The 144,179-nt window shown below is 41.2% G+C and overlaps 2 protein-coding genes and 1 long non-coding RNA gene across 3 annotated transcripts; 2 read left to right on the top strand and 1 right to left on the bottom strand.

Moving 5' to 3' along the window:
• The first annotated feature begins 4,950 nt into the window (after positions 1-4,950).
• Positions 4,951-47,656, top strand: LOC117502351 (splicing factor 3A subunit 3-like). The gene is made up of 13 exons (XM_034161387.1): positions 4,951-4,965; positions 14,994-15,099; positions 15,177-15,249; positions 28,892-28,983; positions 29,063-29,145; positions 29,263-29,401; positions 31,172-31,240; positions 31,323-31,390; positions 31,933-32,040; positions 32,126-32,195; positions 35,773-35,937; positions 36,160-36,270; positions 47,411-47,656. Exons 2-13 carry the CDS (start codon positions 14,995-14,997, stop codon positions 47,654-47,656), a joined length of 1,329 nt encoding a protein of 442 aa, XP_034017278.1. The 5' UTR covers positions 4,951-4,965; position 14,994.
• A 22,539-nt stretch (positions 47,657-70,195) lies between these two features.
• LOC117502352 (splicing factor 3A subunit 3-like) lies at positions 70,196-116,314 on the top strand (the record flags this gene model as incomplete). The annotated part of the gene is given in 12 exon segments (XM_034161388.1): positions 70,196-70,291; positions 70,371-70,453; positions 70,571-70,709; positions 72,479-72,547; positions 72,630-72,697; positions 73,241-73,348; positions 73,435-73,507; positions 77,081-77,242; positions 77,465-77,575; positions 88,719-88,809; positions 115,979-116,034; positions 116,118-116,314. Coding segments are annotated over 12 exon segments (1,134 nt in total), but the record flags the coding sequence as incomplete, so codon positions are not given.
• On the bottom strand, positions 102,570-115,972 carry LOC117502198. Its single transcript, XR_004558223.1, has 3 exons — positions 115,649-115,972; positions 107,590-107,597; positions 102,570-102,582 (listed from the first exon to the last, which is right to left on the bottom strand). It is a non-coding gene; the product is annotated as an uncharacterized LOC117502198 (long non-coding RNA).
• Positions 116,315-144,179: the final 27,865 nt, after the last annotated feature.

A 144,179-nucleotide genomic window follows, 5' to 3' on the forward strand; every position in this document is an offset into this window, starting at 1 on the left:
GCTGTTGTTTGAGTATAATAGACTCCATGCTGGGAAATTAGGCTCTGGTAAGGATGTCCTCATTTGAGACGTAGTCCTGCCACTTGATCCCGAAGATGTTTCGGAGACAACGCTGATGAAAGCGTTCCAGTAATCTGATCTGCTGGCGATACAGAACCTAGGTTTCAGCTCCATACAGGAGGGTAGGGACAACAATGGCTCTGTAGACCTGCACTTTTGTGGAAAGGCGCAGTGCATGATTCTGCCAGACTTTCTTTGAGAGTCGACCAAAAGAACTGCTGGCCTTGTCAAGGCGACTGTCTAGGTCCTTGGCAACAGATGCGTCGTTTCAGATAACACTACCGAGATACGTGAAGTGCTCTACCGCATTCAGGCTGGTACCCTCTGTTGATTTGGGGTGGGGTATATGCTGTATGGGGGGCCGGTTGATATAGCACTTCTGTCTTTCTCAGGCTGATGGTGAGGCCGAAGGCTCTTGCTGCTTCAGCAAAACAGTTGACAATGTGCTGCAAGGCTTGCGCCGTATGGGCGACGAGGGCGCAGTCATCTGCGAAGAGCAGCTCCATGATTAGCTGTTCTGTGATCTTAGTGTGGGACAGAAGGCGCCGCAAGTTAAACAGACTTCCGTCGGTTCTGAAGCGGATATAGATGCCGTCTGTCAAGTCTTCTTTGGCCTCACGAAGCATCATGCTGAAGAAGATGGAGAACAGAGTGGGTGCGAGGATGCATCCTTGTTTGACGCCATTTGAGATGGGGAAGCTGCCGGACAGAGTCCTGTTGTACTTCACTTGTCCCATCTGGCCTTCATGCAGCTGGCGGATGATGGTGAGGAGCTTTGGAGGGCAGCCAAGGCGTGCAAGAATCTTCCACAAACCCTCACGACTGACCGTGTCAAAAGCCTTGGTTAGGTCTATGAAGGCTGCATAAAGGGCCATGTTCTGTTCTCTGCACTTCTCCTGGATCTGTGTCAGGACGAAGATCATGTCGGTGGTTCCCCTGTTGGCCCGAAATACGCACTGACTCTCTGGAGTATTTTCATGCGCTATGGTAGGGGCAAGCCTGTTGAGCAGCACTCAAGCCAAAATCGTACCTGCTATTGACAGGAGAGTGATGCCCCGGTAATTAGAACAGTCGGACTTGTCGCCCTTGTTCTTGTACAGGGAGACAATGACCGCATCCCGAAGGTCATGTGGAACCATTTCCTTTTCCCAGCAACTGGAGAAGAGAATCTGAAGTTTGTCAAGGACTGCCTCACCTCCATTTTGGTACACCTCTGCTGGGATGCCATCTATGCCAGGAGACTTCCCTGGATTCAGCTGCGTGGTGGCCTTTCGGATCTCTTCAAGTGTTGGGGGGTCATCAAGTTCCCATTTCACCTCCACCTGGGGAATCTTCTCGATTGATGACTCTTGCACTGTGCGCTTGTCACTGAAGAGGTTTTCAAAGTGTTCTGACCAACGCTGCATAATGGTTTCCTTGTCCATCAGAAGGGTGGAGCCGTCTGAGGAGCGCAGGGGTGCTTGCACTTGATGTGCTGGCCCATGGATGGTCTTAAGGGCTTCATAAAAGGAGCACATGTCTCCGGCATTGGCATGTTGTTGTGTCTTCTCCGCAAAAGCTAGCCACCAGTCGTTCTGCAGTATGCGGAGCTCGCTTTGCAGTGTGGAGCAGGCATTTCTGTAAGCTGTCTTGGCAGAGTGGTCATCAGGTTTAGCTAAAAGAGTCTTGTGGCATGCACGTTTCTTTTCTAGTAGTTCCTGGATCTGTGCATCAGACTCATCAAACCAGTCTTTATTTTTCCTGGCTGAGAAGCCCACTACTTCTGCTGCCGTCTCCTGAAGGATGGTCTTTAATCTCATCCACTGTTGTTCAGGGTCGTCAGGCATTCCTTCTTCTCCACCCAGTCTCTCCTCTAGTTTGGCCTGGAACTCCATTTTTGTGTCTGTCTTGCAGCTTGTGGACTTGTAGCTTCTTAAACTGTGGGCCTTTCTTCTTAGGAGGGGGCTTGAAAGTGAAAGCAATCTTGGAACGGACCAAGCAATGATCCGTATAGCAATCCGCACTAGGCGTCACCCTGGTATGTAGTATGTCTCTTCTATCACGCTGTCGCGTCAGAACGTAGTCCAGAAGGTGCCAGTGTTTGGAGCGTGGGTGTCTCCAGGTTGCTTTGAATCTCTCTTTCTGTTGGAATAGGCTGTTGGTGATCGTCAAGTCATGTGCAGAGCAGAACTCCAGCAGCAGGTGGCCATTGTTGTTACAGTTGCCTATGCCATGTTTCCCTAGCACGTCCTTCCATACATCAGAGTCCCGGCCCACTCTGGCGTTGAAATCTCCCATGGTGAGGACAAGCTCCTCACCATGGGAGCTCACCAGTGCTGAAAAGAAACCCCAGGTTTCTTTTCAGCACTGTAGCCAGGCTGATAAAGAGTCAGAGCTCTATTGAGCTGAGTATTCCATTAACTTTAACTAGTAATGACTTCATGACTTTCTTTGCTAACAAAATTTTAACTATTAGAGAAAAAATTACTCATAACCATCCCAAAGACGTATCGTTATCTTTGGCTGCTTTCAGTGATGCCGGTATTTGGTTAGACTCTTTCTCTCCGATTGTTCTGTCTGAGTTATTTTCATTAGTTACTTCATCCAAACCATCAACATGTCTATTAGACCCCATTCCTACCAGGCTGCTCAAGGAAGCCCTACCATTATTTAATGCTTCGATCTTAAATATGATCAATCTATCTTTGTTAGTTGGCTATGTACCACAGGCTTTTAAGGTGGCAGTAATTAAACCATTACTTAAAAAGCCATCACTTGACCCAGCTATCTTAGCTAATTATAGGCCAATCTCCAACCTTCCTTTTCTCTCAAAAATTCTTGAAAGGGTAGTTGTAAAACAGCTAACTGATCATCTGCAGAGGAATGGTCTATTTGAAGAGTTTCAGTCAGGTTTTAGAATTCATCATAGTACAGAAACAGCATTAGTGAAGGTTACAAATGATCTTCTTATGGCCTCGGACAGTGGACTCATCTCTGTGCTTGTTCTGTTAGACCTCAGTGCTGCTTTTGATACTGTTGACCATAAAATTTTATTACAGAGATTAGAGCATGCCATAGGTATTAAAGGCACTGCGCTGCGGTGGTTTGAATCATATTTGTCTAATAGATTACAATTTGTTCATGTAAATGGGGAATCTTTTTCACAGACGAAAGTTAATTATGGAGTTCCACAAGGTTCTGTGCTAGGACCAATTTTATTCACTTTATACATGCTTCCCTTAGGCAGTATTATTAGACGGTATTGCTTAAATTTTCATTGTTACGCAGATGATACCCAGCTTTATCTATCCATGAAGCCAGAGGACACACACCAATTAGCTAAACTGCAGGATTGTCTTACAGACATAAAGACATGGATGACCTCTAATTTCCTGCTTTTAAACTCAGATAAAACTGAAGTTATTGTACTTGGCCCCACAAATCTTAGAAACATGGTGTCTAACCAGATCCTTACTCTGGATGGCATTACCCTGACCTCTAGTAATACTGTGAGAAATCTTGGAGTCATTTTTGATCAGGATATGTCATTCAAAGCGCATATTAAACAAATATGTAGGACTGCTTTTTTGCATTTACGCAATATCTCTAAAATTAGAAAGGTCTTGTCTCAGAGTGATGCTGAAAAACTAATTCATGCATTTATTTCCTCTAGGCTGGACTATTGTAATTCATTATTATCAGGTTGTCCTAAAGGTTCCCTAAAAAGCCTTCAGTTAATTCAAAATGCTGCAGCTAGAGTACTAACGGGGACTAGAAGGAGAGAGCATATCTCACCCATATTGGCCTCTCTTCATTGGCTTCCTGTTAATTCTAGAATAGAATTTAAAATTCTCCTTCTTACTTATAAGGTTTTGAATAATCAGGTCCCATCTTATCTTAGGGACCTCGTAGTACCATATCACCCCAATAGAGCGCTTCGCTCTCAGACTGCAGGCTTACTTGTAGTTCCTAGGGTTTGTAAGAGTAGAATGGGAGGCAGAGCCTTCAGCTTTCAGGCTCCTCTCCTGTGGAACCAGCTCCCAATTCAGATCAGGGAGACAGATACCCTCTCTACTTTTAAGATTAGGCTTAAAACTTTCCTTTTTGCTAAAGCTTATAGTTAGGGCTGGATCAGGTGACCCTGAACCATCCCTTAGTTATGCTGCTATAGACGTAGACTGCTGGGGGGTTCCCATGATGCACTGTTTCTTTCTCTTTTTGCTCTGTATGCACCACTCTGCATTTAATCATTAGTGATCGATCTCTGCTCCCCTCCACAGCATATTTTTTTCCTGGTTCTCTCCCTCAGCCCCAACCAGTCCCAGCAGAAGACTGCCCCTCCCTGAGCCTGGTTCTGCTGGAGGTTTCTTCCTGTTAAAGGGGAGTTTTTCCTTCCCACTGTAGCCAAGTGCTTGCTCACAGGGGGTCGTTTTGACCGTTGGGGTTTTACATCATTATTGTATGGCCTTGCCTTACAATATAAAGCGCCTTGGGGCAACTGTTGTGATTTGGCGCTATATAAAAAAAAAAAAAAAAAATTGAATTGATTGAATTGTCCTGGGTGTCGACGCGCTGTAGAAGGTTGTGCAGATCGCTATAGAAAGCCTCCTTAACTCCGATGTCGGCCTGCATGGTTGGGGCATACACACTAACAATAGTGACAAAATCCTTGTTGTTGATGGGGAGCCGGAGTGACATGAGTTGGTCAGAATGTCCAACTGGCAAACTGTGTAACCTATGTGCTATGGCGCTCTTAATCATGAACCCGACCCCTGAGAGTCAACGATCTTCTTTAGCCTTCCCTGACCAGAACAGTGTGTAGCCTGTGCCTTCCTCGGTGAGTGACCCTTGGTCTGCAAAGTGCACCTCGCTGAGTGCAGCATTGTCTGTGTCAAGCCTTGCTAGCTCTTTGGAGACTAAGGCTGAGCGTCTTCGAGGACGATTGCTATTATCTGAGTCCATCATTGTGCGTACATTCCAGCACGCAATTTTCAGGTTCTTTGTTTTTCTTTCCGCACTGCGTGTAGTGATGCCCGTTGGCAGCGGTGAGCCAACCGGGTCTAGTGAGACAAGCCATGTTTAGACCACCTTTTCTAGGTCTGTCTCCATGTGGAGCAAGCAGGGCTATCCCTAAACAGGGCTGCTTGGTCACCCAGGGCCCTGCCGGATGATGCTGTTGTCTCGGGTCAGCAATCAAACGACCATAGCTCCTGAGCGGCCTGCATGCAGGATCGAGACTGCAGCTCCCAGTGCCATCATGCACCTGCTGTTTTCGCCTCTTCCCATCGCTGCAGGGCTTTCCTTCCCGCCTGTGCTCGTTGCTTAAAGTGGGGATCAGCTCGCACACACCAATTCCACTCTTTAGGCAAGGTGGCACTCCACAGTGGCACAGACAAGCTCAGACGGCTGTGGCGACCACCAGGCTGTAGGTTTTACATCAGAGTGACCGTTTCCTAGCCTCTGGCTAAAGAACCTTCCTCAGAGGCACTGGGGCAGTAACCCAGGCTGGGGGTTTAACATCAGGGTTTTCCTTCCCCTAGGTGGACCGCCTTAACAGGGCTAATGAGTCCCATCTACCCACTGCTATAACCCAGTCAGCTGGGAGGCTCATGATGGCGGGAGCGCCTAGATCCCGTATAGGTCATGGACCTACCACTGCCATACTTGAATAAACAATATCTGTGTTGTAAAACAACAAAAACACAAAGCCAACCTAGTCAAAACCAAAGTGAGTGCAGCTCCAGGAAAACCTACCTGAAACAATCTAAAACTGACTGAAAATAAATCTGACTCAATCTAAACCGAAAACAATTCATATAGCGCAACGTAAGTATAGCTTGTAAGCTAACAAACGGAATATCAAATCAAGTTTATTTATTTATTTATATAGCGCCAAGTCACAAGTTGTTGTAAGGCAAGAGCCATACAACAATTACAGAAAAACTCCAACGGTCAAAATGACCCCCCTGTGAGCAAGCACTTGGTGACAGTGGGAAGGAAAAACTCCCTTTTAACAGGAAGAAACCTCCAGCAGAACCAGGCTCAGGGAGGGGCAGTCTTCTGCTGGGACTGGTTGGGGCTGAAGGAATATAAAGCTAACCAAATCTAAATGCATTTATAACAATCACAGTCGAAGCCTTTATCACTACGAAAACAGATAAGTGTGTATAAAGCTAACTGAATCTGAAAGTAACTGAAAAACAGGTAACTGAACATAAATTAATGCAAAGATATGCAAATTGTTAAATGAATATAAAGCTAGCAATCTAAAATGTACTTCAAATCACACTATCTGAATCTAAAAATGTATTTATCACTATGAACATAATTTCATGCAAAGCAATAGCTAAATGGATATAAAGCTAACAAAGTAAAATTGTAAAATTGACGTAAAATAACACTATCTGAATCTAAAAATGTATTTATTACTATGAAAACACTTAAGTGTATATAAAGCTAACTGAAAAACAGCTAACTGAACATAAATTCATGCAAAGCTATGTGACTAGCTAAATGAATATAAAGCTACCAATCTAAAAATTTACTTAAAATAACACTATATGAATCTAAAAATGTATTTATCACTATGAAAACAGTTAAATGTATATAAAGCTAACTGAAAAACAGCTAACTGAACATATAAATTCATGCAAAGCTATGCAAAGAGAGAGTTAGAGAAGTAGAAAAATAAAATCATACTTACTCCACACCATGATACAATAACTTGAACCTACCACCTATCCTCTTAGCCTTAATTTCCTTGATAATATCCTTAATAATAGCCTTAATTACCATGATAATACAGCTACTATAATACAGCTAACATGACAACACATACATATACATACACATACAACACAACACATACATACATATACGTACATACATACATATACATACATACATACACTCAACAAAAATATAAACGCAACACTTTTGGTTTTGCTCCCATTTTGTATGAGATGAACTCAAAGATCTAAAACTTTTTCCACATACACAATATCACCATTTCCCTCAAATATTGTTCACAAACCAGTCTAAATCTGTGATAGTGAGCACTTCTCCTTTGCTGAGATAATCCATCCCACCTCACAGGTGTGCTATATCAAGATGCTGATTAGACACCATGATTAGTGCACAGGTGTGCCTTAGACTGCCCACAATAAAAGGCCACTCTGAAAGGTGCAGTTTTATCACACAGCACAATGCCACAGATGTCGCAAGATTTGAGGGAGCATGCAATTGGCATGCTGACAGCAGGAATGTCAACCAGAGCTGTTGCTCTTGTATTAAATGTTCATTTCTCTACCATTATGCGTCTCCAAAGGCGTTTCAGAGAATTTGGCAGTACGTCCAACCAGCCTCACAACTGCAGACCACGTGTAACCACACCAGCCCAGGACCTCCACATCCAGCATGTTCACCTCCAAGATCGTCTGAGACCAGCCACTCGGACAGCTGTTGAAACAGTCGGTTTGCATAACCAAAGAATGTCTGCACAAACTGTCAGAAACCGTCTCAGGGAAGCTCATCTGCATGCTCGTCGTCCTCATCGGGGTCTCGACCTGACTCCAGTTCGTCGTCGTAACCGACTTGAGTGGGCAAATGCTCACATTCGCTGGCGTTTGGCACGTTGGAGAGGTGTTCTCTTCACGGATGAATCCCGGTTCACACTGTTCAGGGCAGATGGCAGACAGCGTGTGTGTCGTCGTGTGGGTGAGCGGTTTTCTGATGTCAATGTTGTGGAACGAGTGGCCCATGGTGGCGGTGGGGTTATGGTATGGGCGAAGAACGCAGGTGCATTTTATTGATGGCATTTTGAATGCACAGAGATACCGTGACGAGATCCTGAGGCCCATTGTTGTGCCATACGTCCAAGAACATCACCTCGTGTTGCAGCAGGATGCACGGCCCCATGTTGCAAGGATCTGTACACAATTCTTGGAAGCTGAAAATGTCCCAGTTCTTGCATGGCCGGCATACTCACCGGACATGTCATCCATTGAGCATGTTTGGGATGCTCTGGACCGGCGTATACGACAGCGTGTACCAGTTCCTGCCAATATCCAACAACTTCGCACAGCCATTGAAGAGGAGTGGACCAACATTCCACAGGCCACAATTGACAACCTGATCAACTCTATGTGAAGGAGATGTGTTGCACTGCATGAGGCAAATGGTGGTCACACCAGATACTGATTGGTATCCCCCCCCAATAAAACAAAACTGCACCTTTCAGAGTGGCCTTTTATTGTGGACAGTCTAAGGCACACCTGTGCACTAATCATGGTGTCTAATCAGCATCTTGATATGGCACACCTGTGAGGTGGGATGGATTATCTCAGCAACGAAGTGCTCACTATCACAGATTTAGACTGGTTTGTGAACAGTATTTGAGGGAAATGGTGATATTGTGTATGTGGAAAAAGTTTTAGATCTTTTGAGTTCATCTCATACAAAATGGGAGCAAAACGAAAAGTGTTGCTTTTATATTTTTGTTGAGTGTGTGTGTATATATATATATATATATATGTGTGTATATATATGTGTGTGTGTCAGGGGTCAAAATACATTTTTTAACCTACTTGCACTGGTGCTAGTAACAAAACAAAAAATTACTTTCACCAAAAAATAGTTACTTGCACAAAACTCCTCCTCTGATGTGTCAGACTCTTCCTCTCTAGGCGCATAAAGACCCGTTCACACCGGGGCTGCTTCCAGTTGTCACGTGTCATGACGACACCACGTGGAAGCAACTCAGTGCGGAGACGAGCAGCTCGACGCCAACAGCACAAGGGACGCAAAGGATGAAGCAAATCAGACGCAAGAGCAACAGGACGGTGCTCAATGTGACTGGAAGTCACACACTCACAAGACAACGTTACACAGCACCAATTTATGATTCCTGCTGTGTTCCATTGTTCCTGAAGTATAAAAAAAAGCAGGATTGTTTTTATACCGTGAACACAATGCAGTAAAACTACAAGCTCAAAAAAGAGCACAGACAAAAAATGCTGATTGCAGCTGCTTCTCCTCGCTCTTCTTCTCTCACAAAACTGTTTAAATAAAATCCATAAAAGTCAATCAATCAATCAACTTTTTTCTTATATAGCGCCAAATCACAACAAACAGTTGCCCCAAGGCGCTCCATATTGCAAGGCAAGGCCATACAATAACCATGAAAAACCCCAACGGTCAAAACGACCCCCTATGAGCAAGCACTTGGCCACAGTGGGAAGGAAAAACTCCCTTTTAACAGGAAGAAACCTCCAGCAGAACCAGGCTCAGGGAGGGGCAGTCTTCTGCTGAGACTGGTTGGGGCTGAGGGAAAGAACCAGGAAAAAGACATGCCGAGAAGGGGGGCAGAGATCGATCACTAATGATTAAATGCAGAGTGATGCATACGGAGCAAAAAAAGAAAGAAACAGTGCATCATGGGAACCCCCCACAGTCTACGTCTAAAGCAACATAACCAAGGGATGGTCCAGGGTCACCCGATCCAGCCCTAACTATAAGCCTTAGCGAAAAGGAAAGTTTTAAGCCTAATCGTAAAAGTAGAGAGGGTATCTGTCTCCCTGATCTGAATTGGGAGCTGGTTCCACAGGAGAGGAGCCTGAAAGCTGAAGGCTCTGCCTCCCATTCTACTCTTACAAACCCTAGGAACCACAAGTAAGCCCGCAGTCTGAGAGCGAAGCGCTCTAATGGGGTAATATGGTACTACGAGGTCCCTAAGATAAGATGGGACCTGATTATTCAAAACCTTATAAGTAAGAAGAAGAATTTTAAATTCTATTCTAGAATTAACAGGAAGCCAATGAAGAGAGGCCAACACGGGTGAGATATGCTCTCTCCTGCTAGTCCCCGTCAGTACTCTAGCTGCAGCATTCTGAACCAACTGAAGGCTTTTTAGGGAACTTTTAGGACAACCTGATAATAATGAATTACAATAGTCCAGCCTAGAGGAAATAAATGCATGAATTAGTTTTTCAGCATCACTCTGAGACAAGACCTTTCTGATTTTAGAAATATTGCGTAAATGCAAAAAGGCAGTCCTACATATTTGTTTAATATGCGCTTTGAATGACATATCCTGATCAAAAATAACTCCAAGATTTCTCACAGTATTACTAGAGATCAGGGAAATGCCATCCAGAGTAACGATCTGGTTAGACACCATGCTTCTAAGATTTGTGGGGCCAAGTACAATAACTTCAGTTTTATCTGACTTTAAAAGCAGGAAATTAGAGGTCATCCATGTCTTTATGTCTGTAAGACAATCCTGCAGTTTAGCTAATTGGTGTGTATCCTCTGGCTTCATGGATAGATAAAGCTGGGTATCATCTGCGTAACAATGAAAATTTAAGCAATACCGTCTAATAATACTGCCCAAGGGAAGCATGTATAAAGTGAATAAAATTGGTCCTAGCACAGAACCTTGTGGAACTCCATAATTAACTTTAGTCTGTGAAGAAGATTCCCCATTTACATGAACAAACTGTAATCTATTAGACAAATATGATTCAAACCACCGCAGCGCAATGCCTTTAATACCTATGACATGCTCTAATCTCTGTAATAAAATTTTATGGTCAACAGTATCAAAAGCAGCACTGAGGTCCAACAGAACAAGCACAGAGATAAGTCCACTGTCCGAAGCCATAAGAAGATCATTTGTAACCTTCACTAATGCTGTTTCTGTACTATGATGAATTCTAAAACCTGACTGAAACTCTTCAAATAGACCATTCCTCTGCAGGTGATCAGTTAGCTGTTTTACAACTACCCTCTGCTAAGTCCTGCTCACAGACTGACTGCCAGAGGCGGGACATGTCCACATGCAGTAAAATGTCCGGACATCTCCAGTCCACTCACGGACGATTCATTCACGCGTTCACATGTGAACAATTAAAAGAAAGGAAAAAAAAAACTGTCTGGCTGCAGGCAGTTAGTTCCTTGTTCTTCCCTCAAACTCTCATCACTGTGTTTATATATATATAAAAAAAAAAAGAAAGTCCTGCTCACAGACTGATTGCCAGACACAGGACATGTCCACATCAACTATAACTCCAGACATCTCCACATTTACTCACTGATGGTTCGTTCGCGCGCACACATCTCGCGGTCAAAAAAGGAAGTCAGAGTGCACAGTCTGTCTGCAGCCAAACTGTGCACTCTGAGTCCTGTGTGCAGAGAACCTGCAGGCTGCGTTCTCACCTCCTCTCTGCCTCCTGCTGTGCACACGTCATGATGCCACAGGAAGCAACTCGAAGCAGGTCCGGTGTGGTTATGACAGAGTTTGAGGGATTCATTCTACTGGTGCTTATAGTTGATAAAACTTGGATAAAGTTACTTGCACCAGTGCTAGTGCAGTATAAAATTACGTGCAGTGCTGCAGTGTGTGCAAACCTGGTGAAAAACTACAGGAAACATTTGACCTCTGTAATTGCAAACAAAGGCTACTGTACCAAATATTAACATTGATTTTCACAGGTGTTCAAATACTTATTTGCAGCAGTAACATACAAAAAAATCATACATTGTGATTTCCGGATTTTTTTTTTTTTATGTCTCTCACAGTGGACATGCACTTAAGATGAAAGTTTTAGACCCTTCCGTGATTTCTAAGTGGGAGAACTTGCAAAATCACAGGGTGTTCAAATACAATACAAAATCATACATTGTGATTTCCAGATTATTGTTATTTTAGATTGTCTCTCACAGTGGACGTGCACCTAAGATGAAAATTTCACACCCCTCCTTGATTATTTTCCTCAGAGTGTGTGTGTGTGTGTGTGTGTGTGTGTGTGTGTGTGTGTGTGTGTGTGTGTGTGTGTGTGTGTGTGTGTGTGTGTGTGTGTGTGTGTGTGTGTGTGTGTGTGTGTGTGTGTGTGTGTGTGTGTGTGTCAAAGATCCACCATGTAGAGTTTATTATGTCCAGAGTTTAAGGATCCAGTAGCCAATTTCATATTTATTTATTTTAAGACTCAATAAAATGTTCAATTTCAATTTAATCAGCTTATAAAATGCCAAATTACAACAAAAGCCGTCTCAAGGTGCCTCACACAGAACAGTTCAACATAAAAAATTAATAAATAAATAAATAAAAAAATTCAAATACCTAATTAAAAACAGAAGTAAAAGAATAAAACATAAAATAAAAAACTACTCATAAAGAGAATAAAAATAGGTTTTAAGTCTTGACTTAAAAATGTCTACAGACTCCGACTGCCTCACTGAGGGCCATGTACTGGTTAACCCAGAATGAGATTGCCCACTCAACAAACTTCCCCAGCCTTCTGGACATGATGAAGGGACTTGGGCTGTCGTACCTGGCTTTTCCCCTTTCGGTACCCCTAGAATGGCCAATTTTTACCTTGAATTTTCAAAAGCTTCCCCCCATTACACATTGACAATATCTAGGATCGTACGTGCCGTGACGTCACAACATATTTATGGATTGGCTGATTACCAAGGTGACATTCACTTACTTGGGTGGTATGAAAAATATCACAGGGGTGTATTGCTATTTATTCTTGAGTGTTTTATCCAATCATATTGGCGTATCATTTATAGGTATATGATAATAACAGGACAGAACAGACAACTTTCGAACGCTTCGCTCTCATAGTTCTCCTGCTGTGCTGACTGAGACTGATGGCGAGCGTGATTGGTGTGCAGCATGTTGTGTGATGTGACATCGATAAGTTCCTTCCGCTCCGACTGTAGAACAGATAAGGAGATCATTCAGCAAAAAGGCTATTGATGTCGGTGGATCAAATAATTTATTGGGTCTTGACAGTAACCGGTTTTCGATATCCATCCCTAGTCAGGATTGAGGGAAAGATGAATGCAACAATCTACAGAGACATCCTGGATGAAAACCTGCTCCAGAGTCCTCTTGACCTCAGACTGGGGTGACGGTTCATCTTTCAGCAGGACAGTGACCCTAAGCACATAGTCAAGATTTCAAAGGAGTGGCTTCAGGACAACTCTGTGAATGTGAATTATGTACATGTGATTTCTTAGTTTTTTTTTAATTATTTTATTTTTTTATTTTTTATAAATCTGCAACATTTTTTAAAAATACTTTTCATGTCATTATAGGGTGTTATGAGTAGAATTTTGAGGGGGGAAAACTATTCAATTTTGGAATAAGACTGTAACATAACAATGTGGAAAAAGTGAAGCGCTGTGAATACTTTCCATATGTATTGTAAAAATAATGAATGTTTGAGGTGAAATTGCAGCATTTTGGTGAGATTTCTGAATTTTTTCATGCCTAAATTATGCTTTTAGCAGGATAAATTCTATCTGCCCAGTGAGACTTGATTAACATGAATGCGCAAACATATGAAACTAAAAAGTTGAAAGCTTAATTCATGTTTGAAATGATTTCAGACAAAAGATGAAAGTAGTTTGTGATCATTTAAATAGTTGACTTGTTTTTGTAGTATCTGTCGTTAACGGCTCTTTGAGAACTCCTCTCGTTCCTAATATAGTATGTGGTAGATGTAAGTGTTATGTATATCGATAGTTTTGATCAAAAGTTATACTTCGTTCAAAACTATGACAGTTTCTTATTTTAAGAAACGGAGACATTAATCAAATGTTAAACAACAAAGTGGCTGTACTGCATTTAACAAGTAGGGCTGTGACTAACAATTATTTTATAACTGATTAATCTGTGGATTATACTCTTGATTAATTGATTAGTTGTTTGGTGCATAAACTGTTGAAGCATGTTGATCATTGTCTCCCAATACCCAGGATTACGTCCTTAAATGTCTTGTTTTGTGTATTGCCCAAAGATGTTCAGTTTATTGTCTGAGAGGAAAGTTCCACCTTAGAATTGGAATATAATATATAAGATATACCTTGCTGAATTTTCATGTAGCTACTTAACTTCCAGTTCTGTGCTTGGTGGTTTCATTACCCTGGCAGACTGGTTTAGGTTAAGTTTTGATATGACATGTTTATTCGTGCCTGGTAATCTTCATATATGTTCAATATACTGTTTGTATATTATATACTTATTCCTAGCTATTCTTACTTTCTATTTTTTCCTAGCTATTAATAATTTTCTATACTTTTCTGATATTACGATCTTCTCTACTCTTTTCTACTCTCCTATTTTACGCTTCCTTTTTAGATATTTAAATATACCTTTATATACTGGCATAGTTCCACCTTAGAATTGGAATATAATATATAAGATATACCTTACTGAATTTTCATGACAGTATTCACATTTAAGAAGCTGAAAGCACAGAGATTGGATATAAAAACAAACTCAATTTGGTGACTGGATTATCAAAATAGTTGGCAATTAATTTAATAACTGATCGATCCTTGATTTGTCGATTGTTCATTGAAACTCTATTTAAAAAATCAGTGCCCACTGTTTTTCTGTCCTTGAGGTTTGATTATTTCAGGTGCAGGTGCAGCACTCCATTACCACACATCCACAAAGACCTTGACCAGCCTCTGTTTTTCATGTGACTTTATCACCATGTTTTATACCACCATATATCCTCTGCAGTATAGTGGTGGCTGCGTGCCAACCTCACCGGGCTGGAGTGCAGTTTCCTGGTTTAGAAAAAGCCCTGCCATCTGTCGCGCTCAGTGTCTGTAAAAACGTGTCCTTACTGAGTTTCTGTGCAGTGATGCATCATGTAGGAATCAAGGATTTATGCTTTATAAACTGGGTGGAGATGTTTGTAGAGATGTCATGAAAATGTACATCATTACATCATTTGAGATTGAGCAGTTTAGCAGAGATTTGTTTTTAATGTTTTTGTAATCAATTTGCTTTTAAAATGGTGTTTTTTTGTCTCTAATAGGGACTGTAATTATAAAGTAGTGGACCTTTTGTTTATTGTGTGTTTTTCTTCTTTCTTTTTTTTTTAACTAAACAGTTATTTTGATAAAGCTCTGCCCTTCCTCACTTTTGATAGAATGCGGAGAGATGAACTTGCTGCCATCTCAGGACCAAATGAGTTTGCAGAATTCTACAATCGGCTGAAACAGATAAAGGAGTTTCACAGAAAGCATCCAAATGAGGTGATTGTTCTTTTCCTGCAGAATGGTCAAGTGAAGAGCAGATTTTACTCACTCATCTTGTACATGTTTGTTTTTAGATTTCCATTCCTATGTCTGCAGAGTTTGAAGAGCTGATGAAAGCCAGAGACAATCCCAGTGAAGAAGCTCAGAGTAGGTCTAAACCCAGTGAAACCACCACAGAATTGATTGATTCATTGATTACCCGAGGCCATCAAAATATGGCTGTTAGGTATTGCGAAGGCTTTGCGTCTATCTGCCTGTGCGTCTGTCTGCTCAGCATAAGGCTGAATCTCAATTCTACCCCTTGGCCCTTCCCCTCCGTTTTGTGTGGGCACGAGAGATAGAGGGGTGTCTCAGTTCTGTTTTTGGAGCAAGGTGGAGGGGAAGGCGCAGGGCTACAAACCCCTCCAAACTGAGTCAATCTTTACCGCTGTCTCCAAAGAAACAAACATGGCACAGAAAGAGCTGCACAAATGAAATCGGCTTTCATTACAAATTACGCTGTTTAGAAAGTTATAACTTGCCAAAAACTTTACAGGTAGTTGTCTATGACAGCAGCGTGTATGCTGCTGGATGCATGTTGCGTATATTGTCGTTCTGAAGAATATCGTAACTTCGCTCATGTACTGAGTAATGCACATACACACCAACACTACGATAAGACACTTTTATATCTCACAATGGAAAAAATCATGATAAAGGATAAGCAGGTTAATTTGTATGTTCATTAATCTTTGGATAACAGCGCCCCCTGCTGTTGGATTTCAAGGTCTATAACACGTCTGTGTATTTAGTAAATAAACAGGGAGCCCTGAACACACTCGTCTCCTAATAAGAAAATGAGGCAGAAAATGAGAAGTTTCATCAATGGGAGTAAGTTGGAAAATATACACACACGTACATGTGTAACACGTAACCTGACGTCGTAACAGACTGATATTAGTTGTCAAGGAAATTTCTAAAGGAAATAGGGCTGGATGCAAAAAATGGGAGAATTTGAAAAAGAAATATCAGGTTAACAGAACAAGATGCAGCCCATAAACATACATACAGGTGCTGGTCATATAATTAGAATATCATGAAAAAGTTGATTTATTTCAGTCGTTCCATTCAAAAAGTCAAACTTGTATAATGTGTACATTCATTCCACACAGACTGATATATTTCAAGTGTTTATTTCCATCCATCCATTTTCTTCTGCTTTATCCGGAGTCGGGTCACGGGGGCAGCAGCTCAAGCAAAGCCGCCCAGACCTCCCGATCCACACACACCTCCCCCAGCTCCTCCGGGGGAATCCCAAGGCGTTGCCAAGCCAGCCGAGAGATGTAATCCTTCCAGCATGTCCTGGGTCTTCACCGGGGCCTCCTCCCAATGGGACGTGCCCGGAATACCTCTCCAGCGAGGCGTCCAGGGGGCATCCGGAAAAGATGCCTGAGCCACCTCAACTGACTCCTTTCGACGTGGAGGAGCAGCGGCTCGACTCCGAGCTCCTCCCGAGTGACCGAGCTCCTCACCCTATCTCTAAGGGAGCACCCAGCCACCCTGCGGAGGAAACTCATCTCGGCCGCTTGTACCCGCGATCTCGTTCTTTCGGTCATGAGCCAAATCTCATGACCATAGGTGTGAGGATCGGAACGTAGATCGATCGGTAAATCGAGAGCTTTGCCCCCCTACTCAGCTCTCTCTTCACCACGACAGTCCGATACAGCGACCGCATCACTGCAGACGCTGCACCGATCCGTCTATCGATCTCACGCTCCATCCGTCCCTCACTCGTGAATAAGACCCCGAGGTACTTAAACTCCACTTGAGGCAAGGACACTCCACCGACCTGAAGAGGGCAAAGCACCTTTTTCCGGTCGAGAACCATGGCCTCAGATTTGGAGGTGCTGATTTTCATCCCGGATGCCTCACACTCGGCTGCAAACCGCCCCAGTGCACGCTGAAGGTCCTGATTTGACGAAGCCAACAGAACCACATCGTCCACAAACAGCAGAGACAAGATTCTGTGGTTCCCAAACCAGACCCCCTCTACACCCTGGCTGCGCCTAGAAATTCTGTCCATAAAAATAATGAACAGAACCGGTGACAAAGGGCAGCCCTGGCAGAGGCCAACGTGCACTGGAAACAGGTTTGACTTACTACCGGCAATGCAAACCAAGCTCCTGCTGCGGTCGTACAGGGACCGGATAGCCCTTAGCAAAGGACCCCGGACCCCGTACTCCCGGAGCACTCTCCACAGGGTGCCCCGAGGGACACGGTCGAACGCCTTCTCCAGATCCACAAAACACATGTGGACTGGTTGGGCGAACTCCCATGAACCCTCGAGCACCCGATGGAGTGTGTAGAGCTGGTCCAGTGTGCTGCGACCAGGACAAAAACCACACTGCTCCTCCTGAATCCGAGGTTCGACCATCGGTCGAATTCTCCTCTCCAGTACTCTGGAATAGACCTTACCGGGGAGGCTGAGGAGTGTGATCCCCCTATAGTTGGAACACACTCCCCCTTCTTAAACAACGGGACCACCACCCCGGTCTGCCAGTCCAGAGGCACTGTCCCCAATCGCCACGCGATGTTGCAGAGGCGTGTCAGCCAAGACAGTCCCACAACATCCAGAGACTTAAGGTACTCAGGACGGATTTCATCCACCCCAGGAGCCTTGCCACTGAGGAGCTTTCCAACCACCTCGGTGACTTCTGCCTGGGTGATTTCAACTGTTTATTTATTTTAATTAATTAATTAATTGTGAATCAGTTAATTCATTACTAATCAAACATTATTATATTGATTAATTATTAGTATTATTAGCATTAATTAATTGCTGATTGATTAATTATTAATACTGTTATTATTATAACTTACGAATTAATTTGATTAATTAACATGACATGATTGCGATGCGTCGAAAAAATCTGCGACTTCTATTTCTTTGCATTTATGCAGAAAGGCAAGAAAATAAAAAGAGCAAACAGGCTACTACAACAAGTTGTGTTTCGGTTGCAACAAGCAATGAAGACAGCAGTTTGACACGGGCAGTTTTTTTTTTTTTTTTTTTTTCCTCCTAAGGCGGAGGGGTGTCTCAATTCATAGGGCTGGAGGCATACCCCTTCACCTTACCCCGTGTTTTAAAGGGGTAGGTGTAGGGCCACGGGGAAGGAGAAGGGGTACAAAAGAGAATTGAGATTGGGGGTAAGACTCTTGGCAGCAACTCCTGTTGCTGCCAAGAGTAGGCCTGGGCAATATATCGATAATATCGATTAATTTGAATTATTTGTTGTGGATGATTTTAACAATAAAAAAATTTGAGGTTTTTTTTCTCCTCTTGCAGCGGCGCACCTTTTTGTCCCCAGGACCTTCTGTAGCTCCCCCTCCCCATCCCGTTTCCTTCACACAATAACAAAGATGGCTAACCGCTGATGGAGAGTGAGTTTCGTCAGTGGTTTGAGATTGCTGTGACAGACGTGGAACAAGTGACTGGACGCTACATAGTTTGTCTAAAGACACGGTTCTCCCCAGACAATGGAACAATGGCGTAGTGCCATTGTGTTTTTGTTTAATCCAGCCAGTCTGTTTGTGCTAATCGGACTGCTGTCTGCTCGTCGGCAGCCAGCTGCAGTCACAGCGCTGCAGCTCAGAGTGAGAGAACAAAAACTCCGTCAAAGTCTTTCAACAAAAACAGCTCCTTCCTGCGTAGCTATTAAGGCTTTATTTTACAGATGAAAGCGTTCATGTTTCCAAAGTTTGCTCAAATAAGCCGCAAAGACGGTGTTAGAGTGAAGAGTCTCGTTCCCTCACAACGAGGGAGGGAGGGAGAGAGAGAGAGAGAGAGAGAGAGAAGGAAAAAGTGAATAGAGGCTCCACACTGAAAGAAAAAAAAAAAAGCAGTGAAGCAATTTTGATCAACGATCATCTTCACCACACAATTCAGTGAAACAGTAAAGTGTGAAAAACTGATTCAGAAAGTTTGTCCATCCAGGATTTCATCTTTATGAGAGCAAATTTACTTCTTACAGAAGTGTCTTCTTTTTTATTATTGTTTCTGCACCAATGACACCAGATCAAATTACTTGTATGTGAGAACTTACTTTGCAATAAATTTGATTCTGATTTGACAATCACATCAGTCCAGGTTTAGCTCTTGAAATGTTAAAAAGAAAAAACTAAACTGTCAACATGACAGTAAAACGCTTTCTGTCTGACTGGATTAAAGGTACAGTGTGTCATTTTTAAAGAAGAGAGCAAATGATATGTCCATCAAATATTAATGTGTTTTTAAACTTTTCAGTGTTATTTATTTTATTAACTTAGACAGAAACATGCAAAAAGAATTTTGATATTATAACGTGTATTTTTTTGTCTATTATTCTTGCTTTCAGTGCATCTAAAACCAGTCAAAATGACTCACAATGCGCCGCCTCGGGTGATAATTGCCAACAGCACTGCTATACTAAAAATTTCTGGGGCGAACCCTGAAAGCCCATCGCAACGAAACGCAAGCCGCACAACAAACTTATTCCAGTATCTAAAACAGAGGCATCCAACTGCATGGGAGAAATGCTACACTTTACGAAGGGAACAAGAGCGCAAACTCCCGCTAAAAACCAGCTTACTCTGGTGGACTCATTTACCCAAGAGTATTTTTTAAATCAAAAGAACAGTTGGAGCTTCAGTTCCAGGAGGTAAGTAGGGGTTAGTTTTAAGTTTTTGATAGAATAAAAGCAAAACTTGTTTTGAGGTATCACTGTCATTTGTCCTAAATGTTTTCTTTTAAAAAGTAGGGGGAAAAAAATTGGAAAAAAATTGAATGTTTTCTGAAAAAATCTGAGATTTTATTTTTAGGCCAAATCGCCCAGGCCTCACCAAGAGTCTTCAAATTCACAGGGAACATTGTTGAGACACAGGCATTGGACAAGTTGAAAGATGGCTAACCTTGACCTTTTTTAAGAGGTTAAAGTCACATTCTGTTTCCTATTTTTATGCAGTGAATCATATAAATCCATTTTCAGGGGGTGGGGGCGGGGGGTGACAGCCAATCACAGAAGAGCGGCATTGTTTAGTCACTGGCTGGTGTCTCTCTCTGGTGCTTTGTTTCTGTGTAAATAGAACATTCTCATATTTTATGTAAAAGCTAGTGAGAAATATACACTTTTTGCACACACAAATTTGGACAAACATACATTTTTATTGTATTATTTTTTAATAATTTAGAAGTACTCCTGAAATTGCAGTTGAAATTAATATCAGAAGGCAGCAGGCTACAGTATAACTCTTAGACAAAACATCCAAAAATTGCAAATTTGAATAAACATGCCCTCACATGCTAAGACCCCTGTCACACATAGCAAGATGAGGCCGAATGGCATCAGAATAACGACTCGGCCAACATCCGAAAAGTGTTGAGCTGCGATCTGAAAATGTCGGACAGCAGTCTCAGAGGAGGCTACATGTGCGGACCTATTCGCGTGGCTACTTCGAATGTTTTGCACATGTGTTAAACACTCATGAGACATCCAACAGCAGTCCATGTGCAGTCTACTTATTCTTTTGACATCATAACAGCAGTTGGAACAATCTGATCATGTTTAGGGAAACTCCGACATGGATTGGGCACATCTGATCCTGCCGGCATGTCCCGTTTGTCCTAAATACGTGCACCTCCACTGGATCCCATTCAGGGAGTGCAAAGGATATGTTGATATGCAACATGTATGTGGCATGCATCCATCATGTGAAGTGGATGTCAATATTGCACAATCAAACTGAAAGCACTGTCTGTCACTGCGAGTTCATGCGTCATTATGCGCGTCGGAGGCTCGGCGCCGCACCCCCAATGCAGCTGAGCGGGATTTCACCCCAGTAATACACAGATTGACATATATACAGTCTAACTCAGTTGGAGGAATGATGGTGGAACTGTTTCGCCAACCCATGACACCATAAATATACATGTGAATTCGCCTCTGATACAGCCTCAGATACATTTTACAGCGCTGGGCTGCAGGTGTGCACGGCTCACCCGCATTCCACGTGGTCGTCTGAATGTCTGTCATTAGACGCTTTATTAAGCTGTCATTCAGGGAGGAATTATTAGCTCTTTTATTAAGGTGCATATTTGTCTCAACATTTAGATAAATATTTAGCATGATGTTTTGTAAATATTAGGCTAAATGTGTAAATACTTAGCATGAACTAATCTGCAAAAGTTTTAGGTTTGACAGAAATTTGATAATGTAGTATTTGTCTTTTTTTTCCTCCCTAAATTTTGGTCTACCTCTGTGGGTCAAAAGAAAATCTAAACTGAAATCCTACTGGTGTTCCCATACCAATGAAATCAAATGTGATTCTTTTCTACATTAAATAAACCAGTTAATTTTGAAGATGAGCCACATTTTAAATTTCATCGTGGTTATTATTTTGTCAGTGTACATGACACCAAAAAGAGAGTTTCCAGCTGCTGGAAAATTATTGTAAAAATTTGATAACACGCACTGTAATTTCTTTGTAAATCACAGGTGATGACCAAAAAAATAAGAATTAAGAATCAGAATCTAATCGATTCTTGAAATTTGAATAGACCCCCAGCCCTACTGTCACACGTATGCCGATGTATGAGAAATATGTTGGATACGTCAAATACGTTATTCAGCTGTCACACCATGACAATTTAGCCAGTGTATTCTTACAGCCCTGTTTCCATAGAGCGGTACAGTTGAGTCTGGCTTGGTTTGTGTTTCCACCGACAGCAGAACCCTTTTGTTTGACAAGTGTAACACGTAAATATTGACAAGCACGTCATCGAGCATGCATGTGCTTTTGCACGACCTCTCCACTCCACACGAGTAACAGAGTAATTTAACATTTTTTGTAATTTCATTTTATTTTTCTGTTGGTGGATCATGGGATTTATTTTCATTGCATGCAGAATACTGAAGAATCGACTGATTGATGTCTGTGATAAACACTGATGTGATTGAATGTGGTGCTGCAATTCTTTCAACTTTTAAAAGAAGCTAATTGTCTTCTGGCACAAAGTGCCGGCATTCTCTGGTTCAGGCTGAGAAACGCACAAAACACAGAGGGACTTCTTTTAAAAACACTACATTTCTTCAGCTACGACAAGGAACTAAAGTATTTTCAGATGTCATTTTCCAAAATCAGGAGGCTTCATGCGTATATGTTTTTGTCAGGCTGTGATGATGAATCCTACTGAAACAAACGGGTCAGAGTAAGACTTTATATTCACTCCATGTGTGAATGGTTTTAATATTTGAAACAGTCTGAACTGTTTGTATGAGAACTGCAGCTTTCAGTTGTTCAGCCAGTCAGTGGACAGCATCAGTGGGAATATTTTGTCTTATGAGTAACTTACAAGAAACGTGCGTCAACAATCACACAACTTACCTACAACTTATGTGCTGTGTGTGCGGTATGTATGAGACATACTCTGACATACATTGAAAATATTATGCATGCCCAAAATTTTTGACATACTCGGATATTAATAATACCCAGGTATTATGATGTATATCTGCGTGCTTCAATGTGTTCTTAACTGATGCAAAATTTAACCCATAACTTAACGTATGCCAGCGTTTTTAATATGGTCGGCATACGCTGGCTAAATTGTCAAGGTGTGATTGTTGTAAACTGGCACACTTTGCGCTCTCTCATCGTTGATGAGAGCTGCAGCATTTCTGCTTGTTCTGCTAATTCTTTTAACAGGTAGAGGAACATCTAGAACGTCTCAGAAGCCCTTCTCAAAATAAAAGTCCCCTCTTTCCATATATGGGCAGTAGATGACATAAGGCCCCTTTCCCTGTTAATTCTTAAAGTAATAAGTAATCATTTAAGAAAAGAACAAAAAATAGTAATCTGACCAAAGTAATTTCAATTCAATTTATTTTCATTTATATAGTGCCAAATCAAAACAAAGTGGCCTCAAGGCGCTTCACACAAGTAAACTCTAACCTTACCAGCCCCCCAGAGCAAGCACACAGGCAACAGTGGTAAGGAAAACTCCCTCTGATGATTTGTGGAAGAAACCTCAAGCAGACCAGACTCAAAGGGGTGACCCTCTGTTTGGACCATGCTACAGACACAGTTGACAGAACAATTTACAAAACGAATATACAGGAAATGTTGCCGGTGCACAGGATGGGAGAGTTGCAGAAGCAAACACCACACCCATCTCGAGATGGAGCCACACCCCAAACAGAGAGGAAAAAAATAAATCAGGCATCAGAAAGACAATAAATACAGTATAATTTGTCAGCATTAAGCAACAAGAAAGAAAGAAAAGACACAAAATTTAGATCTTGTTGACCACGGCACGCTTCGTGTCCTAATAAAATGAATTTAAAGAGTAAAAAGCATAGTAACATAGTATGCGAGTAAGCTAGCCATACGAAAGGGAAAATAAGTGCATCTTAATTCTGGACTTGAAAGTACCTACAGAATCTCACTGTTTTATTGATGCAGGGAGATCATTCTACAGAACAGGAGCATGATAAGAAAAAGCTTTGTGACCCGTAGACTTTTTATTCATCCTAGGGACACAAAGTAGTCCTGTACACTGAGAACGCAGACCCCAGGCTGGTACGTAAGGTTTAATTAGGTCAGCTAAGTAGGGAGGTGCCAGTCTGAACAATTTTATAGGCTAGTAGCTGAACCTTAAAATCTGATCCCATTGAAACAGGAAGCCAGTGAAGGGATGCCAAAATGGGTGTAATGTGGTCAAACTTTCTGCTTCATGTCAAAAGTCTAGCAGCAACATTTTGAACCAATTGGAGAGTCCTAATGCTGGACTGCGCTAAACCAGAAAACAGAACATTGCAGTAGTCTAGAAGAGACAAATGCATGAATCAGGGTTTCAGCATCAGCCATAGACAGGATGGGACAAATCTTCGCTATATTTCTCAGGTGGAAGCAAGCAGTCCTCCTAATATCTCTAATGTGGAGGTCAAAGGACAACGTAGGATCAGAAATTACTAAACTAAGTGATAGCTGGTCAAATTAATGCCAATGTCTCACTGGACCAAGAACCATCATTTCAGTTTTATCAGAGTTTAAAAGTAGGAAATTGCTAGACAACCAGTTTTTCATTGCAAGGCAGTCTTCTAAGGATTTTATGTGGATGAGATTACCAGCAGTTGTCAGCATGTATAACTGAGTATCATCAGCATGGCATTGAAAGTTAATCCCAAAACGTTGCAATATGTGTCCAAGGGGTGCTATATGAAGGGAGAAAAGCAGGGGGCCTAAGACGGACCCCTGTGGAACCCCATATTTCATGTCACTAAATATAGAGGTAGTGTTACTGTACAAAACACAGTGAGAACGACTGGTCAGGTATGACGTCAATCAAGCAAAGGCACTCCCAGTAATCCCAGAATGACTCTCCAGCCTATCAAGTAGAATATGATGATCCAGGCTATTAAATGCAGCACTAAGATCTAACAGCACCAGAACCGTAGTGGTGTCTGAATCCATTGCAAGCAGATGATCATTCACCACTTTAGTGAGAGCCGTCTCTGTGGAATGATATTTTCTAAAAGCAGACTGCAGTGGCTCAAAAAGTTATTCTCAGTAAGATAGTCCACGAGCTGCCGTGAAACCACCTTTTCCAGAATTTTAGAGCAAAATGATAGATTTGATATTGGCCTAAAGTTTTTCAATACTATAGAATCAAGATTAGATTTCTTAAGTAATGGTTTAATCACTGCAGATTTGAAACATTTACAAACAAATCCAGAGGTTAATGAGGGATTAACAATTTCCAGCACAGTCAGCCCAAGAGTGGGCCACAGGTCCTTAAACAGTTTTGTTGGTATAGGATCAAATAAGTAGGTTGTGCTTTTTGTAGATGTTACGAGTTTCATCAACATGCCTAGTGAGATACTATCAAATTCTGTAAATCTAGGTAATACCTCAGTAATGGTGCCCACCTCAATAGCAGTGTAGTGGCTGGATTAAGGCATGCTGGGATATATTTAACCTAATGTCGTCTATTTTCTTTTCGAAGTAATCCAAGAAAAGTTGTGTTGTAAAAGGAGAGGTGGTTGTCCATGAATAAGTGTTGCCACCATGTCATTCAAGAACTTTGAGTTATGTCTGTTTTTGTTGATCAAATCAGAGTAATATGTCTGCTTTGTAGCCAGTAATGCATGCTTATAGTCTAAGATAGCATCATGTCACGCGAGGTGGAATACTTCTAATAATTCTGAACTATGCCATTTCCGTTCTTGACCTTTAGCCTTATGCTTGAGGTCACGCAAGTAATTATTGAACCAAGGTGACTGTTTTTTTTTGGGGGGGGGTTAATATATATGACGCAGTCATGTCGAGTGTAGTTTTGAACACTGAGTTTAAACAATCCACAAGACTGTCTACTGATTCGGCATTTTCCAAATGTGAAGTAAAGATATCAGGCAGTCTGACTTCGAGTTCAGTCTTAGTTGAGGAGTTCATGTGTCGCCGCAGTGATAAATGAGGTGGTTGTTGTTCCACTAAACACAGCAGCAAAACTGTAAAACTAATAAGCGAGTGATCAGAGACCACCGATGCAAGAGGCATGATATCAATATTTGTGACAGCAATGCCACGTGCGAGAAACAAATCCAGGGTATTTCCACTAATGTACGCCGAATCCTGAATGCATTGCCGAAATCCTAATGCATGCACAGTTTCCATAAATGATTTGCAGAGGGGATCAGAAGGCTTATTTATATGAATGTTAAAGTCACCAATAATCAGAATGTTATCTGCACTAGTCGAGAAGTTAGAGATGAACGCACCAAATTCATCTAAGAATTCACAGTATGGGCCAGGGGGCCTATATACAGTGAGAAAGAAATACAGCTGGTTTTTATTCTTCTGACCATGGCAGTACATAGCATTGTGGGCAGAGTAAAGTGGGAAGTTTTGCCAAAATAATAAACATTTTAAAGGGGACTTAGAAATTACATGATGTGAAAAAACATTTACACGTTGTTTTGCACAACATGTAAATTGTCAGTATCCCAGAAATCCTGATGTTAGTTGACGGAACATCCATGTTACTGCATTTGCCATTTATATAAGTGAATCAGAATGGAATTTAAATCCAAATCATTGTTCCTGAGTCTGAATCATCTGAATGGTGGAAGAGGTGGGCATCATTTTTCGGAGTCACAGCATGTCCTGTGAGACTTCAACGCGGTGGCGCTTTTGCTCCATCAGCAGCTTCGTGCTGAAGCCATCGGCATGAATTTCGTTGCAACTCTTTTCATGGCAAAATCTTCTGTCACAGTGGAATGTGCCGAAAAAGTGCTGATGTCCACCTCGTCCGCAATTTCTCGGATAGTCACACCACGGTCCCAGATCACCACAGCGTTCACTTCGGAAATGATCTGGTCATTTCAGCATGTTGATGGCCGCCCGGAGCACGGCTCGCTTTCCACCATTGTGTGGACGTCTTTAAACCGGTTGTACCGCTCCTTAATCTGTCTGATGCCTATAGGATCTTCACCGAAAGCCGTCTGAATAATCTGAATGGTTTCCACCTGGCTGTCATCCAGTTTCTGGCAAAATTTGTTGCAGTCGCGCTGCTCCAGTCGTTCCGCCATTTTCCTTGCAAAGAAAATCCAACGAGAGACTCCACCCATCCTCACACAAAGGCTGCTTACAAGAAAATGACGCAACCGACAGGCGTGAAAAAAATCACGCATGCGCACGAAGGTTCAAGGTTGGCTCGTGCAAGCACACGTGATTCAAATCCATCAGGTTTTTGAAAAAACAAAAAGGTCGTATATGTGTCCCAAAGATCTCGTATATGTGTGTTGTGTGTATATATATATATATATATATATATATGTGTGTGTGTGTGTATGTATGTATGTGTGTTGTGTTGTGTGTGTGTGTGTGTATGTGTGATGTGTATATAATATTAGGGCTGCCACAAATGACTATTTTGATAGTCGACTATATAATATAATATATATGTGTGTGTGTATATAATATTAGGGCTGCCACAAAGATTATTTTTGTGATTAGTCGACTAGTCGGACCATACGTAATTTCCTAAATTAAGGCCTGCAGCATTTTCCGAGAAACGTCGGGATGAAAACATGAACATTTTCAAATCAGTGACTATTTCTTAGACTTCATTTACATCAATCATTCAGAAATACAAACAGTGTGGTACTTTATGGTAAATCTGTGTCAGGTAGGCAGTTCTCAAAAACTAAATGCCCATGCTGGAAGTAGACAAGTGAGGGAAGCCACCAAGACACAACTCTGGAAGAACGTTTGGCTTCTGTGAGTGGAGAAACTGGGAATAGTGCAACATTTTTATTTTCATCTTCATTTTACATATAGTCCCAACTTTTTCTGATTTGTGGTTGTTTCTGTTGCATTTCTGAAATTACAGAACTGCTAGAGAGAAAAGTGTGAACATTTTATTGTGTTTTAAAACTTTGTGGAGCAAATGCAAACACCAAACTCTTATAAAGAAGGAAAAAATACACAGATGCGCAGGAAAACTTTGATATAAACTGAACAGAACAATGCAGGCTGATTTGACTCCCCATATTTTTGTATAAATGGAATAAAGTAAGAGGTAACTCACTTTGAAATGAATAAAACATATAGCTGCAGCTTAATAACTTAAAAATAACAAAAATCAGCAGCTTGTATTTTTATTCTGACTCCAGTTTATTTAGTGTGATGAAGTCATTTTTCTTTCTCCTCATCAGTCACATTTTGTGGTTGAACACTACATTAAGCTTAATTAAGATTGAATAAATACATACCTTTGGAAAATAACAGCTGTTAAAGTTCAGAGTTCTCACCCGCTTTTTGTGATCTGTGCCTCTGAACATCAGCTTCTCCACAGCAGGGTTTTATTTTTAACTCGTGTTTGCATAATTTTTGCTCAGTTCATTTATATATTATCATTTTTTTAAGAATGTTTTAAGGATATTTGACCATTTATTTCATCTCATGATCTCATAAATTCAGTATACGACGCGCACATGGTGTGAACAGGACAGTGCCACCAGAACCGCGCGGGTAGAGAAAGTGGAAAGAGAAGTAAAGGCAGCTCCTCGGTTTGGTTTTGTTGTGTGTTTTTTGTTTTATTACATGTTCTCTCGGGTTAAAATCCTCTCTCTCTGCTCCGAGCTCACTGTCTCAAGTGCACTGATGGTTCCCTTGCTTGCAGTCTGCAGCGCACGCTCACACACGCACACACACACACAGCTCCGTCGGTAAACTGCGCATTTTAAACATCTTTGAACAAGATGGCCACTGTTTTAATCGGCCGTCTTTCCCAAAATTTGAATGTCCAAATGACAGCAGGACGGCTCCCTGCCTAAAACTATGAATTGAGAGAAAAACAAAGATTTAAATAAAATAAACGACTTGTCGACTACTAAATTAGTTGTCGATGGTTCCAATAGTCGACGTAGTCATAACTCGTCGACTAGTTGTGACAGCCCTAATATATATAAACACTGAGACATACAGGGTGGCCCAATAAAATGTTACCACTTTTTGATCGTACACAAGTTTTTGAAATGAGAACTTACTCGAAAATTTTATTTACAGACTTGTAACAGAAGCATCAAATTAACATTTTCTTTTCTTTTTCATCCCTCTTGAGATGTGTGGCAATGTCATCACAAACCTGTTCATATTCTGCAGAATGTATATATGTATTCTGAAAAATTTAGACTGTATGTCCTGGCAATCCCCAACTAGGGATGTCTTGGATTTGTACGAGAGGAACTAATTGTGACCTGATTGTGTTCCACAGACCTGGTGGAGTTCACTGATGAAGAAGGATATGGCCGCTACCTGGATCTCCACGACTGCTACCTTAAGTTTATCAACCTCAAGGGAGCTGAAGTAATGACTCCAGAAAGTCAGCAAAATTCATCATTCTCTCACAAGATATATTTTAATGGTCTGTGTCCTCCCCTAACAGAAACTGGAGTACATCACCTACTTGTCTTCGTTTGACCAGCTATTTGACATTCCCAAGGACAGGAAGAATGCTGAATACAGAAAGTATGCAGAATGCCTGTTCCCATCAGACTTGATGGTTAAATCCCAGTTAAGAAATTAAACAAATTTCTCCACATTCATGATTCATTCAGGGGTGTGATTTGTGGCTTTTTTCTGCAGGTATTTAGAGATGCTGCTGGAGTATTTGCAGGACTACACCGACAGAGTCAAGCCTCTTCTGGACCAGAACGAGCTGTATGGGAAAGTGCTGTCAGACTTTGATAAGAAATGGGAGAACGGGACTTTCCCAGGCTGGCCTGTAAGTTCTTTGAATGGGGTCCTTATTAGGGATGTCCCGAGCTGATACTGAGTATCGGCTCGGAGTATCAGATGCCAATACAGCTATTTTGCGAGAATCTTTTGGTATCAGATTTACGAACGGTATTGGGCCAATTCACATTACTTCTCGGCGTCATTGCGTAAACCGTTGTCATGTGAACATCGTAAACCGAGACACAACACAAAAACATTGCGCCAACATTAGAGATTTGGACTCCACCGCCTAACCACATTAGCGCCCGTGGAATTTTTCGATCCAGGAAAACATCTGTGTGAAGTGTCTGTGCAGTGCTGCTCCGTTGCTGCAGAGGGCCGAGTGTGGTGGGTGGTGTGTTCTGAGCTAAAGTGTGTCTCTCACTGTTCATGTGAGACATGCAATACAGCCAGCACAGAGATGACAACAAACAGCTCAATAAGACTGCAAAATAGCAGCATCTGTTTTCAGCATCACTGTGCCATCAGCTGCCTGTTCTCTGATCAGCTCGAGCACTTTGAACAGCGTCCAAAAAAAAACCTCCATTAAAATATTTCATTTCGAAATGATCCAGCAATGATTTGTAGAAAGCTTTTTTTATTATTATTATTATTTATTTATTTATTTATTTATCCAGATTTCATTTTTAAAAGAGCAGATTTGACAAATCAGTTCAGGCAGCTCTTGTTCAAACATTTTGTTTTTTTGTATTTAGATTTAATTTATTCTGTTAAAGAGAAGTTATGCAGTCACACTTAAAAATGTTGGAAAAGCAAAACTGCTAATATGACAGAAAAACTAAGCTACTGTGTGTAAATTTACATTCACAGTCAGTGTCAGTGTTAAATTGTGACACACAGGCCTTTTCCTGACTGGATTAAAAGATACTGTGTCATTTTTGAAGTTGAGAGCAAATGTGTTTTTAACCTTTTCATCATTATTTATAACGTTTTCAAGATAATTTATTTTGTTAACTTAGACTTTGACAGAAACATGGAGGAAAGTTTGACGTTAAATATTACAGTGCATGTAATTTTTTTTCTCAATTATTCTTGCTTTCAATAAATCTAAAACCACTCAAAATTGGTAAAATGGGGCTTTCCAATAACATTTTAGAGGTAAAAACAAAAACAAAAAACCTATAGCTCATCAAAAAGTGCCTCATTAAATAACACAGCTAGGGAATGATAATTTACCCAGACTGACTCAGATATGAGTAAATTAAGTATGTTGTTTTTTTTTTGGGGGGGGGGGGGGGTTCTTGTTGCATTTTGGAAATGAGGAAATGCCTCTGTCCTGAAAACAGTTCATGTATTCAGATTGGGTGTGCCATCTGTCTTCAAGACAAGAAACAACAAGTGTACCAAAACATCAAATCTAGGCTTGTATCTTAGATGCACCTTCTGGCAAATTGTGGCTCTAGTTTTGAGATCCACACAATAAATGTTCCCAAAATTTTAAATAATTTCTTCCAAGTTTTGAACCTGTGCAGGCCCTAGAAGCAAAATAACTCAGAAGCTGTTTGTTACAAAAGCCAAGCAGTATTGTTGGTCATGTTTTAGCAAAATAAAAACTGTCAAGTAATAATGGATGTGTTTTTTTTTAATGCTTTCAAAATAGGTATTGGATCAGTATCAGCAAGGCTAATCATTTAAAAGATCGGATCGGAAGCCAAAAAATCTGTATTGGGACATCCCTAGTCCTCATACAGAAGGCCCTGAGGCTGATGGTTTTGATAATATTTAAAGTGAGGTTTCTGTCCCCCCTCCCTCTTAGAAAGAGACGAGTAGTGCTTTGACACATGCAGGAGCTCACCTGGATCTCTCAGCTTTTTCATCTTGGGAGGTAAAAACACAGAAACATGAAGACGTGTGACAGTACAAAGTCGATGTTGTCAAGCTTCTGTTGATGTGTTTTATTTGTGCAGGAGTTGGCGTCTTTGGGTCTGGACAGATTGAAGTCTGCCCTCATGGCTTTGGGACTGAAGTGTGGAGGGTGAGTACATCCTTTTTTTCATTCAAAGTCCTGTGACTTGTTGCTGGTCAGTTGTCACTCACACACAATCTTTTTAAAGGCACCTGACTGATGGGGTTAGGGAAAACTGATACTTATGATATCGCAATATTTAATTTTAAATATAAAATTGATTTTAAAAAAGTACAAATATCAATATATAGACCCTTTGTAGTAGTCATGTGACCCGGCCACTCCCTGTCGTCATGTAGCCGGTGTTGCCAACCAAAGGTCTGCCCTGCCTTCAATGTGTATGCATCACATCGGGCTACAGCAGCTTGTCTGAGTCTGACTCTCTACACCCATAGCGATCAAAGGGAATAATGTAATTATTAACCATCAGATGACAAAGTAAAACCTCTTAAGTCATTCTAAAGTCAGTTTTAAGCAGAAATGAGGTGATAATCAGTGAATCGCTAATGATGCTCTGAAATGACGTAGGTGCTGCTGTGGTGACCCTTGATCCTGCCCATCATTGGTTACAGCATCTGCTTGATGTGTGACTGTGTCTGTGTGTTGGACAGGACTCTTGAGGAACGAGCGCAGAGGTTGTTCAGCACCAAAGGCAAATCCCTTGAATTACTCGACCCGTCACTGTTTGCCAAGAATCCTAAAGCCAAGGGTCCTAAAAAGTGAGTAAAATGTGACTTATTGTTGGTGTATTTTAATTGTATTTCTAATGTAACCTCATGTCATTTTCCATCTTAACATTTGTAGAGACACAGAGCGTAACAAAGAAATTGGCTTCCTTGAGGCTCAAGTCTATGAATATGTGGAGATTCTTGGGGTAAGTGAAAATTTCGATCAGATTACTGTCATTTCCGGACTATAGGCCGCTACTTTTTTCACACGCTTTGAGCGCTGCGGCTTTTACAATGATGCGGCTAATTTATGGATTTTTACAGGCTTTTTCAAAAGTCGAAATAGGTCAATTGATGCTGTCAATTGATTTCCTGAAAGCTGCGCTCCTCATGCAGTGTAAATTCACACAGAGCGTAAATATAAGGTCTTACCTGTTTGTTTTAGTGAAGAAAAGTTCCTCATCCGGCACTTTGCACTGTCAGATCAAATAGCAGAGCAGAGGCCTCTTCCCCAACCCTTCCAAACTGGTTCTCTGTCTTGGAACAAGAAGTTGAAAAACTCACGGCACCTCATTAACGTCTCATTTACCACAGACTCCATCCAATCCTGACTGCACGCGATGAACGTTAGAAAAAGTTAAAATTACTCAGTTTGTCGTGTGGAGCAGAAACACCATGTGTGCGCTGGATGACTTGTGCATCAATATATATGTGTAACACTTAAGGGAAAAAGCATTTATGGTACATATTTAATTCAAATGTTTCTGTGAAGGTTCTCAGTTGTCCAGGTGGTTTCCATAGTAGAGAAGCTTGAATCTTCGACTGGACTGGGCTGCTTGATGCAAGGACATTTCGCTTCAATCGCAGAAGCTTCCTCAGCTACAATTCTTGCTCTGGTAGTCTGACTTCTGTCTTGACTCTTGTAGAGAAGAATAACAGAAGCCAGCAAAAGCTGGAGTTTTAAACCTAACCAGACCCCTCCTCCTGAGCGGCAGACTGCTTATTGGCTAATGACTAACAATTGCTCTAATTAGCACCTATTGTGCTCTAGTTAGTACCCTCCTAATGACAGGACAGCTGTCCCTCCTAACGGTGGAACTGACGACTCTCCTGACGACGTGAATGACTCCTTACCATGAACAAAAGACTGAAAGTGCTCTGACCTGAGTACCCCATTGTAAACAGGGGACAAAGCGTGTCTCAGCCCCTCCCCAATTAAGGCTAGGTTTCAACTGTTTCACATACAATGCTTCTTTCACTCCCCTCTCAAACCATTTCTTTTCTCTGGCTAAGATTTTAACTTCCTTGTCCTCAGACGTGTGGTTAGTGTCTTTAAGGTGGAGATGAACTGCAGACTGAGGTCCACCGGCACCTTCTCTGCGGTGCTGGTATAGCCTTTTGTGCAACGGCTGCTTAGTCTCACCTATGTAGTGGTTGTTACAGTTTTCTTGACATCTGATAATATACACTACATTGCTCTGTTTATAAGGGATCCTGTCCTTAGGGTGAACTAATTTCTGTGTCAAGGTGTTAACAGGTTTAAAGTAGACTGGGATTTTGTGCTGTCTGAACATCCTCTGTAGTTTTTTTCCCCTACTCCTGCTAAATAAGGGAGAGACACTCTTCTTCTTGGCTCCATCACCTGTCTGTCTGGTCTCTTTGTTCTTTGGGACTTCTGCACTTTATCCAGGGACGATGGTGAGTACCCACATACTGTGAGGGCTTTCCGGACAAGTTGTTGTTCTTTAGCCCTTCCCTCTGTAATTGTGGGCACCTGTAGGGCTCTGTGTTGAAGAGTCCTGATCACCTCGAGCTTCTCTTCAAGGGGGTGGTTTGACCACAACCATGTATCTGCCTGTAGTTTAATTACTACAGGCAGATACATGGTCGTGCGATGTGGTCTCCGGTATCCCCCATTGTGGCCAATCTGTACATGGAGCTAGTGGAGAAGAGAGCCTTGGCGTCGTTCACGGGCATCTCTCCCAGTCACAGGTTCAGATATGTCAATGACACATGAGTTAAAATCAAGCAACAGGAAGTGGAGGCCTTTACAGAGCACATCAACTCGGTGGACTCCAGTATCAAGTTCACACATGAGGATGCCAGAAACAACCATTTAGCCTTTTTGGACTGTGATTTTATGATTGGAGAGAACAGGCAGCTCCAGACAGGGATTTACAGAAAACCCACTCACACTGACCAATATCTGCTCTTTGGCTCAAACCACCCCCTTGAACACAAGCTTGGGGTGATCAGGACTCTTCAACACAGAGCACTACAGGTGCCCACAACTACAGAGGGAAGGGCTAAAGAACAACGTGTCCGGAAAGCCCTCACAGTATGTGGGTGCTCACCATTGTCCCTGGATAAAGTGCAGAAGTCCCAAGGAACAAAGAGACCAGATGGACAGGAGACGGAGACAAGAAGAAGAGTGTCTCTCCCTTATTTAGCAGGAGTAGGGGAAAAACTACAGAGGATCTTCAGACAGCACAAAATCCCAGTCTACTTTAACTCTGTTAACACCTTGAGACAGAAATTAGTTCAATCTAAGGACAGGATCCCTAGTTAGAAACAGAGCAATGTAGAGTATTCTATCAGATGTTTGGAAAACTGTAACGAACACTACATAGGTGAGATGAAACAGCCATTGCACAAAAGGCTATACCAGCACCGCAGAGAGGGTGCCAGTGGACCTCAGTCTGCAGTTCATCTCCACCTTAAAGACTCTAACCACGTTTGAAGACAAGGAAGTTAAAATTTTAGCTAGAGAATAGAAATGGTTTGAGAGAGGAGTGAAGGAGGCATTTTATGTGAAACAGTTGAAACCCAGCCTTAACCAGGGAGGGGTCTGAGACACGCTTTGACCCCTGTTTACAATGGGGTACTCAGGTCTAAGCAGTTTCAGTCTTTTGTTCATGGTAATGAGTCATTCACGTCATCAGGAGAGTTGTCAGTCCTATCGTAAGGAGGGACAGCTACCCTGTCATTAGGAGGGTGCTAACTAGAGCACAATAGGTGCTAATTAGAGCAATTGTTAGTTATTAGCCAATAAGCAGTCTGCCGCTCAGGAGGAGGGGTCTGGTTAGGTTTAAAACTCCAGCTTTTGCTGGCTTCTGTTATTCTTCTCTACAAGAGTCAAGACAGAAGTCAGACTACCAGAGCAAGAATTTTAGCTGAGGAAGTTTTTGCGATTAGAAGCGAAACGTCCTCGCGTCAAGCAACCCAGTCCAGTCGAAGATTCAAGCTTCTCTACTATGTAATTAAAAGTTAAAAAAAAAAAATCTTTGTGTAAATATCTCATGTTGCAACATGGAGACCCACAGCTTATAGACAAGTGTGGCTTATTTATGTACAACTTCTTTTTTCTTTTTAAAATTGGTGGGTGCGGGTAATATTCAGGTGTGCGTTATAGTCCAGAAATTACGGTAGTTCAGGAACAAATGGAAAAAGTGCAATACTTTGAGTCTCAAGGACCAGGATTGGGAATAGTGTCAAGTTCTTTTTCATCTTAACATATTTTTTAGTTATTTCATTTTTTCCTGTTTTTCATGGAAAGGCTAGTATGTTGTCTTTTTTTTTTTTCTTTTTTTTTCAGGTTAAAAAATGGACTGAAATGCATCAGTTTTGTAAAAATAAAGATTTCAGCCTCCTTAGGTTACTTTGCGCCTGATTTCTACAGTCTGGGAAACCAGTGAAAAAATGTTGAGTGGAAAACAGATTTCTCAGCAGCACCCTTTGCACATGTGAGAGTTTGGATGACTGAAGCCAGTACTGACTTTGCAGGAGCAGAGGCAGCTGACTCACGAGAACGTGCAGAGGAAACAGGCTCGAACAGGAGAGGAACGTGAGGAAGAGGAGGAGGAACAGCTCAGTGAGAGTGAAAGTGAAGATGAAGACAATGAAATCATCTACAACCCCAAGAACCTTCCGCTTGGTTGGGATGGCAAGGTTAGGGATCCTTTGAGGGGAACCGAAGGTTTACTTCAAAGAAGATAATTGACATTTTATGAAAAAATCAAATCACATGATTTATTTTATTTTTTTTCCATGACTACCTCAAACCAAAAACCAAACCAGCAGGAGATTCAGATTTCTGAGTGGGTCCCAGTATTCTTAACTTGGGGAGTGATTGCCGTGTTAGGTAATGTGTCTCTGTCTTTGTTCTGCTAGCCAATTCCCTACTGGCTCTACAAACTTCATGGGCTGAACATCAACTACAACTGTGAGATCTGTGGAAACTACACTTACAGAGGGCCCAAAGCCTTTCAGAGGCACTTTGCGGTATGTTTGGGTTTTGTTGGTTTTGCTGTTGCAGAGGGGGTTCTTGATTAAAGTGGGGGCTATATATATATATATATATATATATATATATATATATATATATATATATATATATAAAATCACAGTTCGGTGCTTACGTCAGTTTTGAGGTCATGGTTCGGTTCATTTTCAGTACAGTATGGAAACAAAATGCAAAACCTAAATTTGCTTGTTTAAACCAACAGTTTATTGTAACATTATACAAACAGGAAAATAAAATAATTGCAAAGTGCTGCCTGGTAATACGTTAAATAAAATGTTCTCAAATAAACAACAAATCCAATCCAATCCACTTTATTTATATAGCACATTTAACAACAAAAACGTTCCAAAGTGCTGCACATACAGTAGAATCACGATAGATAAAACCCCAATAGTCAAGAAATAAATTAAAAATAAGAAAATTAACAATAAAAATAACTAAAATGTGCAAGATAAATAAATAAATACATACAGCATACAAAAGATAAAACCAATAAAATCTACCAAAATAAAAGCAAAACTTATAAAACAGAGGACCACACAACTCACACAGTGCTAAAAACGAGAGAATAAAAGTGGGTCTTCAGACGAGACTTAAAACACTCCACTGTGGGGGCTGTTCGGACATGGAGGGGCAGAGCGTTCCAAAGTCTGGGGCCAGCCACAGAGAAAGCCCTAACACCCCTGGTTTTAAGTCTCATCTTGTGTACCATGAGCTGGAAATGGCCCTCAGACCTCAGAGCACATGTCGGAGAGTAAATTTGTAGGAGGTCAGTGATGTATTGAGGGGCCATTCATAGCTTTAAAAACAAACAAAATCTTAATCAATTCTAAAATTAATAGGAAGCCAGTGCAAAGATGCAAGAATTGGGGTTATGTGCTCACGCTTCCAGGCTCTTGTTAAAAGTCGCGCTGCAGCGTTCTGGACTAACTGCAAACGGGAAAGAGCTCATTGGCTAATGCCGAAATAAAGTGCATTACAGTAGTCCAGACGACTTGAAATAAGAGTGCACAACTTGTTCAAAAAGGTTGAAAGATAAAAATGGTTTTACCTTTGATAAAAGACGATGATAAAAGCACGATTTTAAAACACCATTGATTTGTTTATCAAATTTAAAATCGCTGTCTATCGTGACGCCAAGGCTGGTGACCTTGGGACGTACCAAATCCTTAAAGGAGACCTGCATTGAAAAAAATGCAGTCACATTTTTTGAACAAAAAATGACTTACATTTACACATGAGATCCTTGTGAATGTAGTAAAGTAAATCTGCAAGCCCAGATTTGTCATTCAACGGAGAAATCTTCATTTGAAAATGACAAATTTACAGCTAACATTTAGCCCTCCGCAAATTGTCCCTCTCATCATGGACGCTGCCGAGACGTCACGGACAAGACCCTCTCCCAGCATGCATTGCGCCAATTGTAATTAGTGGATTTACGTCAGTTTGCATCGCTTACCTTTTTGTCTTATACGGAAGGATCAACGGTTTTTTAAAACTTCATATTGTCTTGCGGTACGTTTGAGTATACATTTATTTTTATTTTTGCCTGAAAATTATTTTGGGGGACTTTTTCATACGCCGGGGGACTTTTCATACGCCCGTTTGATTGAGTGGTGTCGCAATGAAAATCTACTGTCTTTCGCCTCCGGTACCATCGCGGGATATGGAGGCGAGACCCGCAAAGAATCCCAGTCATTAAAAATATATAAACCTCTCTCAGCGTCCATGGAGCTCTGGGGCTCCGATTGCCGAGATGTGCGGTGCTGTGGATTTTTCCGCAAGAAGTCTGTCCTTGCAGCAACAGGTGTACCGGCCGCTTTGCATTAAAACAGCGAGTGTAATCTCACAACTTGTGCCAAGTGTGCTGCAGCTCCATTCAGTAGACAGAGAGGTGATGCCGGTGTTGCAGCTTACTTTTGGATTGTTGTTGAAACCAGGACGTGTACGAGGTCTATTAGAAATGTATCCGACCTTTTTTTAAAAAAAACACATATGGATTTGAATCACGTGTGTTTGCGTGAGCCAACCTTGAACCTTCATGCGCATGCGTGAATTTTTTCACGCCTGTCGGTTGTGTCATTCCCCTGTGAGCAGGCTTTGAGTGAGGAGTGGTCCACCCCCTCGGCAGATTTTCATTGTCAGGGAAATGGCTGAGAGACTGCTGCTTTGCTTGATCAAATTTTTTTTAGAAACGGTGAGGCACATCCATGTGGACACCATTTGAGAAATTCAGGTGGTTTTTGGTGAAAATTTTATGGGCTTCAAAGACATTAAGGGATGTACTGTTGCTTTAAGGACGCCCACAGCAGTTGTGGGGCACGCCGCGCTCCAGCTGCCATCGACAGGCTGAATGACCATTTCATTTCTAAACGGATCGCTCTGTGGATCCGTGACCATCGTGTGCACTTTCTCTGGTTATCACAAGAGCTGGACATCACCCATTTTCCTGCAGATTTCAAATTTTAACAAGAGATTTTGTCGTGGAAAGCAGTGCGGACGCTTCGCGCGTCATGATGGATTCGCTGCTGGACCGACACAAAACCACCTCCGTTTTGGTCTTTACAGGACGGCTTTGAGATGGCGTTCAGACAGCTGTCGGTGGTTTTTCAGTCGAGTGATTATCCAAGAAACTGTGGATGTGCCTGGACATGCCAGAACATGTTCTGTGACGCTTCATCACGGCGTTGCTTTGCGCGTCGCGGCTCCTCCGCACGTCTGTCTCAATTTGCCGAAAAAGTGCTGATGTCCATGTCTTTTCACAATTCCTGTGCTAGTCCAGACGACGTCCCGGATAAAACACAGCGTCCACTTTGGAAATGAACGGCACATTCCACTGTTACGAGGAGATTTTGTCATGGAAACGAGCGTACGCTTCGCGCGTCACGACGGCAAGCGAGACAAAGAACACCTCCGTTTCCGAGTGCCAGAAGGACAAGCTGGGACATGCCTTCTCTGATACTCACTCAACTGGTAAGCACTGAAAGGCATGTCCCAGCTTGTCCTTCTGGCACTCCAAAACAGAGGTGTTCTTTGTCTCACTTGCCATCGTGACGCGCAAGCGTCCACTCGTTTCCATGACAGGCACATCCACAATTTCTTGGATAATCACTTGACTGAAAAACCACCAACAGCTGTCTGAACGCCATCTCAAAGCCGTCCTGTGAGACCAAAACGGACGTGATTTTGTGTCAGTCCAGCAGCGAATCCATCATGACGCGCGAAGCGTCCGCTTGGCTTTCTACGACAAAATCTCTTGTTAAAAGTGAAATCTGCAGGAAAATGGGTGATGTCCAGCTCTTGTGATAACCAGAGAAAGTGCACATGATGGTCATGGATCCACAGAGTGATCCGTTTAGAAATGAAATGGTCGTTCAGCCTGTCGATGGCAGCTGGAACGCGGCGCGCCCCACAGCTGCTGAGGGCGTCCTTAAAGCGACAGTAACATCGCTTAATGTCTTTGAAGCCCATAAAATTTTCACCAAAAACCACCTGAATTTCTCGAATGGTGTCCACATGGATGTGCCTCACAGTTTCAAAAAAAAATTTGATCAAGCAAAGCAGCAGTCTCTCAGCCATTTCCCTGACAATGAAAATCCGCTGAGGGGGGTGGACCACTCCTCACTCAAAGCCTGCTCACAGGCGAATGACGCAACCGACAGGCGTGAAAAAAATCACGCATGCGCATGAAGGTTCAAGGTTGGCTCACGCAAGCACACGTGATTCAAATCCATATGTTTTTTTTTTTTTTTAAATAAGGTCGGATACTTTTCTGATAGACCTCGTATAAGTAACATTACTAACAGATAAAATCAATTTCAATGCGGGATCGGACTGAAGGCGGGAGCGCGTCGTCTTGTCCCTGACGTCATGGAAATGATACGGCTGTACAAACTGTTTTCACAGAGGGCTAAATTTTACCTGCAAATTTGTCATTTTTAAACGAAGATTTCTCCACTGAATTACAAATTTGGGCTTACAGATTTACTTTACTACATTCACAAGGGTCTTATAAATACATATCAGCTATTTCTTTCTGAAATCTGACCACATTTATTTCAGTGCAGATCTACTTTAAGAGGTCCCAAGTCAACAAGGGCACTTCCAAACAACATAACCTCTGTCTTGCCCTCATTAAGTTTCAAAAAATTCTGTGACAGCCAAGCTCTAACGTCACACAGACAGTCGAGTAGCGGTGTCAGGGGGCAAAGGCCGTTTTTAGTGATAGTCATGTAGATTTGACAATCATCAGCATAAAAATGGTAGGCTACATCATGTTTTTTAAAAATCTCTCTGAGTGGGAGGAGAGAAAGAGCAAAGAGGATGGGTCCCAGGATAGAACCCTGGGGGACTTCACAATGAAGAGGGGCTGAAGACGAGGTGGAGTCCCCCGGCCTGACGGAGAAAGACCTCTCCGACAGGTACGACCTAAACCACTCCAGAACAGTCCCCCTGACACCCACACAGTCTCTCAGGCGGTCTAAAAGAAGCTGCAGTAAGGTCTAAAAGCACTAAAATGGCTGAACTGCCAGAATCAGTTGTTAAAAGGAGATCATTAAAAACCTTTAAAAGTGCAGACTCAGTGCTGTGAAATGCTTCATGCTAAACAAATATATGAAATATTATAAAAAATAAATTCATAGTAAACGGCTTTAAAAAAAAACTTTCCACAAATAAAGCATGACGCCCTGTTCAATTTTATTCAACCTCCATATTTTTTGCCAGAAAAATTAACTTGTCCAAAACTGTCACACTCTATAAGGATTTTTTAAGAGAATTAATGTTAAAGAATCCCTTTACTTTGTACAATTTATTTTATTTTCTATCTCTTTCTATTAACTGTTCGTTTAATGTTCGTTAATATAAATATAAAATATATATTAAAAAACATTGCGGGAGAGGCAAAAAAGTGGGTAAAACCACCTGAAAAATATTTAGAACCACAAATACATTTGATTCTTGGCTTGTTTATTTACAACCCCAATTCCAATGAAGTTGGGACATTGTGTAAAATGTAAATAAACAGAATACAATGATTTGCAAATCATCTTCAACCTATAACCAACTGAGAACACCACAAAGACAATTTAATGTTAAAACTGATAAACTTTGTTTTGTGCAAATATTTGCTCATTTTGAAATGGATGCCTGCAGCACGTTTCAAAAAAGCTGGGACAGTGGTATGTTTAACACTGTGTTACATCACCTTTCCTTCTAACAACACTCAATAAGCGTTTGGGAACTGAGGACACTAATTGTTGAAGCTTTGTAGGTGGAATTCTTTCCCATTCTTGCTTGATGTATGACTTCAGTTCAACAGTCCGGGGTCTCCGTTGTCGTATTTTGCGCTTCATAATGCGCCAAACATTTTCAATGGGCAACAGGTCTGGACTGCAGGCAGACCAGTCTAGTACCCACACTCTTTTACTATGAAGCCACGCTGTTGTAACACCTGCAGAATGTGGCTTGGCATTGTCTTGCTGAAATAAGCAGGGACGTCCCTGAAAAAGACATTGCTTGGATGGTAGCATGTGTTGCTCCAAAACCTGGATGTACCTTTCAGCATTGATGTGTAAGTTGCCCATGCCATGGGCACTAACACACCCCCATACCATCACAGATGCTGGCTTTTGAACTTTTGCGCAGGTAACAATCTGGATGGTCCCTGTAAAACTGACAAACGTCACCAGCAGTGCCGTCCCTGGGTTCACAAAATCCTCAGGAGATGTTCCCAATTTGGGGAGTTTCATTATTTGCTGCAGCAAATAACTGGAGCTGCAGGAGCTCCAGTTTGCACATGTAAACAAAGAAAGAAAGAAAAAAAAAAACTGGCTGCTGCTGCGGTTCCTCTCTCTTCTCCCCTCAAACTCTGTCATAATTGTGTTATAAACCAGTCACCATTTGTTTTACTATACATCTGTGTAGTTAATAAATAATCTTCATGGACGATTCGTTCGCACACGCACTTGAAAAAAAAGCTGCTGCTGCTCTTCCTAGAGAGGAAGAGTCTGACACTTCAGAGTAGGAGTTTTAAGGTTGATATAAGACTGACTTTTGGTTGTGCAAGTAACTTTTTTTGGTGCAAGTAACTTTTTTGTTACTAGCACCAGTGCAAGTAGCTTAAAAATGTATTTTGACCCCTGCACAATGTTGTCAGTTTCTAATGCAGTGCCACCTGAGAGATTGAAGGTCACGGGCGTTCAGTGTTGGTTTTTGGCCTTACCGCTTACGTGGAGAAAGTTCTCCGGATTCTCTGAACCTTCTGATTATATTATGGACTGCAGATGATGGAATCCCTAAACTCCTTGCAATTAAGGTTGAGAAACATTGTTCTTAAACTGTTGGACTATTTTTTTCATGCAGTTGATCCTCACCACATCTTTGCTTGTGAATGGCTGAGCCTTTGGGTTGCTCCTTTTATACCCAATCATGACACTCACCTGTTTACAGTTAGGTGTTATTTGAGCATTCATCAATGTTCCCAGTCTTTGTTGCCCCGTCCCAACTTTTTTGAAATGTGTTGCAGGCATCCATTTCAAAATGAGCAAATATTTGCACAAAAACAATAAAGTTTATCAGTTTGAACATTAAATATCTTGTCTTTGTGGGGTATTCAATTGAATATAGGTCAAAGAGGATTTGCAATCATTGTACGCTGTTATTATTTACATTTTCCACACTGTCCCAACTTCATTGGAATCAAGGTTGTACTTTGCCATTAAATTGGCCATCACTTATGAAAATAAAATAACTTCTCAAGGCCAGGGCTTCTCAAAGTCTCGGAACTATTTAATCTCATTGCAGCAAACGAGGTCAGTCGGCTGAGTGAGTCCAATTGAGGGGGATTATAGATATCCCTCCGCTCAGTGCTTGCAGGCTGCAGGAGGGTTAAACCCCCTGCTGCTCGGTGACAACAGAGACTTTCACTTTCAGTCGCCAAACATCAGAATTGTCTCCAGTAACACCAGGAAAAGTTATGAGATTTGTTGCTAGTCGCTTTTGAGAAAATAAGTCGTCAAGAGGGTTTGGAAAGTCACCAGATTTAGAGAGAAAGTCGCTTAGTTGGCAACATTGAATGTAAACGCATGCAACGCGAACTCACCCGTGCACAGCCCGGAACCAAACTGAACGTCCCGTACCGAAACGGTTCAGTACAAATGTATCGTTACACCCTTATTTTATATATACGAGGGCTGTCAATAAAGTATAGGTCCTTTTTATTTTTTTCAAAAACTATATGGATTTCATTCATATGTTTTTACGTCAGACATGCTTGAATCCTCGTGCGCATGCAGGAGTTCCTGTCGGTGACGTTATCCGCCTGTGAGCACTCCTTGTCGGAGGAGTCGTCCAGCCCCTCGTCGGAATTCCTTTGTCTGAGAAGTTGCTGAGAGACTGGCGCTTTGTTTGATCAAAATTTTTTCTAAACCTGTGAGGCACATCGAAGTGGACACGGTTCGAAAAATTATGCTGGTTTTCGGTGAAAATTTTAACGGCAGATGAGAGATTTTGAGGTGATACTGTCGCTTTAAGGACTTCCCACGCAGTGGGACGTCGCGCAGCACTCCCAGGCGCCGTTGTCAGCCTGTTTCAAGCTGAAAACCTCCACGTCAGGCTCTATTGATCCAGGGCATCGTGAGAGAACAGAGAAGTTTCAGAAGAAGTCGGTTTTCAGCATTTTATCCGGATATTCCAGTGGTTACAGTAGATTTTTTTAATGAAAGACGTGCGGACGGATTGCAGCATCGGCTCGCAGCCGCCGCAACGCTCCGCCACAGGAAAAACACCTCTGTGGAAGCCTTAAGGACAAGTTGGAACATATCCAGCTGTTAAACAATTTCTCAGATACTCACTACACTGAAGCCATCAAAAGCCGCCTGGATTTACAAATGGTTATCAACACGGAGGTTTTTTTCCTGTGCCGCTGCACCGCACCGGCTGCATCCCGACGCGCGGACACGTCCGCACGTCTTTCATTAAAAAAATCTCCTTTAACAGTGGAATATCCAGATAAATGCAGAAACCGACTTCTTCTGAACTTCTCTGTTCTCTCACGACGTCCTGGATCAATAGAGCCTGAAATGTGGAGGTTTTCAGCTTGAAACAGGCTGACGACGGCGCCTGGGAGCGCTGCGTGACGTCCCACTGCGTGGGAAGTCCTTAAGCGACAGTATCACCTCAAAATCTCTCATCAGCCATTAAAATTTTCACCGAAAACCAGCTAAATTTTTCGAACCGTGTCCACTTCGATGTGCCTCACAGGTTTAGAAAAAATTTGATCAAACAAAGCGCCAGTCTCTCGCAACTTCTCAGACAAAGGAATTCCGACGAGGGGCTGGACGACTCCTCCCACAAGGAGTGCTCACAGGCGGATGACGTCACCGACAGGCGTGGAAAAACTCACACATGCGCACGAGGGTTCAAGCATGTCTGACGTAAAAACATATGAATGAAATCATATAGTTTTTGAAAAAAATAAAAGGGACCTATACTTTGACAGCCCTCGTGTGTGTGTATGTGTATATATATATATATATATATATATATATATATATATATATATATATATATATATATACACACACACACAGTGTGTATAAAACACTTGAAGGTATCATAATAGTGACATGACAGTCATGAAAGTGTTATAAACATGTCAATGTCATAAATGTTTATAACTGCTGTCATTAAGTCATTTTTATATGACCTTATATGGTTTTTATAATGACAAGTTGACATTTTTGGGTTGTCTTGATTATAACAACTTGACTTTAATCAAGTGACATGATCAAGAAGTTGTCTTTTGCCTTTTTGGTCTTTGGTTGTATGCCAACTTATCGAATCTGAAGAGGAAACATACCGCATTGTTCCGGAAAAAAATCCAGAAAATCACAATGTATGTTTTTTTTTTTTATATATATAATTTATTTGTATGTTACTGCTGCAAATAAGTATTTGAACACCTGTGAAAATCAATGTTAATATTGGTACAGTAGCCTTTTTTGCAATTACAGAGGTCAATCTTTCCTGTAGTTTTTCACCAGGTTTGCACACACTGCAGTAGGGATTTTGGCCTATTCCTCCACATAGATCTTCTCTAGATCAGCCAGGTTACTGGGCTGTCCGCTGAGAACCACAGAGTTTGAGCTCCCTCCAAGAGTTCTATTGGGTTTAGGTCTGGAGACTGGCTAGGCCACTCCTTGGTTATCCTGGCTTTGTGCTTCGGGTCATTGTCCATGTTGGAAGACCCATCACGACCCATCTTCAGTGCTCTGAGGGGAAGGAGGGTTGTTCCCCATAATCTCGCAATACATCCTCTCCTTAATACAGTGCAGTCGTCCTGTCCCATGTGCAGAAAAACACCCCCAAGCATGATGCCTCCACCCCCATGCTTCACAGTAGGGATGGTGTTTTTGGGATGGTACTCAGCATTCTTCTTTCTCCAAACACGGCGACTGGAAATTAAGACCAAAAAGTTCTATTTTGGTCTCATCTGACCACATAACCTTCTCCCATGACTCCTCTGGATCATCCAAATGGTCATGGGCAAACTTAAGACAGGCCTGGACGTGTGCTGATTTAAGCAGGGGAACTTTCCGTGCCATGCATGATTTTAACCCATGACGTCTTAGTGTATTACCCACAGTAACCTTGGAAACAGTGGTGCCAGCTCTCTTCAGGTCATTGACCAGCTCCTCCCGTACAGTTCTGGGCTGATTCTTCACCTTCTTAGGATCATTGATACGCCACGGGTGGGATCTTGCATGGAGCCCCAGTCCGAGGAGATTGACAGTCCATGTTTAGCTTCTTCCATTTTCTAATAATTGCCCACAACAGTTGATCTTTTTTCACAAAGCTGCTTGGTAATTGCCCTGTAGCCTTTCCAGCCTTGTGGCGGCCTACAATTTGTCTCTGGTGTCTTTGGCCAGTTCTAGTAGTTGGAGTCTTACTGATTGTTTTGGGGTGGACAGGTGTCTTTATGCAGCTAACGACCTCAAATAGATGCTTCTAATTTGGAATAATAAGTGGAGTGGAGGTGGACCTTTTAGAGGCGGACTGTTATTAAAAAATCATACATTTTTTTTTTTGTATTATGTTCACAGTGGACCATGCACACCTAAGATGAAAATTTCAGACCCCTCCATGATTTCTAAGTGGGAGAACTTGCAAACTTGCAGGGTGTTGGAAATACTTATTTTCATCACTGTATATACACTCAGCAAAAATATAAACGCAACACTTTGGTTTTGCTCCCATTTTGTATGAGATGAACTCAAAGATCTAAAACTTTTTTTGTGGGTTATGGTATGGGCAGGCGTCTGTTATGGACGAAGAACACAGGTGCATTTTATTGATGGCATTTTGAATGCACAGAGATACCGTGACGAGATCCTGAGGCCCATTGTTGTGCCATACATCCAAGAACATCACCTCATGTTGTAGCAGGATAATGCACGCTCCCATGTTGCAAGGGATCTGTACACAATTCTTGGAAGCTGAAAATGTCCCAGTTCTTGCATGGCCGGGCATACTCACCAGACATGTCACCCATTGAGCATGTTTGTACCAGTTCCTGCCAATATCCAGCAACTTCGCACAGCCATTGAAGAGGAGTGGACCAACATTCCACAGGCCACAATTGACAACCTGATCAACTCTATGCGAAGGAGATGTGGTTGCACTGCATGAGGCAAATGGTGGTCACATCAGATACTGACTGGTATCCCCCCCAATAAAACAAAACTGCACCTTTCAGAGTGGCCTTTTATTGTGGGCAGTCTAAGGCACACCTGTGCACTAATCATGGTGTCTAATCAGCATCTTGATATGGCACACCTGTGAGGTGGGAATGGATTATCTCGGCAAAGGAGAAGTGCTCACTATCACAGATTTAGACTGGTTTGTGAACAATATTTGAGGGAAATGGTGATATTGTGTATGTGGAAAAAGTTTTTAGATCTTTGAGTTCATCTCATACAAAATGGGAGCAAAACCAAAGTGTTGCGTTTATATTTTTGTTGAGTGTATATGTTTGTCTTTTTTACAAACCTGTATGAAAACAAATGTTAAAGTGAAATTGTGTGTGTGTGTGTTTCTTTTGTGTGTGTGTGTGTGTAGGAGTGGCGACATGCTCATGGTATGCGCTGCCTTGGAATCCCCAACACCGCTCACTTTGCCAATGTCACTCAGATTGAGGATGCCGTGTCTTGTAAGTTTTTAAAAAATACTTTTTGCCTGTATTATTTTAACATCCAGTTCAGGCTGCATTATATTATTGGTTCAGCATTCAGGGTTCGCACTGTTAAGAATTATCAGGGCTGGAAGCAAAATGGGCCGCGTCGCCGACCGAACGGTCCTCCGTAAAACTCGATCCACCCTCCCTTCATTGCACATGCATCATTTAGGAGCACCAGCAGAGTCATTTCTGAGCGTCAGCAGCTATTCACTGATTATCACCTTGTTTCTGCTTCAAACTGCCTTCCAGTCATCATCTATCTCAGCAACAGATATCTGAAGGTTTTGTACAACAATCATTTCCACATGAATTCAGCATTATTTCATCATAAAAGACAGTGGACCAATCAGAGTGCCACAGCCACACATCTGAGTCTGATGCGCTGCTGCGGCGCCCTACGTCATTTCAGAGCGTTAGCAGCATTTTACAGATTATCACCTCTTTCCACTTACAACAGCCCTCGTTTCTGCTTAAGTCTGCATATACACATTCTTGGCCGTTGATCACGTATGTGATGATCGGGGCCGAGGCGTCAGGTGTCCCCAGGAACTGCTGCAACCTGTTACCACGCGTTACGATTAATAACACGTGTTGCTGGATAATTATCAGGAACCATTACACACAGTCAAGATTAATGTTCTGCTTGTTGCGCACTATCGCGCATAACAGCGCATCGTTAAGTTCTGTCACGTTGTGAATGGGCGAATTGTCTCCACACACACCCATATTCATCCAATTGTCAGTTGCTGAACAATTCGAATCGCTCCAGTTTTAAAATCCACAACAGAAGAACTTTGTGATTGCATGCTTAGTTGGGCTCTGTGCCATGGAGTGGCGCAGAGAGGAGGAGGGACTGAGGAGAGCCAGATGTGTGCTCCACCCTGCTTTCGTCTCGCTCGTTTTCGCGCGAGGAGGCATTGGAATAAGACTTTGAGCTGACTTGGCGTCACTGTCCTTCTTCAGCATACGCAGCAATGAAACTGAATGCGGTGCAGCAGGGTATAATTGTGCACGCATCAGAGAAGAACGCTTTCCCGCTCCATTAAGGATCACCACTTGTCAAGACAGATCAACACGCTCAGTAAGGACCTCCACGACATGAGGTGAAATGAGGGTGGTGCGTGACATTCGTGGAAGATTTTTTGACAGCCAAAACGTGCTCCACAAATATCACGCACCAACACGCACTATTCTCATATGTGCTGCTGCAGCGCTCTGATCACTGCCCCATTTTTTATGATGAAATAATGCTGAATTTATGTGGAAATGATTGTCGTACAAATGCTTCAGATATCTGTTGCTGAGATAGATGATGACTTTAGTGCAGTTTGAAACAGAAACGAGGTGATAATCAGTGAATTGCTGCAGAAATAACGCATGCGCAGTGAAGGCAAGGGGGCCGATTTTTAGAGTGTTAACCCCCCAAAATGTGAATCAGTTGCAAATCGTGAATTATCCACAAACCGTTAAATGCCAAACGTGAATACTGAAAAACACGAGTCTTGCCAAACGTGAATATCATTCATTATATATATATAATATATATATATATATATAGATATATATATATATATATATATATATATATAATTTTTTATATATATTTATTCAATTTAAGTAGTTTATGGATTTCAGTTTACGGATCAGTTACTGTAGGAATCTTGATCGCAATCCCTATCACCCGCAAAAATGATTTTTTTTTTTTTTATGTTTTATTTTTGGCTGGGGTCACTACAGCCTGAGGATGTGATCTGAGCAGCTCTACCACTGGTGTCAGGTGCTTGGACTCGCTGGGTGTGTCCCGCTCCAGGACAGTGTCAAGTGAGGAGCTTGACTGGGACGAGTCCACCTGTCAAACTCACAGAGGACAGAAACCTCCCCCTCCGGTAAACGGCTCAATAATCTTAAAGCGAAACATTGTAAAAAACAAACACTAGTTTTTAAACCTCAGGAAGATAGACAGCGAGCTACAACCTTATTTTTGTTAATGTAAAGGACTGCATTATATAGCACTTTTCCATCTGCATCAGGTGCTCAAAGCGCTTTACATATAATGCCTCACATTTACCCCGATGTGAGGGTGCTGCCATACAAGGTGGTCACTACACACTGAGAGCAATTAGGGGATTAAGGACCTTGCCCAAGGGCCCTAGTGATTTTCCAGTTAGGCTGGGATTTGAAACGGGGATCTTCTGGTCTCAAACCCAACGCTTAACCACCTAGGACCATCACCACCCCATCACTTATTTTTATCTATATGAACCGCCCTCTAAGCTTGAAAAAATGATATTGACCTGAAACGAGCAGGCGGCTGTGAAACTGAAGCTTAAGGACCGTCTACAAAGTGCAAAATAAGACACCAGAAAAATATTCAATAAATTCAGGTGTGGTATCACCAAGTTAACTGCCACACATCAGTGGAGTCCTGCTGGATATACTACAGCAATCCGTTAGGAATAATGTCATTGTGGAAAGACTTTGGAGGAATTTTGTTTAAATTTTCAATAGCATCAGTGTTATTCGTTGTAGTGACACAAAATTTTCTGCACACAGCAGTGGTCTCTGGCTGCATTACAGCACTCAGTTTGGAAAAATGTGCAAAAATGGAATTTTTGTGATTTTTATTTTTATTTTTTTCCCTATTTAAATAAGTCATAAATTGAGCAATAAAATTCACTCAATTTTTGCACATTTTTTAGATAGATAGCTTTTATTATCATTGTCATTACAACAACGAGATGTCCGCACTCACATTCCGCATCAGCTCCAAGGTGTCATCCAATTTGCGACTGAGTTCAAGAGTCAACGCAGTCTGAGAATGCACTGCCTTGCCGACCTCGTTAATCATGACGGACAAGCGAGGGGCCGTGGTTCTTGATGCCGCCGTCTTGCCAGTTTTCCGGTAGATCAGGGCAGCACATAAGCCAAAAAGTACCAGCTCTGCTACCATAAGACCAAAAATGAATAAATCCTCGATGTCCTCCACAGAGAAAGGCGCCAAGCATGCCACACACCAGGAACTCCAGGAGTTGAGGACATAGCCCACAGGATACGTTCCATCTGGGCAGGCAGGATCCCCCGGTCCTGACCTTCTTGTAGAAAAAAATGGTGTCAATAGCATTCAGAGACCAGCTGATCAATTCCATGGTTAATCCAATAGTAGTCCAATAGATCCAGAATCCAATATAGTTTTGAGGAATTCACAAGTCTGGTGAAGTAGGGACTTGAAGGTTAAAAGCAGAGAGATAAGGGAGAGTGGAGGAGATGCGACCACCCTCGTCGGCGTCCCAAGCTGAGCATTTTCAAGCTGAGTGCAGTCGTATAACCAGCAGGAGACCACTGTGTTCAATGAATTCAGTGACACTGCTGAATTTACTGAATATTATTTCTGGTGTCTTTTTATACTTTGTAGACTGTCCCTACGCTTCCGTTTCTCTGCTGCCTGCTCGTTCAGCATACTCTCACTCACGGCAACAGCTCAGGCATTGGACGCTCTCGTTTTGGCCGAACAACAATATACAGTTTATGTATATTCTGCTAGTACGCACCCGCAGCCGACATGCTTGATGAATTCCTGCGCAAAAAGTAAACTGAAATTCATATACTTAAACTGAATATATATATATATATATATATATATAAATGTAAAATCAATCATGAATGATATTCACGTTTTGCAAGAACCCATTCATGTTTAGGGAGAAATTTTTTGCAGTATTCACGTTTTGTAATAAATGGTTTGTGGATAATTCACGATTTGCAGCTGATTCACATTTTGGGGGGTTAACGGTGGGCCAATCAGTCGGTGACACCGTGAGTGACATGCATTCAGAACATTCAATGAATAACATCTGTTTGGTTTGATTCTCCTCGCTGCCATCAGTGAGTCACTGTGTCTGTTCCTCTGTCTCCTGTCTGGAGGAGGAGGAGTGGGTGGGGAGTGTCAGCCTGCTGTGTGTTTGATCATTTGTAAAGTCCACTGGACCCTCCAGAAAGTTTGGAAGAATACAGTAAAACTCACCTAAACTGTATGTTATTTCAGACTAACTGGATATAAACTGGATATTCGCTTTCACCGGACAATGCAGACGTCCCAATGCTTTGGTGTGGTTTTCCATGTCCATTACACCGTATATACCGGATTTTGTATAACGGATTGTCGCTCACATCAGACAAAACGTCCCGTCCGATCACAATACATTTCCATTTAAAAAAGAAAAAAACTTCACATGTACTGGAAGAAGCAGACTGGACGTGCCCAGTAACAGAGGTACAAAATATTCAGCGCTGACACTCAACAATTTGAGGAAAGTGGGTACTGTGCTGGAAATTATTATTCTTCTTTAATTTCTGGATGTGTTTCAAATCTGCAGTGATTAACCATTACTTAAGAAACCTTGGCCGATATCAAATCTATCATTTTGCTCTAAAATTCTGGAAAAAGTGGTTCACGACAGCTCGTAGACTATCTTACTGAGAATAATCTCTTTGAGCCACTGCAGTCTGCTTTTAGAAAATATCATTCCACAGAGACGGCTCTCACTAAAGTGGTGAATGATCTTCTGCTTGCATTGGATTCGGACACACTACGGTTCTGTTGCTGTTATCTCAGTGCTGCATTTGATACAGTGGATCATCATATTCTACTTGATAGGCTGGAAAATCATTTTGGGATTACTGTGAGTGCCCTTGCATGGCTGACATCATACTTGACCAGTCGTTCTCACTGTTTTGTACAGTAACACTACCTCTAACCTTAGTGACATGAAATTTGGGGTTCCACAGGGTCCGTCTTAGGCCCCCTACTTTTCTCACTTTATATAGCACCCTTGGGCACTATTGCGGTGTTTTGGGATTACCTTTTACTGCTATGCAGATGATACTCAGTTACATGCCGATAACTGCTAGTAATCTCGTTCACATTAAATCCTTAGAATTGCCTTGCATCAGTGAGAAGTTGGATGTCTAGAAACTTCCTACTTTTAAACTCTAAGACTGAAATGATGGTTCTTGGTCCAGTGAGACATCGGCAACAATTTGACCAGTTAACGCTCAGCCTCGGCTCGTGTGTCATACATCACACTGACAAAGTGAGAACCTTGGGTAGTTTTTGATCCTACATTGTCCTTTGACCCCACATTAGAAATATTACGAGACTGCTTTCTTCCACCTGCGAAATATAGCGAGATTCGTCCCATTCTGTCTTTGGCTGATGCTGAGACCCTGATCCATGTGTTTATCTCTCTAGACTGGACTACTACTGTTCTGTTTTCTGGTTTAGTCTCGCATTAGGGCTCTCCAGTTGGTGCAGCCAGACTTTTGACAGGAAGCAAAAGTTTGACCACATTACACCCGACTTAAATTAAAGCAGAGAATGGCGGACAACTCGCTACGTGGCGCGGGGATAAACTTCACCATCACATTTTGGATTTTTTGCTTTGAAGGGAAAAGCAGAACTGGACATGTCGAAAGCTATTTGTAAAATCTGTAATGCACATGTTGTGTACTGCGGAAATACAACAAACCTCAAAGCCCACCTAGCAACACCATCCTGAAGTAAATGCAGAGCTTCCAGCCAACGTCCTGCAGCAGCAAGCAGCAGCACTGAAGCAGCATTTTCCAATCTACCCAGCATTTCTGACAAAGCGAAACGCATCACAAAATCAATCACGGCTTTATTTGCCTTATAGTTGTTGTGGAAAATACAGGTTTCAGTAACATGCTATACACCTGGAGCCGCGATACGTGATCCTTCCAGAAAGTATTTCTCTGAAACAAAGGCTCCATTTGAGTTTTCAGGTGCTCAGTTCAGGTGCTCTGTTTGTGAATTTTTTTTTTTTACAGCCTGACTGAACAGAACAGTTAATAAGCTACAAAATAACTATTTTTGTTTGTGTATTATACATTTTATTTACTACTTTTGAAGTCCAGGGTTTTAAAAGAGACTTTGCAAATTCAATTTAATAAAGTTAAGGCTCACATTTGAGTGTTCAGGTGTTCTGTTTGTGATTTGTTTTTTTTTTTAAAGCACGACTGAACAGAACAGTTAAATAAGCTGCTAAATATATATTAAAAACAGATTCACATGTGATGTGTATTTTTCGGGCCTTTGGTATTGTGCCTCCTGACCCCAAATGACATCATTATGCAACTTTTTCACTGGTATTAAAAAGCTAAACTAAGAATCCCAAAGATCTTCAATATCGTACAAATCACCCAAAAAAACATGATAGAATTGAGTTGGGGAAAAGCATATCGTCCCTAGAAACCATTTACCACTGTTTACCTGCGGTAAATTGCAATGACACCCACCATGCGACGAACACTTTAAAAGTTTACATGCATGTCTATTTCATTGCATGGCCCAGAGTTGTGGACCTGGAGAAGCGTAAATCAGGCTTAATGATTTAAGGTACCACTCTGCAGTGGACTTGGCAAAAAGTGACTCGACCAAATGTAACATTTTAATGCACATAATGCCCATCGCCTTTTTAAGGCAGGCCTTAATTTTTTTCAAAGTTTTGACCCACCTTTAAATAAAGCAGGTCCCGATTCAAGGTCAGGCCTTACTTGAGGCCTAATTGGTGCTGGGGATTCCCTGTGGATCATTCAAATCCTCTTGACTGTAATTAATGTGTAAATACATAAAGTAAAGCAGATTTTGTCAGTTTTTTAATATTGAGAGCATTTTGGTTATAATGGAAAAAAATTTGCTGGTCCACCTGAATCCATTATAGTGAGTATTATTGTAAGTGGAATTGGTTACTTACATTTTTCTTACAAACTAACCTAAAAGCCACACGTACTGAACCACATTGTTTAATCACTGCTCATTTAAAAGTCAACAGAACTTATACATTACACGCCACGCGACTAGTCGAAAATTAAATACTAATATACTGCAGCAGAAATTATCCGACACAAAAGAGTTAACATTTGCATGTGGTCTCGTGTTTAAAGTGTCTTCATCGCGCTCTGATTAAAGACACTGTCTGTGGACTTTTCAGCACAGCAGCAGTGCTACAACTATCCATATTAATGTGTTTCTAACATTTTAAACATTATTTATGGCAGTACGTTGGATTAGTGGTTTTACTGTTGCCTCACAGCAAGAAGGTCATGGGATCGATTCCCACCTGTGCCTTTCTGCGTGGAGTTTGCATGTTCTCTCCATGTTTGTGTAGGTTTCCTCCCACATTTAAAGACATGCAGGTTAGGAGAATTGGAAACTTTATAATTGTCCAGGTCTCCCTTACAAAAGAGCTCCCGATCTCAATGGGACTAACCCTTAAAATAAGTTAAATTAATAAAAAAAATATATATCTAAACATAACAGCAAATGACATGAAATATACAGAATTATGAAATATGACGTATGCATCATATTTAAATTTAATTTCTTATAACATTAAAAACATTACAAAACTTGAATTAATTTTACTCTGCTTCACTTGAACAAAGTTCCAGCCAATCCTGAACATGCAAAAAGATTTACTTCTGTTTCTGTTGCCTTTTTCAAATGTAAACTACATAATTTCAGACACACTTTGCTTTTATTTCACATTTGTCACTTTTTTCTGCACACTGCAGCACCCCTTAACTCTTGACATTAGCAGCTCTATGGATTGAATAAGCGAAGTGCGCATCTTGGCCACGCAGTGCATTATGAGTATGCTAAGTTTTTCGGCTACCAATCCACATTCAAAGACGGCGGAAAGCAGCGAGGAGTGCTATGATTTGGACCATTTCAACCGCTGGAAAGTTGACGATTTAAAGTGTTTTTGTAAGCTCCGCGGATTGTCTGTTACAACCAGGACTACTACGGTAGTGGACAGAAATGGAAAAGAGCTGTGCGCTTGCCGGTGCTGCATCGGTACAGAAACTACCATTGGTGCTGACAAGGAGGAAAAGAGCTGCTGTTGAAAATGACTACCATCCTTGTTTAATTGGAGACAAACAAATTTCTGACCCTTTGAAGGCAACTGACGGATGGTTAGATGAAGTCCAGGTCTGTAACTGTGTATTGCAGAATATTTGCTAAGCAGGATGAGAAATCGCTACTTCGCCGGCTTTGTTATGACTACAAGAATGTGGCCTCGCATATAACTTCTTTGGGTGTCATGTTTGTTTGATAAGTTGACAGACATACAATGATATGTGCATGCCAGTTCATTTATAGAACATGTCATTTACAATATTGACATGTCGCGCCATGATGACATGGCACAACATTACAGTCATAAGCCGATGCACAAAAACGGCACCATCAACCACATTATAATTTGGCACAGTTTCAGGATATTGACAGAATAAATGTGTGCAAGAACTTACGTCCATCTGGAGCTTTCTTTTCTGTGAGGAAATTATATAGAATGAACGGAGGTTTACAACCACATTTCTTCTTTCCATCTTTGGGTGGTCTTGGCGGAGCTTTGCAGTCATGTGTTTTCAAGCCTATAAACCGTTCTCATTTGAAAACACATGCGCACCTATCATTATTGTATGCGTCACTTAAGGCCTTTGAAACATCCCTGTAAGCCTTAACTTTAACAGCCCTCAAATGCTACCTATACGAAATTCAATGGTAGTGTGTGTGTTTGGTAGCTGGAATTTTTGACACACGCATGCGCAGATGTGTTGCGCACTTTGCTTATTCAGCACTCCTGCGAGGCGGTTTTGTTGTGTCGAGGTGCTGGGACTTGGCGCTGGGCCTCAGGACGCACACTTTCAGTAACAAGTGTGTTTCAGGACTCAGTATGCTGGTGTGCTCAACAGTCGGTCGATCGCAGACTGAGTTCCAGTCGCTCGCAGAAAAAAACTAAAAAAGTCTCACTGGACAGACTGGAGAGATTTAGTGCTGCTGTAAGGACTGATGCAGAAGGTGGCAGCAATACACCAATAAGAATGCTGGCTTGGGTAAACGCCAAAGAAAAAGAAAAACGCCGTAGAAGAAGAGTGAGGTAATGCTAAAAAATTTGAAGACTTATTTTCATCCAGAGTGGGAGGAGGAGTATTTTGTCATTTATTCGAATGCCAAATCCATCTGTCCTCCCATCTGCTTTAGCAAAGAAAGGGAAATCGAGCGGCATTTCAAAATTAGCCACAAACATCCCGGCTAAATCACCTCTGCACTCCTGAAAGTCCAGGAATTGAAAAGTGGCTAGCAGCAAAGTGGTCCATAAATAGAGGGCGTGATGGATGTGGCGAACAAGACTGCGTGTACTGTTTGGGCCAGTAGTCTGCAGAAGCGTTTATTCTGTGTGCAGCTGGAGGAGACTGCATATGGGAAAAGGCTATTTACACGACTGAGGTGTAAAATAATTTAGTACACTCCCATTTGCACCACCCTCATCTCCACAAACTTAATATATTAGAAACTTTACTACCGTGGTGCAAATTAACTTTATATACCCTTATTTGCACCATGATTTGGTAGTTCTCGATTTACAACCGCTGTGGTGTAGTTAAGGACTTAGTTTCTACCATATTTGCGTCACCTGGTGTAAATAGCCGGTCTGTGCGCAGACATTGATCTGTTGCTGCACATGGAGGTAAATTTCTGCAACAGTTTTTGAATTGTTGCCCAAAATTAAAGAATTCAGAAATGTTCAAACCATGCTAATTACAGTGTATATCCATAGTTATACACTGACAGCCGCGGCTCTTATTTAAACTTTTTTAACTATCAAGTAATCAAATAAAATGCACAGTGCTGTTTCATATTTCTTTACTAGCAGACCTGACTTTTCTGAAAGCAGCAAAATGTTCCATGCATGTTCCATGGACCAAAATGTCCTTTTGCACACTTCAGTTTAACCTTTTCTGTAATTCTGCATTTAGATTCCTCAAGTAACTCAACCTACCAAACATTGCATTGAGCTTGAGGCGTTCCGAGCAGGTTGTGCAAAATTCAAAATTTAATTTAAAATGACTTGAATTTCACTTCTTGACTTTCAGTTGACTTTTTAACTGATGTAGCAAACACAACACAATTACAATTTTAAATGGCTGAAGTTTGAACAGTTCTGTTCTGAAGGCTGCATGTCTCCCAGAATGTTGAATGACTTCAGGGTCACTTGACTTCAGGGTCACTATTTTTTTAATCTTCTTTTTTTCATCTCATGGTAGTGTAAACTCAGTTTTGCAGATGCTGGTGTTCCATCAGGTTTCATTTCATGGCAGGCCTGTACTTTGGTGGTTTTGAGGATGTTCCTAACATCTGCTCTCGCTTAGGACGAGAGTTTGGGTCTTTATCAGACCGTGGTGCACCTCCCAATAACTCTCCTCTGTCCACCTTGTGAACTGATGTAATAATAATTTCATGCATCGGCGCTTTACTGTATTAAACCGTTTAATACTTTACTGTATTAAACCGTCCTTTGAGACCTGTGATCAACTTTGTGGCAGGTTCCCAATGGAGACTCCTTATTCTTCTGGGGACTTCATGCTCACTTGGGCAACAATGGAGAAACCTGGGGGACTAATGGGCCCTCTGATCTGAACCCAAGTGTGTTTTTTTTGGACTTCTCTGCTGGGCATGGATTGTCCAAACACACACCTTGTTCGAGCTAGGGTGCAGCTGTGGAATATTTTTGGAATCGAGTATTGCTATCGATCATCAATCAATTTTTTTTATATAGCGCCAAATCACAACAAACAGTTGCCCCAAGGCGCTTTATATTGTAAGGCAAGGCCATACAATAATTATGTAAAACCCCAACGGTCAAAACGACCCCCTGTGAGCAAGCACTTGGCTACAGTGGGAAGGAAAAACTCCCTTTTAACAGGAAGAAACCTCCAGCAGAACCAGGCTCAGGGAGGGGCAGTCTTCTGCTGGGACTGGTTGGGGCTGAGGGAGAGAACCAGGAAAAAGACATGCTGTGGAGGGGAGCAGAGATCGATCACTAATGATTAAATGCAGAGTGGTGCATACAGAGCAAAAAGAGAAAGAAACAGTGCATCATGGGAACCCCCCAGCAGTCTACGTCTATAGCAGCATAACTAAGGGATGGTTCAGGGTCACCTGATCCAGCCCTAACTATAAGCTTTAGCAAAAAGGAAAGTTTTAAGCCTAATCTTAAAAGTAGAGAGGGTGTCTGTCTCCCTGATCTGAATTGGGAGCTGGTTCCACAGGAGAGGAGCCTGAAAGCTGAAGGCTCTGCCTCCCATTCTACTCTTACAAACCCTAGGAACTACAAGTAAGCCTGCAGTCTGAGAGCGAAGCGCTCTATTGGGGTGATATGGTACTACGAGGTCCCTAAGATAAGATGGGACCTGATTATTCAAAACCTTATAAGTAAGAAGAAGAATTTTAAATTCTATTCTAGAATTAACAGGAAGCCAATGAAGAGAGGCCAATATGGGTGAGATATGCTCTCTCCTTCTAGTCCCCGTCAGTACTCTAGCTGCAGCATTTTGAATTAACTGAAGGCTTTTTAGGGAACTTTTAGGACAACCTGATAATAATGAATTACAATAGTCCAGCCTAGAGGAAATAAATGCATGAATTAGTTTTTCAGCATCACTCTGAGACAAGACCTTTCTGATTTTAGAGATATTGCGTAAATGCAAAAAAGCAGTCCTACATATTTGTTTAATATGCGCTTTGAATGACATATCCTGATCAAAAATGACTCCAAGATTTCTCACAGTATTACTAGAGGTCAGGGTAATGCCATCCACAGTAAGGATCTGGTTAGACCCATGTTTCTAAGATTTGTGGGGCCAAGTACAATAACTTCAGTTTTATCTGAGTTTAAAAGCAGGAAATTAGAGGTCATCCATGTCTTTATGTCTGTAAGACAATCCTGCAGTTTAGCTAATTGGTGTGTGTTGTCTGGCTTCATGGATAGATAAAGCTGGGTATCATCTGCGTAACAATGAAAATTTAAGCAATACCGTCTAATAATACTGCCTAAGGGAAGCATATATAAAGTGAATAAAATTGGTCCTAGCACAGAACCTTGTGGAACTCCATAATTAACTTTAGTCTGTGAAGAAGATTCCCCATTTACATGAACAAATTGTAATCTATTGGACAAATATGATTCAAACCACCGCAGCGCAGTGCCTTTAATACCTATGGCATGCTCTAATCTCTGTAATAAAATTTTATGGTCAACAGTATCAAAAGCAGCACTGAGGTCTAACAGAACAAGCACAGAGATGAGTCCACTGTCCGAGGCCATAAGAAGATCATTTGTAACCTTCACTAATGCTGTTTCTGTACTATGATGAATTCTAAAACCTGACTGAAACTCTTCAAATAGACCATTCCTCTGCAGATGATCAGTTAGCTGTTTTACAACTACCCTTTCAAGAATTTTTGAGAGAAAAGGAAGGTTGGAGATTGGCCTATAATTAGCTAAGATAACTGGGTCAAGTGATGGCTTTTTAAGTAATGGTTTAATTACTGCCACCTTAAAAGCCTGTGGTACATAGCCAACTAACAAAGATAGATTGATCATATTTAAGATCGAAGCATTAAATAATGGTAGGGCTTCCTTGAGCAGCCTGGTAGGAATGGGGTCTAATAAACATGTTGATGGTTTGGATGAAGTAAAATGAAAATAACTCAGACAGAACAATCGGAGAGAAAGAGTCTAACCAAATACCGGCATCACTGAAAGCAGCCAAAGATAACGATACGTCTTTGGGATGGTTATGAGTAATTTTTTCTCTAATAGTTAAAATTTTGTTAGCAAAGAAAGTCATGAACTCATTACTAGTTAAAGTTAATGGAATACTCAGCTCAATAGAGCTCTGACTCTTTGTCAGCCTGGCTACAGTGCTGAAAAGAAACCTGGGGTTGTTCTTATTTTCTTCAATTAGTGATGAGTAGAAAGATGTCCTAGCTTTACGGAGGGCTTTTTTATAGAGCAACAGACTCTTTTTCCAGGCTAAGTGAAGATCTTCTAAATTAGTGAGACGCCATTTCCTCTCCAACTTACGGGTTATCTGCTTTAAGCTACGAGTTTGAGAGTTATACCATGGAGTCAGACACTTCTGATTTAAAGCTCTTTTTCAGAGGAGCTACAGCATCCAAAGCTGTCTTCAATGAGGATGTAAAACTATTGACGAGATACTCTATCTCCCTTACAGAGTTTAGGTAGCTACTCTGCACTGTGTTGTTATATGGCATTAGAGAACATAAAGAAGGAATCATATCCTTAAACCTAGTTACAGCGCTTTCTGAAAGACTTCTAGTGTAATGAAACTTATTCCCTACTGCTGGGTAGTCCATCAGAGTAAATGTAAATGTTATTAAAAAATGATCAGACAGAAGGGAGTTTTCAGGGAATACTGTTAAGTCTTCTATTTCCATACCATAAGTCAGAACAAGATCTAAGATATGATTAAAGTGGTGGGTGGACTCATTTACTTTTTGAGCAAAGCCAATAGAGTCTAATAATAGATTAAATGCAGTGTTGAGGCTGTCATTCTCAGCATCTGTGTGGATGTTAAAATCGCCCACTATAATTATCTTATCTGAGCTAAGCACTAAGTCAGACAAAAGGTCTGAAAATTCACAGAGAAACTCACAGTAACGACCAGGTGGACGATAGATAATAACAAATAAAACTGGTTTAAAAACTGGAGTAATTGGATAAAAAGTACTTTTGTCTTTTTAAACAATATCCATAGTGCCATGGCTTTCTCTAAGCAATGGCACAATGTCGCTTGTGCCATCATGCAGATTTTTAAGTTGAGGGTGTTCCCTCTCTCTGTTTTCCCGGGTAATGATTTTTTTCACATTGTTAATTAACACATAGGCAAGACGCGTTACGAATGTCATATTGCGTCATTCTTGGCACTTTCCTGCCATTCTTAACCCTCTGTGGTCCGAAGGCATTTTTGGACAGTTCACTAGCTTGGCATAAATGTTTTATTATTGCTGTTAAAGCTCACCCTGTATCCCACAATCAAGTGGTATATCTCTTTTTTTTTTTTTTCATTACAACCTGTATTTTCAGAATATATATGCCATAGTAGTGTTTTATAAGTGTAATAAAAGTTTACGATCAGAAATAAGAAAAGAAAAAAAAAGCGAAAAATAATTTTCACACATTTATTCAAAACACACAGCAAACTACAACCCCTGGCAAAAATTATGGAATCACTGGCCTCGGAGGATGTCATTCAGTTGTTTAATTTTGTAGAAAAAAAGCAGATCACAGACATGACACAAAACTAAAGTCATTTCAAATGGCAACTTTCTGGCTTTAAGAAACACTATAAGAAATCAGGAAAAAAAAATTGTGGCAGTCAGTAACGGTTACTTTTTTAGACCAAGCAGAGGGGAAAAAAATATGGACTCACTCAATTCTGAGGAATAAATTATGGGAATCACCCTGTAAATTTTCATCCCCAAACTAACACCTGCATCAAATCAGATCTGCTCGTTAGTTTGCATCTAAAAAGGAGTGATCACCTTGGAGAGCTGTTGCACCAAGTGGACTGACATGAATCGTGGCTCCAACACGAGAGATGTCAATTGAAACAAAGGAGAGGATTATCAAACTCTTAAAAGAGGGTAAATCATCACACAATGTTGCAAAAGATGTTGGTTGTTCACAGTCAGCTGTGTCTAAACTCTGGACCAAATACAAACAACATGGGAAGGTTGTTAAAGGCAAACATACTGGTAGACCAAGGAAGACATCAAAGCGTCAAGACAGAAAACTTAAAGCAATATGTCTCAAAAATCGAAATGCACAACAAAACAAATGAGGAACGGATGGGAGGAAACTGGAGTCAACGTCTGTGACCGAACTGTAAGAAAACCTAAACAGAAAAAACAAGGTTACAATGGGCTAAGGAAAAGCAATCGTGGATGACTGGATGAAAGTCTATTCAGTGATGAATCTCAAATCTGCATTGGGCAAGGTGATGATGTTGGAACTTTTGTTTGGTGCCGTTCCAATGAGATTTATAAAGATGACTGCCTGAAGAGAACATGTAAATTTCCACAGTCATTGATTATATGGGGCTGCATGTCAGGTAAAGGCACTGGGGAGATGGCTGTCATTACATCATCAATAAATGCACAAGTTTACGTTGATATTTTGGACACTTTTCTTATCCCATCAATTGAAAGGTGTTTGGGGATGATGAAATCATTTTTCAAGATGATAATGCATCTTGACATAGAGCAAAAACTGAAAACATTCCTTGCAAAAAGATACATAGGGTCAATGTCATGGCCTGCAAATAGTCCGGATCTTAATCCAATTGAAAATCTTTGGTGGAAGTTGAAGAAAATGGTCCATGACAAGGCTCCAACCTGCAAAGCTGATCTGGCAACAGCAATCAGAGAAAGTTGGAGCCAGATTGATGAAGAGTACTGTTTGTCACTCATTAAGTCCATGCCTCAGAGACTGCAAGCTGTTATAAAAGCCAGAGGTGGTGCAACAAAATACTGGAGCGTTCTTTGTTTTTCATGATTCCGTAATTTTTTCCTCAGAATTGAGTCATTCCATATTTTTTTCCCTCTGCTTGGTCTAAAAAGTAACCGTTACTGACTGCCACAGTTTTTTTTTTTTCCTGATTTCTTATAGTGTTTCTTAAAGCCAGAAAGTTGCCATTTGAAATGACTTTAGTTTTGTGTCATGTCTGTGATCTGCTTTTTTTTCTAACAGCAGAACCCTTTGTTTGACAAGTGTAACACGTAAATATTGACAAGCACGTCATCGAGCATGCATGTGCTTTTGCACGACCTCTCCACTCCACACGAGTAACAGAGTAATTTAACATTTTTTGTAATTTCATTTTATTTTTCTGTTGGTGGATCATGGGATTTATTTTCATTGCATGCAGAATACTGAAGAATCGACTGATTGATGTCTGTGATAAACACTGATGTGATTGAATGTGGTGCTGCAATTCTTTCAACTTTTAAAAGAAGCTAATTGTCTTCTGGCACAAAGTGCCGGCATTCTCTGGTTCAGGCTGAGAAACGCACAAAACACAGAGGGACTTCTTTTAAAAACACTACATTTCTTCAGCTACGACAAGGAACTAAAGTATTTTCAGATGTCATTTTCCAAAATCAGGAGGCTTCATGCGTATATGTTTTTGTCAGGCTGTGATGATGAATCCTACTGAAACAAACGGGTCAGAGTAAGACTTTATATTCACTCCATGTGTGAATGGTTTTAATATTTGAAACAGTCTGAACTGTTTGTATGAGAACTGCAGCTTTCAGTTGTTCAGCCAGTCAGTGGACAGCATCAGTGGGAATATTTTGTCTTATGAGTAACTTACAAGAAACGTGCGTCAACAATCACACAACTTACCTACAACTTATGTGCTGTGTGTGCGGTATGTATGAGACATACTCTGACATACATTGAAAATATTATGCATGCCCAAAATTTTTGACATACTCGGATATTAATAATACCCAGGTATTATGATGTATATCTGCGTGCTTCAATGTGTTCTTAACTGATGCAAAATTTAACCCATAACTTAACGTATGCCAGCGTTTTTAATATGGTCGGCATACGCTGGCTAAATTGTCAAGGTGTGATTGTTGTAAACTGGCACACTTTGCGCTCTCATCGTTGATGAGAGCTGCAGCATTTCTGCTTGTTCTGCTAATTCTTTTAACAGGTAGAGGAACATCTAGAACGTCTCAGAAGCCCTTCTCAAAATAAAAGTCCCCTCTTTCCATAATGGGCAGTAGATGACATAAGGCCCCTTTCCCTGTTAATTCTTAAAGTAATAAGTAATCATTTAAGAAAAGAACAAAAAATAGTAATCTGACCAAAGTAATTTCAATTCAATTTATTTTCATTTATATAGTGCCAAATCAAAACAAAGTGGCCTCAAGGCGCTTCACACAAGTAAACTCTAACCTTACCAGCCCCCCAGAGCAAGCACACAGGCAACAGTGGTAAGGAAACTCCCTCTGATGATTTGTGGAAGAAACCTCAAGCAGACCAGACTCAAAGGGGTGACCCTCTGTTTGGACCATGCTACAGACACAGTTGACAGAACAATTTACAAAACGAATATACAGGAAATGTTGCCGGTGCACAGGATGGGAGAGTTGCAGAAGCAAACACCACACCCATCTCGAGATGGAGCCACACCCCAAACAGAGAGGAAAAAAATAAATCAGGCATCAGAAAGACAATAAATACAGTATAATTTGTCAGCATTAAGCAACAAGAAAGAAAGAAAAGACACAAAATTTAGATCTTGTTGACCACGGCACGCTTCGTGTCCTAATAAAATGAATTTAAAGAGTAAAAAGCATAGTAACATAGTATGCGAGTAAGCTAGCCATACGAAAGGGAAAATAAGTGCATCTTAATTCTGGACTTGAAAGTACCTACAGAATCTCACTGTTTTATTGATGCAGGGAGATCATTCTACAGAACAGGAGGCATGATAAGAAAAAGCTTTGTGACCCGTAGACTTTTTATTCATCCTAGGGACACAAAGAGTCCTGTACACTGAGAACGCAGACCCCAGGCTGGTACGTAGGTTTAATTAGGTCAGCTAAGTAGGGAGGTGCCAGTCTGAACAATTTTATAGGCTAGTAGCTGAACCTTAAAATCTGATCCCATTGAAACAGGAAGCCAGTGAAGGGATGCCAAATGGGTGTAATGTGGTCAAACTTTCTGCTTCATGTCAAAAGTCTAGCAGCAACATTTTGAACCAATTGGAGAGTCCTAATGCTGGACTGCGCTAAACCAGAAAACAGAACATTGCAGTAGTCTAGAAGAGACAAATGCATGAATCAGGGTTTCAGCATCAGCCATAGACAGGATGGGACAAATCTTCGCTATATTTCTCAGGTGGAAGCAAGCAGTCCTCCTAATATCTCTAATGTGGAGGTCAAAGGACAACGTAGGATCAGAAATTACTAAACTAAGTGATAGCTGGTCAAATTAATGCCAATGTCTCACTGGACCAAGAACCATCATTTCAGTTTTATCAGAGTTTAAAAGTAGAGAATTGCTAGACAACCAGTTTTTTCATTGCAAGGCAGTCTTCTAAGGATTTTATGTGGATGAGATTACCAGCAGTTGTCAGCATGTATAACTGAGTATCATCAGCATGGCATTGAAAGTTAATCCCAAAACGTTGCATATGTGTCCAAGGGGTGCTATATGAAGGAGAAAAGCAGGGGGCCTAGACGGACCCCTGTGGAACCCCATATTTCATGTCACTAAATATAGAGGTAGTGTTACTGTACAAAACACAGTGAGAACGACTGGTCAGGTATGACGTCAATCAAGCAAAGGCACTCCCAGTAATCCCAGAATGACTCTCCAGCCTATCAAGTAGAATATGATGATCCAGGCTATTAATGCAGCACTAAGATCTAACAGCACCAGAACCGTAGTGGTGTCTGAATCCATTGCAAGCAGATGATCATTCACCACTTTAGTGAGAGCCGTCTCTGTGGAATGATATTTTCTAAAGCAGACTGCAGTGGCTCAAAAAGTTATTCTCAGTAAGATAGTCCACGAGCTGCCGTGAAACCACCTTTCCAGAATTTTAGAGCAAAATGATAGATTTGATATTGGCCTAAAGTTTTTCAATACTATAGAATCAAGATTAGATTTCTTAAGTAATGGTTTAATCACTGCAGATTTGAAACATTTACAAACAAATCCAGAGGTTAATGAGGGATTAACAATTTCCAGCACAGTCAGCCCAAGAGTGGGCCACAGGTCCTTAAACAGTTTTGTTGGTATAGGATCAAATAAGTAGGTTGTGCTTTTTGTAGATGTTACGAGTTTCATCAACATGCCTAGTGAGATACTATCAAATTCTGTAAATCTAGGTAATACCTCAGTAATGGTGCCCACCTCAATAGCAGTGTAGTGGCTGGATTAAGGCATGCTGGGATATATTAACCTAATGTCGTCTATTTTCTTTTCGAAGTAATCCAAGAAAAGTTGTGTTGTAAAAGGAGAGGTGGTTGTCCATGAATAAGTGTTGCCACCATGTCATTCAAGAACTTTGAGTTATGTCTGTTTTTGTTGATCAAATCAGAGTAATATGTCTGCTTTGTAGCCAGTAATGCATGCTTATAGTCTAAGATAGCATCATGTCACGCGAGGTGGAATACTTCTAATAATTCTGAACTATGCCATTTACGTTCTTGACCTTTAGCCTTATGCTTGAGGTCACGCAAGTAATTATTGAACCAAGGTGACTGTTTTTTTTTGGGGGGGGGTTAATATATATGACGCAGTCATGTCGAGTGTAGTTTTGAACACTGAGTTTAAACAATCCCACAAGGACTGTCTACTGATTCGGCATTTTCCAAATGTGAAGTAAAGATATCAGGCAGTCTGACTTCGAGTTCAGTCTTAGTTGAGGAGTTCATGTGTCGCCGCAGTGATAAATGAGGTGGTTGTTGTTCCACTAAACACAGCAGCAAAACTGTAAAACTAATAAGCGAGTGATCAGAGACCACCGATGCAAGAGGCATGATATCAATATTTGTGACAGCAATGCCACGTGCGAGAAACAAATCCAGGGTATTTCCACTAATGTACGCCGAATCCTGAATGCATTGCCGAAATCCTAATGCATGCCACAGTTTCCATAAATGATTTGCAGAGGGGATCAGAAGGCTTATTTATATGAATGTTAAAGTCACCAATAATCAGAATGTTATCTGCACTAGTCGAGAAGTTAGAGATGAACGCACCAAATTCATCTAAGAATTCACAGTATGGGCCAGGGGGCCTATATACAGTGAGAAAGAAATACAGCTGGTTTTTATTCTTCTGACCATGGCAGTACATAGCATTGTGGGCAGAGTAAAGTGGGAAGTTTTGCCAAAATAATAAACATTTTAAAGGGGACTTAGAAATTACATGATGTGAAAAAACATTTACACGTTGTTTTGCACAACATGTAAATTGTCAGTATCCCAGAAATCCTGATGTTAGTTGACGGAACATCCATGTTACTGCATTTGCCATTTATATAAGTGAATCAGAATGGAATTTAAATCCAAATCATTGTTCCTGAGTCTGAATCATCTGAATGGTGGAAGAGGTGGGCATCATTTTTCGGAGTCACAGCATGTCCTGTGAGACTTCAACGCGGGTGGCGCTTTTGCTCCATCAGCAGCTTCGTGCTGAAGCCATCGGCATGAATTTCGTTGCAACTCTTTTCATGGCAAAATCTTCTGTCACAGTGGAATGTGCCGAAAAAGTGCTGATGTCCACCTCGTCCGCAATTTCTCGGATAGTCACACCACGGTCCCAGATCACCACAGCGTTCACTTCGGAAATGATCTGGTCATTTCAGCATGTTGATGGCCGCCCGGAGCACGGCTCGCTTTCCACCATTGTGTGGACGTCTTTAAACCGGTTGTACCGCTCCTTAATCTGTCTGATGCCTATAGGATCTTCACCGAAAGCCGTCTGAATAATCTGAATGGTTTCCACCTGGCTGTCATCCAGTTTCTGGCAAAATTTGTTGCAGTCGCGCTGCTCCAGTCGTTCCGCCATTTTCCTTGCAAAGAAAATCCAACGAGAGACTCCACCCATCCTCACACAAAGGCTGCTTACAAGAAAATGACGCAACCGACAGGCGTGAAAAAAATCACGCATGCGCACGAAGGTTCAAGGTTGGCTCGTGCAAGCACACGTGATTCAAATCCATCAGGTTTTTGAAAAAACAAAAAGGTCGTATATGTGTCCCAAAGATCTCGTATATGTGTGTTGTGTGTATATATATATATATATATATATATGTGTGTGTGTGTGTATGTATGTATGTGTGTTGTGTTGTGTGTGTGTGTGTGTATGTGTGATGTGTATATAATATTAGGGCTGCCACAAATGACTATTTTGATAGTCGACTATATAATATAATATATATGTGTGTGTGTATATAATATTAGGGCTGCCACAAAGATTATTTTTGTGATTAGTCGACTAGTCGGACCATACGTAATTTCCTAAATTAAGGCCTGCAGCATTTTCCGAGAACGTCGGGATGAAAACATGAACATTTTCAAATCAGTGACTATTTCTTAGACTTCATTTACATCAATCATTCAGAAATACAAACAGTGTGGTACTTTATGGTAAATCTGTGTCAGGTAGGCAGTTCTCAAAAACTAAATGCCCATGCTGGAAGTAGACAAGTGAGGGAAGCCACCAAGACACAACTCTGGAAGAACGTTTGGCTTCTGTGAGTGGAGAAACTGGGAATAGTGCAACATTTTTATTTTCATCTTCATTTTACATATAGTCCCAACTTTTTCTGATTTGTGGTTGTTTCTGTTGCATTTCTGAAATTACAGAACTGCTAGAGAGAAAAGTGTGAACATTTTATTGTGTTTTAAAACTTTGTGGAGCAAATGCAAACACCAAACTCTTATAAAGAAGGAAAAAATACACAGATGCGCAGGAAAACTTTGATATAAACTGAACAGAACAATGCAGGCTGATTTGACTCCCCATATTTTTGTATAAATGGAATAAAGTAAGAGGTAACTCACTTTGAAATGAATAAAACATATAGCTGCAGCTTAACTTAAAAATAACAAAAATCAGCAGCTTGTATTTTTATTCTGACTCCAGTTTATTTAGTGTGATGAAGTCATTTTTCTTTCTCCTCATCAGTCACATTTTGTGGTTGAACACTACATTAAGCTTAATTAAGATTGAATAAATACATACCTTTGGAAAATAACAGCTGTTAAAGTTCAGAGTTCTCACCCGCTTTTTGTGATCTGTGCCTCTGAACATCAGCTTCTCCACAGCAGGGTTTTATTTTTAACTCGTGTTTGCATAATTTTTGCTCAGTTCATTTATATATTATCATTTTTTTAAGAATGTTTTAAGGATATTTGACCATTTATTTCATCTCATGATCTCATAAATTCAGTATACGACGCGCACATGGTGTGAACAGGACAGTGCCACCAGAACCGCGCGGGTAGAGAAAGTGGAAAGAGAAGTAAAGGCAGCTCCTCGGTTTGGTTTTTGTTGTGTGTTTTTTGTTTATTACATGTTCTCTCGGGTTAAATCCTCTCTCTCTGCTCCGAGCTCACTGTCTCAAGTGCACTGATGGTTCCCTTGCTTGCAGTCTGCAGCGCACGCTCACACACGCACACACACACACAGCTCCGTCGGTAAACTGCGCATTTTAAACATCTTTGAACAAGATGGCCACTGTTTTAATCGGCCGTCTTTCCCAAAATTTGAATGTCCAAATGACAGCAGGACGGCTCCCTGCCTAAAACTATGAATTGAGAGAAAAACAAAGATTTAAATAAAATAAACGACTTGTCGACTACTAAATTAGTTGTCGATGGTTCCAATAGTCGACGTAGTCATAACTCGTCGACTAGTTGTGACAGCCCTAATATATATAAACACTGAGACATACAGGGTGGCCCAATAAAATGTTACCACTTTTTGATCGTACACAAGTTTTTGAAATGAGAACTTACTCGAAAATTTTATTTACAGACTTGTAACAGAAGCATCAAATTAACATTTTCTTTTCTTTTTCATCCCTCTTGAGATGTGTGGCAATGTCATCACAAACCTGTTCATATTCTGCAGAATGTATATATGTATTCTGAAAAATTTAGACTGTATGTCCTGGCAATCCCCAACTAGGGATGTCTTGGATTTGTACGAGAGGAACTAATTGTGACCTGATTGTGTTCCACAGACCTGGTGGAGTTCACTGATGAAGAAGGATATGGCCGCTACCTGGATCTCCACGACTGCTACCTTAAGTTTATCAACCTCAAGGGAGCTGAAGTAATGACTCCAGAAAGTCAGCAAAATTCATCATTCTCTCACAAGATATATTTTAATGGTCTGTGTCCTCCCCTAACAGAAACTGGAGTACATCACCTACTTGTCTTCGTTTGACCAGCTATTTGACATTCCCAAGGACAGGAAGAATGCTGAATACAGAAAGTATGCAGAATGCCTGTTCCCATCAGACTTGATGGTTAAATCCCAGTTAAGAAATTAAACAAATTTCTCCACATTCATGATTCATTCAGGGGTGTGATTTGTGGCTTTTTTCTGCAGGTATTTAGAGATGCTGCTGGAGTATTTGCAGGACTACACCGACAGAGTCAAGCCTCTTCTGGACCAGAACGAGCTGTATGGGAAAGTGCTGTCAGACTTTGATAAGAAATGGGAGAACGGGACTTTCCCAGGCTGGCCTGTAAGTTCTTTGAATGGGGTCCTTATTAGGGATGTCCCGAGCTGATACTGAGTATCGGCTCGGAGTATCAGATGCCAATACAGCTATTTTGCGAGAATCTTTTGGTATCAGATTTACGAACGGTATTGGGCCAATTCACATTACTTCTCGGCGTCATTGCGTAAACCGTTGTCATGTGAACATCGTAAACCGAGACACAACACAAAACATTGCGCCAACATTAGAGATTTGGACTCCACCGCCTAACCACATTAGCGCCCGTGGAATTTTTCGATCCAGGAAAACATCTGTGTGAAGTGTCTGTGCAGTGCTGCTCCGTTGCTGCAGAGGGCCGAGTGTGGTGGGTGGTGTGTTCTGAGCTAAAGTGTGTCTCTCACTGTTCATGTGAGACATGCAATACAGCCAGCACAGAGATGACAACAAACAGCTCAATAAGACTGCAAAATAGCAGCATCTGTTTTCAGCATCACTGTGCCATCAGCTGCCTGTTCTCTGATCAGCTCGAGCACTTTGAACAGCGTCCAAAAAAAACCTCCATTAAAATATTTCATTTCGAAATGATCCAGCAATGATTTGTAGAAAGCTTTTTTTATTATTATTATTATTTATTTATTTATTTATTTATCCAGATTTCATTTTTAAAAGAGCAGATTTGACAAATCAGTTCAGGCAGCTCTTGTTCAAACATTTTGTTTTTTTTGTATTTAGATTTAATTTATTCTGTTAAAGAGAAGTTATGCAGTCACACTTAAAAATGTTGGAAAAGCAAACTGCTAATATGACAGAAAAACTAAGCTACTGTGTGTAAATTTACATTCACAGTCAGTGTCAGTGTTAAATTGTGACACACAGGCCTTTTCCTGACTGGATTAAAAGATACTGTGTCATTTTTGAAGTTGAGAGCAAATGTGTTTTTAACCTTTTCATCATTATTTATAACGTTTTCAAGATAATTTATTTTGTTAACTTAGACTTTGACAGAAACATGGAGGAAAGTTTGACGTTAAATATTACAGTGCATGTAATTTTTTTTCTCAATTATTCTTGCTTTCAATAAATCTAAAACCACTCAAAATTGGTAAAATGGGGCTTTCCAATAACATTTTAGAGGTAAAAACAAAAACAAAAAACCTATAGCTCATCAAAAGTGCCTCATTAAATAACACAGCTAGGGAATGATAATTTACCCAGACTGACTCAGATATGAGTAAATTAAGTATGTTGTTTTTTTTTTGGGGGGGGGGGGGGGGGTTCTTGTTGCATTTTGGAAATGAGGAAATGCCTCTGTCCTGAAAACAGTTCATGTATTCAGATTGGGTGTGCCATCTGTCTTCAAGACAAGAAACAACAAGTGTACCAAAACATCAAATCTAGGCTTGTATCTTAGATGCACCTTCTGGCAAATTGTGGCTCTAGTTTTGAGATCCACACAATAAATGTTCCCAAAATTTTAAATAATTTCTTCCAAGTTTTGAACCTGTGCAGGCCCTAGAAGCAAAATAACTCAGAAGCTGTTTGTTACAAAAGCCAAGCAGTATTGTTGGTCATGTTTTAGCAAAATAAAAACTGTCAAGTAATAATGGATGTGTTTTTTTTTAATGCTTTCAAAATAGGTATTGGATCAGTATCAGCAAGGCTAATCATTTAAAAGATCGGATCGGAAGCCAAAAAATCTGTATTGGGACATCCCTAGTCCTCATACAGAAGGCCCTGAGGCTGATGGTTTTGATAATATTTAAAGTGAGGTTTCTGTCCCCCCTCCCTCTTAGAAAGAGACGAGTAGTGCTTTGACACATGCAGGAGCTCACCTGGATCTCTCAGCTTTTTCATCTTGGGAGGTAAAAACACAGAAACATGAAGACGTGTGACAGTACAAAGTCGATGTTGTCAAGCTTCTGTTGATGTGTTTTATTTGTGCAGGAGTTGGCGTCTTTGGGTCTGGACAGATTGAAGTCTGCCCTCATGGCTTTGGGACTGAAGTGTGGAGGGTGAGTACATCCTTTTTTTCATTCAAAGTCCTGTGACTTGTTGCTGGTCAGTTGTCACTCACACACAATCTTTTTAAAGGCACCTGACTGATGGGGTTAGGGAAAACTGATACTTATGATATCGCAATATTTAATTTTAAATATAAAATTGATTTTAAAAAAGTACAAATATCAATATATAGACCCTTTGTAGTAGTCATGTGACCCCGGCCACTCCCTGTCGTCATGTAGCCGGTGTTGCCAACCAAAGGTCTGCCCTGCCTTCAATGTGTATGCATCACATCGGGCTACAGCAGCTTGTCTGAGTCTGACTCTCTACACCCATAGCGATCAAAGGGAATAATGTAATTATTAACCATCAGATGACAAAGTAAAACCTCTTAAGTCATTCTAAAGTCAGTTTTAAGCAGAAATGAGGTGATAATCAGTGAATCGCTAATGATGCTCTGAAATGACGTAGGTGCTGCTGTGGTGACCCTTGATCCTGCCCATCATTGGTTACAGCATCTGCTTGATGTGTGACTGTGTCTGTGTGTTGGACAGGACTCTTGAGGAACGAGCGCAGAGGTTGTTCAGCACCAAAGGCAAATCCCTTGAATTACTCGACCCGTCACTGTTTGCCAAGAATCCTAAAGCCAAGGGTCCTAAAAAGTGAGTAAAATGTGACTTATTGTTGGGTGTATTTTAATTGTATTTCTAATGTAACCTCATGTCATTTTCCATCTTAACATTTGTAGAGACACAGAGCGTAACAAAGAAATTGGCTTCCTTGAGGCTCAAGTCTATGAATATGTGGAGATTCTTGGGTAAGTGAAAATTTCGATCAGATTACTGTCATTTCGGACTATAGGCCGCTACTTTTTTCACACGCTTTGAGCGCTGCGGCTTTTACAATGATGCGGCTAATTTATGGATTTTTACAGGCTTTTTCAAAAGTCGAAATAGGTCAATTGATGCTGTCAATTGATTTCCTGAAAGCTGCGCTCCTCATGCAGTGTAAATTCACACAGAGCGTAAATATAAGGTCTTACCTGTTTGTTTTAGTGAAGAAAAGTTCCTCATCCGGCACTTTGCACTGTCAGATCAAATAGCAGAGCAGAGGCCTCTTCCCCAACCCTTCCAAACTGGTTCTCTGTCTTGGAACAAGAAGTTGAAAAACTCACGGCACCTCATTAACGTCTCATTTACCACAGACTCCATCCAATCCTGACTGCACGCGATGAACGTTAGAAAAAGTTAAAATTACTCAGTTTGTCGTGTGGAGCAGAAACACCATGTGTGCGCTGGATGACTTGTGCATCAATATATATGTGTAACACTTAAGGGAAAAAGCATTTATGGTACATATTTAATTCAAATGTTTCTGTGAAGGTTCTCAGTTGTCCAGGTGGTTTCCATAGTAGAGAAGCTTGAATCTTCGACTGGACTGGGCTGCTTGATGCAAGGACATTTCGCTTCAATCGCAGAAGCTTCCTCAGCTACAATTCTTGCTCTGGTAGTCTGACTTCTGTCTTGACTCTGTAGAGAAGAATAACAGAAGCCAGCAAAAGCTGGAGTTTTAAACCTAACCAGACCCCTCCTCCTGAGCGGCAGACTGCTTATTGGCTAATGACTAACAATTGCTCTAATTAGCACCTATTGTGCTCTAGTTAGTACCCTCCTAATGACAGGACAGCTGTCCCTCCTAACGGTGGAACTGACGACTCTCCTGACGACGTGAATGACTCCTTACCATGAACAAAAGACTGAAAGTGCTCTGACCTGAGTACCCCATTGTAAACAGGGGACAAAGCGTGTCTCAGCCCCTCCCCAATTAAGGCTAGGTTTCAACTGTTTCACATACAATGCTTCTTTCACTCCCCTCTCAAACCATTCTTTTCTCTGGCTAAGATTTTAACTTCCTTGTCTCAGACGTGTGGTTAGTGTCTTTAAGGTGGAGATGAACTGCAGACTGAGGTCCACCGGCACCTTCTCTGCGGTGCTGGTATAGCCTTTTGTGCAACGGCCCTGCTTAGTTCTCACCTATGTAGTGGTTGTTACAGTTTTCTTGACATCTGATAATATACACTACATTGCTCTGTTTATAAGGGATCCTGTCCTTAGGGTGAACTAATTTCTGTGTCAAGGTGTTAACAGGTTTAAAGTAGACTGGGATTTTGTGCTGTCTGAACATCCTCTGTAGTTTTTTTCCCCTACTCCTGCTAAATAAGGAGAGACACTCTTCTTCTTGGCTCCATCACCTGTCTGTCTGGTCTCTTGTTCTTTGGGACTTCTGCACTTTATCCAGGGACGATGGTGAGTACCCACATACTGTGAGGGCTTTCCGGACAAGTTGTTGTTCTTTAGCCCTTCCCTCTGTAATTGTGGGCACCTGTAGGGCTCTGTGTTGAAGAGTCCTGATCACCTCGAGCTTCTCTTCAAGGGGGTGGTTTGACCACAACCATGTATCTGCCTGTAGTTTAATTACTACAGGCAGATACATGGTCGTGCGATGTGGTCTCCGGTATCCCCCATTGTGGCCAATCTGTACATGGAGCTAGTGGAGAAGAGAGCCTTGGCGTCGTTCACGGGCATCTCTCCCAGTCACAGGTTCAGATATGTCAATGACACATGAGTTAAAATCAAGCAACAGGAAGTGGAGGGCCTTTACAGAGCACATCAACTCGGTGGACTCCAGTATCAAGTTCACACATGAGGATGCCAGAAACAACCATTTAGCCTTTTTGGACCTGTGATTTTATGATTGGAGAGAACAGGCAGCTCCAGACAGGGATTTACAGAAAACCCACTCACACTGACCAATATCTGCTCTTTGGCTCAAAACCACCCCCTTGAACACAAGCTTGGGGTGATCAGGACTCTTCAACACAGAGCACTACAGGTGCCCACAACTACAGAGGGAAGGGCTAAAGAACAACGTGTCCGGAAAGCCCTCACAGTATGTGGGTGCTCACCATTGTCCCTGGATAAAGTGCAGAAGTCCCAAGGAACAAAGAGACCAGATGGACAGGAGACGGAGACAAGAAGAAGAGTGTCTCTCCCTTATTTAGCAGGAGTAGGGGAAAAACTACAGAGGATCTTCAGACAGCACAAAATCCCAGTCTACTTTAACTCTGTTAACACCTTGAGACAGAAATTAGTTCAATCTAAGGACAGGATCCCTAGTTAGAAACAGAGCAATGTAGAGTATTCTATCAGATGTTTGGAAAACTGTAACGAACACTACATAGGTGAGATGAAACAGCCATTGCACAAAAGGCTATACCAGCACCGCAGAGAGGGTGCCAGTGGACCTCAGTCTGCAGTTCATCTCCACCTTAAAGACTCTAACCACGTTTGAAGACAAGGAAGTTAAAATTTTAGCTAGAGAATAGAAATGGTTTGAGAGAGGAGTGAAGGAGGCATTTTATGTGAAACAGTTGAAACCCAGCCTTAACCAGGAGGGGTCTGAGACACGCTTTGACCCCTGTTTACAATGGGGTACTCAGGTCTAAGCAGTTTCAGTCTTTTGTTCATGGTAATGAGTCATTCACGTCATCAGGAGAGTTGTCAGTCCTATCGTAAGGAGGGACAGCTACCCTGTCATTAGGAGGGTGCTAACTAGAGCACAATAGGTGCTAATTAGAGCAATTGTTAGTTATTAGCCAATAAGCAGTCTGCCGCTCAGGAGGAGGGGTCTGGTTAGGTTTAAAACTCCAGCTTTTGCTGGCTTCTGTTATTCTTCTCTACAAGAGTCAAGACAGAAGTCAGACTACCAGAGCAAGAATTTTAGCTGAGGAAGTTTTTGCGATTAGAAGCGAAACATCCTCGCGTCAAGCAACCCAGTCCAGTCGAAGATTCAAGCTTCTCTACTATGTAATTAAAAGTTAAAAAAAAAAATCTTTGTGTAAATATCTCATGTTGCAACATGGAGACCCACAGCTTATAGACAAGTGTGGCTTATTTATGTACAACTTCTTTTTTCTTTTTAAAATTGGTGGGTGCGGGTAATATTCAGGTGTGCGTTATAGTCCAGAAATTACGGTAGTTCAGGAACAATGGAAAAAGTGCAATACTTTGAGTCTCAAGGACCAGGATTGGGAATAGTGTCAAGTTCTTTTTCATCTTAACATATTTTTTAGTTATTTCATTTTTTCCTGTTTTTCATGGAAAGGCTAGTATGTTGTCTTTTTTTTTTTCTTTTTTTTTTCAGGTTAAAAAATGGACTGAAATGCATCAGTTTTGTAAAAATAAAGATTTCAGCCTCCTTAGGTTACTTTGCGCCTGATTTCTACAGTCTGGGAAACCAGTGAAAAAATGTTGAGTGGAAAACAGATTTCTCAGCAGCACCCTTTGCACATGTGAGAGTTTGGATGACTGAAGCCAGTACTGACTTTGCAGGAGCAGAGGCAGCTGACTCACGAGAACGTGCAGAGGAAACAGGCTCGAACAGGAGAGGAACGTGAGGAAGAGGAGGAGGAACAGCTCAGTGAGAGTGAAAGTGAAGATGAAGACAATGAAATCATCTACAACCCCAAGAACCTTCCGCTTGGTTGGGATGGCAAGGTTAGGGATCCTTTGAGGGGAACCGAAGGTTTACTTCAAAGAAGATAATTGACATTTTATGAAAAAATCAAATCACATGATTTATTTTATTTTTTTTTCCATGACTACCTCAAACCAAAACCAAACCAGCAGGAGATTCAGATTTCTGAGTGGGTCCCAGTATTCTTAACTTGGGGAGTGATTGCCGTGTTAGGTAATGTGTCTCTGTCTTTGTTCTGCTAGCCAATTCCCTACTGGCTCTACAAACTTCATGGGCTGAACATCAACTACAACTGTGAGATCTGTGGAAACTACACTTACAGAGGGCCCAAAGCCTTTCAGAGGCACTTTGCGGTATGTTTGGGTTTTGTTGGTTTTGCTGTTGCAGAGGGGGTTCTTGATTAAAGTGGGGGCTATATATATATATATATATATATATATATATATATATATATATATATATATATATATAAAATCACAGTTCGGTGCTTACGTCAGTTTTGAGGTCATGGTTCGGTTCATTTTCAGTACAGTATGGAAACAAAATGCAAAACCTAAATTTGCTTGTTTAAACCAACAGTTATTGTAACATTATACAAACAGGAAAATAAAATAATTGCAAAGTGCTGCCTGGTAATACGTTAAATAAAATGTTCTCAAATAAACAACAAATCCAATCCAATCCACTTTATTTATATAGCACATTTAACAACAAAAACGTTCCAAAGTGCTGCACATACAGTAGAATCACGATAGATAAAACCCCAATAGTCAAGAAATAAATTAAAAATAAGAAAATTAACAATAAAAATAACTAAAATGTGCAAGATAAATAAATAAATACATACAGCATACAAAAGATAAAACCAATAAAATCTACCAAAATAAAAGCAAAAACTTATAAAACAGATGGGACCACACAACTCACACAGTGCTAAAAACGAGAGAATAAAAAGTGGGTCTTCAGACGAGACTTAAAACACTCCACTGTGGGGGCTGTTCGGACATGGAGGGGCAGAGCGTTCCAAAGTCTGGGGCCCAGCACAGAGAAAGCCCTAACACCCCTGGTTTTAAGTCTCATCTGTGTACCATGAGCTGGAAATGGCCCTCAGACCTCAGAGCCATGTCGGAGAGTAAATTTGTAGGAGGTCAGTGATGTATTGAGGGGCCATTCATAGCTTAAAAACAAACAAAATCTTAATCAATTCTAAAATTAAATAGGAAGCCAGTGCAAAGATGCAAGAATTGGGGTTATGTGCTCACGCTTCCGGCTCTTGTTAAAAGTCGCGCTGCAGCGTCTGGACTAACTGCAAACGGGAAAGAGCTCATTGGCTAATGCCGAAATAAGTGCATTACAGTAGTCCAGACGACTTGAAATAAGAGTGCACAACTTGTTCAAAAAGGTTGAAAGATAAAAATGGTTTTACCTTTGATAAAAGACGATGATAAAAGCACGATTTTAAAACACCATTGATTTGTTTATCAAATTTAAAATCGCTGTCTATCGTGACGCCAAGGCTGGTGACCTTGGGACGTACCAAATCCTTAAAGGAGACCTGCATTGAAAAAATGCAGTCACATTTTTTGAACAAAAAATGACTTACATTTACACATGAGATCCTTGTGAATGTAGTAAAGTAAATCTGCAAGCCCAGATTTGTCATTCAACGGAGAAATCTTCATTTGAAAATGACAAATTTACAGCTAACATTTAGCCCTCCGCAAATTGTCCCTCTCATCATGGACGCTGCCGAGACGTCACGGACAAGACCCTCTCCCAGCATGCATTGCGCCAATTGTAATTAGTGGATTTACGTCAGTTTGCATCGCTTACCTTTTTGTCTTATACGGAAGGATCAACGGTTTTTTAAAACTTCATATTGTCTTGCGGTACGTTTGAGTATACATTTATTTTTATTTTTGCCTGAAAATTATTTTGGGGGACTTTTTCATACGCCGGGGGACTTTTTCATACGCCCGTTTGATTGAGTGGTGTCGCAATGAAAATCTACTGTCTTTCGCCTCCGGTACCATCGCGGGATATGGAGGCGAGACCCGCAAAGAATCCCAGTCATTAAAAATATATAAACCTCTCTCAGCGTCCATGGAGCTCTGGGGCTCCGATTGCCGAGATGTGCGGTGCTGTGGATTTTTCCGCAAGAAGTCTGTCCTTGCAGCAACAGGTGTACCGGCCGCTTTGCATTAAAACAGCGAGTGTAATCTCACAACTTGTGCCAAGTGTGCTGCAGCTCCATTCAGTAGACAGAGAGGTGATGCCGGTGTTGCAGCTTACTTTTGGATTGTTGTTGAAACCAGGACGTGTACGAGGTCTATTAGAAATGTATCCGACCTTTTTTTAAAAAAAACACATATGGATTTGAATCACGTGTGCTTGCGTGAGCCAACCTTGAACCTTCATGCGCATGCGTGAATTTTTTCACGCCTGTCGGTTGTGTCATTCCCCTGTGAGCAGGCTTTGAGTGAGGAGTGGTCCACCCCCTCGGCAGATTTTCATTGTCAGGGAAATGGCTGAGAGACTGCTGCTTTGCTTGATCAAATTTTTTTTAGAAACGGTGAGGCACATCCATGTGGACACCATTTGAGAAATTCAGGTGGTTTTTGGTGAAAATTTTATGGGCTTCAAAGACATTAAGGGATGTTACTGTTGCTTTAAGGACGCCCACAGCAGTTGTGGGGCACGCCGCGCTCCAGCTGCCATCGACAGGCTGAATGACCATTTCATTTCTAAACGGATCGCTCTGTGGATCCGTGACCATCGTGTGCACTTTCTCTGGTTATCACAAGAGCTGGACATCACCCATTTTCCTGCAGATTTCAAATTTTAACAAGAGATTTTGTCGTGGAAAGCAGTGCGGACGCTTCGCGCGTCATGATGGATTCGCTGCTGGACCGACACAAAACCACCTCCGTTTTGGTCTTTACAGGACGGCTTTGAGATGGCGTTCAGACAGCTGTCGGTGGTTTTTCAGTCGAGTGATTATCCAAGAAACTGTGGATGTGCCTGGACATGCCAGAACATGTTCTGTGACGCTTCATCACGGCGTTGCTTTGCGCGTCGCGGCTCCTCCGCACGTCTGTCTCAATTTGCCGAAAAAGTGCTGATGTCCATGTCTTTTCACAATTCCTGTGCTAGTCCAGACGACGTCCCGGATAAAACACAGCGTCCACTTTGGAAATGAACGGCACATTCCACTGTTACGAGGAGATTTTGTCATGGAAACGAGCGTACGCTTCGCGCGTCACGACGGCAAGCGAGACAAAGAACACCTCCGTTTCCGAGTGCCAGAAGGACAAGCTGGGACATGCCTTCTCTGATACTCACTCAACTGGTAAGCACTGAAAGGCATGTCCCAGCTTGTCCTTCTGGCACTCCAAAACAGAGGTGTTCTTTGTCTCACTTGCCATCGTGACGCGCAAGCGTCCACTCGTTTCCATGACAGGCACATCCACAATTTCTTGGATAATCACTTGACTGAAAAACCACCAACAGCTGTCTGAACGCCATCTCAAAGCCGTCCTGTGAGACCAAAACGGACGTGATTTTGTGTCAGTCCAGCAGCGAATCCATCATGACGCGCGAAGCGTCCGCTTGGCTTTCTACGACAAAATCTCTTGTTAAAAGTGAAATCTGCAGGAAAATGGGTGATGTCCAGCTCTTGTGATAACCAGAGAAAGTGCACATGATGGTCATGGATCCACAGAGTGATCCGTTTAGAAATGAAATGGTCGTTCAGCCTGTCGATGGCAGCTGGAACGCGGCGCGCCCCACAGCTGCTGAGGGCGTCCTTAAAGCGACAGTAACATCGCTTAATGTCTTTGAAGCCCATAAAATTTTCACCAAAAACCACCTGAATTTCTCGAATGGTGTCCACATGGATGTGCCTCACAGTTTCAAAAAAAAATTTGATCAAGCAAAGCAGCAGTCTCTCAGCCATTTCCCTGACAATGAAAATCCGCTGAGGGGGGTGGACCACTCCTCACTCAAAGCCTGCTCACAGGCGAATGACGCAACCGACAGGCGTGAAAAAAATCACGCATGCGCATGAAGGTTCAAGGTTGGCTCACGCAAGCACACGTGATTCAAATCCATATGTTTTTTTTTTTTTTTTTAAATAAGGTCGGATACTTTTCTGATAGACCTCGTATAAGTAACATTACTAACAGATAAAATCAATTTCAATGCGGGATCGGACTGAAGGCGGGAGCGCGTCGTCTTGTCCCTGACGTCATGGAAATGATACGGCTGTACAAACTGTTTTCACAGAGGGCTAAATTTTACCTGCAAATTTGTCATTTTTAAACGAAGATTTCTCCACTGAATTACAAATTTGGGCTTACAGATTTACTTTACTACATTCACAAGGGTCTTATAAATACATATCAGCTATTTCTTTCTGAAATCTGACCACATTTATTTCAGTGCAGATCTACTTTAAGAGGTCCCAAGTCAACAAGGGCACTTCCAAACAACATAACCTCTGTCTTGCCCTCATTAAGTTTCAAAAAATTCTGTGACAGCCAAGCTCTAACGTCACACAGACAGTCGAGTAGCGGTGTCAGGGGGCAAAGGCCGTTTTTAGTGATAGTCATGTAGATTTGACAATCATCAGCATAAAAATGGTAGGCTACATCATGTTTTTTAAAAATCTCTCTGAGTGGGAGGAGAGAAAGAGCAAAGAGGATGGGTCCCAGGATAGAACCCTGGGGGACTTCACAATGAAGAGGGGCTGAAGACGAGGTGGAGTCCCCCGGCCTGACGGAGAAAGACCTCTCCGACAGGTACGACCTAAACCACTCCAGAACAGTCCCCCTGACACCCACACAGTCTCTCAGGCGGTCTAAAAGAAGCTGCAGTAAGGTCTAAAAGCACTAAAATGGCTGAACTGCCAGAATCAGTTGTTAAAAGGAGATCATTAAAAACCTTTAAAAGTGCAGACTCAGTGCTGTGAAATGCTTCATGCTAAACAAATATATGAAATATTATAAAAAATAAATTCATAGTAAACGGCTTTAAAAAAAACTTTCCACAAATAAAGCATGACGCCCTGTTCAATTTTATTCAACCTCCATATTTTTTGCCAGAAAAATTAACTTGTCCAAAACTGTCACACTCTATAAGGATTTTTTAAGAGAATTAATGTTAAAGAATCCCTTTACTTTTGTACAATTTATTTTATTTTCTATCTCTTTCTATTAACTGTTCGTTTAATGTTCGTTAATATAAATATAAAATATATATTAAAAAAACATTGCGGGAGAGGCAAAAAAGTGGGTAAAACCACCTGAAAAATATTTAGAACCACAAATACATTTGATTCTTGGCTTGTTTATTTACAACCCCAATTCCAATGAAGTTGGGACATTGTGTAAAATGTAAATAAAACAGAATACAATGATTTGCAAATCATCTTCAACCTATAACCAACTGAGAACACCACAAAGACAATTTAATGTTAAAACTGATAAACTTTGTTTTTGTGCAAATATTTGCTCATTTTGAAATGGATGCCTGCAGCACGTTTCAAAAAAGCTGGGACAGTGGTATGTTTAACACTGTGTTACATCACCTTTCCTTCTAACAACACTCAATAAGCGTTTGGGAACTGAGGACACTAATTGTTGAAGCTTTGTAGGTGGAATTCTTTCCCATTCTTGCTTGATGTATGACTTCAGTTCAACAGTCCGGGGTCTCCGTTGTCGTATTTTGCGCTTCATAATGCGCCAAACATTTTCAATGGGCAACAGGTCTGGACTGCAGGCAGACCAGTCTAGTACCCACACTCTTTTACTATGAAGCCACGCTGTTGTAACACCTGCAGAATGTGGCTTGGCATTGTCTTGCTGAAATAAGCAGGGACGTCCCTGAAAAAGACATTGCTTGGATGGTAGCATGTGTTGCTCCAAAACCTGGATGTACCTTTCAGCATTGATGTGTAAGTTGCCCATGCCATGGGCACTAACACACCCCCATACCATCACAGATGCTGGCTTTTGAACTTTTGCGCAGGTAACAATCTGGATGGTCCCTGTAAAACTGACAAACGTCACCAGCAGTGCCGTCCCTGGGTTCACAAAATCCTCAGGAGATGTTCCCAATTTGGGGAGTTTCATTATTTGCTGCAGCAAATAACTGGAGCTGCAGGAGCTCCAGTTTGCACATGTAAACAAAGAAAGAAAGAAAAAAAAAAACTGGCTGCTGCTGCGGTTCCTCTCTCTTTCTCCCCTCAAACTCTGTCATAATTGTGTTATAAACCAGTCACCATTTGTTTTACTATACATCTGTGTAGTTAATAAATAATCTTCATGGACGATTCGTTCGCACACGCACTTGAAAAAAAAGCTGCTGCTGCTCTTCCTAGAGAGGAAGAGTCTGACACTTCAGAGTAGGAGTTTTAAGGTTGATATAAGACTGACTTTTGGTTGTGCAAGTAACTTTTTTTTGGTGCAAGTAACTTTTTTGTTACTAGCACCAGTGCAAGTAGCTTAAAAAATGTATTTTGACCCCTGCACAATGTTGTCAGTTTCTAATGCAGTGCCACCTGAGAGATTGAAGGTCACGGGCGTTCAGTGTTGGTTTTTGGCCTTACCGCTTACGTGGAGAAAGTTCTCCGGATTCTCTGAACCTTCTGATTATATTATGGACTGCAGATGATGGAATCCCTAAACTCCTTGCAATTAAAGGTTGAGAAACATTGTTCTTAAACTGTTGGACTATTTTTTTCATGCAGTTGATCCTCACCACATCTTTGCTTGTGAATGGCTGAGCCTTTTGGGTTGCTCCTTTTATACCCAATCATGACACTCACCTGTTTACAGTTAGGTGTTATTTGAGCATTCATCAATGTTCCCAGTCTTTGTTGCCCCGTCCCAACTTTTTTGAAATGTGTTGCAGGCATCCATTTCAAAATGAGCAAATATTTGCACAAAAACAATAAAGTTTATCAGTTTGAACATTAAATATCTTGTCTTTGTGGGGTATTCAATTGAATATAGGTCAAAGAGGATTTGCAAATCATTGTACGCTGTTATTATTTACATTTTCCACACTGTCCCAACTTCATTGGAATCAAGGTTGTACTTTGCCATTAAAATTGGCCATCACTTATGAAAATAAAATAACTTCTCAAGGCCAGGGCTTCTCAAAGTCTCGGAACTATTTAATCTCATTGCAGCAAACGAGGTCAGTCGGCTGAGTGAGTCCAATTGAGGGGGATTATAGATATCCCTCCGCTCAGTGCTTGCAGGCTGCAGGAGGGTTAAACCCCCTGCTGCTCGGTGACAACAGAGACTTTCACTTTCAGTCGCCAAACATCAGAATTGTCTCCAGTAACACCAGGAAAAGTTATGAGATTTGTTGCTAGTCGCTTTTGAGAAAATAAGTCGTCAAGAGGGTTTGGAAAGTAACCAGATTTAGAGAGAAAGTCGCTTAGTTGGCAACATTGAATGTAAACGCATGCAACGCGAACTCACCCGTGCACAGCCCGGAACCAAACTGAACGTCCCGTACCGAAACGGTTCAGTACAAATGTATCGTTACACCCTTATTTTATATATACGAGGGCTGTCAATAAAGTATAGGTCCTTTTTATTTTTTTCAAAAACTATATGGATTTCATTCATATGTTTTTACGTCAGACATGCTTGAATCCTCGTGCGCATGCAGGAGTTCCTGTCGGTGACGTTATCCGCCTGTGAGCACTCCTTGTCGGAGGAGTCGTCCAGCCCCTCGTCGGAATTCCTTTGTCTGAGAAGTTGCTGAGAGACTGGCGCTTTGTTTGATCAAAATTTTTTCTAAACCTGTGAGGCACATCGAAGTGGACACGGTTCGAAAAATTATGCTGGTTTTCGGTGAAAATTTTAACGGCAGATGAGAGATTTTGAGGTGATACTGTCGCTTTAAGGACTTCCCACGCAGTGGGACGTCGCGCAGCACTCCCAGGCGCCGTTGTCAGCCTGTTTCAAGCTGAAAACCTCCACGTCAGGCTCTATTGATCCAGGGCATCGTGAGAGAACAGAGAAGTTTCAGAAGAAGTCGGTTTCAGCATTTTATCCGGATATTCCAGTGTTAAAGTAGATTTTTTTAATGAAAGACGTGCGGACGGATTGCAGCATCGGCTCGCAGCCGCCGCAACGCTCCGCCACAGGAAAAACACCTCTGTTGGAAGCCTTAAGGACAAGTTGGAACATATCCAGCTGTTAAACAATTTCTCAGATACTCACTACACTGAAAGCCATCAAAAGCCGCCTGGATTTTACAAATGGTTATCAACACGGAGGTGTTTTTCCTGTGCCGCTGCACCGCACCGGCTGCATCCCGACGCGCGGACACGTCCGCACGTCTTTCATTAAAAAAATCTCCTTTAACAGTGGAATATCCAGATAAAATGCAGAAACCGACTTCTTCTGAAACTTCTCTGTTCTCTCACGACGTCCTGGATCAATAGAGCCTGAAATGTGGAGGTTTTCAGCTTGAAACAGGCTGACGACGGCGCCTGGGAGCGCTGCGTGACGTCCCACTGCGTGGGAAGTCCTTAAAGCGACAGTATCACCTCAAAATCTCTCATCAGCCATTAAAATTTTCACCGAAAACCAGCTAAATTTTTCGAACCGTGTCCACTTCGATGTGCCTCACAGGTTTAGAAAAAATTTTGATCAAACAAAGCGCCAGTCTCTCAGCAACTTCTCAGACAAAGGAATTCCGACGAGGGGCTGGACGACTCCTCCCACAAGGAGTGCTCACAGGCGGATGACGTCACCGACAGGCGTGGAAAAACTCACACATGCGCACGAGGGTTCAAGCATGTCTGACGTAAAAACATATGAATGAAATCATATAGTTTTTGAAAAAAATAAAAGGGACCTATACTTTGACAGCCCTCGTGTGTGTGTATGTGTATATATATATATATATATATATATATATATATATATATATACACACACACACAGTGTGTATAAAACACTTGAAGGTATCATAATAGTGACATGACAGTCATGAAAGTGTTATAAACATGTCAATGTCATAAATGTTTATAACTGCTGTCATTAAGTCATTTTTATATGACTTATATGGTTTTTATAATGACAAGTTGACATTTTTGGGTTGTCTTGATTATAACAACTTGACTTTAATCAAAGTGACATGATCAGAAGTTGTCTTTTGCCTTTTTGGTCTTTGGTTGTATGCCAACTTATCGAATCTGAAGAGGAACAATACCGCATTGTTCCGGAAAAAAATCCAGAAATCACAATGTATGTTTTTTTTTTTTATATATATAATTTATTTGTATGTTACTGCTGCAAATAAGTATTTGAACACCTGTGAAAATCAATGTTAATATTTGGTACAGTAGCCTTTTTTGCAATTACAGAGGTCAATCATTTCCTGTAGTTTTTCACCAGGTTTGCACACACTGCAGTAGGGATTTTGGCCTATTCCTCCACATAGATCTTCTCTAGATCAGCCAGGTTACTGGGCTGTCGCTGAGAAACACAGAGTTTGAGCTCCCTCCAAAGAGTTTCTATTGGGTTTAGGTCTGGAGACTGGCTAGGCCACTCCTTGGTTATCCTGGCTTTGTGCTTCGGGTCATTGTCATGTTGGAAGACCCATCCACGACCCATCTTCAGTGCTCTGAGGGAAGGAGGTTGTTCCCCATAATCTCGCAATACATCCTCTCCTTAATACAGTGCAGTCGTCCTGTCCCATGTGCAGAAAAACACCCCCAAAGCATGATGCCTCCACCCCCATGCTTCACAGTAGGGATGGTGTTTTTGGGATGGTACTCAGCATTCTTCTTTCTCCAAACACGGCGACTGGAATTAAGACCAAAAAGTTCTATTTTGGTCTCATCTGACCACATAACCTTCTCCCATGACTCCTCTGGATCATCCAAATGGTCATGGGCAAACTTAAGACAGGCCTGGACGTGTGCTGATTTAAGCAGGGGAACTTTCCGTGCCATGCATGATTTTAACCCATGACGTCTTAGTGTATTACCCACAGTAACCTTGGAAACAGTGGTGCCAGCTCTCTTCAGGTCATTGACCAGCTCCTCCCGTACAGTTCTGGGCTGATTCTTCACCTTTCTTAGGATCATTGATACGCCACGAGGTGGGATCTTGCATGGAGCCCCAGTCCGAGGGAGATTGACAGTCATGTTTAGCTTCTTCCATTTTCTAATAATTGCTCCAACAGTTGATCTTTTTTCACAAAGCTGCTTGGTAATTGCCCTGTAGCCCTTTCCAGCCTTGTGGAGGCCTACAATTTTGTCTCTGGTGTCTTTGGCCAGTTCTAGTAGTTGGAGTCTTACTGATTGTTTGGGGTGGACAGGTGTCTTTATGCAGCTAACGACCTCAAATAGATGCTTCTAATTTGGAATAATAAGTGGAGTGGAGGTGGACCTTTTAGAGGCGGACTGTTATTAAAAAAATCATACATTTTTTTTTTTTGGATTATGTCTCACAGTGGACATGCACACCTAAGATGAAAATTTCAGACCCCTCCATGATTTCTAAGTGGGAGAACTTGCAAACTTGCAGGGTGTTGAAATACTTATTTTCATCACTGTATATACACTCAGCAAAAATATAAACGCAACACTTTTGGTTTTGCTCCCATTTTGTATGAGATGAACTCAAAGATCTAAAACTTTTTTTTGTGGGTTATGGTATGGGCAGGCGTCTGTTATGGACGAAGAACACAGGTGCATTTTATTGATGGCATTTTGAATGCACAGAGATACCGTGACGAGATCCTGAGGCCCATTGTTGTGCCATACATCCAAGAACATCACCTCATGTTGTAGCAGGATAATGCACGGCCCCATGTTGCAAGGATCTGTACACAATTCTTGGAAGCTGAAAATGTCCCAGTTCTTGCATGGCCGGCATACTCACCAGACATGTCACCCATTGAGCATGTTTGTACCAGTTCCTGCCAATATCCAGCAACTTCGCACAGCCATTGAAGAGGAGTGGACCAACATTCCACAGGCCACAATTGACAACCTGATCAACTCTATGCGAAGGAGATGTGTTGCACTGCATGAGGCAAATGGTGGTCACATCAGATACTGACTGGTATCCCCCCCAATAAAACAAAACTGCACCTTTCAGAGTGGCCTTTTATTGTGGGCAGTCTAAGGCACACCTGTGCACTAATCATGGTGTCTAATCAGCATCTTGATATGGCACACCTGTGAGGTGGGATGGATTATCTCGGCAAAGGAGAAGTGCTCACTATCACAGATTTAGACTGGTTTGTGAACAATATTTGAGGGAAATGGTGATATTGTGTATGTGGAAAAAGTTTTAGATCTTTGAGTTCATCTCATACAAAATGGGAGCAAAACCAAAAGTGTTGCGTTTATATTTTTGTTGAGTGTATATGTTTGTCTTTTTTACAAACCTGTATGAAAACAAATGTTAAAGTGAAATTGTGTGTGTGTGTGTTTCTTTTGTGTGTGTGTGTGTGTAGGAGTGGCGACATGCTCATGGTATGCGCTGCCTTGGAATCCCCAACACCGCTCACTTTGCCAATGTCACTCAGATTGAGGATGCCGTGTCTTGTAAGTTTTTAAAAAATACTTTTTGCCTGTATTATTTTAACATCCAGTTCAGGCTGCATTATATTATTGGTTCAGCATTCAGGGTTCGCACTGTTAAGAATTATCAGGGCTGGAAGCAAAATGGGCCGCGTCGCCGACCGAACGGTCCTCCGTAAAACTCGATCCACCCTCCCTTCATTGCACATGCATCATTTAGGAGCACCAGCAGAGTCATTTCTGAGCGTCAGCAGCTATTCACTGATTATCACCTTGTTTCTGCTTCAAACTGCCTCCAGTCATCATCTATCTCAGCAACAGATATCTGAAGGTTTTGTACAACAATCATTTCCACATGAATTCAGCATTATTTCATCATAAAAGACAGTGGACCAATCAGAGTGCCACAGCCACACATCTGAGTCTGATGCGCTGCTGCGGCGCCCTACGTCATTTCAGAGCGTTAGCAGCATTTTACAGATTATCACCTCTTTCCACTTAAAACAGCCTCGTTTCTGCTTAAGTCTGCATATACACATTCTTGGCCGTTGATCACGTATGTGATGATTCGGGGCCGAGGCGTCAGGTGTCCCCAGGAACTGCTGCAACCTGTTACCACGCGTTACGATTAATAACACGTGTTGCTGGATAATTATCAGGAACCATTACACACAGTCAAGATTAATGTTCTGCTTGTTGCGCACTATCGCGCATAACAGCGCATCGTTAAGTTCTGTCACGTTGTGAATGGGCGAATTGTCTCCACACACACCCATATTCATCCAATTGTCAGTTGCTGAACAATTCGAATCGCTCCAGTTTTAAAATCCACAACAGAAGAACTTTGTGATTGCATGCTTAGTTGGGCTCTGTGCCATGGAGTGGCGCAGAGAGGAGGAGGAGACTGAGGAGAGCCAGATGTGTGGCTCCACCCTGCTTTCGTCTCGCTCGTTTTCGCGCGAGGAGCATTGGAATAAGACTTTGAGCTGACTTGGCGTCACTGTCCTTCTTCAGCATACTGCAGCAATGAAACTGAATGCGGTGCAGCAGGGTATAATTGTGCACGCATCAGAGAAGAACGCTTTCCCGCTCCATTAAGGATCACCACTTGTCAAGACAGATCAACACGCTCAGTAAGGACCTCCACGACATGAGGTGAAATGAGGGTGGTGCGTGACATTCGTGGAAGATTTTTTTGACAGCCAAAAACGTGCTCCACAAATATCACGCACCAACACGCACTATTCTCATATGTGCTGCTGCAGCGCTCTGATCACTGCCCCATTTTTTTATGATGAAATAATGCTGAATTTATGTGGAAATGATTGTCGTACAAATGCTTCAGATATCTGTTGCTGAGATAGATGATGACTTTAGTGCAGTTTGAAACAGAAACGAGGTGATAATCAGTGAATTGCTGCAGAAATAACGCATGCGCAGTGAAGGCAAGGGGGCCGATTTTTAGAGTGTTAACCCCCCAAAATGTGAATCAGTTGCAAATCGTGAATTATCCACAAACCGTTAAATGCAAAACGTGAATACTGAAAAAACACGAGTCTTGCAAAACGTGAATATCATTCATTATATATATATATATATATATATATATATATATATATATATATATATATATATATATATATATAATTTTTTATATATATTTATTCAATTTAAGTAGTTTATGGATTTCAGTTTACGGATCAGTTACTGTAGGAAATCTTGATCGCAATCCCTATCACCGCAAAAATGATTTTTTTTTTTTTTATGTTTTATTTTTGGCTGGGGTCACTACAGCCTGAGGATGTGATCTGAGCAGCTCTCACCACTGGTGTCAGGTGCTTGGACTCGCTGGGTGTGTCCCGCTCCAGGGACAGTGTCAAGTGAGGAGCTTGACTGGGACGGTCCACCTGTCAAACTCACAGAGGACAGAAACCTCCCCCTCCGGTAAACGGCTCAATAATCTTAAAGCGAAACATTGTAAAAAAACAAACACTAGTTTTTAACCTCAGGAAGATAGACAGCGAGCTACAACCTTATTTTTGTTAATGGTAAATGGACTGCATTTATATAGCACTTTTCCATCTGCATCAGGTGCTCAAAGCGCTTTACATATAATGCCTCACATTTACCCCGATGTGAGGGTGCTGCCATACAAGGTGGTCACTACACACTGAGAGCAATTAGGGGATTAAGGACCTTGCCCAAGGGCCCTTAGTGATTTTCCAGTTAGGCTGGGATTTGAAACGGGGATCTTCTGGTCTCAAACCCAACGCTTAACCACTAGACCATCACCACCCCATCACTTATTTTTATCTATATGAACCGCCCTCTAAGCTTGAAAAAATGATATTGACCTGAACGAGCAGGCGGCTGTGAAACTGAAGCTTAAGGACCGTCTACAAAGTGCAAAATAAGACACCAGAAAAATATTCAATAAATTCAGGTGTGGTATCACCAAGTTCACTGCACACATCAGTGGAGTCCTGCTGGATATACTACAGCAATCCGTTAGGAATAATGTCATTGTGAAAGACTTTGGAGAATTTTGTTTAAATTTTCAATAGCATCAGTGTTATTCGTTGTAGTGACACAAAATTTTCTGCACACAGCAGTGGTCTCTGGCTGCATTACAGCACTCAGTTTGGAAAAATGTGCAAAAATGGAATTTTTGTGATTTTTATTTTTATTTTTTTCCCTATTTAAATAAGTCATAAATTGAGCAATAAAATTCACTCAATTTTTGCACATTTTTTAGATAGATAGCTTTTATTATCATTGTCATTACAACAACGAGATGTCCGCACTCACATTCCGCATCAGCTCCAAGGTGTCATCCAATTTGCGACTGAGTTCAAGAGTCAACGCAGTCTGAGAATGCACTGCCTTGCCGACCTCGTTAATCATGACGGACAAGCGAGGGGCCGTGGTTCTTGATGCCGCCGTCTTGCCAGTTTTCCGGTAGATCAGGGCAGCACATAAGCCAAAAAGTACCAGCTCTGCTACCATAAGACCAAAAATGAATAAATCCTCGATGTCCTCCACAGAGAAAGGCGCCAAGCATGCCACACACCAGGAACTCCAGGAGTTGAGGACATAGCCCACAGGATACGTTCCATCTGGGCAGGCAGGATCCCCCGGTCCTGACCTTCTTGTAGAAAAAAATGGTGTCAATAGCATTCAGAGACCAGCTGATCAATTCCATGGTTAATCCAATAGTAGTCCAATAGATCCAGAATCCAATATAGTTTTGAGGAATTCACAAGTCTGGTGAAGTAGGGACTTGAAGGTTAAAAGCAGAGAGATAAGGGAGAGTGGAGGAGATGCGACCACCCTCGTCGGCGTCCCAAGCTGAGCATTTTCAAGCTGAGTGCAGTCGTATAACCAGCAGGAGACCACTGTGTTCAATGAATTCAGTGACACTGCTGAATTTACTGAATATTATTTCTGGTGTCTTATTTTTATACTTTGTAGACTGTCCCTACGCTTCCGTTTCTCTGCTGCCTGCTCGTTCAGCATACTCTCACTCACGGCAACAGCTCAGGCATTGGACGCTCTCGTTTTGGCCGAACAACAATATACAGTTTATGTATATTCTGCTAGTACGCACCCGCAGCCGACATGCTTGATGAATTCCTGCGCAAAAAGTAAACTGAAATTCATATACTTAAACTGAATATATATATATATATATATATATATATAAAATGTAAAATCAATCATGAATGATATTCACGTTTTGCAAGAACCCATTCATGTTTAGGGAGAAATTTTTTGCAGTATTCACGTTTTGTAATAAATGGTTTGTGGATAATTCACGATTTGCAGCTGATTCACATTTTGGGGGGTTAACGGTGGGCCAATCAGTCGGTGACACCGTGAGTGACATGCATTCAGAACATTCAATGAATAACATCTCTGTTTGGTTTGATTCTCCTCGCTGCCATCAGTGAGTCACTGTGTCTGTTCCTCTGTCTCCTGTCTGGAGGAGGAGGAGTGGGTGGGGAGTGTCAGCCTGCTGTGTGTTTGATCATACATTTGTAAAGTCCACTGGACCCTCCAGAAAGTTTGGAAGAATACAGTAAAACTCACCTAAACTGTATGTTATTTCAGACTAACTGGATATAAACTGGATATTCGCTTTCACCGGACAAATGCAGACGTCCCAATGCTTTGGTGTGGTTTTCCATGTCCATTTACACCGTATATACCGGATTTTGTATAACGGATTGTCGCTCACATCAGACAAAACGTCCCGTCCGATCACAATACATTTCCATTTAAAAAAGAAAAAAAACTTCACATGTACTGGAAGAAGCAGACTGGACGTGCCCAGTAACAGAGGTACAAAATATTCAGCGCTGACACTCAACAATTTGAGGAAAGTGGGTACTGTGCTGGAAATTATTATTCTTTCTTTAATTTCTGGATGTGTTTCAAATCTGCAGTGATTAAACCATTACTTAAGAAACCTTGGCCGATATCAAATCTATCATTTTGCTCTAAAATTCTGGAAAAAGTGGTGTCACGACAGCTCGTAGACTATCTTACTGAGAATAATCTCTTTGAGCCACTGCAGTCTGCTTTTAGAAAATATCATTCCACAGAGACGGCTCTCACTAAAGTGGTGAATGATCTTCTGCTTGCATTGGATTCGGACACCACTACGGTTCTGTTGCTGTTAGATCTCAGTGCTGCATTTGATACAGTGGATCATCATATTCTACTTGATAGGCTGGAAAATCATTTTGGGATTACTGTGAGTGCCCTTGCATGGCTGACATCATACTTGACCAGTCGTTCTCACTGTTTTGTACAGTAACACTACCTCTAACCTTAGTGACATGAAATTTGGGGTTCCACAGGGGTCCGTCTTAGGCCCCCTACTTTTCTCACTTTATATAGCACCCCTTGGGCACATATTGCGGTGTTTTGGGATTACCTTTTACTGCTATGCAGATGATACTCAGTTATACATGCCGATAACTGCTAGTAATCTCGTTCACATTAAATCCTTAGAAGATTGCCTTGCATCAGTGAGAAGTTGGATGTCTAGAAACTTCCTACTTTTAAACTCTAAGACTGAAATGATGGTTCTTGGTCCAGTGAGACATCGGCAACAATTTGACCAGTTAACGCTCAGCCTCGGCTCGTGTGTCATACATCACACTGACAAAGTGAGGAACCTTGGGGTAGTTTTTGATCCTACATTGTCCTTTGACCTCCACATTAGAAATATTACGAGGACTGCTTTCTTCCACCTGCGAAATATAGCGAAGATTCGTCCCATTCTGTCTTTGGCTGATGCTGAGACCCTGATCCATGTGTTTATCTCTTCTAGACTGGACTACTACAGTGTTCTGTTTTCTGGTTTAGTCTCGCATTAGGGCTCTCCAGTTGGTGCAGCCAGACTTTTGACAGGAAGCAGAAAGTTTGACCACATTACACCCGACTTAAATTAAAAGCAGAGAATGGCGGACAACTCGCTACGTGGCGCGGGGATAAACTTCACCATCACATTTTGGATTTTTTGCTTTGAAGGGAAAAGCAGAACTGGACATGTCGAAAGCTATTTGTAAAATCTGTAATGCACATGTTGTGTACTGCGGAAATACGACAAACCTCAAAGCCCACCTAGCAAGGCACCATCCTGAAGTAAATGCAGAGCTTCCAGCCAAACGTCCTGCAGCAGCAAGCCAGCAGACACTGAAAGCAGCATTTTCCAATCTACCCAGCAGTTCTGACAAAGCGAAACGCATCACAAAATCAATCACGGACTTTATTTGCCTTATAGTGTTGTGGAAAATACAGGTTTCAGTAACATGCTATACACACTGGAGCCGCGATACGTGATACCTTCCAGAAAGTATTTCTCTGAAACAAAAGGCTCACATTTGAGTTTTCAGGTGCTCAGGTTCAGGTGCTCTGTTTGTGAATTTTTTTTTTTTTACAGCACTGACTGAACAGAACAGTTAAATAAGCTACAAAAGTAACTATTTTTGTTTGTGTATTATACATTTTATTTACTACTTTTGAAGTCCAGGGTTTTAAAAGAGCACTTTGCAAATTCAATTTAATAAAGTTAAAGGCTCACATTTGAGTGTTCAGGTGTTCTGTTTGTGATTTGTTTTTTTTTTTAAAGCACTGACTGAACAGAACAGTTAAATAAGCTGCTAAATATATATTAAAAACAGATTCACATGTGATGTGTATTTTTCGGGCCTTTGGTATTGTGCCTCCTGACGCCCAAATGACATCATTATGCAACTTTTTCACTGGTATTAAGAAAGCTAAACTAAGAATCCCAAAGATCTTCAATATCGTACAAATCACCAAAAAAACATGATAGAATTGAGTTGGGGAAAAGCATATCGTCCCTAGAAACCATTTACCACTGTTTACCTGCGGTAAATTGCAATGACACCCACCAATGCGACGAAGCACTTTTAAAAGGTTTACATGCATGTCTATTTCATTGCATGGCCACAGAGTTGTGGACCTGGAGAAGCGTAAATCAGGCTTAATGATTTTAAGGTACCACTCTGCAGTGGACTTGGCAAAAAAGTGACTCGACCAAATGTAACATTTTAATGCACATAATGCCCAGCGCCTTTTTAAGGCAGGCCTTAATTTTTTTCAAAGTTTTGACCCGACCTTTAAATAAAGCAGGTCCCGATTCAAGGTCAGGCCTTTAATTGAGGCCTAATTGGTGCTGGGGATTCCCTGTGGATCATTCAAATCCTCTTGACTGTAATTAATGTGTTAAATACATAAAGTAAAGCAGATTTTGTCAGTTTTAATATATAGAGAGCATTTTGGTTATAATGGAAAAAAATTTGCTGGTCCACCTGAATCCATTATATGTGAGTATTATTGTAAGTGGAATTGGTTAACTTACATTTTTCTTACAAACTAGGAACCTAAAAGCCACCACGTACTGAACCACATTGTTTAATCACTGCTCATTTAAAAAGTCAACAGAACTTATTACATTACACGCCACGCGACTAGTCGAAAATTAAATACTAAATATACTGCAGCAGAAATTATCCGACACAAAAGAGTTAACATTTGCATGTGGTCTCGTGGTGTTAAAGTGTCTGATGCAGCGCTCTGATTAAAGACACTGTCTGTGGACTTTTCAGCACAGCAGCAGTGCTACAACTATCCAATATTAATGTGTTTCTAACATTTTAAACATTATTTATTGGCAGTACGTTGGATTAGTGGTTTGTACTGTTGCCTCACAGCAAGAAGGTCATGGGATCGATTCCCACCTGTGGCCTTTCTGCGTGGAGTTTGCATGTTCTCTCCATGTTTGTGTAGGTTTCCTCCCACATTTAAAGACATGCAGGTTAGGAGAATTGGAAACTTTATAATTGTCCAGGTCTCCCTTACAAAAGAGCTCCCGATCTCAATGGGACTAACCGGCTTAAATAAAAGTTAAATTAAAATAAAAAAAATATATATAGCTAAAACATAACAGCAAATGACATGAAATATAACAGAATTATGAAATATGACGTATGCATCATATTTAAATTTAATTTCTTATAACATTAAAAACATTACAAAACTTGAATTAATTTTACTCTGCTTCACTTGAACAAAGTTCCAGCCAATCCTGAACATGCAAAAAGATTTACTTCTGTTTCTGTTGCCTTTTTCAAATGTAAAACTACATAATTTCAGACACACTTTGCTTTTATTTCACCATTTGTCACTTTTTTCTGCACACTGCAGCACCCCTGAGTAACTCTTGACATTAGCAGCTCTATGGATTGAATAAGCGAAGTGCGCATCTTGGGCCACGCAGTGCATTATGAGTATGCTAAGTTTTTCGGCTACCAATCCACATTCAAAGACGGCGGAAAGCAGCGAGGAGTGCTATGATTTGGACCATTTCAACCGCTGGAAAGTTGACGATTTAAAGTGTTTTTGTAAGCTCCGCGGATTGTCTGTTACAACCAGGACTACGTACGGTAGTGGACAGAAATGGAAAGAAGAGCTGGCTGCGCTTGCCGGTGCTGCATCGGTACAGAAACTACCATTGGTGCTGACAAAGGAGGAAAAGAGAGCTGCTGTTGAAAATGACTACCAGTCCTTGTTGATAATTGGAGACAAACAAATTTCTGACCCTTTGAAGGCAACTGACGGATGGTTAGATGAAGTCCAGGGTCTGTAACTGTGGATATTGCAGAATATTTGCTAAGCAGGGATGAGAAATCGCTACTTCGCCGGCTTTGTTATGACTACAAGGAAGGTGGGCCTCGCATATAACTTCTTTGGTGTCATGTTTGTTTTGATAAGTTGACAGACATACAATGATATGTGCATGCATGCAGTTCATTTATAGAACATGTCAGTATTACAATATTGACATGTCGCGCCATGAATGACATGGCACAACATTACAGTCATAAGCCGATGCACAAAAACGGCACCATCAACCACATTATAATTTGGCACAGTTTCAGGATATTGACAGAATAAATGTGTGCAAGAAACTTACGTCCATCTGGAGCTTTCTTTTCTGTGAGGAAATTATATAGAATGAACGGAGGTTTACAACCACATTTCTTCTTTCCATCTTTGGGTGGTCTTGGCGGAGCTTTGCAGTCATGTGTTTTCAAGCCTATAAATTCCGTTCGAGCATTTGAAAACACAATGCGCACCTATCATTATTGTATGCGTCACTTAAGGCCTTTGAAACAATCCCTGTAAGCCTTAACTTTAACAGCCCTCAAATGCTACCGTATACGAAATTCAATGGTAGTGGTGTGTGTTTGGTAGCTGGAATTTTTGACACACGCATGCGCAGATGTGTTGCGCACTTTGCTTATTCAGCACTCCTGCGAGGCGGTTTTGTTGTGTCGAGGTGCTGGGACTTGGCGCTGGGCCTCAGGACGCACACTTTCAGTAACAAGTGTGTTTCAGGACTCAGTAATGCTGGTGTGCTCAAACAGTCGGTCGATCGCAGACTGAGTTCCAGTCGCTCGCAGAAAAAAAACTAAAAAAGTCTGTCACTGGACAGACTGGAGAGGATTTAGTGCTGCTGTAAAGGACTGATGCAGAAGGTGGCAGCAATACACCAATAAGAATGCTGGCTTGTGGTAAACGCCAAAGAAAAAGAAGAAACGCCGTAGAAGAAGAGTGAGGTAATGCTAAAAAAATTTGAAGACTTATTTTCATCCAGAGTGGGAGGAGGAGTATTTTGTCATTTATTCGAATGCCAAATCCATCTGTCCATCCATCTGCTTTAGCAAAGAAAGGGAAATCGGAGCGGCATTTCAAAATTAGCCACAAACATCCCGGCTAAATCACCTCTGCACTCCTGGAAAGTCCAGGAATTGAAAAGTGGGCTAGCAGCAAAGTGGTCCATAAATATAGAAGGCGTGATGGATGTGGCGAACAAGACTGCGTGTACTGTTTGGGCCAGTAGTCTGCAGAAGCGTTTATTCTGTGTGCAGCTGGAGGAGACGTGCATATGGGAAAAAGGCTATTTACACGACTGAGGTGTAAAATAGAATTTAGTACACTCCCATTTGCACCACCCTCATCTCCACAAACTTAATATATATTAGAAACATTTACTACCGTGGTGCAAATTAAACTTTAATATACCCTTATTTGCACCATGATTTGGTAGTTCTCGATTTACACCGCTGTGGTGTAGTTAAGGACTTAGTTTCTACCATATTTGCGTCACCTGTGGTGTAAATAGCCGGTCTGTGCGCAGACATTGATCTGTTGCTGCACATGGAGGTAAATTTCTGCAACAGTTTTTTGAATTGTTGCCCAAAATTAAAGAATTTCAGAAATGTTCAAACCATGCTAATTATACACAGTGTATAATCAGCATAGTTATACACTGACAGCCAGCGGCTCTTATTTAAACTTTTTTTAACTATCAAGTAATCAAATAAAATAGCACAGTGCTGTTTCATATTTCTTTTTACTAGCAGACCTGACTTTTCTGAAAGCAGCAAAATGTTCCATGCATGTTCCATGGACCAAAATGTCCTTTTGCACACTTCAGTTTAACCTTTTCTGTAATTCTGCATTTAGATTCCTCAAGTAACTCAACCTACACAAACATTTGCATTGAGCTTGAGGCGTTCCAGAGCAGGGTTGTGCAAAATTCAAAATTTAATTTAAAATGACTTGAATTTCACTTCTTGACTTTCAGTTGACTTTTTAACTGATGTAGCAAACACAACACAAATTACAATTTTAAATGGCTGAAGTTTGAACAGTTCTGTTCTGAAGGCCTGCATGGTCTCCCAGAAATGTTGAATGACTTCAGGGTCACTTGACTTCAGGGTCACTATTTTTTTAATCTTCTTTTTTTACATCTCATGGTAGTGTAAAACTCAGTTTGCAGATGCTGGTGTTCCATCAGGTTTCATTTCATGGCAGGCCTGTACTTTGGTGGTTTTGAGGATGTTCCTAACATCTGCTCTCAGCTTAGGACGAGAGTTTGGGTCTTTATCAGGACCGTGGCTGCACCTCCCAATAACTCTCTCGTGTCCACCTGTGTGAACTGATGTAATAATAAATTTCATGCATCGGCGCTTTACTGTATTAAACCGTTTAATACTTTACTGTATTAAACCGTCACTTTGAGACCTGTGATCAACTTTGTGGCAGGTTCCCAATGGAGACTCCTTAATTCTTCTGGGGGACTTCAGTGCTCACTTGGGCAACAATGGAGAAACCTGGGGGACTAATGGGCCCTCTGATCTGAACCCAAGTGGTGTTTTGTTGTTGGACTTCTCTGCTGGGCATGGATTGTCCAAACACACACCTTGTTCGAGCTAGGGTGCAGCTGTGGAATATTTTTGGAATCGAGTATTCTATCGAGTCAATCAATCAATCAATCAATTTTTTTTATATAGCGCCAAATCACAACAAACAGTTGCCCCAAGGCGCTTTATATTGTAAGGCAAGGCCATACAATAATTATGTAAAACCCCAACGGTCAAAACGACCCCCTGTGAGCAAGCACTTGGCTACAGTGGGAAGGAAAAACTCCCTTTTAACAGGAAGAAACCTCCAGCAGAACCAGGCTCAGGGAGGGGCAGTCTTCTGCTGGGACTGGTTGGGGCTGAGGGAGAGAACCAGGAAAAAGACATGCTGTGGAGGGGAGCAGAGATCGATCACTAATGATTAAATGCAGAGTGGTGCATACAGAGCAAAAAGAGAAAGAAACAGTGCATCATGGGAACCCCCCAGCAGTCTACGTCTATAGCAGCATAACTAAGGGATGGTTCAGGGTCACCTGATCCAGCCCTAACTATAAGCTTTAGCAAAAAGGAAAGTTTTAAGCCTAATCTTAAAAGTAGAGAGGGTGTCTGTCTCCCTGATCTGAATTGGGAGCTGGTTCCACAGGAGAGGAGCCTGAAAGCTGAAGGCTCTGCCTCCCATTCTACTCTTACAAACCCTAGGAACTACAAGTAAGCCTGCAGTCTGAGAGCGAAGCGCTCTATTGGGGTGATATGGTACTACGAGGTCCCTAAGATAAGATGGGACCTGATTATTCAAAACCTTATAAGTAAGAAGAAGAATTTTAAATTCTATTCTAGAATTAACAGGAAGCCAATGAAGAGAGGCCAATATGGGTGAGATATGCTCTCTCCTTCTAGTCCCCGTCAGTACTCTAGCTGCAGCATTTTGAATTAACTGAAGGCTTTTTAGGGAACTTTTAGGACAACCTGATAATAATGAATTACAATAGTCCAGCCTAGAGGAAATAAATGCATGAATTAGTTTTTCAGCATCACTCTGAGACAAGACCTTTCTGATTTTAGAGATATTGCGTAAATGCAAAAAAGCAGTCCTACATATTTGTTTAATATGCGCTTTGAATGACATATCCTGATCAAAAATGACTCCAAGATTTCTCACAGTATTACTAGAGGTCAGGGTAATGCCATCCACAGTAAGGATCTGGTTAGACACCATGTTTCTAAGATTTGTGGGGCCAAGTACAATAACTTCAGTTTTATCTGAGTTTAAAAGCAGGAAATTAGAGGTCATCCATGTCTTTATGTCTGTAAGACAATCCTGCAGTTTAGCTAATTGGTGTGTGTTGTCTGGCTTCATGGATAGATAAAGCTGGGTATCATCTGCGTAACAATGAAAATTTAAGCAATACCGTCTAATAATACTGCCTAAGGGAAGCATATATAAAGTGAATAAAATTGGTCCTAGCACAGAACCTTGTGGAACTCCATAATTAACTTTAGTCTGTGAAGAAGATTCCCCATTTACATGAACAAATTGTAATCTATTGGACAAATATGATTCAAACCACCGCAGCGCAGTGCCTTTAATACCTATGGCATGCTCTAATCTCTGTAATAAAATTTTATGGTCAACAGTATCAAAAGCAGCACTGAGGTCTAACAGAACAAGCACAGAGATGAGTCCACTGTCCGAGGCCATAAGAAGATCATTTGTAACCTTCACTAATGCTGTTTCTGTACTATGATGAATTCTAAAACCTGACTGAAACTCTTCAAATAGACCATTCCTCTGCAGATGATCAGTTAGCTGTTTTACAACTACCCTTTCAAGAATTTTTGAGAGAAAAGGAAGGTTGGAGATTGGCCTATAATTAGCTAAGATAACTGGGTCAAGTGATGGCTTTTTAAGTAATGGTTTAATTACTGCCACCTTAAAAGCCTGTGGTACATAGCCAACTAACAAAGATAGATTGATCATATTTAAGATCGAAGCATTAAATAATGGTAGGGCTTCCTTGAGCAGCCTGGTAGGAATGGGGTCTAATAAACATGTTGATGGTTTGGATGAAGTAACTAATGAAAATAACTCAGACAGAACAATCGGAGAGAAAGAGTCTAACCAAATACCGGCATCACTGAAAGCAGCCAAAGATAACGATACGTCTTTGGGATGGTTATGAGTAATTTTTTCTCTAATAGTTAAAATTTTGTTAGCAAAGAAAGTCATGAACTCATTACTAGTTAAAGTTAATGGAATACTCAGCTCAATAGAGCTCTGACTCTTTGTCAGCCTGGCTACAGTGCTGAAAAGAAACCTGGGGTTGTTCTTATTTTCTTCAATTAGTGATGAGTAGAAAGATGTCCTAGCTTTACGGAGGGCTTTTTTATAGAGCAACAGACTCTTTTTCCAGGCTAAGTGAAGATCTTCTAAATTAGTGAGACGCCATTTCCTCTCCAACTTACGGGTTATCTGCTTTAAGCTACGAGTTTGAGAGTTATACCATGGAGTCAGACACTTCTGATTTAAAGCTCTCTTTTTCAGAGGAGCTACAGCATCCAAAGCTGTCTTCAATGAGGATGTAAAACTATTGACGAGATACTCTATCTCCCTTACAGAGTTTAGGTAGCTACTCTGCACTGTGTTGTTATATGGCATTAGAGAACATAAAGAAGGAATCATATCCTTAAACCTAGTTACAGCGCTTTCTGAAAGACTTCTAGTGTAATGAAACTTATTCCCTACTGCTGGGTAGTCCATCAGAGTAAATGTAAATGTTATTAAAAAATGATCAGACAGAAGGGAGTTTTCAGGGAATACTGTTAAGTCTTCTATTTCCATACCATAAGTCAGAACAAGATCTAAGATATGATTAAAGTGGTGGGTGGACTCATTTACTTTTTGAGCAAAGCCAATAGAGTCTAATAATAGATTAAATGCAGTGTTGAGGCTGTCATTCTCAGCATCTGTGTGGATGTTAAAATCGCCCACTATAATTATCTTATCTGAGCTAAGCACTAAGTCAGACAAAAGGTCTGAAAATTCACAGAGAAACTCACAGTAACGACCAGGTGGACGATAGATAATAACAAATAAAACTGGTTTAAAAACTGGAGTAATTGGATAAAAAGTACTTTTGTCTTTTTAAACAATATCCATAGTGCCATGGCTTTCTCTAAGCAATGGCACAATGTCGCTTGTGCCATCATGCAGATTTTTAAGTTGAGGGTGTTCCCTCTCTCTGTTTTCCCGGGTAATGATTTTTTTTCACATTGTTAATTAACACATAGGCAAGACGCGTTACGAATGTCATATTTGCGTCATTCTTGGCACTTTCCTGCCATTCTTAACCCTCTGTGGTCCGAAGGCATTTTTGGACAGTTCACTAGCTTGGCATAAATGTTTTATTATTGCTGTTAAAAGCTCACCCTGTATCCCACAATCAAGTGGTATATCTCTTTTTTTTTTTTTTTTCATTACAACCTGTATTTTCAGAATATATATGCCATAGTAGTGTTTTATAAGTGTAATAAAAGTTTACGATCAGAAATAAGAAAAGAAAAAAAAAAGCGAAAAATAATTTTCACACATTTATTCAAAACACACAGCAAACTACAACCCCTGGCAAAAATTATGGAATCACTGGCCTCGGAGGATGTCATTCAGTTGTTTAATTTTGTAGAAAAAAAGCAGATCACAGACATGACACAAAACTAAAGTCATTTCAAATGGCAACTTTCTGGCTTTAAGAAACACTATAAGAAATCAGGAAAAAAAAATTGTGGCAGTCAGTAACGGTTACTTTTTTAGACCAAGCAGAGGGGAAAAAAATATGGACTCACTCAATTCTGAGGAATAAATTATGGGAATCACCCTGTAAATTTTCATCCCCAAAACTAACACCTGCATCAAATCAGATCTGCTCGTTAGTTTGCATCTAAAAAGGAGTGATCACACCTTGGAGAGCTGTTGCACCAAGTGGACTGACATGAATCGTGGCTCCAACACGAGAGATGTCAATTGAAACAAAGGAGAGGATTATCAAACTCTTAAAAGAGGGTAAATCATCACACAATGTTGCAAAAGATGTTGGTTGTTCACAGTCAGCTGTGTCTAAACTCTGGACCAAATACAAACAACATGGGAAGGTTGTTAAAGGCAAACATACTGGTAGACCAAGGAAGACATCAAAGCGTCAAGACAGAAAACTTAAAGCAATATGTCTCAAAAATCGAAAATGCACAACAAAACAAATGAGGAACGGATGGGAGGAAACTGGAGTCAACGTCTGTGACCGAACTGTAAGAAAACCTAAACAGAAAAAAACAAGGTTACAATGGGCTAAGGAAAAGCAATCGTGGATGACTGGATGAAAGTCATATTCAGTGATGAATCTCAAATCTGCATTGGGCAAGGTGATGATGTTGGAACTTTTGTTTGGTGCCGTTCCAATGAGATTTATAAAGATGACTGCCTGAAGAGAACATGTAAATTTCCACAGTCATTGATTATATGGGGCTGCATGTCAGGTAAAGGCACTGGGGAGATGGCTGTCATTACATCATCAATAAATGCACAAGTTTACGTTGATATTTTGGACACTTTTCTTATCCCATCAATTGAAAGGATGTTTGGGGATGATGAAATCATTTTTCAAGATGATAATGCATCTTGACATAGAGCAAAAACTGTGAAAACATTCCTTGCAAAAAGATACATAGGGTCAATGTCATGGCCTGCAAATAGTCCGGATCTTAATCCAATTGAAAATCTTTGGTGGAAGTTGAAGAAAATGGTCCATGACAAGGCTCCAACCTGCAAAGCTGATCTGGCAACAGCAATCAGAGAAAGTTGGAGCCAGATTGATGAAGAGTACTGTTTGTCACTCATTAAGTCCATGCCTCAGAGACTGCAAGCTGTTATAAAAGCCAGAGGTGGTGCAACAAAATACTGGAGCGTTCTTTTGTTTTTCATGATTCCGTAATTTTTTCCTCAGAATTGAGTCATTCCATATTTTTTTCCCTCTGCTTGGTCTAAAAAGTAACCGTTACTGACTGCCACAGTTTTTTTTTTTTCCTGATTTCTTATAGTGTTTCTTAAAGCCAGAAAGTTGCCATTTGAAATGACTTTAGTTTTGTGTCATGTCTGTGATCTGCTTTTTTTTCTACAAAATTAAACAACTGAATGAACATCCTCCGAGGCCGGTGATTCCATAATTTTTGCCAGGGGTTGTATAATAAACAACTATTTTGACACTTTATAAAGGTAAGTTTGGGTCTTGTACAAAGAATGTACAAAAATAAACATTCTAAAATAAACTCATGCACATTTTGAACAATATATACAAAATGGTCTGCGCGTTTTGTCTTTATGCCACATCTTAAAGCAGTTTCTGTCTGCTATTACACAAAGCTTACAGCACAAACTTTTTTTTTACCAAAATGGAGTTTGACTCTCTTTTGGAATGTGTTTCAGCATGTTAACAACCTCTCTTCACAGTTTGAGGCCCTGTTAACACCCCTCCCCCCTCCTTTCATTCAAATTCTGTAATTGGCACTTTACGAGTATTCCCTGGCCAACTAAGTGAATCATTTCTCTGTGACAGTCTTTGTTCCACGTGAGGTAAGAGACCCTCTTACGCTGATCTCCTTCATTCAAATGCGCAGCGCTGCGCTTTTACGCATGGAGCCAGGGGGCTATTCAGACAGCATTTACATGCCACGGAGTAAGACATTACACCTAGAAACCATCTTTGGGATACCATGTAAGACTGTTCTGCCCTACGATTGGATATTGGAAAACCATGTGATGGTGAACCAATTCCAATTGGACGCTCACATTGCGCACGTCATCACACAGCTTTTATGAGTACAAAGATGGTGGATGGCTGACCGAAAGTCTGCAGAGTTAACTTTAAAGCAAAAAAAACAAAGTAAGTTTCTATCTTATATCATTAACAAGTTATTTATAATTTAGTAAAACATGTACCTAGCCATCGTATACAACAGCATCGGCCCCAGAGGGTCAACGTGACTTAACGCATCTGAATAGATGGTGCGTGATATATGTGGAGCATGTTTTTGGTTGTCAAAAAATCTTCCACAAATGTCACGCACCACCCTCATTTTGCCTCACGTCGTGGAGGTCACAACTGAGCGTGTTGATCCGTCTAGATCCCTCTGGTCACCATCCCTCTGTTATGATGCGCTTCCAGCCGTTGCTGAACCCGTAGGCCATCATCCGTCACTGTTACACGTTGTTCTCCTTGTCTGAGTCAGGACCTTTCAGATATGTTTGTCTTTTGCAGTGGGATAGATGCACCCAAGATGACCTCTGCAATTTTCACTGCAGTGGGGGTGGTTAGCAGCACTTGGAATGGACCCTCCTCCTCAGAGATGAACAGTTCTTTCTCTTAATGGTCTTTATCAGCAATCTATCGCCAATCTGGATCTGATTCTCAGGGTCCTGCACAGAAACAGGAGAGTCTGGTATCATGTTAGAATGTGTGACATTATGTGTCATATAATCAACTAATTCCTCATCTTTACTGTCAGGCCCACCAATTTTTGTAAATCTGGCATTCTATAGGGCCTCCCGTGCAAAATTTCAAATGGGGTAAAGCCAGTCCCTAAGCTGGGTGTTGTATGCATGTACAACATGCCCAAATCCAAACAATAAACCCAAATTCTCCCCGTTTCCTGATCCCATTTTTAATTGTTCCATTTGTTCTCTCCACTAAATCTGCACTTTGAGGATAATAAGCGCAGTGCGTTTTTGCATTTATTTTCAGGTGGTTCTGTTAAGTGCTGGATGATTTTATTTACAAAATGTATGCCATTATCACTGTACAATGTTTCAGGTATCCCATGTCTTGGGATTATATCTCTACAAAGAATCTTTGCAACTATCAGAGCATCTGCATGTTTAACAGGGAATACATCAGTTAATACTAGGCAATATTTTTCCCCTTCACCTTGGTTCTGCTCAATGAAATCCTTTTGGATTATTTGGAACGGGTATTGAGGTGTTGGAAATTTCCCTCGTATTGGCCTCTTTCCCCTGGGGTTTTTGCATATGCCTGAAACTCAAAAATTGATTATTAACCAGTCCAACTCCTATGACTCAAAACAGTAGCCCCCCAAAAAGGCTGCGGGGCAGGACTGGTTTATTCGAGGATCAGGCATATACACCATCAGCAGTTTGGCAGACGTTTTGACGCCCCCAAAGAACTTCTCCAGACGCCGGGGCATGATTCTGCATATCTTGCGAAATTTGTAAATGTGTGCTGTCAGGTGCAGAAAGCAGGACCATCAGTGAACCCTGGGCCAGAGCTTTAGCAGTCCCATCAGCAACAACTGCAGGAAGCTGGACTGCTTTCAGCAATGACAGCAAAAGATCTTTGTGTGAAACTAGCTTCCCAGATGAGGTACTCATCCCACTATTGAGCAAATCTATCTCTATATTGGGCAACAACATAGACTGTCGAGAAAGCATACGGACTATCAGTGTATATAGTTACTCTTTCCTTTCATTAATCTGTGGGCCTCTGTCAAGGCTATGAGCTCTGTAGTCTGGGCCGACACAATTTGGTTAAAGATTGAGCAATAAAAAGTGGTGTCGGCCAAGACGACAGCATAGCCTGAAACGTTGGACATTCCTTCAGGATGTTTTTTTACAGAAATCACTAAAAGTGATTAAATGAATGAATGATAAGAATTGATTGTTGATTCTTTAGTAATTTAGCTCTGAATAGATCTGTTGACTGAAACCCCAATAACAAAATAGACATAAATGAAAAATTGAATAAGGCATACATGTCTAATAAACGCTTCATCGGTTGTTTTTGAAAGCCTGCTGCTGCCTGTGTGATATTCAGCAGGGGGTAATAGCACCTCCTGAAAGTTAATATTGTCACAATCAAAACACAGTAGGATCAGAATGTTACGTTATTATTTGTTGCCTTTTACATTGCTGTCAATTCACCCTCACCAACATTAATGCTTTCAACAGGAGCACTATAAGCATGTTACAGTAGTCAACCCATTTTCACTATCCACACACTGCACAACCTTCTGCTCTGCTCTCCGGCTGGAGTGCTTAAATTACACTTTGTTTCCAAAACAAAACAACCCAAAACTTGGTAATAATGCAAAACAACATTAAAGCTGGAATTGATTACATCAAATAAACAATATCTCTCTAAATTTAACAGTAACAAACACTTTAAAAATGCAACTATCATGTAAAACCCCTGTGTTTCAGGTGTTATAGCACAACAAAATATCGCTGCAGTGTTTCTCAATTTCTCAAGTTGTGGGGGTATGGAGTGGCAGAGAGAGGAGGGAGGTGAACATTTAGAGCTTCCCTCAGCATCTGTGTGTACAGTAGTGTTCAGAATAATAGTAGTGCTATGTGACTAAAAAGATTAATCCAGGTTTTGAGTATATTTCTTATTGTTACATGGGAAACAAGGTACCAGTAGATTCTCACAAATCCAACAAGACCAAGCATTCATGATATGCACACTCTTAAGGCTATGAAATTGGGCTATTAGTAAAAAAAAGTTAGTCACACGACTGAAAAGCCACCGAAAGCCGTCTGAATCTTCCGAATGGTGGAAGAGGTGGGCATCATTTTTCGGAGTCCAGCATGTCCTGTGAGACTTCAACACAGAGTTGCTTTTGCTCCGCAGTCAGCAGCTTCAGCACGAATTTCACCGCCACTCTTTTCATGACCAAATCTTCTGTCACAGTGGAATGTGCCGAAAAAGTGCTGATGTCCACCTCTTCCGCAATTTCTCAGACAGTCACACAACGGTCCTGCATCACCACAGCATTCACTTTGGAAATGATCTGGTCATTTCAGCATGTTGATGGCCGCCCAGAGCATGGTGCACTCTCCACCGTTGTGCGGTTGTCTTTAAACCGGTTGTACCGCTCCTTAATCTGTGTGATGCTCATAGGATTGTCACCGAAAGCCGTCTGAATCTTCCGAATGGTTTCCACCTGGCTGTTGCCCAGTTTCTGGCAAAATTTGATGCAGTAGCGCTGCTCCAGTTGTTCCACCATTTTCCTTGCAATGAAAATCCAACGAGAGCACAACTACGTCCTCACACAAAGGCTGCTTGCCAGCAAATGATGCAATCGACAGGCGTGAAAAAATTCACGCATGCCCACGAAGGTTCAAGGTTGGCTCATGCAAGCACACGTGATTCAAATCCATCAGGTTTTTGCAAAAAATAAAAAAGCCGGATACTTTTCTAACAGACCTCGTATGTATATAAATGTGTATATCAATCAATCAATCAATCAATTTTTTTTATATAGCGCCAAATCACAACAAACAGTTGCCCCAAGGCGCTTTATATTGTAAGGCAAGGCCATACAATAATTATGTAAAACCCCAACGGTCAAAACGACCCCCTGTGAGCAAGCACTTGGCTACAGTGGGAAGGAAAAACTCCCTTTTAACAGGAAGAAACCTCCAGCAGAACCAGGCTCAGGGAGGGGCAGTCTTCTGCTGGGACTGGTTGGGGCTGAGGGAGAGAACCAGGAAAAAGACATGCTGTGGAGGGGAGCAGAGATCGATCACTAATGATTAAATGCAGAGTGGTGCATACAGAGCAAAAAGAAAAAGAAACAGTGCATCATGGGAACCCCCCAGCAGTCTACGTCTATAGCAGCATAACTAAGGGATGGTTCAGGGTCACCTGATCCAGCCCTAACTATAAGCTTTAGCAAAAAGGAAAGTTTTAAGCCTAATCTTAAAAGTAGAGAGGGTGTCTGTCTCCCTGATCTGAATTGGGAGCTGGTTCCACAGGAGAGGAGCCTGAAAGCTGAAGGCTCTGCCTCCCATTCTACTCTTACAAACCCTAGGAACTACAAGTAAGCCTGCAGTCTGAGAGCGAAGCGCTCTATTGGGGTAATATGGTACTACGAGGTCCCTAAGATAAGATGGGACCTGATTATTCAAAACCTTATAAGTAAGAAGAAGAATTTTAAATTCTATTCTAGAATTAACAGGAAGCCAATGAAGAGAGGCCAATATGGGTGAGATATGCTCTCTCCTTCTAGTCCCCGTCAGTACTCTAGCTGCAGCATTTTGAATTAACTGAAGGCTTTTTAGGGAACTTTTAGGACAACCTGATAATAATGAATTACAATAGTCCAGCCTAGAGGAAATAAATGCATGAATTAGTTTTTCAGCATCACTCTGAGACAAGACCTTTCTGATTTTAGAGATATTGCGTAAATGCAAAAAAGCAGTCCTACATATTTGTTTAATATGCACTTTGAATGACATATCCTGATCAAAAATGACTCCAAGATTTCTCACAGTATTACTAGAGGTCAGGGTAATGCCATCCAGAGTAAGGATCTGGTTAGACACCATGTTTCTAAGATTTGTGGGGCCAAGTACAATAACTTCAGTTTTATCTGAGTTTAAAAGCAGGAAATTAGAGGTCATCCATGTCTTTATGTCTGTAAGACAATCCTGCAGTTTAGCTAATTGGTGTGTGTCCTCTGGCTTCATGGATAGATAAAGCTGGGTATCATCTGCGTAACAATGAAAATTTAAGCAATACCGTCTAATAATACTGCCTAAGGGAAGCATGTATAAAGTGAATAAAATTGGTCCTAGCACAGAACCTTGTGGAACTCCATAATTAACTTTAGTCTGTGAAGAAGATTCCCCATTTACATGAACAAATTGTAATCTATTAGACAAATATGATTCAAACCACCGCAGCGCAGCCTTTATGAAGAATGAGATCAAAGACAAATTCAAAGACAGCAAATCAAAGTAAAGACATTAATAATTGATAATATATTGAAAATTCCTGACAGAAAACAAGCGAGACGAGAGCCGCATGGAGCCACACATCCAGCTCTGTCTCCTCCTCCTCTCTGCGCCACTCCATGGCACAGAGCCCAAGTCAGCATGCAGTCACAAAGTTCTTCTGCTGTGGATTTTGAGGAGCAAACTGGAGCGATCTGAATTGTTCAGCAACTGACAGTTGGATGAATATGGGTGTGTGTGTAGAGACAGTTCGCCTCATTCCCTGAAAACTCCCTTCTGTCTGATCATTTTTTAATAACATTTACATTTACCCTGATGGACTACCCTGCAGTGGGGAATAAGTTTCATTACACTAGAAGTCTTTCAGAAAGCGCTGTAACTAGGTTTAAGGATATGATTCCTTCTTTATGTTCTCTAATGTCATATACCAATACAGAGCAGAGTAGCTACCTAAACTCTGTAAGGGAGCTAGAGTATCTCGTCAATAGTTTTACATCCTCATTGAAGACAACTTTGGATGCTGTAGCTCCTCTGAAAAAGAGAGCTTTAAATCAGAAGTGTCTGACTCCGTGGTATAACTCACAAACTCGTAGCTTAAAGCAGATAACCCGTAAGTTGGAGAGGAAATGGCGTCTCACTAATTTAGAAGATCTTCACTTAGCCTGGAAAAAGAGTTTGTTGCACTATAAGAAAGCCCTCCGTGAAGCTAGGACATCTTTCTACTCATCACTAATTGAAGAAAATAAGAACAACCCCAGGTTTCTTTTCAGCACTGTAGCCAGGCTGACAGAGTCAGAGCTCTATTGAGCTGAGTATTCCATTAACTTTAACTAGTGATGACTTCATGACTTTCTTTGCTAACAAAATTTTGACTATTAGAGAAAAAATTACTCATAACCATCCCAAAGATGTATCGTTATCTTTGGCTGCTTTCAGTGATGCCGGTATTTGGTTAGACTCTTTCTCTCCGATTGTTCTGTCTGAGTTATTTTCATTAGTTACTTCATCCAAACCATCAACATGCTTATTAGACCCCATTCCTGCCAGGCTGCTCAAGGAAGTCCTACCATTATTTAATGCTTCAATCTTAAATATGATCAATCTATCTTTGTTAGTTGGTTATGTACCACAGGCCTTTAAGGTGGCAGTAATTAAACCATTACTTAAAAAGCCATCACTTGACCCAGCTATCTTAGCTAATTATAGGCCAATCTCCAACCTTCCTTTTCTCTCAAAGATTCTTGAGAGGGTAGTTGTAAAACAGCTAACTGATCACCTGCAGAGGAATGGTCTATTTGAAGAGTTTCAGTCAGGTTTTAGAATTCATCATAGTACAGAAACAGCATTAGTGAAGGTTACAAATGATCTTCTTATGGCTTCGGACAGTGGACTTATCTCTGTGCTTGTTCTGTTGGACCTCAGTGCTGCTTTTGATACTGTTGACCATAAAATTTTATTACAGAGATTAGAGCATGTCATAGGTATTAAAGGCACTGCGCTGCGGTGGTTTGAATCATATTTGTCTAATAGATTACAGTTTGTTCATGTAAATGGGGAATCTTCTTCACAGACTAAAGTTAATTATGGAGTTCCACAAGGTTCTGTGCTAGGACCAATTTTATTCACTTTATACATGCTTCCCTTGGGCAGTATTATTAGACGGTATTGCTTAAATTTTCATTGTTACGCAGATGATACCCAGCTTTATCTATCCATGAAGCCAGAGGATACACACCAATTAGCTAAACTGCAGGATTGTCTTACAGACATAAAGACATGGATGACCTCTAATTTCCTGCTTTTAAACTCAGATAAAACTGAAGTTATTGTACTTGGCCCCACAAATCTTGGAAGCATGGTGTCTAACCAGATCGTTACTCTGGATGGCATTTCCCTGATCTCTGGTAATACTGTGAGAAATCTTGGAGTTATTTTTGATCAGGATAGGTCATTCAAAGCGCATATTAAACAAATATGTAGGACTGCCTTTTTTCATTTACGCAATATCTCTAAAATCAGAAAGGTCTTGTCTCAGAGTGATGCTGAAAACTAATTCATGCATTTATTTCCTCTAGGCTGGACTATTGTAATTCATTATTATCAGGTTGTCCTAAAAGTTCCCTAAAAAGCCTTCAGTTGGTTCAGAATGCTGCAGCTAGAGTACTGACGGGGACTAGCAGGAGAGAGCATATCTCACCCGTGTTGGCCTCTCTTCATTGGCTTCCTGTTAATTCTAGAATAGAATTTAAAATTCTTCTTCTTACTTATAAGGTTTTGAATAATCAGGTCCCATCTTATCTTAGGGACCTCGTAGTACCATATTACCCCATTAGAGCGCTTCGCTCTTAGACTGCAGGCTTACTTGTAGTTCCTAGGGTTTGTAAGAGTAGAATGGGAGGCAGAGCCTTCAGCTTTCAGGCTCCTCTCCTGTGGAACCAGCTCCCAATTCAGATCAGGGAGACAGATACCCTCTCTACTTTTAAGATTAGGCTTAAAACTTTCCTTTTCGCTAAGGCTTATAGTTAGGGCTGGATCGGGTGACCCTGGACCATCCCTTGGTTATGTTGCTTTAGACGTAGACTGTGGGGGGGGTTCCCATGATGCACTGTTTCTTTCTTTTTTTGCTCCGTATGCATCACTCTGCATTTAATCATTAGTGATCGATCTCTGCCCCCCTTCTCGGCATGTCTTTTTCCTGGTTCTTTCCCTCAGCCCCAACCAGTCTCAGCAGAAGACTGCCCCTCCCTGAGCCTGGTTCTGCTGGAGGTTTCTTCCTGTTAAAAGGGAGTTTTTCCTTCCCACTGTGGCCAAGTGCTTGCTCATAGGGGGTCGTTTTGACCGTTGGGGTTTTTCATGGTTATTGTATGGCCTTGCCTTGCAATATGGAGCGCCTTGGGGCAACTGTTTGTTGTGATTTGGCGCTATATAAGAAAAAAGTTGATTGATTGATTGATTCACAGCGTGACAGAACTTAACATTGCACTGTTACGCGCAACAGTGTGGAACATTATTCTTGACCATGCGTAATGGTTCCTGATAATTCTCCAACAACACGTGCCAGTATTCATAACGCGTGGTAACAGGTTGCAGCAGTTCCTGAGGGCACCTGACACCTCTGCCCCGAATCATCACATTCGTCATCAGCTGCCAAGAAGGTATACTTCGTGGCATTCATGACTTGCCGTCGTTATGTGTAAATGCAGCTTAAGAGTTTTCGAGCTTTGCTGAACCATAAGCGCACCTGGTTTGTGATAGCTTCAGTGGTCTTGTGGACTTCAGGACATTCTTTTTTCTTTCTTATTGCACATTTCATTTGCACTTTTCCTTACTGTAATTTCCATGTTTAGTCTATATTTATACAGGCCGTGCAGAGTGCAGCTCATCCGAAGTCAAAATCCTTGTTTTTCTTTGGAGACCTCTGTGGAAAAACACAGCCTTTGAAAAAATGGCTGTGAAGTGCAGTGTTTACAAAAAAGCTGCACTGAAAAACCAGCTGTGCAACCTGTTGATAAAAACTATCAAATCTGAATAGACATTTTTTTGGAAAAGTTTAACATGATTCATTTAAGGTACATGTCCTTTTGCTTCATCTGTGGAGGTGAACAACAACCAGTGGACCAAACTCTGTTTGTATATATGTATATATATATATATATATATATATATATATATTCACTTTAAATCCACAGTAAGTCCATTTCAGATGATCAGCGCGGACCCTTTGTCTTAAAAGGCTTTATTTTACTCAGCTTGCAGTTTTGTAAACTTATAGCATCGCCTGTTACATTGGTTAGCTCTTACATTAGTTATGCACATGCCCTATGGTCTTCTTCTCTGTTTTTTGTGGGAGTGTTACAACGCCACATACAGGCCTGGGATATGTACTACAGCTTTAACCCTCTGGGGTCCCAGGGCATTTTTTGGACTGTTCACTCACCTGGCATAAATGTTTTATTAATGCTGTTAACAGCTCTCCCGGCATCACACAAGTTTTTTTTTTTGTCTCTTTTTTTCAGGACAACCTGTGCTTTCAGAATATATATGTTTTTGTTGTTTTATGGGTGATTCTTTAACTACGGGCACTATTGGCCTTGTAAATGTAATTTTCACCACACCATTGCCTTACAATATAAAGCACCTTGGGGCAACTGTTTGTTGTGATTTGGCGCTATAACAGTCGTGTTCAGAATAATTGTAGTGCTATGTGACTAAAAAGATTAATCCAGGTTTTGAGTATATTTCTTATTGTTCCATGGGAAACAAGGTACCAGTAGATTCTCACAAATCCAACAAGACCAAGCATTCATGATATGCACACTCTTAAGGCTATGAAATTGGGCTATTAGTAAAAAAAAAAAAGTAGAAAAGGGGGTGTTCACAATAATAGTAGTGTGGCATTCAGTCAGTGGGTTCATCAGTTTTGTGGAACAAACAGGTGTGAATCAGGTGTCCCCTATTTAAGGATGAAACTAGCACCTGTTGAATGATCATGGTATAAACCAGATATTTGTATTTGCTGGACAAAAGCAAAAGTCTCAATGCTTTTGTATGGTTTTCCATGTAATAAACACATGATTCAAGGGTGGTGATTATTAACAAAATGCTGCTTGCTGCCTGAACTGTAATATGGTGCCAAGTTTCACACATATCCCTGCGTGTGATGAACCAATCCAATTTAGATCAGAGCCCTCTGCGTGGCTGCGAACCCTCCTCGGAGCCTGACGCGCACCTACTAAACGACGGAGACCGCAAAGGGCTGTGATTTGTCACTTTTACGTTTTCACTCCTCTCTTCATATTTGAAAAGTTTTTGCAGTGCGCCTGCCGATTACATTTCGATCACGGGTCACATTACGTTTGGCAGAAAAGTCCACAGATATGACCTTCACAACACGACGTCGGAAAAAGACACTCAAATGACCCGCAATTCACGGAGGGAAATTGTACGTACCGTACTGTTGGTTTGGAGGTTGATGATTGTATAAAGAAGTAGAGCTCGTTGAGGGACAAAATAATCCAGAAAAGGCCGCTGTTCCTGTGGTAAATTGAGTAAAGATGCAACAGATGACTTTAAAAGGGTCACACGCACATCAACGTCCTTGCATGGCCACAGTTATGGAGTTGCAAAAGCATAAATCAGGCTTTAGGTACGACTAGTAGTAAGGTACCACTTCACAGCAGACTCACAAAAAGCAGATTTTGTCCATTTTGTACATATAATGGAAATGCATCATATGTATAAAAAGGACAAAACCCGTTATAACGGACAAAATTCGCTGGTCCACCTGAATCCATTATATCCGAGTTTTACTGTAAATGACAACCAGCAAGTAGAACCTTTACTGGCTTTGTCCTTAAATAAGTTCCACCTGTAAGGGTGGAATAAGGGTCACAGAAAGAAAAATACAGACACGGATTACTTTTTAACAACCAAATATTCCTTTTTCTTCACTTTCTGTAAAGTTCTAACAAATTTGTTCATTTTTTTCTTCATGTTTTGATTTTGAATAGAATGTACAGTGTTCCCAATGCATTTCTCTGGAAATAAAAGCTATTATAAGGATTTTCACTTTTTAAACACAGCTGTATGTGAGAAGTTGTGTGGCTTAATATTTGTGTTGGTCTTCATAAATTGATTTGTTTTACTGCAGTGTGGGCAAAGCTGAAATCCCAGAAGGCATCGGAGCGATGGCAGCCAGACACCGAGGTCAGTCAGCAACTCCAGATTACTGCCGGAAAAACAAAAAAAAAATATTCACTAATAATTTATATATTAATTCTGTTTTTCAGGAAGAATATGAGGACTCGAGTGGAAATGTGGTTAACAAGAAGACCTACGAGGATCTGAAGAGACAAGGCCTGCTGTAGGCCTATGAAAAGAAGCAACAGTTTGATTTTTAATTTTTTTTTTTCCCATATTAGTTTATTTGTAACAGTGTTTTTGATAAACGTGTCACATCTAATAAATATGATGAATGCTTTTTCCAGTATCTTGTCAGATTTTTGTCACGCTCTGGGATAAAGTAGGATTTTAATCAAGCTGTTCTCATGAAGCCTCGTCTGCTAAACCGGAATTTTTTTTTTTTACTTTTAATCCCAAACAGGAAAAAACTAAATTCTGTATGGATCCACACCAAATATAAAATCTAAAAGTTGGGCAGGGTCAGAAGGTTTCCACATACGTAAATCTTGGCTTGAGTCTCCCATGTGCCTTCTGGCAAGCTTGCTGAATATTCCTGTCTTCTTTTTAAAGAGTCTTTCTGTTGTATAACTGTTGATGCAAGTTTCTCCTTAAAGGTGATTTAATTAAACCTTATATATGTAATTATTTGTCAAGTGGTTAATATGATCTTTTTTTTCTTAAACTCCATGACTCCAAGCTAACACGCTACCCTACAAACACGTTAATTGCAGCTCTACTCTGGTTGTGTGCTTAGGCAACAATACAGAAATTGTTGCTGTCCAAACACCCGGGAACCTAATTAAAATGTGGAGCTAAATATTCTGTTGAACATTCAAACAGTTCATGAGAGTGAGGATTAGAGGCCCGTTTTATTTACGACAGAAACAAACCTGTCCTTGGCTTGTAATGATTTGGTGCAGACTGGTGCTGCCCAGACAAGGCGGCTAAGGTAAGACAACGTGTAATCAGACGTTTTAAAAACGTTTCTTGCGTTCACTGAATGTAAACGCAGGGATCCTCTCCAAACGTCCAAACACTGAATGGCATTTCTGTCTATTCAGCAGTGAGAAGAACCGGTTTACGGTGAGGTTTTTAAGCTGGTCTCGTAGCCAGGTGTCATGTAATTATCCTGTGGTGGTAAATAGCATTCTGAATCAATATTGGGCTCAAATAGTACTCCCCACACCCCCAGTGAAACATTTAACCCATAAACGTCTCAATGTAACTGAATGTTGCAGAGCTTTGTGGCTTAAATGTAGGGTTTGTGTGTGTGAATGCGGTTATGTGTAATTTCCTCGGGCCCACACTTCTTGTCTTAGTCTCCTCTTCCATCATTCTGTGTATGTGTGTGTGCAGACTGCTATTGGCTAGTGACTAACAATTGCTCTTATTAGCACCTATTGTGCTCTTGTTAGCACCCTCCTAATGACGGCAGCTGTCCCTCCTAACGATGGGACTGAGGCCTCTCCTGACGACGTGAATGACTCGGTTCACGTGAATGGGGGTTGACAGAATGCATATGCACACACACAGCAGACAGCAACAGAATTCATGAGAGAATGGGATCCGTGAGGTGAGGGAGTCGCTACAACTTGCACAGCTGTAACACTCCGTATGAAATATAGTTTATTTATACAACAGTGATAGTAGTAACACCTGTAACTCGGTAGCCATGCAGACTTCCAGAGCCTCAGAGTTCCCCCCGAAATAAAGCGCAAGGCATCTTCTAGTGCATCATATCTCCGCCAAAACAGACCGCTTTTCTTTAAAATACGCTTCAGTCTTCATGCACATAATCACATTGTGTCTCACAGACAAAGCCTCCAGTATGTATGTGAGCCATACATACTGGAGGCTCACATATTCCTCCACACGTCTGTCTCAGTGTGCTGAAAAAGTGCTGATGTCCACGTCTTCCGCAATTCCTGTGCTAGTCAGACGATGTCCCGGATCAACACAGCGTCCAGTTAGGAAATGAACGGCACATTTGTTACAGGAGTTTTTTTCATGGAAAGAGGAGCGGAGGAATTCCGCGTGTCGCGGTGGAGCCGCATGGCGCAAAGCAACGCCGTGATGAAGCATCACAGGACGTGTTGGGGCATGTCCAGCTCATGCACAATTTCTTGGATAGTCACACGACTGAAAAGCCACCGGAAGCCGTCTGAAAGCCATCTGAAAACCGTCCTGAGAGACCAACACTGAGGTGGTTTTGTCCCGCGCCATGAGCGGCACGGTGGCCATCCCTCCGTTCCTCTTTCCATGAAAAAAAAACTAACAGTGGAATGTGCCAAAAAAGTGCTGATATCCACGCCTTCTGCCTTTTTGTGTAAGTCAGACGACGTCCCGGATCAACAAAGCCTTCACGTTGGAAATGATCTGGTTGTGTCAGCGGGGTTTCAGCCTGTCGATCGGCACTCGGAGCGCTGTGCGCTCTCAGCAGCTGTGGGCGGTCTTTAAACCGGCTGGAGCACTCCTTAATCTGTGTAATCCCCATAAAATCGTCCCTGAAAGCCATCTGAATTTTCCGAATGGTGTCCACCTGGAGGCCTGTCACAGTTTCTGGAAAAATTTGATGCAGCAAAGCTCCAAATCGTTCAGACATTTATTTGCAATAAAAATCCGATGAGAGGGGTGGACCACTGCTCACACAAAGCCTGCTCACAGGCGAATGACGCAACAGATAGGCATGAAAAAACTCACGCATGCGCACGAAGGTTCAAGCTTGGCTGATGCAATCATACGTGATTCAAATCCATATGGTTTTTGAAAAAAATAAAAAGGTCCGATACTTTTCTAACAGACCTCGTATAATTAGAATATCATGAAAAAATTTATTTATTTCAGTAGTTTCTTTCAAAAAGTGAAACTTGTATAATGGATACATTCATTCCACACAGACTGATATATTTCAAATGTTTATTTTAATTTTGATGCTTATAACGGACAACTAATGAAAACCCAAAATTCAGTATCTCAGATAATTTGAATCTTGTGAAAAGGTTGAATATTGAAGACACCTGGTGTCAGACTCTAATCAGCTGATTAACTCCAAACACCTGCAAAGGTGTTTGCAGGTGTTTGGAGGTCCAAAGTTATGTTCTCTGATGAAAGCACATTTTGCATTTCCTTTGGAAATCAAGGTCCCAGAGTCTGGAGGAAGAGAGCAGAGGCACAGAATCCACGTTGCTTGAGGTCCAGTGTAAAGTTTCCACAGTCAGTGATGGTTTGTGGTGCCATGTCATCTGCTGACGTCGGTCCACTGTGTTTTCTGAGGTCCAAGGTCAACGCGGCCGTCTACCAGGAAGTTGTAGATACTTCATTCTTCCTGCTGCTGACCAACTTTATGGAGATGCAGATTTCATTTTCCAACAGGATGTAGCACCTGCACACAGTGCCAAAGCTACCACTACCTGGTTTAAGGACCATGGTACCCCTGTTCTTATTTGGCCAGAAAACTCGCCTGACCTTAACCCCGTAGAAAATCTATGGGGTATTGTGAAGAGGAAGATGCCACACACCAGACCCAACAATGCAGAAGAGCTGAAGGCCATTATCAGAGCAACCTGGGCTCTCATACCACCTGAGCAGTGCCACAGACTAACTCCATGCCACACCACATTTTTGCAGGAATTCAGGCAAAAGGAGCCCCAACTACGTATTGAGTGCTGTACATGCTCATGGGTGATTCTTAGACTACGGGCACTTATTATGTCCTTTGATCATATTGTATGAAAAACAAAAAAAAGGGGAAATTTCACACTTTTATAGTTATCTTTACAATGAAAGTGTGTTAAGAAATTTGTTCTAGTAGTCTATGATGACTTTTTCACCTTTTTTCAGCATCATTATATGCAAATATTGCCGTTTTGTGCTTGTCCCACACGCAGACTTTTGATCTTCAATGATAAAAATGAATGGTAAAGAAACGTTTTTTCTAATGTTTTAAAATATCTCTGAATAAAATATCAGTAAAATAATCAAAACATAATTGGGGTATTCAATGTCATACAACTGTTGTGATTTTTTTTAAACAAAATGTAGTTGTCCCACACTATTGCTGTAATTTCCACCACAACACTGTAATGTCCCTTTAAACAGTTTGTATGAAAGATTGTTTGGGTAGTTTCTATGGAGATAAACAGTGACATCAGAGCACATGTATATAGCGCCAAATCGCAACAAACTTGCCCCAAGGCGCTTTATACTGTAAGGCAATGGTGTGGTGGAAATTATATTTACAAGGCCAATAGTGCCCGTAGTTAAAGAATCACCCTCATACTGTTCATGTTCATACTTTTCAGTTGGGCAACATTTCTAAAAATGCTTTTTTTTTTTTGTATTGGTCTTAGAAAATTAGAATATTAATGTTAGAATATTATTAATAGTAATATTCTAATTTTCTGAGATACGGAATTTTGGGTTTTAATTAGTTTTCAGTTATAATAATCAAAATTAAAAGAAATAAACATTTGAAATATATCAGTCTGTGTTTCACTTTTTGAATGTGGAATTACTGAAATAAATCAACTTTTTCATGATATTCTAATTATATGACCAGTACCTGTATTATTCCATTCTGAGTTCATAACACTGTTTATCATTAAGGGTTCTGTTCTCAGAGATTCTTGGAACTGAAAGTGACTTTTCATCAAAATAGATCAAGAACAACTTTACATGCTCTGCTTGTAACACTGAAGGCTTTGATAAGAGGGAAATATTCATTACTTTCTATTAGTGTCACACACGTCACGGAAATAAGGAATTCCTCGATCAGCCCAGGTCTGCTTAAATATTAATTTCTGTTGTTCTGTATCATAGTTTTGTGTAGAGGAAGTTGTGAGTAACATTATCTTCAAGATAAGCGTCGATGGTAAAATTGAGACGACTTTAAAGGCAGTTTGATAATACTGTAATGAACTGAAGACAGCCCTGTATGGTGTTAGTGACAAAACCACACATGTAAAAAAAAAAAAAAAAAGCATTCATTCATAGATATTAACTGCGCACGTGCAAAGGTGCCCTGCCTGCTCGAAGTCGATTTCTGCTCGTGCGCAGGGAATTCCTGCTCTCTCGCTTGAAACTTATGGCACTATGGGGTTTGGATTTTGGCACTATGGGGGAGGGAACCAGGTCAGCACTGGCTCTGCTGTGATTGGTTGTCTCTGAAGAGAGAGGTTTGATTGACAGCCCTCCTCTGTGACGCGGACGTCAGTCTGACACAATGGCGTTGATTCAATTTATTGAACTTACTCGTATAGAGGGCCAAATCATCACAGCATCACCTCAAGGCACTTCACAGAACGCGATCATCACCTTGTTTCTGCTTAAACTTCACTCCAGTCATCATCTGTCTCAGTGACAGATCTCTGAAAATTCTGTACAACAATCATTTCCACATAAATTCAGCATTATTTCATAATAAATTACAGAAAGTCCTAAAAATCTGTGTGGTTTTGGCACTGATCTGACGCCATAGCCCTGTTTTTAGATAAAATACCAAATAGCATTTGGGGCTTCGACACATTCCTTGATACATTTTACCTAAAATGTGTTGTCAGTGAAATTTTATAACTAACACCCCCTTTCCCCATGCTCCCCTTCTCCTGGAGGTGTTTTTTCCCCCCATGTAAATTTATTCATTTAACTTCTTTGTATGTCACCTTGAACAAACAAAGCAGGATACACTGAAATCCCCTCAGCGTTTCTTAAAAAGAATCTGCTCAGTAATAGATCAGCTTGCAGGCACATGTTCATAATATTTTGTCTATTTAAGTTTTGGAAGGACACAGAACTGTTGGCTAGACTTATTGTTTGAGACATCAACACATGGACAAAGTTGTTGGTACCCTTTTGTTCAAAGCCACATTGTTTTTGAATTGTGCTGGCTTTTTTGTCATAGCCTCATGAAATTCGGTACACATATTTACCATGCTGGGATGCGCAAAAAAGTCTCTTAACGTCATCAATCAATCAATCAATTTTTTTATATAGCGCCAAATCACAACAAACAGTTGCCCCAAGGCGCTTTATATTGTAAGGCAAGGCCATACAATAATTATGTAAAACCCCAACAGTCAAAACGACCCCCTGTGAGCAAGCACTTGGCTACAGTGGGAAGGAAAAACTCCCTTTTAACAGGAAGAAACCTCCAGCAGAACCAGGCTCAGGGAGGGGCAGTCTTCTGCTGGGACTGGTTGGGGCTGAGGGAGAGAACCAGGAAAAAGACATGCTGTGGAGGGGAGCAGAGATCGATCACTAATGATTAAATGCAGAGTGGTGCATACAGAGCAAAAAGAGAAAGAAACAGTGCATCATGGGAACCCCCCAGCAGTCTACGTCTATAGCAGCATAACTAAGGGATGGTTCAGGGTCACCTGATCCAGCCCTAACTATAAGCTTTAGCAAAAAGGAAAGTTTTAAGCCTAATCTTGAAAGTAGAGAGGGTGTCTGTCTCCCTGATCTGAATTGGGAGCTGGTTCCACAGGAGAGGAGCCTGAAAGCTGAAGGCTCTGCCTCCCATTCTACTGTTACAAACCCTAGGAACTACAAGTAAGCCTGCAGTCTGAGAGCGAAGCGCTCTAATGGGGTAATATGGTACTACGAGGTCCCTAAGATAAGATGGGACCTGATTATTCAAAACCTTATAAGTAAGAAGAAGAATTTTAAATTCTATTCTAGAATTAACAGGAAGCCAATGAAGAGAGGCCAATATGGGTGAGATATGCTCTCTCCTTCTAGTCCCCGTCAGTACTCTAGCTGCAGCATTTTGAATTAACTGAAGGCTTTTCAGGGAACTTTTAGGACAACCTGATAATAATGAATTACAATAGTCCAGCCTAGAGGAAATAAATGCATGAATTAGTTTTTCAGCATCACTCTGAGACAAGACCTTTCTGATTTTAAAGATATTGCGTAAATGCAAAAAAGCAGTCCTACATATTTGTTTAATATGCGCTTTGAATGACATATCCTGATCAAAAATGACTCCAAGATTTCTCACAGTATTGCTAGAGGTCAGGGTAATGCCATCCAGAGTAAGGATCTGGTTAGACACCATGTTTCTAAGATTTGTGGGGCCAAGTACAATAACTTCAGTTTTATCTGAGTTTAAAAGCAGGAAATTAGAGGTCATCCATGTCTTTATGTCTGTAAGACAATCCTGCAGTTTAGCTAATTGGTGTGTGTCCTCTGGCTTCATGGATAGATAAAGCTGGGTATCATCTGCGTAACAATGAAAATTTAAGCAATACCGTCTAATAATACTGCCTAAGGGAAGCATGTATAAAGTGAATAAAATTGGTCCTAGCACAGAACCTTGTGGAACTCCATAATTAACTTTAGTCTGTGAAGAAGATTCCCCATTTACATGAACAAATTGTAATCTATTAGACAAATATGATTCAAACCACCGCAGCGCAGTGCCTTTAATACCTATGGCATGCTCTAATCTCTGTAATAAAATTTTATGGTCAACAGTATCAAAAGCAGCACTGAGGTCTGACAGAACAAGCACAGAGATGAGTCCACTGTCCGAGGCCATAAGAAGATCATTTGTAACCTTCACTAATGCTGTTTCTGTACTATGATGAATTCTAAAACCTGACTGAAACTCTTCAAATAGACCATTCCTCTGCAGATGATCAGTTAGCTGTTTTACAACTACCCTTTCAAGAATTTTTGAGAGAAAAGGAAGGTTGGAGATTGGCCTATAATTAGCTAAGATAGCTGGGTCAAGTGATGGCTTTTTAAGTAATGGTTTAATTACTGCCACCTTAAAAGCCTGTGGTACATAGCCAACTAACAAAGATAGATTGATCATATTTAAGATCGAAGCATTAAATAATGGTAGGGCTTCCTTGAGCAGCCTGGTAGGAATGGGGTCTAATAAACATGTTGATGGTTTGGAGGAAGTAACTAATGAAAATAACTCAGACAGAACAACATTTCTAACCGTTTTTCTCCACTCGGCGACACACCCGCCAAGGAACAAACTCTGGGTTATTGGCGACTCTGTTTTGAGAAATGTGAAGTTAGCGACACCAGCAACCATAGTCAATTGTCTTCCGGGGGCCAGAGCAGGCGACATTGAAGGAAATTTGAAACTGCTGGCTAAAGCTAATCGTAAATTTGGTAAGATTGTAATTCACGTCGGCAGTAATGACACCCCGGTTACGCCAATCGGAGGTCACTAAAATTAACATTGAATCGGTGTGTAACTTTGCAAAAACAATGTCGGACTCTGTAGTTTTCTCTGGGCCCCTCCCCAGTCGGACCGGGAGTGACATGTTTAGCCGCATGTTCTCCTTGAATTGCTGGCTGTCTGAGTGGTGTCCAAAAAATTAGGTGGGCTTCATAGATAATTGGCAAAGCTTCTGGGGAAAACCTGATCTTGTTAGGAGAGACGGCATCCATCCCACTTTGGATGGAGCAGCTCTCATTTCTAGAAATCTGGCCAATTTTCTTAAATCCTCCAAACCGTGACTAACCAGGGTTGGGACCAGGAAGCAGAGTTGTAGTCTTACACACCTCTCTGCAGCTTCTCTCCCCCTGCCATCCCCTCATTACCCCATCCCCGTAGAGACGGTGTCTGCTCCCAGACCACCAATAACCAGCAAAAATCTATTTAAGCATAAAAATTCAAAAAGAAAAAATAATATAGCACCTTCAACTGCACCACAGACTAAAACAGTTAAATGTGGTCTATTAAACATTAGATCTCAATCTTCTAAGTCCCTGTTAGTAAATGATATAATAATTGATCAACATATTGATTTATTCTGCCTTACAGAAACCTGGTTACAGCAGGATGAATATGTTAGTTTAAATGAGTCAACACCCCCGAGTCACACTAACTGTCAGAATGCTCGTAGCACGGGCCGGGGCGGAGGATTAGCAGCAATCTTCCACTCCAGCTTATTAATTAATCAAAAACCCAGACAGAACTTTAATTCATTTGAAAGCTTGACTCTTAGTCTTGTCCATCCAAATTGGAAGTCCCAAAAACCAGTTTTATTTGTTGTTATCTATCATCCACCTGGTCATTACTGTGAGTTTCTCTGTGAATTTTCGGACCTTTTGTCTGACTTAGTGCTTAGCTCAGATAAGATAATTATAGTGGGCGATTTTAACATCCACACAGATGCTGAGAATGACAGCCTCAACACTGCATTTAATCTATTATTAGACTCTATTGGCTTTGCTCAAAAAGTAAATGAGTCCACCCACCACTTTAATCATATCTTAGATCTTGTTCTGACTTATGGTATGGAAATAGAAGACTTAACAGTATTCCCTGAAAACTCCCTTCTGTCTGATCATTTCTTAATAACATTTACATTTACTCTGATGGACTACCCAGCAGTAGGGAATAAGTTTCATTACACTAGAAGTCTTTCAGAAAGCGCTGTAACTAGGTTTAAGGATATGATTCCTTCTTTATGTTCTCTAATGCCATATACCAACACAGTGCAGAGTAGCTACCTAAACTCTGTGAGTGAGATAGATTATCTCGTCAATAGTTTTATATCCTCTTTGAGGACAACTTTGGATGCTGTAGCTCCTCTGAAAAAGAGAACCTTAAATCAGAAGTGCCTGACTCCGTGGTATAACTCACAAACTCGCAGCTTAAAGCAGATAACCCGTACGTTGGAGAGGAAATGGCGTCTCACTAATTTAGAAGATCTTCACTTAGCCTGGAAAAAGAGTCTGTTGCTCTATAAAAAAGCCCTCCGTAAAGCTAGGACATCTTACTACTCATCACTAATTGAAGAAAATAAGAACAACCCCAGGTTTCTTTTCAGCACTGTAGCCAGGCTGACAAAGAGTCAGAGCTCTATTGAGCCGAGTATTCCTTTAACTTTAACTAGTAATGACTTCATGACTTTCTTTGCTAATAAAATTTTAACTATTAAAGAAAAAATTACTCATAACCATCCCAAAGACATATCGTTCTCTTTGGCTGCTTTCAGTGATGCCAGTATTTGGTTAGACTCTTTCTCTCCGATTGTTCTGAGTTATTTTCATTAGTTACTTCCTCCAAACCATCAACATGTCTATTAGACCCCATTCCTACCAGGCTGCTCAAGGAAGCCCTACCATTAATTAATGCTTCGGTCTTAAATATGATCAATCTATCTTTATTAGTTGGCTATGTTCCACAGGCTTTTAAGGTGGCAGTAATTAAACCATTACTTAAAAAGCCATCACTTGACCCAGCTATCTTAGCTAATTATAGGCCAATCTCCAACCTTCCTTTTCTCTCAAAAATTCTTGAAAGGGTAGTTGTAAAACAGCTAACTGATCATCTGCAGAGGAATGGTCTATTTGAAGAGTTTCAGTCAGGGTTTAGAATTCATCATAGTACAGAAACAGCATTAGTGAAGGTTACAAATGATCTTCTTATGGCTTCGGACAGTGGACTTATCTCTGTGCTTGTTCTGTTAGACCTTAGTGCTGCTTTTGATACTGTTGACCATAAAATTTTATTACAGAGATTAGAGCATGCTATAGGTATTAAAGGCACTGCGCTGCAGTGGTTTGAATCATATTTATCTAATAGATTACAATTTGTTCATGTAAATGGGGAATCTTCTTCACAGACTAAGGTTAATTATGGAGTTCCACAAGGTTCTGTGCTAGGACCAATTTTATTCACTTTATACATGCTTCCCTTAGGCAGTATTATTAGACAGCATTGCTTAAATTTTCACTGTTACGCAGATGATACCCAGCTTTATCTATCCATGAAGCCAGAGGACACACACCAATTAGTTGAACTGCAGGATTGTCTTACAGACATAAAGACATGGATGACCTCTAATTTCCTGCTTTTAAACTCAGATAAAACTGAAGTTATTGTACTTGGCCCCACAAATCATAGAAACATGGTGTCTAACCAGATCCTTACTCTGGATGGCATTACCTTGACCTCTAGTAATACTGTGAGAAATCTTGGAGTCATTTTTGATCAGGATATGTCATTCAATGCGCATATTAAACAAATATGTAGGACTCCTTTTTTGCATTTGCGCAATATCTCTAAAATTAGAAAGGTCTTGTCTCAGAGTGATGCTGAAAAACTAATTCATGCATTTATTTCCTCTAGGCTGGACTACTGTAATTCATTATTATCAGGTTGTCCTAAAAGTTCCCTGAAAAGCCTTCAGTTAATTCAAAATGCTGCAGCTAGAGTACTGACGGGGACTAGAAGGAGAGAGCATATCTCACCCATATTGGCTTCTCTTCATTGGCTTCCTGTTAATTCTAGAATAGAATTTAAAATTCTTCTTCTTACTTATAAGGTTTTGAATAATCAGGTCCCATCTTATCTTAGGGACCTCATAGTACCATATCACCCCAATAGAGCGCTTCGCTCTCAGACTGCAGGCTTACTTGTAGTTCCTAGGGTTTGTAAGAGTAGAATGGGAGGCAGAGCCTTCAGCTTTCAGACTCCTCTCCTGTGGAACCAGCTCCCAATTCAGATCAGGGAGACAGACACCCTCTCTACTTTTAAGATTAGGCTTAAAACTTTCCTTTTTGCTAAAGCTTATAGTTAGGGCTGGATCAGGTGACCCTGAACCATCCCTTAGTTATGCTTCTACAGACTTAGACTGCTGGGGGGTTCCCATGATGCACTGAGTGTTTCTTTCTCTTTTTGCTCTGTATGCACCACTCTGCATTTAATCATTAGTGATTGATCTCTGCTCCCCTCCACAGCATGTCTTTTTCCTGATTCTCTCCCTCAGCCCCAACCAGTCCCAGCAGAAGACTGCCCCTCCCTGAGCCTGGTTCTGCTGCAGGTTTCTTCCTGTTAAAAGGGAGTTTTTCCTTCCCACTGTCGCCAAGTGCTTGCTCACAGGAGGTCGTTTTGACCGCTGGGGTTTTTCCGTAATTATTGTATGGCTTTGCCTTACAATATAAAGCGCCTTGGGGCAACTGTTTGTTGTGATTTGGCGCTATATAAATAAAATTGATTTGATTTTGATTTGATTTATCAGTCAACCTTTCCATCACCATTATGAACAAGAAAGGGGCTCAGGGCCAATGTATTGTCCTTGATGTATTCCCACCTGCACCTTAAATGAGTCTGTCATTTCTACTGTGCATCTTACCACTGTCACACTGTCCTTATAGATATCCTGCACCACCCTCACATACTTCTCTGCCACTCTGGACTAACTATCATACAATGCCACAACTCTTGTCTTTCGTCCTGTCATCTGCTTTCTCTAAATGCACAAACACACAATGTAACTCTGTCAGAGTTGAGCCTGGTGCTAGAGAACAACTCAAATTATTTCAGAGAATAACCACACGGAAACACTGGATTTCTTTCCTGATCAGGGAGAGCCGGCCTGACCATCTCTGTCCGTCAGTCCGCTCTGAAGGGTCCGCCCACTCTGCTCCTGGATTTATTTGAAGCAAGTTGCACACAGACATATTACAAAACAATATTCAAAAGCACAGCTGTGTTTCTTCAGTCAGTTGATATTTGTATCACTTTGCACCTGAAGACGTCTTTGTGGTCTCCTCAGACAGATAGTAATTGTTCTTCAAATTGAAACATTACAGCGCCAGCCTTGAACTAGTGTACAGGCTGTGTTGCTCTCTGCTCAAGGCCGACTCGTTAATTAAAATGTACATCTGTGCTCAGCAAAAACATAGGTCTAGCAGTCTGCACATTCACTAAGCCAAAGATCATCTGCTCACTTTCTTGTGTGAGCAGTTTTAATGATTACTTGAACAGTTCAGTGTATATGATTGCTTTGACAATGAGTAATTATTTAAAAGAATAATGGTACATGAACTCTCACACATGCATATATGTATATATGGAAAATGGAGAACAGAATCAAAAACAAGATCAAAGGCAGTTCATCATAGTTATGGTATTAACAATCAAAGTAAAGGCATTAACAATCAAAGACATTAATATTTGATAATAATAACATCATCACTGTAGAGACATCAATAATCTTACAAACAGTGTACTTAACCATCATTTTTCCCCATTTGGATGGGGTGACATGATTCAGCATCCGATAGCAATAACGCAATATAGTAAGCAGCCTTGAGCAGCCTGGTAGGAATGGGGTCTAATAGACATGTTGATGGTTTGGATGAAGTAACTAATGAAAATAACTCAGACAGAACAATCGGAGAGAAAGAGTCTAACCAAATACCGGCATCACTGAAAGCAGCCAAAGATAACGATACGTCTTTGGGATGGTTATGAGTGATTTTTTCTCTAATAGTTAAAATTTTATTAGCAAAGAAAGTCATGAAGTCATTACTAGTTAAAGTTAAAGGAATACTCGGCTCAGTTGAGCTCTGACTCTTTGTCAGCCTGGCTACAGTGCTGAAAAGAAACCTGGGGTTGTTCTTATTTTCTTCAATTAGTGATTGAACAGATGTCCTAGCTTTACAGAGGGCTTTTTTATAGAGCAACAGACTCTTTTTCCAGGCTAAGTGAAGATCTTCTAAATTAGTGAGACGCCATTTCCTCTCCAACTTACGGGTTATCTGCTTTAAGCTGCGAGTTTGTGAGTTATACCACGGAGTCAGACACTTCTGATTCAAGGCTCTCTTTTTCAGAGGAGTTACAGCATCCAAAGTTGTCTTCAATGAGGATGTAAAACTATTGACGAGATAATCTATCTCACTCACAGAGTTTAGGTAGCTACTCTGCACTGTGTTGGTATATGGCATTGAAGAACATAACAAAGAAGGAATCATATCCTTAAACCTAGTTACAGCGCTTTCCAAAAGACTTCTACTGTAATGAAACTTATTCCCCACTGCTGGGTAGTCCATTAAAGTAAATGTAAATGTTATTAAGAAATGATCAGACAGAAGGGGGTTTTCAGGGAATACTGTTGGGTCTTCAATTTCCATACCATAAGTCAGAACAAGATCTAAAGTATGGTTAAAGTGGTGGGTGGACTCAGTTACATTTTGAGCAAAGCCAATTGAGTCTAATAATAGATTAAATGCAGTGTTGAGGCTGTCATTCTCAGCATCTGTGTGGATGTTAAAATCGCCCACTATAATTATCTTATCTGAGCTAAGCACTAAGTCAGACAAAAGGTCTGAAAATTCACAGAGAAACTCACAGTAACAACCAGGTGGACGATAGATAACAAATAAAACTGGTTTTTGGGACTTCCAATTTGGATGGACAAGTAAGGTGCAATCAGTGTGCAATACAGAGTATGTAGTGATTTACCATCAAGAATGTGCTTTGCCCTGCTTAATATTGCCATACTTTTTAATACTTTCTTTTGACTATGTTGAATATATGCTTTCCAGTTGATTCTGTCATCGATGACCACACTTGACAACTTGTTCTCTTTGACAGGTTCCATATTTACCCCCTGTATGTTTAACTGTATTCATCCATCTTTTTTATGGTTTCCAAATAACATTATTTTAGTTTTTAGACCAATTTAGTGACAGTTTGTTTATATTGAACCATCTCTTCAACTTTATCATTTCTGATCCCAGATCATCTAGTAATTGTTGCAAATTATCCCCTGAACAAAATAAGTTTGTAACATCTGCAAAGAGGACTGCTCTAAACAGATCAGAGACTTTACATAAATCATTGATATACAATATGAATAACTTTGGTGCCAACACAGAACCCTGAGGAACTCCACAAACAATGTCCAGATATGAAGAACAGCAGTCCCCAAGTTTAACAAACTGTTTCCGGTTTTGTAAATAGCTTTTTATCCAATTCAAAGCCACTTCTCTAATCCCATAAAACTCCATCTTTTGAAATATGTTGTGATTGTTTGTGTCAAAAGCCTTTTTTTATGTCAACAAATAATCCTATCACTATTTTCCTTTGGTCCACATGTTTATTAATCTCTTCTATTGCATCTAAACCCATATTGATTATCATTAAGCAAGTTATGTTGTTCAATAAATTTATCCAATCTGTTATTGTAAAGTTTTTCCAATATCCTTGAAAATTGTGACACTAGAAAGACACAGGCCTATGGTTAGTAAAAAGATGCTTGATGAAGAGAGAAGAGTGGCCTTTCGAGATCTTGCTCTCGCTGTCCAGGAGGACGTGAACTTTAAGACTACGACCTTGAACCGCCTAGTTGTAACCAAAGCTGAAACCATAGTTCTCCTGCTTTGCGGTGGTAGAGCCCAATCTTGCAATGAAGACGGTACAGCTGTACCATTGATCCCTTTCTATTTATGGTTGGGGACTTTGCTGGCTAGAGAAGCGCACAAGGCCAATCTTGAAGGTGTTGCTGCCACACTGCTTTGCACAAAAAGAAAGGCCTGGGTTGTTGAAGGTTGGAGGATAGTCAAGAAGGTTATCAATCAATCAATCAATCAATTTTTTTATATAGCGCCAAATCACAGCAAACAGTTGCCCCAAGGCGCTTTATATTGTAAGGCAAGGCCATACAATAATTATGTAAAACCCCAACGGTCAAAACGACCCCCTGTGAGCAAGCACTTGGCTACAGTGGGAAGGAAAAACTCCCTTTTAACAGGAAGAAACCTCCAGCAGAACCAGGCTCAGAGAGGGGCAGTTATGAGTGTATCACTTGCAAGAAGCAATATGCTGACAAGTAATGAGCGACCTTCCTCATGTGCGTAGTAGCAGAGCAAACCCATTTGAGTATACCACATTAGACCTTTTTGGCCCCTTTGAGGTGAAAGATGCTGTAAAGAAATGAACTAAGAAGAACGTCTGGGGTGTAGTGTATTGCTGCATGGCTTCTAGAGGCATCCACGCGGACCTTGTCAACGACTTCTCTGCTGAGAGCTTTCTTCAGGCCTACTCCAGATTCACTGCCTTGAGGGGACAAGTTGTGGTCTGACAGAGGCACAGATTTTGTGGGCGCCAAGTCTCCTTGATAGGGTCTGCTTTTTTTTAGAAGGTCCTGGAAATTTGGGGTCAAAATGAGCCAAAATGGGTTTATACCATAACCATATAGGTTTTTGAATGCTCATATTTCCGTGTGCCCTGAGTGAGCCAAATTGATTTTTCATTAGTGTTAGTCTATCAGGTATGGACTCTCCAAAAATGTGAACATTTTGGCGACTGACTCAATGTGCAGCCTGTAGGTGGCACTGCAAATTGCTATTTTTTTTTTCCAATGAAAATTTTGGTGACTGACTTTGGGCACACAAGTATAGGGAATATATATATATAAGCGAAATTACCACTTTTTCACAGTGATTTGTCCATGTGCCCTAAGTCAAAAGTGATGAAATATGGTTCATATTGTCATTCAGCATCTCTAGTTTCAGTGGTAAAGAGTTTTGTGGCTGGTTTTAGTATTGACCTTTTTGCACAGTTTTTGTTTGACCACTTCACGAAGAGGCGAAATATGGTAAATTGGCATCTTCCTCCGATTTTCATGAAACTTGCAGAATTTGCTCCCATAATAGGGTAAAGGGTCCTCTTTAAGTTTGAATGCAGTGTGGCAAGCCACTCTGGTTGTAGGCTGCCACCTGGTGGCCAAATAGGAACTAAACTGCAAAAAATAAACACTTTCAAATAACCATATATTTCATGAATCGTCTCTGAAAAATGTACAATTTGAAGAGAATAGGACAAATGGTTCATGAGATATATGGTTATTTGAAAGCTTATTTTTTGCAAAAAAAAATAGCAATTTGCAGCACCGCCTATGGGCGGCACCGAGTCAGCCGCCAAACTTTTCATGATTTTGGAGAGTCCATATCTGATAGACTAACACTAATGAAAATCAATTTGGCTCACTTAAGGGGCATGGAAATATGAGCATTTGAAAGCCTAAATTTTGTGATTTTGATCATTGTGACTTGATCATTTTGACCCCAAATTTCCAGGGCCCCCTAAAAAAAAGCAGACCATATCAAGGATTTAAAAAAATTGATTGTTGTTCGTTTCTAACATATATCTACCATTTATATATATATAAAAAAGACATCTGCCTGATTTATTAAAACTGGCTCTTAAGTTCTATAATATGTTACAGCTGTTGACATTTAGAGCTGTAACAGGATTTAGCCTTATAGGCTATCTGAGAGTAGGCAGGTGTAGGCCTACATGTGTGCCAGTTTCATGAATTTGTGCTCATGTTTAATTCTTGCTTTTAATTAAATCCGTTCATTTCCATGATTTCATTCCCATGTTTTATTAGTTATGTAACAAGCCAAGTTTGGTAGGCTACATTTGAAAGTTTGGGGGGGGGTTCCCTTGATCGCTAAAGTCATGAAATATTGTTAAAACTCTTCATCATGTTATCTTAGAGTGGCCTAGGTCTGTTGTGCTGGACTGTTGGGTATTATAGGCTATCTGATGTCTGCTCCATAGCTGGCTAGTCTGGGGGACTTCTTGAAGGATAGAGATGTCAGCCTATTCTTGACTTGTCAGAGTAAAATGTGCCAACAAAAATCATTGAAACAAACACGTGGTTTCAAAAAATATATAATTGCAAATAGGAGCAGTAGGTGAATAAAGACCAGAGATGGTCCAATAAAATAGCAATTTTCATTCACCATACTGTAACTAATGAATAGTCCTTGGCTATGTTTATATTGTGCCTAAATATTCTTGATTACCTTAAAACGATAAGCGTAAGTGGTCTTATATTGTTCGATAACCTATAACAGGACTGGTTCTGTTTAAAGTCCAGTCAGCTGTGCTTTATTAGTTAATATTCATATTCAGTGTTAAGTTTCTTCTTCCTTGTTCTCTTCTTTATCACAGATTGATCCATCTGTGATACAGCTAATGAGTGATGTCGACTTGGTAAAGTACATTCTTAAATCAGGGGACCGGATAGCTGTGGTGGCCTTTTGTAGGCGATCCAGCACAGCCAGTAATTCAAGACGAGACCAGATACTGACTCGACTACACCGAATGCAAAAGTGCCTTTTATCAGGCACAATTTTCAGATTGAAGAATGGAAGGCTGTTGCTAGAGTGCTTGTTTTGGGATGGAAACATGCTGGCTACTTCCCAGTGCAGCTAGCAGCCCCATTCCTGGAGGAGGTACTATATGGATCAGCAGTTAGCAGCTGCAAGGATGTATTTTTACAGTATGTGTCAGAGCAGGAGAGACAGATTCTTCTTAGTGCCTTGGATGACTTTGATTCAATTGAAATGGAGACTCTGCTTGACCTCCTTGATGTCGCCAAATAAAGATAATCTAATCCCATTACTTGCACAAATGGGTCACAAGTCCATAATCCAAGCACCAATGTATATCATTGAATGCTGGCGCCCCATAGTTGATACCTTAGCCCACTCTCTCACGATCGAAGTGCTACATCAACTGTTAAAACAAACAAACAAAAAAACAACTTCGAAGACTGTGAAGGAGCTTCTCCAGTTCCCAGATGAGATGACCACAATACAGCATGCAGTTGCTCGCCATCTGAAATGTTACATTGTGGAAGCTGACCAGCAAACTTTACAAAACTTCCTGAGGTTTTGGACTGGCTCAAATTTGGTTGGACATTCCATTAACGTCTGAGTCATCTGCGTTTCAGCGACAGCCTCAGGCTCACACATGTGGGTGCATTCTTAAATTACCCGTTTGTTACTACAACTACCCAGACCTCAGGAGTGATTTCAATAGTGTGCTGACTAGTTCAGTCTGGGTTATGGATTTTGTGTAGACTGGCTCATCAGCAAGTCTGCAGTTCTCAATAGTTAGCTTTATGGAAAAAAAACTGCAGTGCCTCAAAGTTGGAGTTGGTAAGCTGTTCTGATACTTAACAACTCAGTAGGGTGGTCCTTACAATGCAGAGTTTTGAAATACAATACTCTCACCTCCTGAATAGGTTCCAATTGAGAAAACATGCTGTGTAAAATTTTGTTTGTATAAATTTTATAACTATTTTATAAACAATTGAAATTTTGCTATGGCAGCACGGTGCCTTAGGGATGAGTACTGTTGCCTCACAGCAAGATAGTCATGGGATCATTTCTCATCTGTGGAGTTTACATGTTCTCCCATTTGTGTGGGTTCCCTTGAGGTGCTTTGGCTTCCTCCCACAGCCAAAGACATGCAGGATAGGTGGATTGGAAACTTTAAATTGTCCATAGGTACGTGTGTGTGCGTGCGTGTGAGTGTGAATGTTTGTTTGTCTGTATGTGGCCCTGCAACAGACTGGTGTCCTTGTCCAGGGTGAACCCTGCCTCACACCCTGTGACTGTCTCAGCAGTCATAGGGCTTACTCAATTGGAGTAAGCGGTTGAAGATGGGTGAGTGAAATTTTGCTAATTTCATGCTATAGAACACTATAAAAACCAAAGCTTGAAAATCACCTCTGGAGGCCATGTTGAATTTATAAGCAAACGGGAAAAGTATTGCCTACGTCTCAGACATCGTCTGCGGCAGCACTGGCTGCTTTCAGGGTCAACTATGCTGAGAATGATGCGCACTTCTTCTTTCCTCACGCGCAAACCATGTTCTATACATTTATAGAATATCCAGCGGTACCCATGTAACCTCCTAGACCCTTGGAGTTCATTCAAAATGAACTCTATAAGATGACCTAAATCGTCATACTCGCGACGGCGGAGACGGCTCGCCCTCAACATCCTTTTTAATGTACTCAAACTCCACATGAAGCCATGCTGGGTAGCTAGAGTTCTCAATATGTCCTTGTATGCCATGCCCATACCATGATAAACCCTGATAAGATCCATTTCTGATGAGGAAGTGTATTACACTGTCTCCTGGGTTGTAATAGCCAACATTTATATTGAGTACACGTTTTACAAATTGTGGCCACGTTTAAATAGATCGTGCCCTCGTTTTACTCAAATGATGGTTAAAATGTGCGCACAATATGATAAAACGTGCGCACATTATAATAAAATGTGTGCACATTCTCTCCACATGCAAAACATTTGCGATGACACTTCCAGGGCTCCGTACTTTTTCTCATAAAAGCCCAGATAGTTTCCTTCAACCAGGGTATTTTTGCTTTTACATGTGTCTTACATGACTGAATTACAGTGTATTTAAGAACTATTTGTTTAATTTCAGACAAAGGTTCATCACATGACCGGTCAGTGTTTTCCCAGCTAACAATATTATTCCATGGGACATTCTTTAGTTCATTTTCCAAAAGTGCCCTACTTCTTTTGGGGATAAAAGATGTCCTCCTTTTTTTATTGTGAGCATCTTGTATCCTTATGCCTAGATTTGATAGCTTACGTACTAATAGTGTGAGATTATGATCGGAAATTCCTGTTAAGAGGTTATAGATTTTTATAATGCGGTCTGGCTTAGTAGTGAAAATTAGATCCAACAGAGTTTGAGAGGAACCTTGTTGGTTTGTTCATTAATTGCATCATATGATATTTATTTGTGATATCCTTATGTTTTCTCCAGTGTATTTTATTGAACCAATCCAAGTTGAAAGCTCTTTTCCACTGTACAATTTTAAAATATTTGCCAGTGACTCAAAAAAAGATATCTTTAGATGTAGGCGGCCTGTATATAGCAACTACAAAGAAAGACATTTCAAGGATTTAATTTTCATCCAACATACTCCAGACAGTTTACTGGTAAGGCAATTGGACATTTTACAGGCAATTGTTTGACACGATTACATTGGAAGGAGAAGGAATTTTAATTTCAGGTGGGGATTTAAATCAGAGGTTAGACCCCCAACTGGATACATCCTCACAAGCACCTCCAAGAAAAAACAAAAAAGTACAAAAAACTAAAGATATGGTGGGAGAATGGGGGATCATTGATATATAGAGAGAAATAAACCCAACTACGAAGGATTATACTTTTTATTCATTACCACACAATAACTATTCAAGAATTGACTGTTTTTTGATGTACAACAAAGATAGGCACAGAGTGAGGAACTGTAAAATCGGGGTGATGGACTTATCTGATTATAGTCCTGTGTACTTGACTTTATTATTGACCTCAGAAGTAAAACATCTTAGAGACTTTATAATATCTTTATAAAGTCTTATCTTTTTAGACTTTCTAATCAGGCATGCACATAACTGGTACTCATGGTGTTTGCACATGCTAAAAATAAATGATGCACAGCAGAAAACACAAGGGAAGCTCTTCATAAAAGGAAAGCAATGAAAGATTGTAGGAAAAGTGTTTCCCTCTGCTGTGCATCAATGATGGTTAGCACACACGAGCACAATGAGTACCAGTTATGTGCACCCCTGTTTATAATATCACATTACCTTTAGCAGCATATAAAAGCTGATAAAATGGAAGCAGTTATTATGGGGATGGATGCCGAGAAGGCTTTTGATTCAGTTAATTGGGACTTTTTATATAGAGTGTTGCAAAAATTGAATTATCATAAAACATTCATAAACACTATACAGCTCTGTACACAAATCCAACAGCTTGAGTAAAGATTAATGAGAGCTTATCGGAAAGCATTTTTCTAAAAAGAGGTTGTCGTCAGGGCTGTTCAGCTTCTCCGTTGTTTGCTATTTTTCTGGAGCCACTGAATCAGTTAATAAAACAAAATATAAAAATAGAGGGCATAGATATCAAGGGAAGACAGCAAAAGTATGCATTATTTGCGGATGATTTGTGAAGTCCTAACACATCGTTGCCAGAGTTTATGACAGATTTTCGGGAATTTGAGCATTTATCAGGCTATAAAATAAATGTACAAAAACAAAAGTTCTAGCATACAATTATTTTCCGTCGGAAAATGTGAAGGAAAGATACAAAATCAATTGGAACCAAAATTCAATGAAATATTTGGGGATTAATTTGACACATGTTTTAAACCAGATGAAAACTGCAAATTATGACCCAGTGATAGCAAAAATAAAGGAGGACATAGTATGGTGGAACTTAATTCCTTTTACAACAGTTACATCAAGGGTTGAGGTGATTAAAATCAGTGTACTTCCTCGTATATTGCATTAATTCCAAAACTTTCCAGTGGAAGTATCCAACAAGGAATTCATAGAATGGGACAAATTACTCTCAAGATATATTTGGGGTGGGAAAAAACCTAGAATAAGATATAGAACTCTACAGTTACCAAAGGGGAAGGGAGGACTTGTGCTTCCATGTTTTAAAACAGTGGTGTCCAAACTATTCCAGAAAGGGCAGAGAGGGTGCAGGGTTTCTTTGCAGCCACTGACTCCAACAGGTGATTTCACTGTTGAACTCATCCCACCTGCTCAAAGTGATGTTAATCAGTGAAATCACCTGCTGGAGTCAGTGGCTGCAAAGAAAACTTGCACGCTCTCGGCCCTTTCTGGAATAGTTTGGACACCACTGTTGTTACTACAACAGTTACTACTATCAAGCAGCACAAATCAAAATTTGCTGAACTTGTGTAACCCCTCATATTCTGCAAGGTGGAAAGAAATCGAAGCCAATATGATTTGAGGAGTTCCAGTTCAAGCATTAATTGGAGATGATAAATTATGACAACAGTGTAGCAATGAAATTAATCCATGGCTTGAAGTTTCACTGAAAGTTTGGACAGGTTTTCACTCAGACTTTATTCCCAATGAATGGGATCAGAGATTTAAGGCCTGGAAACAAGGTCCTCACATGTTTTGGCAACTAGTGGAAAATAATAAGTGTAAAAGGTTCCAGGAAGTAAGAGAACGATAAGGTTTGGAAATCCAAGACTTTTACAGGTTTCGACAATTAAAACACTATTTGGAGCATGATATTAAAAAAAGAATACATGGATAAGGATGCAGCAATCATTAAAATGTTTATCTTGGCTTACCAAAATAAACTCAATAGGAAATTGATCTAAAAAAATTATGAGAGTTTAGAAAACCTAAAGGGAGAAGACACTGAATATATAAAGAATAAATGGGAAGTGGACGCTAATATTAAATTGACTGAGGAGGAATGGGACAGTATAAATCAACAAATATGGAAAACAACATCCTCTTTAAAGTGGAGAGAGCATGGTTAGAAGAGTATTGTTAGATTTTTTTAGAACTCCAGCACAGGCAAAATATCGGGATACGAGCTGCTGAAGACAGTGTGTGGAAGTAGTCATGAAACATGTTCACATTTTTTGGAGTTGTCCTTTAATTAGAAATTATTGGAAAGACATTAAAAACTGTATAGATAGAGTGCTTCAAACAAATCTTCTTTTCACTTTTGAAACGCTTTTATATTTTGAATTTTAAAACGTTGAGATTGATGCTATTGGCAGGAAAAAAAAGGCATTACAAGAAATTGTCTAAAAACTATAGTGCCCAAAAAAGAAAATTGGTTTGATGTAATGCATGACATGTATATGATGGAGAAATTGACCTATGTTGTGTATGGAAACTGAAAAAATTGACAGAATATGGAAAGGATAGTTGAATTTTATCAGATTATTCAGATCTGACTTTGTTTGAATGTTTTTTAGATATTCCCTTGCTTTATGCTACCTTCGTTTAATTATTTTTATGTGTGTGTGTGTGTGTGTATATATACACACACACACACACACACACACACAGGTTCAAATCCCACCCCTGCCACATTTCTCCATGTAATGTGGAGTTGCGTCAGGAAGGGCATCCGGTGTAAAACCTGTGCCAATTCAACATGCAGATCCAACTTGGATTTGCTGTGGCGACCCCGAGTGCAAACAAGGGAGCAGCCGAAGGGACTTACCTTTATTCAGATCTGACTTTGTTTGAATGTTTTTTAGTTATTCCCTTGCTTTATGCTACCTTCGTTCAATTATTTTTATATATGTGTGTGTGTGTATACACACACACACACACACACAGACACACACACACACATATACTTATTTTTTGTTAATATGAATCTTGCTGCAGAGAGGTTTGGGTGGCGGTCAAGGGCGGGTGGCCCAGCGGCTCGGTCCATGCTTACAGCCCCTGGCTGTTGGGACGTGGAATGTCACCTCGCTAGGGGGGAAGGAGCCTGAGCTTGTGCGGGAGGTTGAGAGATACCGACCAGAGATAGTCGGGCTCTCCTCCACGCACAGCTTGGGCTATGGTACCCAACTCCTGGAGAGGGGCTGGACGCTTTATTTTTCTGGCGTTGCCCACGGGGAGAGGCGGAGAGCTGGGGTCGCATTGCTTATTGCTCCCCAGCTCAATCGCCATGTGTTGGAGTTCACTCCGGTGAACAAGAGGGTCGCGTCCCTACGCCTTTGGGTCGGGGACAGGTCTCTCACCGTTGTCTCAGCCTACGGGCTGAGCAGCAGTGCAGAGTACCCGACCTTCCTGGAGTCCCTGGGAGGGGTACTAGATAGCACTCCGACTGAGGGATTTCAACGTCCACGTGGGCGCAACAGTGAGACCTGGAGGGGGGTGATCGGGAAGCACGGCCTCCCCGATCTGAACCCGAGTAGTGTTCAGTTGTTGGACTTCTGTGCGAGTCACAGTTTGTCCATCATGAACACCATGTTCGAGCACAAGGGTGTCCATAAGTACACGTGGCACGAAGACACCCTGAGCCGGAGGTCGATGATCGACTTTGAGGTCGTATCAGCTGACCTTTGGCCACATGTCTCGGACACTCGAGTGAAGAGAGGGGCAGAGCTGTCAACCGATCACCACCTGGTGGTGAGTTGGATCCGCTGGGAGGGGAGGAAGCCGGTCAGACCTGGCAGGCCCAAACGTATTGTGAGGGTCTGCTGGGAACGACTGGCAGAACCCTCTGTCAGCGAGGTCTTCAACTCCCACCTCTGGGAGAGCTTCTCCCAGATCCCGGGGGAGGTTAGAGACATGGAGTTCGAGTGAACCATGTTCTCCACCTCCATTGTCGATGCGGCCGCTTGTAGCTGTGGTCGCAAGGTCTCTGGTGCCTGTCGCGACGGCAATCCCCAAACTCGGTGGTGGACACCGGAAGTAAGGGATGCCATCAAGCTGAAGAAGGAGTCCTACTTATCTTTGTTGGTAGGTGGGACCCCAGAGGCAGCTGACAGGTACTGGCAGGCCAAGCGTGCCGCAGCCCGCGCGGTCGCAGAGGCAAAAACTCGGGTCTGGGAGGAGTTCGGGGAGGCTATGGAGGAGGACTATTTGTCAGCCTTGAAGAGATTCTGGCAAATGTCCAACGCCTCAGGAGGCGGAAGCAGCTCTCCACCAGCACTGTTTACGGTGCGGGTGGGGAGCTGTTGACCCTGACTGGGGCTGTTGTCGGGCGGTGGAAGGAGTACTTCCGAGGATCTCCTCAATCCCATCACGTCTTCCGAAGAGGAAACAGAGACTGGGGACTCAGAGGCGGACTCATCCATTACCCAGGCCAAAGTCACAGAGGTGGTTAGAAAGCTCCTCGGTGGCAAGGCTCCTGGGGTGGATGAAATCCATCCTGAGTACCTTAAGTCTCTGGATGTTGTGGGACTGTCTTGGCTGACACGCCTCTGCAACATCGCGTGGCGATCGGGGACAGTGCCTCTGGATTGGCAGACCGGGGTGGTGGTCCCTCTGTTTAAGAAGGGGGACCGGAGGGTGTGTTCCAACTATAGGGGGATCACACTCCTCAGCCTCCCCGGTAAGGTCTATTCCAGAGTACTGGAGAGGAGAATTCGACTGATGGTCCAACCTCGGATTCAGGAGGAGCAGTGTGGTTTTCATCCTGGTCGCGGTTGGTGCTCGAGGGTTCATGGGAGTTCGCCAAACCAGTCCACATGTGTTTTGTGGATCTGGAGAAGGCGTTCGACCATGTCCCTCGGGGCACCCTGTGGGGAGTGCTCCGGGAGTACGGGGTCCAGGGTCCTTTGCTAAGGGCTATCCGGTCCCTGTACGACCACAGCAGGAGCTTGGTTTGCATTGCTGGTAGTAAGTCAAACCTTTTTCCAGTGCACGTTGGCCTCTGCCAGGGCTGCCCTTTGTCACCGGTTCTGTTCATTATTTTTATGGGCAGAATTTCTAGGCGCAGCCAGTGTGTAGAGGGGGTCTGGTTTGGGAACCACAGAATCTCGTGTCTGCTGTTTGCGGACGATGTGGTTCTGTTGGCTTCATCAAATCAGGACCTTTAGCGTGCACTGGGGCATTTTGCAGCCGAGTGTGAAGCGTCCAGGATGAAAGTCAGCACCTCCAAAACCGAGGCCATGGTTCTCGATCGGAAAAAGGTGCTTTGCTCCTTTCAGGTCAGTGGAGTGTCCTTGCCTCAAGTGGAGGAGTTTAAGTATCTCGGGGTCTTGTTCACGAGTGAGGGACGGATGGAGCGTGAGATCGATAGATGGATCGGTGCAGCATCTGCAGTGATGCAGTCGCTGTATCGGACCGTCGTGGTGGAGAGAGAGCTGAGTAGGGGGGTAAAGCTCTCGATTTACTGATCGATCTACGTTCCGATCCTCACCTATGGTCATGAGATTTGGCTCATGACCGAAAGAATGAGATCGCGAGTACAAGCGGCCGAGATGAGTTTCCTCCGCAGGGTGGCTGGGCGCTCCCTTAGAGATAGGGTGAGGAGCTTGGTCACTTGGGAGGAGCTCGGAGTTGAGCCACTGCTCCTCCACGTCGTAAGGAGTCAGTTGAGGTGGCTCGGGCATCTTTTCCGGATGCCTCCTGGACGCCTCGCTGGAGAGGTGTTCCGGGCACGTCCCACTGGGAGGAGGCCCCGGGGAAGACCCAGAACATGCTGGAGGGACTACATCTCTCGGCTGGCTTGGGAACGCCTTGGGGTTCCCCCGGAGGAGCTGGGAGAGGTGTGTGTGGATCGGGAGGTCTGGGCAGCTTTGCTTGAGCTGCTGCCCCCGCGACCCGACTCCGGATAAAGTGGAAGAAAATGGATGGATGGATGGATGAATTAAAAAAAAAGGAAAGACTATTTTGGAAATGCAGTGATTCCATGGTTATCGTATATAAAGTTTAAAGATAAGTATTTGTACTGTATGGCAACTACAATAAAAATATAATAATAATAATAATAATAATAATAATAATAAATGTCTTCTTCTGATGATAATGATTATTATTATTTGTTATTTGTTATTATTTGTACTATTACTAGTAGTAAAGTAAATAAAAAAGTAGTACATACAAAAAAATTATAAAATTTCTTTAGACCTTTAGTCTCAGGCTGTTGGGGAGGGGGGGTGGTCCATCCTATTCCCTTATGGCTATGCTCCTGCCCTGCACAGTCTGTAAGAAGGAAGAACATGTGCATTTATGAGGTTTCTTCCTCATTATCACCAGAGGGAGTTTTTCCTTACCAGTGTCACCTGTGTGCTTGTTGAGGGGGTTAGTAGGGTTCCTTACTTGTGTGAAGTGCCGTAAGGCAGCATTGTGATTTGGCACTATACAAGTAAAATCAATTGAAATTGAATTGTATTTACAAATATCAGCCACTTTTATTAGGTACACCTTGCTAGTACTCTGTTGGACCCATTTTGCCTTCAGAAGTGCCTTAATTCTTTGTGGAATGTTTCCAACAAGGTGTTGGAAACATTCCTCAGAGATGTTGGTCCATATTGACATGATGACATTATGCAGTCGCCCATTCATTCATTCATTGTGTGTGAAAATCCCAGTCGATTAGCAGTTTCTGAAATACGTATGGCAGCCCATCTGGCAACAACAACCATGTCATGTGACTTAATTACCCTTTCTTCCCCATTCTGATGCTTGGTTTCAAATTCAGCAAGTTCGCAATTGAACAGGTGTACCTAATAAAAAGTGAGTGTACGAGGTCTGTTTTCAAAAACCATATGGATTTGAATCACGTGTGATTGCATCAGACAAGCTTGAACCTTCGTGCGCATGCGTGAGTTTTTTCATGCCTGTCGGTTGCGTCATTCGCCTGTGAGCAGGCTTTGTGTGAGCACTGGTCCACCCTCTCGTCGTTTTTTTATTGCGAATAAATGTCTGAATGATTTGGAGCTTTGCTGCATCAATTTTTTTCCAGAAACTGTGAGAGACCTCCAGATGGACACTGTTCGGAAAATTAATATGGCTTTCAGGGACGATTTTATGGGGATTATACAGATTAAGGAGTGTTACTGCCGCTTTAAGGACGGCCCACAACTGCTGAGAGCGCGGCACGCTCCCAGCGCCGATCGACAGGCTCAGACCCCGCTGAAACAACCAGATCATTTCCAATGTGACGGCTTTGATCCGGGACCTTGTCTGACTTTCACAAAAAGGCAGAAGTCGGCTTTCAGATGGATTTCAGATCGATTCCGGTTGCTTTTCAGTCGTGTGATTATCCGATTGTGATTGTGCATGAGCTGGACATGCCTGAACATGTC

The sequence above is a fragment of the Thalassophryne amazonica genome, chromosome 20, assembly GCF_902500255.1.
Source record: "Thalassophryne amazonica chromosome 20, fThaAma1.1, whole genome shotgun sequence".
Classification (NCBI taxonomy): domain Eukaryota; kingdom Metazoa; phylum Chordata; class Actinopteri; order Batrachoidiformes; family Batrachoididae; genus Thalassophryne; species Thalassophryne amazonica.

Bases quoted from the DNA above. Each gene is read 5' to 3' on its own strand.
- LOC117502351 (XM_034161387.1), top strand. From the start codon at position 14,995: ATGCGGAGAGATGAACTTGCTGCCATCTCAGGACCAAATGAGTTTGCA. The intron at 32,041-32,125 runs GTGAGTAAAATG...TAACATTTGTAG, and splicing joins AAAGCCAAGGGTCCTAAAAA to AGACACAGAGCGTAACAAAG. The intron at 32,196-35,772 runs GTAAGTGAAAAT...CTGACTTTGCAG, and splicing joins AATATGTGGAGATTCTTGGG to GAGCAGAGGCAGCTGACTCA.